The following is a 144179-nucleotide window of genomic DNA, read 5'->3' on the forward strand; positions in this document are numbered from 1 at the left end:
ATGTCTGTTTGTCCCCCACCACCACTTGACAACTGGTGTTGGTGTGTTTACATCCATGTAACTTAGTGGTTCATCAAAACAGGACAAATAGAATAAGTACCAGGCTTAAAAATAAGTTCTAGGGTTGATTCATCCAACTAAAAGTTCTTCAAGGTGGTGCCCCAGCATGGCCACAGTTTAATGACTGAAACAAGAAAAAGATAAAAAATACCATAGCTACTAAACATATCATCATTGTTTTAAAGTCCATGCTTGAATGAGGCAGATGGAATTTGTGGAGGTAGATTTTCTATGGTGGGATGCCCTTCTTGTAGCCAAGCCTCACCTGTTTCCCTTGAAGAGTGGAAATGAGTGACATAGCTTGCATGATGAAAATGCTCGTTCACAGGCATGCACGCACAAGCATACAATGGGATTTGGTTAGCCAGGGCTATAGCAGAAGATACTTTCCCAAGGTGCCACACAGTGGAACCAAACCCAAGACCACATGATTAGGAAGCAAGCTTCTCAACCACAGTCACACCTACACATGCACGTGCACACACACATACTAATAAGAGAGAGATAGAGAACAATTGTGAATGATGACCTAATTTAATTTGTTTACCTCTTAAAATTCAGTTAAAACGTTTTGTTTCTCTTAATATAAAATAATTATTAATAAATAATAAAAAGAGAGAGAAGACTATGTGAATGAGAAAGCTTGCTTGTCAGCATATTGATGGGCAAAGATCCCACATTGATTCAACCAATTATATTTCATTAATAAGATGACTAATTACAATCACCGAATAATCAAGATCACCAGTTATTCAGTCAACAATAACATGACCTTATATATATTACACAACTATTAATTTTATCTCTCCTTTATCTATCATACTACATAACATTTCATATTCACTGCTATGCATTCACAGTTGAAACTGTCAATGTTATTTTCAACTTGTTGACTTAAAAACTGGTGTTTTCCTCATATCAATGAAACATGTGAGGGTAATAAATCAAATGTAAAAGAGAGAGATAACAGATATATATTTCTTTTTATTCTTTTCAGTCATTAGATTACAGCCATGCTGGGAGTTGGTGATAGCAGTGAGAGGCACTACCTTGATGGGTTTTAGTCAAATAATTCAACTCCAACACATATTTTAAGCTCACTACTTATTGAATTAGTGTATTTTGTTGAACTGCTAAGCTAAAGAGATTCTAAACATCCTAGCACTATTTGTTAAGCACCATTTTCAAGCAATGAAGATCAAACATTCACATGATAGTTCTAGAAAATTCCTGCAGCGATGGCTTTATAAGAAGCCATTTTGGTGCACTTAAGCCAGAGAGAATTCTGAGTCACCTCACTCAGTCCTAGACAAATTCTGCTCTCAAAAGCCCGTTTTCACTGCTTCATACTCAAACCAGCGTAATTTTCCCAATAGCTATTTTCACAGCAATATATCAACTCAGAGATTATGAAGAATCAATGCCATACATTTTGCAGCAATGTGCAAATCAATTTATTCATTAAGATTTTCTACTCCTGTAAATATAATGTTCTTATAATTTGATGCTTTCTGTTTTTCATGAAGCTTTGTACAAATTGTAACAATAAATGTATCCTATAAACTGCCACTAAGACTTGTCATAAGCTCTTGCTACATATACATACATACATAATACATACATACATACATACATACACACATACATACATACATACATACATACATACATACATACATTCATGCATGCATGCATGCATGAGGACATTTATTGATTATTGATAAGGAGTTTGCAAACCCAGTATTCAAGATACACTTTCAGCTTCATACCTATTATTATTGGAGCAATAGGATACATACCAAACTGTCTAGAGCAGAGTATGGCTGAATTTGGGTTCTTGGGGAGTAAACACAAATCCTTATTTTGTACACTACAAATGATCACAGTATCTGGAAAATCTGCAAGACCTTCTTAAGATTTAAAGGATTATGAACAAAACAAGATGCTTTCCTTCACAATCTTGTTACGAAGTAGGTGGCCAGTCAAAATTTATTCTTAATTAATACACACACACACACATACAGTGTCAAATTTTACTTTGTAAAAGTTAATATGTATTCAACTAAAATTGCTGAATAATCAATCCTTTAATTTAATGTTAGATCATTTTTTATATATATGTTGACATAAAAACAAACAAACATACATACATACGTACGTACACACGTACGTACATACATACATACATACATACATGCATACATACATACATAGACAGACAGACAGATATGATGGGTTTCTACACAATTTCTATCTAAATTTACTCACATGGTATGTAAATGTGTGTGTGTGTGTGTGCGTGTGTGTGTGTGTGTGTCTCCGTCCTCATCATGGCATTGTGTGATAGTTGTAAACAATTGGCACTCCATCAGTTATGACAAATGTTTCACTTGATCTGATTAACCAAACAGCCTGCTCGTAAAATGAACATGCAAGTGGCTGAGCTCTCCACAGAAACATGTACCTTCTACATAGTTTTCAGGGAGATTCAGCATGATTTAGAATGTGACAAAGTTGGCCCTCTGAATTACAGGTACAACTCATATTTGCCAGCTAAGTGGACTGGAGCAGTGTGAAATAAAGTGTCTTGCTTAAGAACACAATGCATACCAGTAATAATATAGACTTGGTACTACTACCTGTGGCATTTTGAAAAAAATAGAATATGATTCTGTGTGGAACAAAAAAATAATAAGTCTGTTCAAAGGATTTATAAGTCAGGTCGCTTATGTAGTAGTGCTATCAGTAATAATGTAGACTTGGTACTACCTGCAGCATTTTGAAAAAAAAAAAAACTATGGTTCTGTGAGGAACAAAAAATAATTCTGGTTTGAAGAAAAAAAAAAAACGAAAAAGAATTAACAATACATTTAAAGTGAGTCATGCCAGAAGATTTCAAACATAAGCAGATATCATTTGTTGACATTGAAAACGAACCAGTTGCTAAGAAAGTTAAAATGGACAAAGAAAACGCAAGCCATTTTCTGACTGAGGATACCAAATAAGCTCTCCTTGAAAAGACTCCATATGAAATGTCGATGGAAGTGACTAGTGAAGAATACATAGAAAATTGTGAAATGAGAGAATCTGAGCCATCTGTTACATGAAAAGGTCCTTCTATTGAAAATGCTTTATTGAGGAATCGTTCTAATGCAAACACTTAAAAAGATAATGAAAGTTTGCAGGTAACCAATCCAGTTTCTGCTGAGAAAAGTGTATGGAAAGGAAAAGTCACACAAATGAAAAATATATATATATAATAATGCTGTGCAATTTTTGAAAAAAAAAATATATATATATATAATTTTGTGTGGAACAAGAAAAAGTCTAAATAAGAGAAAAATAATTCTGGTTTGAAGAAAAAAGAATGTTGAAAGAGAAAAAAAAAAAATATATATATATATATATATATTATTCTATGCGAAACATGAAAAAAACTGAATAGGAAGAAAAATAATTCTGGTTAGAAGAAAAAGTAATGAAAATAAAAGAAATGTGTTGAAAAAAATCTCAAAGGGGGCAGCTGTTGTGGCAGATGCCGCCAGGTGAGAAGTGGGCTGGTCCACTACTAATAAATAGTGGACTAACACAGTCAGTAACATCAGTCAGCAAGTTATACTGTTTGGGCCAGTCCCACAGAGACAATGAAATACATTGTCATAATGCAGGACATAACAGTCTCTTTAAAAAAGATTAGGTCAAACAAACAATGCAATGCTTGAGAGGATACAAAATATTGTTAACGTATTATCTCAAATATCATAAATATTTGGGTTGAGAATCAAACTTCTTACTACACAGCTACACCCATAAAAATTTAGAAAAATAATGACACATGTTTATGGTAAATATACAAATGAAAAATTTGCTTTTTTTAATATTACTTTAAGGCAATAAATATCTTTCTTTTGAAAATAAGGATTCATTTCATCATTTTGTCTAAATACCGAAAAGTTTTATAAAAGTTAAATTATAATTATTGGATGTATGTTAATTTCCTGATATTACCCATAGTGACAATAGTACACTTCCAAAGTTACCAGTCATATGACTAGTAATAGTCTAATATTACAATAAAACCCCACTTTTCTTTTTTTTTTCAAATACCAAAAAAATGTAAAACAACATTGAAAGATTAGTGTTATGGAAAACTATTTAAAAATGTTCCACAATATTCTGTCTGTGAATTAAAAGTGTTGCAACTTGTATAATTCTCACATTTAATATCTTTGACGTTAAAAAGGTCAAAATATCTGAACATGGTACTTCATCTGTAAAGTGCACCTAACTTCGTTGTAGACGACCTACTTTCCAAAGCAGTCCAGCCTGTTTATTAGTTATAGGGTTGCTGCTTACAGAAATAGCTAAGTTTGAACTAAATGTAATATTATTTACCAGCTAAGATTTAACTCAATCTATTGCAGAATCACGAGTGCTGAATAAAATGTCTTGCAGATTGAGGAATAGATTCCAAGTTCAATAACCTCTGAAGTTGGTAATTTAAATTTAATGAAGTATAAGGGATTGATGCGGTCAACTAGAGATTCTCCAAAAGTTTGTAGCATAATGCTTAAGACAAAAATCAATAGTTACAAAAACTATCACACAAAGTAACAATTTAAACTTATATCCAGATTAGTGGAAAAGATACAAATAAAGTTGTGTTTTTCTTTTCAGTTAAAATTTTCCTTCACTCCATTCTGTTTACAGTTTAACCCTTTAGTATTTAAACCGGCCATTTCTAGCCCAAATATTTTATTTGTTTTATGTCCACATACTTATATCCATGTAGTTGAGAATCCAGTTCCTTTTATCTCATATCTGTTGTGATTTTATCATTTACAGTTAAAGTTTTTAGGTATGCTGTCTATGTAAGAGTTAAGGACTTGAAAACAACCTTAACCCTTTAATATTCAGAGTACTCCATCGAATGTAATGCTTTTTGATTCATACTGCTTTGAAGTAATCAAGCATTATCTTGTAGCTTTAAGATTTTGATGATGTGGTTGCTTATTTTTAGAATGACATTGTAGGTAGGTGTGAGAAGCTGAATATGCCGATTTTTAAAGGAAAGAAAAAGGTCAATAAATACTTTCCATTACGTTTTTAATCAACCAAATATGAACCATTTTGTGGCACAATGCGTCTCCATCTTTCCTTTAACTTGAAAATACCCTCTTCCCAGAATTGAGGTGGTTTCATGGCAAAGAATTCATCAAGGCATCTTTTTACATCATCCAAGGAATTGAAATTTTTACCATTAAGACTATTGTGCAGAGACCTGAATAAGTGGAAATTCAAAGGAGCAATATCTGGTGAATATGGAGGGTGGGGTAACACATCCCAGCCGAGCTGCAGCAATTTTTGTCTGGTTCCCAAAGAAACGTGCAGTCTTGCATGATCATGTTGGAAAACAACACCCTTCTTGTTGGCCAATTCTGGACATTTCTCTTGAATTGCTGCTTTTAACTCATCCAGTTGTGTGCAGGATTTCTCAGAATTAATTGTCTGGTTACTTGGGAGAAGCTCATAGTACAGAATTCCTTTCCAATCCCACCAAACACAAAGCAAAACTTGTTTAGGGTGAAGACCCGCTTTTGGGGTGGCTAAGGGTGGCTTATATCGCTTACTCCAGGATCGCTTTCTCTGAACATTTTGGTAGATAATCCATTTCTCATCACCTGTCACAATTTGCTTTAAAAAAGGCGCGTTTTCATTCCGTTTATAAAGCGAATCCCAGATGGAAATGCGATCCAAAAGGTTATTCTCACTCAATTCATGTGGTACCCAAACATCATAGCGAATTGTGTACCCAAGCTTTACCAGGTGCTCATGTACGACGGATTTTGATAGGTTGAGGCTTTCTACCAATTCTCGGGTTGTGCAATGTGGGTTATTCTCAATTAATGACTTGATTTGGTCATCATCTGTAGTGGATGGTCTGCCTGATCACTCTTTATCAATAAGGCTACAATCTCCAGCTCGGAACCTTGCGAACTACTTCTGTACAGTTCTTTTGGATAAAGAAACATCACTGTAAACTGCGCATATTTCTTTGGTTGCTTGTGAGGCATTTTTCCCTTTACAGAAAAAGAAAAGCATCAAGTGCCGAAAATGAACTTTCTAATCTTCCATTTTAAAGGGTTACAGAATTAACACAGGTTATAGGAACATAAACCTTCTTCCACGAAAAGATAGCTTAAATTGTGCTCTAAATGGAGGTGTAGTCAAATCCTATTTTATGGACTCAACCATGTTCTAAAATAAGTCGAAAGGTAAGCTACTATAAATCGGCACAAACTTTCCGGACAACCCAATATATCGGAGAGAAAGAGAGAGAGGACCTTATAAATGGATGACACCATTACTTTAGTGATATTAAAAGTGAGTGGAATAGGCTAATAAATGGTAAGGTCAGATATGTTGCTTTTTTGAGGATTGGAACACACTGTAGTGTGTTCCCAAAGATTGGGGTAGATCCTGGTAAAGAAGAGAGTTTGAAGAATGTAGGAGAGAAAGTTCTTAGGTACTAAACACACACACATATATGTAGACATACACACATATATGTAGACACATACACTCACACAAATTCACACACACATCATACGTACACACACACATACACATGTACACATACACATATACATAGACACACACACATGCGTGCACATACACACACACTCACACGCACAAATTTTATGTCCATCTGAAATTTCATAGATTGCTAGTGAGATTCACATATAACCAGTTTTCATACAAAGAGTTGAATAACTCAAACTTGTATTTCTAAATGTGGGACAAAACATAAAAATGTTAGTAATATAAAACGTTTCTTTTGACATAACTAGAGCATATTAATAGTATTATACAAAGCTGTCTGCTGTACACCAACAAAGACTTTTCAATACTTGATCACAGAAATGATGAATATTTGACCAACAACTTTTAGATTCTTTTACCATTTTGATTCAGTCATTGGACAATGACCCAGCTGGAGCACTATCTTGAAGGGTCTAGTCAAACAAATCAACCCCAGGTTTTATTTTCTTGTAAGCCCAGAAGGTTTCTTTTGTGGAACAACTAGGTTACAGGAATATAAACAAACCAACACCATTGTCAAGTAGTGTAGATACAAATACAATGCACAGACGTATACACACATATCTCTCTCTCTCTCTCTATGTATATATATATATATATATATAATATAAATAAATAAATAAAAATATATATATATATACATGCATTTATACATACATATATGTACATACATAAATATGTATATATATATATATATATATATATATATATATATATATTTGTTTTGCAAGATTTTTTATGTGAAATCGTGTGTTGAAACAGATGTTGTTGTATTTGGGGATGGTCATATTGCCAGTTTAGCCAATAAAAACACACGCACTGTATATTTGGTGTTAATTTGCTTCAGCTTTATATTACATTAATCTTAATCTTATTTCGGCCAGAGTTCTTTCGTCACACTTCTGTGACCTCATCAGTGGTCCTTTGTTTCCTTCTTTCTTATGTGTGTCTCACCTTGCTAACTATCAGCCATTTTGTATTTTGTATTCCTATTGTATGTGTCTACGCATGTGTGTCCTTCAATGTGTCTGTGTCTTTTGTAAGTGCATGTGTGTATGGGGAGTGTCTGTATCACCTATATTCTCTGTTAATACGTGTTCCTGTAGTTACTAGCGACATTCACTCCACAAACTGGTCTTGTTGGTGGTCCCACTACAGGATTAGTTGTTACTTTGTGGTCCTTATGGAGCCCATACAGCGTCGGGATATTATTGTTCCAGCCTTGGAAGTTGTTGGCTGTGCGCTTCTGGGGTCTAAGAACAATTGTCCACATCATCATGTGGGCATTGAGGATTTTTTCTCTTTCCTCATGCGCAGGATTTCCTACTTCCTCTCAATGATCATACGCCCCATAATCCAGATGTCACCTGACGACTGTGACAGCACGGAAGATCTCCTTAGCAGGATCAACGACTGCAACAACACTTGCAACCTGACAGGGTGTATAGTGGGTAGCATGGATGTGGTATCACTATACCCATCTATCGACATGGATTTTGCAGTGGAAAAGTGCGTGTAGATGATCAACGAGAGCGAAGTAGAGTTCCAAAAGGTCAACACAGAAGACCTGGGCCTCCTACTTAGATTGACATATGACGATGTATATCTAGATAGATACGACCTTAGAGATTTCTGCCCTAGTAAACGTCTAAGAGGTAGACCACCCACAATTACCTCTATGGCTAGGAAGACCCCTATAGAGAGATGGAGTGGATGGACCAGAGCCATACGGACCCCCACTAATATCCACCAGGTAAAGAAAATGATCGTACATGCACTTGGAGCTAGTATAAAGGTCACCCTAAAAGGCCACACCTTTAAATTTAACAACAAATTATACGCCCAGGACTAGGGGGCAGCCATCGGTGTTAGTATCGCCGGTGATGTGGCCAATCTCTTCATGGTATGGTGGGACAGAAGGCTTAAGGAACGCCTGACACAGAACTCCATACTCGTGAATGTGTACTCTTGATATGTCGATGATATCAACTTAGTGGTAAAGACACCCCCACAAGAGAGTACCCCTGAAATAGAAATAGAAACTAAGACTATGGAGAGCATCCAGCAAATAGCTAACTCCATCCACCAGAGTATTAAAGTTACGATAGACTACCCTACTAAACACCCTAACCATAGATTACCTGTATTAGATACTGAACTCTGGCTAGAAACTAAGAACAATAAAACCAGAATCTTCCATTCACACTATACAAAACCTATGGCCTTCAAATACCTGATCCACCGGAACTCGGCTATTGCGGACAATGCCAAATTCAACATATCGATGGCAGACCTTGTCAGAGTAATGCGAAATGTCTCCTGCATGTGCGACCCTACAGAACTAAAGAGACATATACAACATTTCGTCCACCGCATGCAGTTCTCAGGTTACAGCCATAAAGAAAGGATCAGGGTATACAAAGGAGCTATGAAGAAGTTTGAAACAATCAAACGCAACGATAGGAATGGGATTTGCCCACTCTATAGGAGCAAATCATGGAACACCATAGAAAGGACTAAGAAGAAAATAGGGAAGGCAAGCTCATGGTACGATAGCCACAAGTACCAGAGCGTCATGTTCGTCAACACCACCCCTAGAGGCGAACTGGCGTACCGCTTTAGAAGGGCCCTAGACAAACTTAAGCTAAGAATTAAGGTTGTTGAAAGGCCAGGCAACCCTATTAAATCCCTTATCAGTAGAACATACTCTTTCAGTAGAACCCCCTGCACTGATAGGAACTGTATCGTATGTAGATTTAGCCCACAAACGAACTGCAAAACCAGAAATGTGGTCTATAGTATAAGATGTACAGAGGGACGATGCAGAAATAACACAATGACATATGTAGGCGAAACAACAAGGAGCATAGGGGAGCGGGCAAACGAACATTGGAGGGAACTTAAGGAAGGGAAGAACTCATCAGTTCTGTACCAGCACGCTGAGCAAGAACATAGAGGCTCAATCAACAACATAGAAATTAAAATCTTATCTACACATAGCAGTGATGCAGCACTTAGACAAATTACTGAAGCTACACACATAATAGAAAAGAAACCTAGCCTGAATAGGAAACTAGAATGGAACACTAACAATACATAGATAAACAAATGGAATTAAATACTACATACGTTAACAAAATTTAATTAAACACAAAAAAAAACAAAAAAACACACACACACACATAAATAAATAAATAAATAAAAACAAATACAAACGAACACGTATTAACAGAGTATATAGGTGATACAGACACTCCCCATACACACATGCACTTACAAAAGACAGACACATTGAAGGACACGCATGCGTAGACACATACAATAGGAATACAAAATACAAAATGGCTGATAGTTAGCAAGGTGAGACACACATAAGAAAGAAGGAAACAAAGGACCACTGATGAGGTCACAGAAGTGTGACGAAAGAATTCTGACCGAAATAAGATTAAGATTAATGTAATATAAAGCTGAAGCAAATTAACACCAAATATACAGTGCGTGTGTTTTTATTGGCTAAACTGGCAATATGACCATCCCCAAGTACAACAATATATATATATATATATATATATATATATATATATATATATATGCATATATGGGTACACGTCACAAAACATAAACAACATGAAATACGAAAATAATATGAAATACAAAGACAAATTAGGGTATGTGAACAATGAGAGAAACCAATGGAAAACAAGACAAGTAACATAAAGAACGACCCTTCATCAGTTGTCAGTTGTCTATCTACTCCTCATTTCGTGCATTGAATGACAATATGAGACTTCGAAGGCAGTTGCTCCCACGAACCAAAATAAAATTTGGGATTTGCAGAGGGTCAAAGTTGGTAACAAAAACAGGACAGTGGAGACATACAACAAACCAAACGAAAACAAATACGGTGGGTTGTTAGGCCAGATGAGGTAAAGTAGCGAACGTTGGAGGAATATTATCTTTGACAAGAGAAAATATAGAAGAGGAGACAGATAAGAATGCGTGTCGTCTGTACGACAGACTGGAGGAAAAGAGAGATGATCACATGAGGAAAAGAAAGATGGACAACGGTCATGTGTGAGCAATGAGAGAGAGTAAAGGAGAAAGAGGGAGAGAGAGAGAAAGAGAGAGAGAGGGAGAGAGAGAGAGAGAGAGAGATAGAGAGAGAGAGAACGATGAAGGGGAGAAAAATAGAATTAGAGAAGGATGAGAGAGAAGAAACGAAAGGGGAAAAGAGGAGAAAAAGATTTAGAGAAAGGAAGAGAGAAAACAAAAGGGGGAGAGAGAACAGTACAGGGTAGAGTCGCATCAAAATTATTAAGATAAACTTACTTGGAAATGGATGTGTGGCGTTCAATCATATGATAACATAAATGCGTGTAGTCCGTACAACCAACAAGTATAATTTTTGTTTTTAATTTCCCCAGTGAGATGAAACTGAAAATGCCAAAATAAAGCATTTAATACATTATACAAGCTAAAGAGAACAACTCAAACACAATATCAAAGTTTTAAATATTATTATTATTATAAAGAGACCATATCTACATTATTGGCTATTATCTCAACACATTTTTGTCATAAACATTGAATGGAGGATGGATGGGTGAATAACATTACAAAGAGTGCAGTTAGTTTCCTGTAGCTTAAAATTTTTTTTTCTTCCTAATAAACTAAATAATATGAACACAAGAGCTGATACAGTCCTATATTTGTGAGATGAGGAATTATGTACATTATTTACATTTGACGGATATTTGTCCTCATCTTGTATTGTTGCTAACACAAGGTTTTGGCTGATGTACTCTCCAGCCTTCATCAGGTGTCCTGGGGGAATTTCGAACCTGGGTTCTCATTCCTAAAGTACTTTTCCAATGTTATTATTATTATTCAGGTCACTGCCTGGAATTGAACTCGGAATCTTGGAGTTAGTAGCCCGCGCTCTTGACCACTGTGCCATGCCCGTGGCAAATTATGGAGTGAATTTTAGGGCTTATAAATCTAATATTTTCCTATCCTTCCTTAATACTAGTTCCCATATGTTACTCATATCTGCACTAGGTTTGCTTAGGAGGTTATTATGTCCTAGCATATGTGCTGCCTCTTTTAGTTTTCATATTTTCCAGTGGTCTTTCCTGTCTATTATTTTACCTTTATCCCACAGGGGGAGGTGGTCTCTGTTTTTCCATACATGATCAGCTATACCCGATTTATCAATATCTCCTCGTGTCACAGCTTTATGATGTTCCTCTACCCTTATTTTGAGGGGGCAACATGTTTCGCCTTTGTATAACCTACCACAGCTGCATGGGATGGAGTACACGCAGTCTTTGGTCATATTCTTTTCTATTGGTGGTTTACTCAAAGGAGATATTTGCGAAGTGTTGTATTACTCTTGAATACTGTGGAATACTCTTGTAACATGCCACCCACTCAAAATAAGGGTAGAGAAACATCGCAAAGCTGGTGACACAACATTCACCAGTCTACGTTCTACTACAAGAAATCACTAGCAAATTATTTACTCTTCTTCATAACAGATTGAAGCTTCTTATGTCTCTTGTGGCTTTCAATGAGTTTTAACATCCAGTCATTAGATGCTTCAAGATATTTTGCTTGTCCAGTTATAGTGGTTTTGTAAGAGATTTCAGACTGGATCAAGCCTCAGCCTTCTTGAGTTCTGGGAAGGTAGACAATCTGCGTCTGCCTTTGGCTGGTTCATCTTTTTGCAAGTCAGCAGTTTATGGATTTTCCTGTCAATCTTCCTTATTTCACTGATATTCCAGTTGAATACATTGAAACTATAAATAATAACTGGAACTGCTAAGGAATTTATAGTTAACACCTTGTTACGTGCATTTAACTCGGATTTTAGGACTTCTCGAATTCTCCTGTAACATTCCTTCCTGATCTTCTTTTTCATGCTTGCATGCTGAATGCCAGAGACCTCATTTATTCTGAGGTATTTGTAAGTTTGTTCCTGCTTGAGTTCTTTTATAACTGTGTCAACATCTAACACTACTGAATGTGAGGTCTTCAATTTCTCTTTCTGGAGAGTGGCCTAGGCACATTCACCAAGACCAAATTCCAACCCGATGTCATCACTGAATATTTTCACGATACATAATAGTCCTTCAAGCTCACTATCCTCTTTGCCATAGTGTTTTAAGTCATCCATATAAAACACATGACTTATTTTCTTGTTGCCAATTTTATATTCATGCCCTGTTCTGTTAAGTTCACTTGTAAGGAGTATTAGGGCTATGCAAAAATTAAAGGTGAAAGTGAGTCACCTTGGAAAATGCCACAATTGATAGTAGTATTGTTTGCGGTCAGCACTCAATTAGAGTGATATAATTGGAGAGTGGTATAATTATTATTCTTGTTATTAAGGTACCAAGCTGGCACAATTCTTAGAGCACTGGAAAAAGTGATTTGCATCATTTGTTCTGGTTCTTTATCTTTTGAATTCAAATCTCACTGATACTGACTGTGTTTCATCCTGTTGAGCTTGATAAACTAAAGTACCAGTCAAACACTTGGGTTAATAATATCAACTTGCCCCTCCCCTCAAAACTGTTGGATTTGTGCTAAAATTAGAAAGAATTATCATTATTAAAATTATTAATATAATACTATTTAATGAAGACAGCAAGCTGTCAGAATCGGTAGCCTGCTGGACAAAATGCTTAGCAGTATTTCGTTCATCTTTACATTCTGAGTTTAAATTCCCGCAAGATCAACTTTGTCTTTCATCTTTTCAGGATAGATAAAATACCTCCTCTCATGAACTTGCTGGTCTTGTACCAAATTTGAAACCAATATAATACAATAGTCTCATAAAAGCCAAATTATCAATTGCTTTCACAGCAGAGGTTGAGAACCAACTCCAGTAATCACTTGAAATGGCCGAAAGTAATAGTATGACATGGGCTTTTTATCGCTATAGGCCTGAAAGTGTCATATCAGGTTTGTGGGTCTATAAAATAAAATTTAAAAAACCGGAAGGAAAGTCACGGAAGAAATCACCCGTCATAAACAAAAAATGTTTAGTTTATGAGAGTTATGTCCCCTGGATTGGGACCAGAAAGGACCACATTAGTATTTCAAGATATTTGTTTGTAAGGTGAGATTGGAGTTTGAACAAGGGAGGGGCAGTGTAGAAGTGTAGCGGAGGGTAGAGCCGAGAGGATGGGGAAGTTATAGGAAAAGAGAGAAGGAGAGAGAGAGAAAGGTACATATATGCATACACACTCTCGTGGTGACGTTACTGATGGAAAATTAAGGCACCACAAGGGTTGTTAAAGGAGAAAATCTGTTACTGTTCATATTTCGCCAGTGTTTATGTGTAAAAAGTAGTAAAAGTTATCTCCCCCTTAATTTTTATTTACTTTTTAAAATCTAACCAAACTGAACAATTACTACACACACCCACACACATATATATATATATATATAGAGAGAGAGAGAGAGAGAGACAGAGACATACATACATACACACACCCACATGTACGCACGCGCTCGCACACGCACATTACACACACAATCATACACTGCACATACAGACACACACACTACATACACACGTACAACCGCACACATATACAGGGAGAGAGGTGTATATATTTGCATATACTTGTTTCTCTCTATCATCTTCTTTCGTTCCTCCTCTCTCCGACCTCCATCTCTCTCTCTCTCACTTATACGCGCACACATATAGGGAAAGAGGAGAGGGAGAGATACATTTATGCACTTTCTCACTATCATTTCTCTATTATTGTAGCTCTTTCTTTCCCCTCTCTCTTTTCTCCCTTTCTCTTACTTTCACACATACACACAAACATGATATGGAACAAACTTCTTTCGAAGGAGTGTCCGTGAAATCGTTTTCTTTTAATCTACTTCAGATAAATTTTATTTTATTTTACAATTTTACTTCACCATTAAATAAAAACACTATCTTATCAGCGTCTTCCTTTCCCTAATATATCAGAAACTACTCTCTAATGGCGACTGACGAGAAAGTTTTTAAGCCGTCCTCCATTCGACTTGCAAGAAATAGCAGTCAGCTACCCTTTAGTCATATCCTGGTGTCATAAATAAATGGAGGCTGTATTTGGATAATGTAATAAGTATGTAAGAAAAAATAGTCGAACTTATTTTTTCTATGATTTTGGTCTGAAGGAAAGTGTAATGTCTATGACTAGAAATGTTGATACGAAATAAGTGCAATAATTTATTTCGGCATTCCTATAGAATAGAGTCAGAAATTATCTAGAGCGACAAAAACTGCTTTTTTTTTTTTTTTTTTTTGATCTGAATGTTTTCAGAATCGTAGATTATTAACGTAGAAAAATATATTGGTGGGAATGATAATTCTTCAAAATTATCCATCCATCCATCCGCTCACTACTCCTGGAAAGGTCGTGGGGAGAGAGTCCTCTGGTACCTCCTTCATGGGGGGGGGGGCTGTCAGAAGCAACCGTCATTAGATTTTCCGGCAGGATTCCCAAGCGCGACTAAATGATACTATTAATTTTATAAAGAATAAAATTCCATCCCGGTGTCATCACTGAATATTTTCACGATCCTCTTTTCACTATCCTCTTTGCCATAGTGTTTTAAGTCATCCATATAAAACAGATGACTTATTTTCTTGTTGCTAATTTTATATCCATACCCTCTTCTGTTAAGTTCACTTGTAAGGAGTATTAGGGCTATGCAAAAAATTAAAGCTGAAGAAGATCTGAAGAAGGAATTGTAATTCCGAAATATCATCGGACTATAGATAACGAAATTACAACAGGTATATAGTCCATTTCTTATTTTATAGTGCATTGTTGTACCATTCTAAACTTTTATTCTTTACAAACAATACACAATGCTTCAAGCGAACTACAATACTCTCCTATAAATTTTATCCAAGCATTTCGTTCTAGGTCTATCATTAGGTCTTCTGCTAGTTGCCTCGGCTTGAAGAATCTGTCTTGTGTGATTCTTTCAAAGTGACATTCTAATCATATGTCAGCAATACGGGAGTTGTGACCTCTCAATGTGGAGAAGTAGCGGTTCTACCAGAAGAGATTCTTTGAACTCCAGGTCGAGTAACGTTAATCCGGAGACCTTTTGGAGGAACTCCATTTCGGCCACTTGCATTCATGATCGCATTCTTTCAGTCATTACCTAACATTCATGACTATAAGTGAGGAGATGTACAAAAACCGAAATGAAGATAATGAGGTTGCTTTTTTAACAACCTGTCCTCTCCTGAGGATCGGATGCTGGAGCTGGTACATTACTGTGCCAGCACCGGCAAATCTAGCATCCAATTCAGCCTCCTGCCTTCCCAGATACTTAAACTTCTCTATTTGTCTCAGTGATAATCCACAAACATACAGAGTGCACTGGGACGAGTTACTTGGGAGGACCAGTGTCTCGGTCTTTGCAACACTAATTTTCTTCCTTGCCTTGCAACACTTGCAGGCAAAACAATTCACTGCATGTTGGAGATCACCTTCTGATGAGCCAAGTAGCACCATGTTATCTGCATATAACCAACCGATCCTAGACCAACTGATTGTGATACCACTTTTACAATGGCTGCGCATCTCAATCCCGTTCATAAAAATTAGAGTGCGAAAATCCGAAAAAATGTCAGAACTGAAAATTTAGAAAAAAGCATGGGAGGACACATCCCTCCCCACACATATACTTGTGTTTACCTTTTGCAAATTCATATTCCCCAATGCTTATAACATATAGGTCTGAAGAAATCACAGTTTTTTGAGCGCTAGGTAATTTCCAACTCTATTCTATAGGGATGTCTATATTTCTAATAAGTCAAGTGATAAGAAAAAGTGAGGGGAAAGGATATCAGTAAATATTCATAATAGAGAAGTCATGGCTAAATTGCGGCTCGCAGGATTTTCTGAGTGGCACGCCTTACCAAAAAATTACCTCGAATTTTTATAGTAGTGTGGTTAGCCCGATGATGAGTCGAAAGGGTTACTCATGCCAATCCAATCATGCCAGAGGGAAAATGGTAGTCCTCTATAAAAAGTTTAAGGGTACTCCCAAAACACATGCGGCATTACCGAGGATCGCCATCCTCCAGGACAACGCCATTTCCGTTTTGACTTCTGGTACCATGAGGTAGCCTGAATTACAGGAAATTGTACGTTCGACTCCTTAACCCATTGCTCTCTTCTGTACATGTATTTCCTCCAGATCTTCACAAGTTGTAAACTCTAAATTACATATTTCAATGACACACTCTCTGATTTTATTATTAGACATATCGTAAGCACATAACTGCGAGGCTAAGGAACTATAATAGCCAGGAACACTCACGTTAGAAGCCACAGGTGGAATAAAAACAAAAATCACAGATATTTTACAGTATTTCAGTGTCTTCTTTCATTCAGTTACGAATACAATCACCTTTCTATATCCACCGAGGCATTAAGAACAAATTATGATGGAACAAATGAATCGCCAACGTTGAAACAGTAAAGAGTAAAAAAAAAAAAAAAAAAGCGGGGGAGTTCTTCGAACCTCTTCCTAGAATCCCTGGGATAGTCCCAGTGGTTCCAAAATAGATATTAATCTTAATAACTGCAGGGAAAAACAAAGATGGATTGCCGTTCTGGGAGTAATGTTTCGATCTTTGTACATATAAAATGGCGATCGACAAAGCGAAACAAATTGAAAGTAAAATAATCGTTAATGACAAATAGAAGAACTTGTATCTCTTTTTGAGTTATTTCATGTCTTTTATGCGACTTTCAGGCGATCTTTCGAATTTAGTGCATAAAAGATGGCAGTCAGAGTGAGACAAACAGCACCGATTGGAAGTGAAAGGTAAACAAATTATCGCTTATATTTAGTACAAATAAGTACTGTATGTAAGTGCAAGTGTGAAGTGTTCTTTTGAAATTTGTATATATATATATATATATTATGGCGGACAAAGAAAAATACGCTTTAAACATTCGGTCATAACGAGACAAATTGTCATGCTGTGTACATCTGTACCTATGTGCAATACGTTTAGCTACGTGTTTGTTCATTTATGTGAGTGTACATGTGCGCACACGTACGTTACAGAGAGTGCTGGATTTGTATCTTTTATCTTCTACTTGTTTCAGTCATTAGACTGCGACCATGCTGTGGCGTTGTTTAGAAAAATTTTCAGTCGAATGAATCGACCCCATTATTTTTTTTCTTTTAAAACCTTATACTTGTAGTAGCTGTCGTTGGCTGTTGAAGTGCGTGTTATTAAATGGAAAAACAGTTAGTATGAATCACCATAAGACATTTTTGTGTATAAATGTATTGTTTATTCTGTGTTCACCTTTTGTGGTGGAAGCATGTAGTATGATACAAAAACATGTATGTTTACATACAAAGAAAGTTTTGGTTTTTGCTTTTGCACTGAAAGAAGTAACATATATTTGTACTACAGTATGTGTGTAATGCGAACAGTCATTTTGAGAATGTATCTGTGATAAAATATCTTCGTTTACAAACCATATATCTTGTGTTGAGGTGAATAGACATGTGAGAGATTGCATGTGGAGCTGCAGAGAAGACATGTACCTTTGATTAAAACCTGATAGGAACTGAGAGTTTTCTACAGTGTAGCTCAGAACGAGGCTACTGTATCAAAGCAAGGCCAGATGCTTCATCAATATATTTGTCTGCTGTGCAGGTCGACTCACATATTAGTATGTAATATGATGCTCTGCTACATACTTATTCTATTGGTCTCTCTTGCCGAACTGCTTGCTTAGGAGTATGTAAACACACCATCACCAGTTGTCAAGCTGTGGTGGAGGACGTATATGTGTGTGTGTGTGTATATATATATATATATATATATATATATACACACACACACACATGCGAGGCTGGACTAAAAAGTCAATAGGGTGACTATGAAGGAGTGGTGTTAGAGCTGTGAAATCTTGCATGCATTAATTTCAACTCATATCGATAATTGCATTGTTTCTTTCCGGGTAAATTGACATCTGACTGTTCAAAGAAGACTTCAAAACTATCTAGTCGCAACTTCACTTGAAAATCAACAAAATTTGGTTTCATGGTGTTATCAAGTACCTTTAGAAAAAGGGTTTAGCCCCCAACGACATTCATGCTGACATAGTTGTTACATTGGGGGATGATGCTCCAGCTTTATCAACAGTGCAAAAATGAGCATCCGAATATAGGAGGAGATAAGAGAATCTTGAAGATGACCCAACATCTGGTCTTCCTGCAACTGCCACCATTGAGGAAAACATTGATTGCGTTTACACATACTGATGGGTGACAGGCAATTGACTATAAATCAAATACCCAAAGCTATTAGCATATCCCATTAAAGAGTTGAGGATATTCTACACAATAAAATTGGCATGACAAAGGTTTCTACTCGGTGGGTGCTACATCTTCTGACACCTGATCAAAGGCACCCTACGTTGATCACATCACAACAAAATCTGACATTGTTTCAGGCAAATCCAGCTGGGTTTTTTAAAGGTTTCCTAACTCAGGATGTATGCTGGGTTCATCACTTTGAGCCAGAGACAAAGGGACTATCCATTCAATGGAAACATCCCTCCTCACCTGCTCCAAAGAATCCAAGGTCATTTCACCTGCAGAGAAAGTGATGGCCTCAGTTTTTTGGAATGCAAAAGATATTGTGGATATCTTCAAAAAAGCCATGCCATCAATGGAGAGTACTTTGCCAACTTGCTGAGGCAATTACAAAAGGCTATCAAAACCAAATGTCCAAGAAAACTGATAAAAGGGTCTTGTTTCACCAGAACAATCCTCCAGCGCACAAGTCCCTGGTTTCAATGGCAATTGTGTGAGACTGTGACTTTGAACTGGTTGATCACCATCCCAATTCTCCTGATTTGGCCCTATCTGACTATCATCTGTTCCACAACATGAAAAAGCACTTGGCTGGGAACCAGTATCATAGTGAGATTGATGCCACATCTGCTTTTTAGAGCAAGATAATGAAAGCTTCTTCACCTAAGGGATCCAAACACTGCAACACTGATGGAAGAAATGTGTGGATCGCAAGGAGGACTATGTTGGAAAATAAATCTCATTTGGTCACATTCCATAAGAGTATGCTGGTCAGCCTATCAACTTTTCAGCTGACCCTCATATATATATGACAGGCTTCTTTCAATTTCTGTCTACCAAATCCACTCACAAGGTTTTGATCAGCCAGAGGATATAGTAGAAGATACTTGCCCAAGGTTCCATGCAGTGGGACTAAACTCAGAACCATGTGATTGGGGAGCAAGCTTCTTACCACACGGGTATACCTGCACTTATATGTATACCAAAGTTGATCTTGTAGTTTGTTTTTCCTATCTTCTGCCATAAAAACATTTAGTTTAATAATTTAAAAAAACAAAAGCACCAAAACAAAATAAATCAACTGCATTTTATATGATAAATGCTTTATTATTATTTGTAAACAATTTTTGCTGGTCGTGATCATTTGTTTACATTTCAGTTAGTTTAGTTCATTTCACTTTGTCCATCATATTATATGTGCAAAGTTCGAAAGCTTGTTAAGTTTTTAATACATCCATGATAACTTTCAGATAATTATCAAAACCTCAATTAACAACTCCCCTCAAATAGAAGATTATAAAAAAAGAACACTTTATCTGTGAACACGTTATTTTTTATATTTTGCTTGTTTCAGTCAATGGACTGCAGCCATGCTGGGGCACTGCCTTGAAGGATTTTAGTTGAACAAATGGCTTTCTGCCATTTGAGTCTCACAAGTTGCTTATACAGCTAAGCATCTTATAGGTGCAAAACCAATGGTCACTCTCTGACCATTGGTGTGACCATAGGATTGATACCTATAAGGAGCTTAGCTGTAAAGACAACTCATAAAACTCAAGTGGCCGAAGAGACATAACCTCTCTACAGCTGGTGGGAGGAAAATGTCATGCTCAGTTAATTTTGTAAACAAAAGAATTCTAGAACGAAACTCTACTGGTAAACCCTAATTAGGCAAGGCAGAGTTATCCCCCTTAAATCGATTCCAGTTATGTCCATGACCCCTACTGAAGACGTCTGAAGGTGGTAGCATTTTCCTAGTCGGCAAATGGGGAATTCCATGTTTCTAACAGGAATTTCTTCTGATGAGAGCACTAACTAAACATCTCTGTGTGGGACTTTTATGGCATATACATACATAGATAACACAGACACATAGATACATACATATATATATATATATATATATATATATATATATATAGGTTCAAAAAAAGGAAAAAGACAAAAAACAACAACGTGAGGACCTGATACAGATTGTGTTACAAGACGCTCGGGAGAGGAAAGAGAGAGAGTATGACGTTTCAAGTGGAGCTCTTCGTCGGAAACAAGGAAAGTTCAAAGAAGGGAAAAACGGAAGAAGAAAAAATCGCCACTGATGTCCATGAGGTTACATTGTGGAAGGACCAGAAGAGGAAGTGGTGGAAGAAAAGTTCTTTCTAAGACAGGAGAGTGCAAGAAGGAGGTAAATATGTGTGCGTGCGCGAGGGTCTGTGTGTGTAATAACAGAACGTGTGTGTACGTATGTATGTGTGTGTGTGTGTGTGTGGTTTGGCTGTTTATCTGTTAGTGTGTGTGTGTGTGTGTGACGTAGTGAAAGGAATTAGTAGCAGGAATAGTTTGGGAGTGGTGGACAATGGTCAGTAGAAAGTAGGCAGGCAGTTTTTGAGTATGTGTGTCTGTGTTGTGTGGGTGTGATTTCCTAGCAGTGTGTGTATTTTGTGCGTGCGCGTGTGTGTATGTGTATGTTTTTGTGCATGTGTGTGTGTTTGTATGTGTGTATGCATGCATTTGCTTCTGTACGTGCGTGCATGTGCGTGTGTTGTTTATGCCCATGTGTGTGTGATTGTATGCGTGTCTGTGTGAGTGTGTTGTTTGTGAGAGGTGTGTGTGTGTATGTATATGTATGTGGGTGCGTGTGTATGCGTGAGGATGTGCGTACGTGTGTGTGTGTGGGATTGTGAGTGTTAGGTACGTGTGCTTGTGTGTGTGTATATTTTTTGTGCGTGCGTGTATGTGTATATTGTGTATGTTTTCGTGCGTGTGTGTGTGTATGTTGTGTATATGTGCGTTCCTGTGTATGTGTGTCTGCATGTGTTTGTTTACGTATGTGCGGGTGTCATTTATATATATATGATAGACTTCTTTCAGTTTCTGCCTACCAAATCCACTCACAAGGCTTTGGTCGACCTGAGACTATAGTAGAAGACAAAAAATATATATATATATATATATATATATATATATATATATATATATATATATATATATATATATATATATATATATATATAGAGAGAGAGAGAGAGAGAGAGAGAGAGAGAGAGAGAGAGGGAGAATTCACAAAAACACAACAGATGAAGGCAGGTGGTGGAGAAAACAAATAGATGTATTAGTATAACGCTCAGGAATTGAAAACGTCTTTAACGTTTCGAGCCTACTCTCTTCCACAGAAAGGAACATAGAAAGAAACAAGGAGAGAAAAAATATGTGTGTAGTGGTTAGCAATCTATCATATATACATAAAACAGGATCAAAGGTTCTTCCCAAGCCATTCTCATCCATACACATAACATGTCCAATGCAGTCTTTTTTCTTGCACATGACTCTGCTCTTATGCTTGATTTTTCTCCCTCTCTCTCTCTTGAGGTTCTTATAAGGTGTTACTCTGGCACTCAGCTATGAATCCACTGCATTTTATGGCAGAAACAACTGTAAGCTAATGAAGTTCATAAGATAATCATTTATTCTTTTGTCATCTCATTTTCTTATTACCACTCTGTACTCGACTAATACTTTGTCCTGAAGCATATGTTTATTAAGTTTTATAGCAGGTTATTAGTCCAGTATGTCCTCTTTTTCCCGTCCCTCTATTTGTTGTTTTTGCTGTCCACCTTTGTATCATCTATCTGTCTGGATGTTTTATTGTCCTCTATTGCATTTAAAATGGGATGCCCCTGGGAGCTCTTCTATGCTGATGACCTTGCCCTAATTGATGAGTCACTATCAGAACTAGAGAAGTTTCAGGTGTGGAAGCAAGGACTAGAATCGAAGGGCCTTGGAGTCAACCTAGCTAAAACCAAAGTCCTAATAAGTAGGAAGGTAGACAAAACACAAACCCGTTCAGGTAGATGGCCCTGCTCGATCTGTAGAAAAGGCGTAGGTAGAAACTCTAGAAGATGTACCCAGTGCAAGCTATGGACACATAAGAGGTGCAGCAATATCAAAGGAAGGTTAACTAGGAAGTTAGTTTTTGTATGTAGCAGATGTTCAGGAGCAATAAACACTGAAAATGTGCAGAAAACAACTTTGGCCACATTCCAGGGAGAAAAAAACTAGCCTGGGCAAAGTTCAGAGAGTTCTTACCTCTGCTGGTGACAAGGGGCCTCTCACTCAGAGTAAAAGGCAGACTGTATGACGCATGTGTACAAGCAGCCATGCTTCATGGCAGTGAAACATGGGCTGTGACTGCTGAGGACATGCATAGGCTCACAAGGAATGAAGCCAGTATTCTCCGATCATCATCATCATCATCATCGTTTAACGTCCGCTTTCCATGCTAGCATGGGTTGGACGATTTGACTGAGGACTGGTGAAACCGGATGGCAACACCAGGCTCCAGTCTGATTTGGCAGAGTTTCTACAGCTGGATGCCCTTCCTAACGCCAACCACTCAGAGAGTGTAGTGGGTGCTTTTACGTGTCACCCGCATGAAAACGGCCACGCTCGAAATGGTGTCTTTTATGTGCCACCCGCACAAGCCAGTCCAGGGGCACTGGCAACGATCTCGCTCGAAAATCCTACAGGAGCCAGTCAGGCGGTACTGGCAACGGCCACGCTCAAAATGGTGCATCTCATGTGCCACCCGCACAAGAACCAGTCCAGGGGCACTGGCAACGATCTTACTTGGCTTGCCGGGTCTTCTCACGCACAGCACATTTCCAAAGGTCTCGGTCAGTAGTCATCGCCTCGGTGAGGCCCAATGTACGAAGGTCTTGCCTCACCACCTCAGCCCAGGTCTTCCTGGGCCTACCTCTTCCACGGGTTCCCTCAACTGTTAGGGTGTGGCACTTTTTCACGCAGCTATCCCCCTCCATTCTCACCACATGTCCATACCAGCGCAATCATCTCTCTTGCACGCCACAACTGATGCTTCTAATGTTCAGCTTTTCTCTCAAGATACTTACACTCTGACGGGTATTCACATTGACATTACACATCCAACGGAGCATACTGGCTTCATTCCTTGCGAGCTTACGTATGTCCTCAGCAGTTACAGCCCATGTTTCACTGCCATGTAGCATGGTTGTTCGTACGAATGCGTCATACAGTCTGCCTTTTACTCTGAGTGAGAGTCCCTTTGTCGCCAGCAGGGGTAAGAGCTCTCTAAACTTTGCCCAGGCTATTCTTATTCTAGCAGCTACACTTTCAGCGCACCCACCCCCACTACTAACTTGGTCGCCCAGATAGCGGAAGCTATTGACTACCTCTAGTTTTTCACCCTGGAATGAGATAGAAGTTGTTTCCTGTTTGTTTGCAGTCTTTATTGCACCTGAACATCTGCCACAAACAAAAACTAACTTGCTAGTTAACCTGCCTTTGATGTTGCTGCACCTCTTATGTGTCCATAGCTTGCACCGGGTACATCTTATAGAGTTACTACCTACTCCTTTTCTACATACTGAGCAGGGCCATCTACCTGAAGGGGTTTGTGTTTTATCTACCTTCCTACTTATTAGGATTTTGGTTTTAGCTAGGTTGACTCTAAGGCCCTTCAATTCTAGACCTTGCTTCCACACCTGAAACTTCTCCTCTAGTTCTGATAGTGACTCCGCAATTAGGGCAAGGTCATCAGCATAGAGGAGCTCCCAGGGGCAACCTGTCTTGAACTCCTCTGTGATTGCCTGGAGGACTATGGTAAATAAGAGGGGGCTGAGGACGGAATCTTGGTGGACCCCTACCTCTACCCGGAATTCATTGCTGTACTCATTTCCAACCCTCACCTTACTGGCAGCATCTCTGTACATGGCTTGTACAGCTCTCACTAACCATTCTTCTATCCCAAGTTTCCTCATTGACCACCAGATAAGGGATCGGGGGACCCTGTCAAAGGCTTTCTCCATGTCAACGAAAGCCAGGTACAGAGGTTTATCCTTAGCTAGGTATTTCTCCTGCAACTGTCTCACTAGAAATAAGGCATCAGTAGTGCTTTTACCTGGCACGAACCCAAACTGCATCTCATCTAAATTGATTCGCTCCCTAATTAGTTGGGCTATGACCCTCTCTGTAACTTTCATAACCTGATCTAACAGCTTGATGCCTCTGTAATTATTTGTATCTAAAGCGTCACCTTTACCTTTGTAGCAGTTGATTATGATGCTGCTACACCAGTCATTGGGTATGACTCCTTCGTGTATCACCTGGTTCGTAATACGGGTGACTAGGCTATAGCCAACACTGCCAGATATTTTGAGCATCTCTGCAGTGATTCCTGATGGACCAGGGGCTTTCCCGGTCTTCATACTCTTAATTGCTTTATCTTGATTCCTGATGGGCTCCGATGGATGTGTAATGTCAGTGTGCATACTCAACAGAGTGTAAGTACCTTGAGAGAAAAGTTAGACCTAAGAAGCATCAGTTGTGGTGTGCAAGAGAGACGATTGCGCTGGTATGGACATGTGGCAAGAATGGATGAGGATAGCTGTGTGAAAAAGTGCCACACCTTAGCAGTTGAGGGAACCTGTGGAAGAGGTAGACCCAGGAAGACCTGGGATGAGGTGGTGAAGCATGACCTTCGAACTTCAGGCCTCACCGAGGCAATGACCAGTGACCGGGACCTTTGGAAATATGCAGTACATGAGAAGACCTGGCAAGGCAAGTGAGAGCATAATCTGTGACCTCTGCCAGAAGTGTAGCCAGCTCACTAATTCGTATCTTTACTTCAGTGGACACTAAATTCTGCTTGCGAAGACCTGTTGGGGCAAATGAAATCGAAATCGTATATATATGTATACTGTGCATGTAAGACAAAGTGTAAGCACCTTGAGAGAAAAGTTGGGCATAAGAGGCGTCAGATGTGGTGTGCAAGAGAGATGACTGTGCTGGTATAGTTATTTGGTATGTATGAATGAGGACAGCTGTGTGAAGATCTGCTGATTTCTATCAGTTGAGGTTAAGCTGTAGAAGAGGTAGACCCAGGAAGACATGGGATGAGGCGGTGAAGCATGATCTTCAAATGCTGGACCTCATGGAAGCAATGACTAGTGACTGAGACCTTTGACGATATGCCGTGCTTGAGAAGACCTGTCAAGCCAAGTGAAATCATAGTTGTGGCTGTTGTCAGTGTCACATAACTGGTACCTGTGCTGGTAGCATGTAAAAAGTACTTTTTGAGTGTTGGGCTTCATGGAGGCAATGTGTCTGATGTTGATATCATGTAACTAGCACCCATGCTGGTGGCACATAAGAAGCAACTTTTGAGCATAGGGCCTCACAGAGGCAATGACAAATGACCAAGACCTTTGACAATATGCAGTACTTGAGAAGAAGATCCATCAAGCCAAGTGAAATTGTAGTTGTGGCAGACACTGGCGTCATGCAACTGGCACCTGTGCCAGTGGCATGCAAAAGAACCCATTACACTCTCAGGAGTGGTTGGCATTAGGAAAGGCATCCAGCCATATAAACCATGCCAAATCAGACTGGAGGCTGGTGCAGCCCCTCAGCTTACCAGCCCTGGTCAAACCATCCAACCCATGCCAGCATGGACAACGACTGTTAAATGATGATGATGATGATATACACATGCATATATATATATATTTATATTAGGAAGAGAGGGAGCGATAGATAGATAAGATAGATAGACAGACAGACGGACGGACAGACAGATAAATCGATAGACAGACAGAGGGACAGATTGATAGATAGATAGATAGATAGATAGATAGATAGATAGATAGATAGATAGATAGAGAGAGAGAGATGGATGGATTGATAGATGGATAATTAAATGAATGTATGTATATGTGCATATGTCTGTCTCCTTTTCTTGACATTGCACAATACATGTAAATGAGTGTTGCATTATACAAATGATCTCCATTTCTAATCTTCTATGAAAATGTGTCCAGCCGAGAACATGGAAACAATGGAGGGTTGATAACAGGAAGAACATCCAGCTGTAGAAAATCTGCCAAAAGAAATCCCTTCTGACCCATGCAATCATGAAAATAAGAAAGATGATGATTATGGAAGAACAGCCAATTATACCAAACCCAAAGTCGACCTCAAGTAGATTTGAACAGTAAATTGAGTTCAAACTTGAAAAAAATTCCCCTAATTTAGTAAACTATCTATAAATAATTTTAGGTAAATAATGATAGATAATTTTAAAATGGTTAAATATTTTTTGATAAGTGTACTGTCAAATTGTTACCCATGAAACAAAGGATCTATTTTGGGCTGTTTTGTCAGCTAAGAAAAGATAAAGTTTACCACTGAACTTGATAATAAAGTAATGTGAATAAATATAACATCACACACACACACACACACACACACACACACACACACACATATATAAATAATACAGAATGGGACAAGAACACAAAACATCCAGACAGTTAGGTGATACAAGAAAGGGACAAAACATCCAGATAGACGATACAAAGAAAACATGGACAGGTCATTTGGAGTTTTTTTTCTTCATATATCTAGGTGCAGGAGTGGCTGTGTGGTAAGAAACTTCCCAACCACATGGTTCTGGGTTCAGTCTCACTGTGTAGCACCTTAAGCAAGTGTCTTCAATAATAGCCTCAGGCCAGCCAAAGCCTTGTGAGTGGATTTTGTTGACAGAAACTGGAAGAAGCCCATCGTATATCTATGTACTATATATCTATATGTGTGTGCCTTTCTGTCTCTGTTTGTCCCCCCATTACAGCTTGACAACTGGTGTTGGTGTGTTTACATCCCCGTAACTTAGCAGTTCAGCAAAAGACACCAATAGGCTTAAAAAATAATTACTGGGGTCGATTCATTCAACTAATGGCCGCACTCTAATGACTGAAACAAATAAAAGATAATATATATATATATATATATATATACATTGGATAGGATAGGAAAACATGTATATAAATATATATAGATAGGAAAACATTTTGTTTACAATTGTCCCAATACACTGATAATAGGCGTACACACACATGCACACACACAAACACATATAGTATAGGAAAACATATATATATATATATATATATATATATATATATATATATACATATATATATTGATAGGAAAACATTTTGTTTACAATAGACACAATACACTGATATTGAGTGCACACACACACACACACACACACTGAAACTCATACAGATATACATATATAACATTATCATCATCATCATCATTTTAAAAACCGCATTTCCATGGTGGCATGGAGACAGATTTTCTACCTTTTCTGTCAGCAACCCTTAACTGCTCCCAAAGCAGGTAATATTTCCACATGACCAGACATGCTTTCAAAGAAACTGGAAATGAAGCACACTGCTTGTATGACAGTGACAATCCTTTACAACTATCGTACCATGTTCGGATGGTGCTTTTTACATGCCACTTGCACAGGGAGCCAGTCAGGCAGCACTGGCAACGACCCATGCATGAACGGTGCATATTGCACCAGCCACAACTGGCATCGGCCACAACTACAGTTTCTATTTTTTATTGTGATTTGATTTTTGATTTCACCTGACTCAATAGGTCTCCTCAAGCATGGCGTGTCACCTGATGATTCAAAGGTACTTTTTAAATGGGCTTTCAGTTTCCATCTACCAAATCTACTCATGGTGCTTTGGTTGGCCCAAGGCTATAGTAGAAGACATTTGCCCAAGGTTCCACACAGTGGGACTGAACCTGGAACCATGTGGTTGGTGTGTTGTGAAGGAGGAAAAGACAGAAGCAGAGGGAGAATTACGGAGGTCTTACCTGTCTATATGGAAGGGGTCACTCACAATGTCCACGCAGTCTGTCTGCTGTCGTACCATCCAACAGGGCTGCTCTCATATGCTGTCAACTGCAAACTGCCTGCTCATGCCTTGCAGATGTCTGCATGTCCACCGCAGCCCTTCTGGTGGGACCCGCAGTCCCCACTTCTGACAGGACCTAGTTACTCCCTTACTTCCAGTCCTTCCCTCCAACACAGCCTGGCTCATAACACCCCCCCCACCTAATCTGAAGATCATTCAACCAACCTGTCCACACCCTCTCCTCAACCCTGACCATACACCTTAACTTATCTTGTAATCAGCCAACCAGTGAGGAGGGCACCGCTCCCTCTGCGACCACCGTGGGACTTCAAGACTGGCCTCAGTCCCTCGCATGTTGCTGCCAGCTTCATCCTCTTGTCCATTGCTGCTGGCTCCATCCATCAACTGCAAACTGCCTGCTCGCACCTCACAGATGCCCACATGCCCACCACAGCCCTTCCGGTGGGACCCGCAGGCCCCACTTCCGACAAGACCTGTGTACTCCCTCATTTCCAGTCCTTCCCTCCAACACAGCCTGGCTCATAACACCACAAATGGGAAGCAAGCTTCTTACAACACAGCCACGGCACTCCATCAGTTATGATGACAAGGATCCCGGTTGATCTGATCAATGGAACAGGCCGCTAGTGAAAATATTGCGCAAGTGGCTGAGCACTCCACAGACATGCATGCCCTTAATGCAGTTCTTAGGGAGATTCAGCGTGACACTGAATGTAACAAGGGTGGCCCTTTTTGGAATACAGGTACAACTCATTTTTTCTGGCAACACAAAATAAAGTATCTTGCTCAAGGACACAACATGTTGCTGGGAATTGAACTCATGATCGCACAGTTATGAGCCAAATACCCTTTGTGCATATATATATGTGTGTGTTTATATGCACATCCACGTATACATTCATATATATATATATACATACAGACATGTACACACATACATGCACAAACATACTTGTATTCATACACACATATATATCTGCATACATTTACAAATAACTACATAGGAACATACACAACTATACACACACGTACATACATACATATATATATATACACACACACACACACACATTCATACTAGCACACACACACACATACATGCACACACAAACGCCCACACACACATACATATACATACACACAAACACTCCTGTACATAATACATATGCATCTATAAGAAACCATCTTTCCTGTTTCCTGGTGAGAAAGTAGTCAATCTGGCTTGTGTGTTCACAAGATTGATAGGCAAACAGGTGATTGGCTAGCTTCCTGAAGTTAGAATTGCAGGTCATGAGTTCATCTGCATCACAAGACTTCAGCAGCCTGGTTCCTTCCTACAAATCCATGGCCTCTATGCTCTCCATGGTAGCCATCCAGATGCTGCTCAAAATGTCCATTGAAGTTACCAGCCACAAAGGGAAGGTCACTGACATTTGTCCAAGTGATAGTCTGCAAAAGAGTGTCATAAAATTGATCTTTCTTTTCCTCTGGTAACCCCAATTAAGGAGTGTATGCAGAAATAATATTTGCTGTTCCATTTTGCAAAACTAGTCTAAAATTAAGTATTCTATCACATACTCTGGCTACCTTGGTTGCAGTGAGGGCAGAATGGTAGGGCACACTGTGAACGACCAAGCAGCATGGTTATATGAGACAGATAAGATAATCAACAAGTTAATAAGAACTTGCTAAAAATAAGACTAAAACTAAGAACTACTGAAATAAAATTGAAAATGAAAGACAGGCAAACGGCTAGCAAAATAAGGTATCCATATTTATGACATCATCATCATCATCATCATCATCACCATTTAACATCCGTTTTCCATGCTGACATGGGTTGGATGGTTTGACTGGAACTGGTAAGCTGGAGAGCTGCACCAGGCTCCAGTCATCAGTTTTGGCTTGGTTTCTACGGCTGAATGTCCTTCCTAATGCCAACCACTTTACAGACTGTATTGGGGCCTTTTTACATATCACCAGTGCAGATGCCTTTTACATATCACCAATACTAGCAATGACCATAATTCACTCAGCTTGATATGTCTATTTAAGCACAGTAAATCACCAGAAGTCTCAGTCACTTGTCATTGTCTCAGAGGCTCAACAACCAAAGATCATAAGGTAACGCAGCACATTTTACTAGACAAGGTGATGCTATAATTAGAACAAGAGTGAACAAAAATGAAAATGAAAATTGAGTTTATACAACATATATATGACCCATGCCACATGGAAAAAGGATGTTAAATGATGATGATGATATAAATATATATGCATGTATGTATGTCATCATCATCATCATCATCTTTTAGCATCCATTGTCCATGCTGGTGTGGGTTGGACGGTTTGACCAGAGCTGGTAAACTGAGGAGCTGCACCAGACTCCAATCTGATTTGGTGTGGTTTCTACAGCTGGATGCCCTTCCTAATGCCAACTACTCTGAGAGTGTAATGGTTTCTTTTATGTGCCTCTGGCACGGGTACCAGTCGCATGACACTGCTATCTGCCATGATTACGATTTCACTTGGCTTGATGGATCTTCTTCTCAAGCACGGCATATTGACAAAGGTCTCAGTCATTTGTCAATGCCTCTGTGAGGAAAATATATATATACATATACATACCATGTAGCTCATCTATAGCAAGAAACCTTCTCTGCTTCCTTCTTTTATACTTTAACCACCTCATCTCCTAATCCTGGCTTCACCCTCTCAGATTTCATAGTCTTGCAAGCTGCATGGCAATAATAATAAATAAAAGAAAAAAGAAAACACTTGATAAAATGATTGGCTTTAGGACACCTTGCTGAAGAAACCATGCCAAAATAGACATCAGAGCATGAAGCAAACCTGTAGCTTACTGGAGACTGTCGTATTTTCCAGCCTATGTTAGCATGGAGGATGGATATTAAAAGTAATAATTGCTATTGTATTTTGTGAGTATATACATGCATGAATAATTAATGACATTGTTTTACTTTGCGTTTAAAATATTGAGCACATTATGGTTATTACACAGAAAGAATCAAAATATCAATACTACTTCACCTTTAATAACATGGAATATTCTAAAAACTGATTAAGTTAGCAATCCAAACATACTGCCATGTTTAGGCAAACTGATATCATCATAATCATCATCATCATCATCATCATCATTATTTAATGTCCACTTTCCATGCTGTCTGGATTCCAACTGGTTTTTGTGGCATAGTGTCTACAGGTGGGTGCCCTTCCTAAACCCAACCACTTAACAGAGTGTGCTGAGTGCTTTTTACAGGCCACCAACACAGCACCAGCATGGGTGCGTTAGCACAGCACTGGCATGAGTGCTTTTTAAGTGGCACCAGCACCTGAAAGACAAGCCTGTATGTGTGGAAGATAGTGATTTTACTTAGCTTGACCTGGCTTATCAAGAACAGCAAATCACCACATCTTCCAGTCCCGTATCATTTCATCAGTGAGGCCCAACCTCCAAAGATCCATTCTCACCACTTCATCCTACATCGTCTTGGGTCTATCCCTTCCACAGGTACCACCACAATTAGAACTTGGCACCTCTTTATCTACTTTGATATTAATATTTTTCAGTAAGGAAGGTGGTGAGCTGGCAGGATCATAAGCAAATTGCTCAACAGCATTTTGTCTGTTTTTCAAATTCCACTGAGGTCATCTTTGCCTTTCATCCTTTCAAGGTTGATAAAATAAGTACCAGTTGAGTACTAAGGTCAATTCAACTGACTTACCCAAAGTTGCTGGCCTTATGCCAAAATTTGAAACCGATATTTGCAGTAAGGTGGTAAACTGGCAGGATTGTTAGCATGCTGGATGACATGTTTAGTGGCATTTCTTTTGGCTCTTTACATAAAGTCACATGGTCTAGTGGTTAGAGTATTGTACTTACAATCGCCAGATTGTGGGCTTGATTCTAAGACCAGGCGACATGTTATGTTCTGGAGCAAAACGCTTCATTTCACATTGTTCTAGTGCTATGTGGGGACCAGCATGCAAAAAATAGACACTATGTTTCCCTTGTGTGTTGCAAAATGGTGACTAAAAGAGGTTGCGGTATGACTTGCACTCCAGCCTCATAAACTCCACACCAGTAACAACTACCCAAACAGACCCATGGGTTGGAGGGTTGTTGCCTGAATAGTGCAAAGGTGTCATCTACCAGGAATAGTGAATCTCCAATAAAATGGTGGATGTAGCAATGCCCTGTTACAGCACATGGCCCCACACTACTACTATTACTATTTATGTTCTGAGTTCAAATTTTACCGAGGTTGACATTACATTTCATTATTTTGGGGTTGATAAAATAAGTACTAGTTGTGCACTAGGGGTCAATGTAATCGACTTCCCCAAAATTTCAGGCCTTGTGCTTACAGTAGAAAAGATATTAATATTTGCAATACTGATTCTGCTGAGGTCAACTTTGTCTTTCATCTTTTCAGGGTTGATAAAATAAATACCAGTTCAGCTCTGGGGTTGATGTAATCGACTAATCCCCACCCCCAACATGCTGGCATTGTGCCAAAATTTGAAACCAATATTTGCAATGCTGGTGGAGGTGCATGGCTAAGTGATTTTGATTACTGGACCAGGCACCCTGTCATGTTCTTGAATAAAACACTTCACTTCATGTTGCTCCTGTCCACTCAGCTGGCAAAAATGAGTAATCCTGGAATGGATTAACATCTGTTCCAGGAGGGTATATATTTGCTACAGAAACCAAGAAACCAATCCTATGAGTCTCTTTTGATGTGGGAAAAATCTTTATCCTTTTCTTTAAGGCAGCAAACTGACACTAGGTTAGATGTAATTGATTTAGCAGCATTTTATCTGTCTTTACATTCTAGGTTCAAAAGCCATGGGGTTGTTGTATTCAACTTAGGTTCTCCTCCGAAATTGCTGGCCTTGTGCCAAAATTTGAAACCAATATTTGAAATTTAGACCATATTTTTTTCTATATCTCATTGCATGTATATTAGGATATATTACAGAGAATCACGTCTATTAGAATATATTGCTGAGAATATATTACCAAGATGCTTCTAAGGATATTTTCTTTAATGTGGCAAATCGGATATATATTTTTTTCCTATCTCATTTTCTCACTAGAGATTATGTTTGCTGTCCTGAATTATTTATAATTACTTCTGATTATGCACTGAGCACTTTCAGTAAGTTCTATATTTCAATTAAGATGACTTATGATATACTCTGTTGGGCACATGCACCACGAGTCATATAATAATATATGTATAATATATGATACTAGATTAAGTATTTAAATGCATCAAATGACTTTATTTTGTTCCTAGAAATAAATCTTTCAGAAACGATGGCCTCTGTTTACTTTGGAGATGTCTGTGTTTGGTTGCTTATAAGCTTTAAGCTTATGATTATTATTATTTACAGAATATATATATCAGGTCATCTCATAAGTAATGTCCAGACTTCTTTATTGTCAATTTCTAAATGCTTTAACAGTATGTTAGAATGTCTAATGACATCAAGTAACATTTATATGTATTTGGACATATTTCAACTAATTAAATTTCATTTTGCAGGATAATGTAATTGAAATTTCATTAATCAGAGCTCTTTAAACATGGAATAGTCTAAGGAGCATTTGAGGCACATAATACATTATTAGTTTACAAAAGGGAACTCTGCAACTGAAACGACTCAAAATATTCACCCAGCTTATGGACAAGAGTGCATGAATAAAAGAACTTGCAGAAGATGTTTTGTAAAATTCAGATTTGGAAATTTCAGAAGAGGCCAGAACAGAACCTCCAGTTGAGTTTGATGACTAGCTCATTTTGGGCGAACTTGAAAAAGATCATGCAGTTTCAGTTGAATAATTTGGAAGCAAGCTTTGTTCATGTCATACAACTATTCACCGCCATCTTCAAGAGCTTGGAAAGGCCCCCAAACTTGCAAATGGGTGCTTCATGAAGTGTCTGAAGCCAACCACAAATCCCGAGTGGACTTCAGCTCGTCTCTTCATTCTCGTGGGATAGAGAGGTAACCAGTGATGAAAAATGGGTCCACTACCAAAATGTTAAGAGTCCTAGACATTGGCTTAGCGAGGGGGAAAGGGGCCCAACTACAACCAGAATAGGAACTCCATGTGAAGAAGGCTCATCTCTCTGTTTGGTAGGATTCCAAAGGAGGCATCCACTTTGAGTAGCTACCAACTAATGCAACAATCAATGCTCAAATCTACTGTCAGCGGTTAGAGCATTTGCATGCTGTTTTGAAGAAAAAAAGTCCTGCTTTAGTGAACCGAGAGGAGTGTTGTTTCATCAGGACAAAGCAAGACCCCCCCACTCTGCGAAGATCACATCACTGAAGATCAAGGAACCTGGACGGGATAAAATTGTTCAACCGCATTATTCCCCAGACCTTGCTCCTTCCGATTACCATTTGTTCTGTAGTTTACAGAATATTTTGGATAGATTAACTCTTGAAACAACTGAGTAAGTTGAAACTAACCTTTTAGAGTTCTTCTCTTTGAAACCGAAATAGCATTTTACTAATGAGATTAAAAAGCTTACGAGTAGATGGAAAGACGTCATAGATAATCATGGAAACGATATTGATGATTAAGTTTCATTAAAATGTAAGATTCGATCGCTTGTTTTCCTTATTTAAAATCCAGACATTACTTATGGGATGATCTGATATATATAGGCGCAGGAGTGGCTGTGTGGTAAGTAGCTTGTTTACTAACCACATGGTTCTGGGTTCAGTCCCATTGCATGGCACCTTGGGCAAGTATCTTCTACTATAGATTCAGGCCAATCGAAGCCTTGTGAGTGGATTTCGTTGATGGAAACTGAAAGAAGATCGTGTGTGTGTTTGTGTTTGTCCCCCCAACATCGCTTTCAGCAAAAGAGATCGATAGAATAAGTATTAGGTTTACAAAGAATAAATCCTGGGGGTCGATTTGCTCGACTAAAGGTGGTGCTCCAGCATAGCCACAGTCAAATGACTGAAACAAGTAAAATAATAAAAGAAAGAATATAGTCTGTAAATAATAATAATAAATATAAGCTTAAAGCTTATAAACAATATATATTCTGTAAATAATCCTTTCTACAATAGGCACAAGGCCTGAAATTTAGGGGATGGGGCAAATCGATTTCATCAATTCCCAGTGCGTAACTGGTACTTACGTCATGCCCCCCCACACTCCCGGCGAAAGGATGAAAGGCAAAGTTGACCACGGCAGAATTTGAACTCAGGTAGAAAAGACAGATGAAATTCCCCTAAGCATTTTGCCTGATGTGCAAACATTTTTGCCAGCTTATATTCTGTAAATAATAATAATAATAATTATAAGCTTAAAGCTTATAAGCAATCGCCATGTGTTGGCTACAGAAAATAGTCTAAAACTGGGGAATAAAAGCCCTTGATAAAAAAAAAAAAAAAGTGGGTGTTAGTATGCATGGGAATTGAACCTACACCTCTTCTATTCACAATAAGTGTGCTAACTGATTACACCAACCTGCTCACTCATTATCTTTAGCCAATACAAGGTGATCACTTATAAGTTTTAAGCTTATAATTATCATTATTATTTACAGAATTGTTACTCATCACCGCTTCTTCATTTAATGCAGAAAATGAACATAATTGTTTTAAAAAAACATAATGAAATTATAGTTCTTAAATCTAATGGGAAGAAATGAGTGGTTGGGTAGGTTGGTGTAATTGGTTTGCACACTTACCATGTCAATTCCTGTACATACTAACACCCATTTTTTTTATGTTGAGGGCTTATATATCCCAATATTAGACTATTTTCTTTAGCCAATATAAGACCATAAAGGAAAAATTTTATTTTCACTAGTTGTGACTGAGGGTGCTGAAGCATCTATATTGCAAGAAATAAGAGTTAAAAACTCCTCTCCTAATGCTGTGTGAAGCACACAATATATATACACAGGGGAGATATATATAGACAGATATATATATGTCAATATATATATAAACAGGGGAGATAACCATTCCATGATCGACTAGGATCACTGGACCAGACTAGTATATACATGTATGTGTGTGTGTGTATTATTTGTTTACACACACAAACATATATATTAATGTTTATTTTTATGTTAAGTTATATGTAAAAATATTTTAACATTAATCTAAAGGATTGCTCAATACTTTTTAGAAGAGTACATATTAAGCTTTTACAAGGAATTGATTGACAGAGACTTTGAAGTTTTGGCTCGCTTAGCTTCGTTAGATATATATTATCTATAACTGTCTATCTATCTATTTATCTATATCTACACAAACATACAAAGGGATGTTGAAAAGTACTTGGCTTTGGGTAAAAGAAAATACAGGATGATTAGTTAATTAAGATTTTATACAACATATTCCCCTCTCAGATTCACACACTTAACAGCGGTCTTTCAGTCTTTCTAAGCCCTGCAAAAGAACTCGGAAGGTTGGGCTTCCAGCCAGGCCCTTAAAGGCAGGAACTTTTCAGCATCCCCTTGTGTGTGTGTGTGTGAGAGAGAGAGAGAGAGAGAGAGAGAGAGAGAAAAAAAATTACTATTTTGAATGAGATTAACCAATGCTTAGAACTCCAAGCAAAACCATTATAGCCAAATTCCAACCAAATATTAAACATTATTTGTCTTCCCGCTTACTTCTGGTATTGTATATATTTAAATAATTTACAGGGTGCATATCCAAGAGCATAATAAAATATAGTATATCTTTTTATTTCAACATTATAAATCACTTAACATTTACATGTGTTTCAATAGCAAATACTAATATGTTATGTGGTAATTGTTAGCTAAAGAATTGCATAAGCACCTAAGAAAAAACAGTTCATCAGGTGAAGACAGTAATTTAATCTATGGTTATTTACCAACTTCATTTGGTAGGCAGTGCTATTTTCTTCTGAAGATCTGGTGTTTCAAGGTGATTATACAATTGTCTATCTAACAATTACCATGCAACATATAAATATTCACTATTGAAAAACATGTGAAGACTCTGTAATTCATATTATATATATATATATTATATATTATATATATATATATATATATATATATTATATATATATATATATATATATATATATATATATATATATATATATATATATATATATATATATATATATCTGTGTGTATGTCTTTGTGTCTGTGTTTGTACCCCCATCACTGCTTGACAACCGGCGCTGGTATGTTTACGTCCCTGTAACCTCGCATTTCGGCAAAAGAGAATGATAGAATAAGTACTAGGCTTAATACAAATAAGTTCTGGGGCTGATTTGTTCAACTGAAAAACCCTTTAAGGTGGTGCTCCAGCATGGTTGTAGTCAAATGACTGAAACAAATAATATATATATATATATATATTGTATATCTTTTATCTTTAACTTGTTTTAGTCATTAGACTGTGTTCATGCTAGGCACTGTCTTAGAGGAGTTTTAATCAAATGAATTGACCCAGTATTTATTTTTGTAAGCCTGTTACTTATTTTATTGGTCTATTTTATCAAACCGCTAAGTTATGGGGACATTAACATACCAACACTGGATGTCAAGTGGTGGCAAGGGACAAACATAAACACAAAAACCTCCTACATACACACACACACACAAACAAACAAACAAACAAACAATGGGCTTCTTTCAGTTTCCGTCTGCCAAATCCACTCAGATAGATAGATATAGATTTATAAAGATGTGTGTGTAAATATGCATCAGTGTGTGTGTGTGTGAATGCAAGTATGTGAGTATATATCTGTATGCTTGTATGTATGTACCTTGGTATACGGTCAGAAACGTCTATCATAAGGTATGCCACTAACTCACTAGCAATGTATTGATTTATAACACTTAAACTATCTGCCAACCATTCAGACACATTATCTACTCACTCACCCATCTTCCTTCTCATGTAATTGTGACTTATGTCCCCAAATCCCAGTTGGTGGCTGACCCTGATTTCTTATCTACACTAATTTAAATTTGGTGTGGTGAGGGCCCAGATTTTGTCTCACCTTACTCCATTCCCCCTCCTCCTACAGACCTTGTACCTCTTGGATATTTAAATATGGTGTCTGCATGTTTGTAACCTGTATTTTTCATCTGTCTGAGGAACGTTTAGTTTGATTGTGCATCTAAGGATTGTCTTACTAAATACTAAAACATTTGTAACAGAGGAAGTAAAGGAATACCAAGTTCAAACTCATGTTCTTTTCTCTCATTATTAATCCATTCTTTATATGTTATAGCTCTCCTCATACCACATAGAACCCCATATGATTACACAATAGAGGGAGTTTAACCTGAAAAGAGCTAAAACTCAAATGGTATCATTGTCATGAACTGAAGCATCCATTCTTACGCTCAAACCACACACACACACGTATGTATTAATTATTAGCAATGGAAGTAGTATTAGTACCAAAAGCAATCTTTATATCCATCTTAACATAGATGTCTTATTGGAACACTGAATACTGCATTATTAACCCTGAGAAGCCTTCTCATATAGGGCTTTCCTATAAGGTGTTATCCACCCCTGATTGGAACTCTCCCGTATGACATGTACGCATGCTCAGTGACTTGCTTTAACAGTTGCAATCAGCTGAATGCACATTGCCAGTGACATTTGACATAATTACCCACACTCTGTGGTCAGGATTCTTTTTTTGGTTTGATGTCGGTATCGAAGGGATTACCAGACACCGGACAATACAGTGAGAGCAGCTTTCACTCACATCGTGGTATTCGATGCTGTGTACGTGTCTGTCGTGGTAAAATATGCCACTCCTTAACTGTTGCTTTGCTTTCATCCGTAGCACGAGGTAATTATGTCATTATCTGTGAAATTCGGCAACCTACAAAGATCTTTAGATCAGGCAATACTTCACCGAGAGGAGATATAAGCTTCTGCTTATTCCTGTCTGAAGTATCGTCCGATACTTCAGACTTATCGTCCGATGAATTTACTTTGTTGACATATCGACAGAATTTTTATACCTTTCAATCAAGTCCGCCTTTCTTCCAGTAACATACTGTCCATATAATCTTAAATATTTCTTTAACTCAGGCACAGTAAGTACTTCGATAGCTGAATCATCAAGCTGCTTTATATCTATGATAAGACGTAAAACAATAACAATGGCGTGGGTTAGCCTCCGGAAGTTTAATTATCTACATGGAGCGCCGCCTAGCCAAGGGAGATAACCTACTTATAGGAAAGCCCTATAGACACATAGCATAAAAGCACAGATGTAAATTGCAATAGATGAGAATTGTCCTTTGTGGGCACCAGAATTCCCATATCACGATTCTTGATTGCTGCAATCAATGTCTGTATATGTGTCTATATGAGAGGATTTTTCAAGATTAATAACACAATATTTGGTGCTTGAACAAGAAGTCCATGTTAAGTTGGATATAAATATTGCCTTTTGGAACTAATATTAATTTTTCACAAGCCAGCTGACTATTTGCAACATCAGTGTTTGAAAAGATGCTGATATTCTATATATCATGGTAGTGAGATTTAGTTGGTATGCAATCTCTGGGTGCATCCCACTGATGAAGCTTAGTGGACCTAAACCATGTGATATGGAAGTCCCGTCACCCATAATAGACGATTGTTGTCTGTGCTTTTATACACCATGCACTTATATGAGAGGATCTCTTAAGGCTAATAACTTAGGCACTCCAACAAGACATCCGAGTTAAGTTGGATATAAAGATTGTCTTTTGACATATACATATGTATGTTCTCTTTCTCTTTTTAATTTAGATTAAATTTTGACTGGCCATCTACTTGATAGCAAGGTTGTTAGGGAAAACATCCTGTTTTGTTCTTTATTCTTTAAATTTTAAGAAAGTCTTGCAGATTTTTATAGTTTCAGTTATCATTATCGGTTTGTAGTTTATAAATTAAGGATTTGCATTCTCTTCCCAAGATCCCAAGTTCAACCATACTCTGCTCCAGATGGGTTGGTATGTATCCTGTTGCTCCAATAATAATAGGTATGAAGCTGAAAGTGTATCTGTGGCACTGAATTTGACTTGGGAGTAAACAACAACTATGTGCATTTATACACTCACACATGCATGTGTATACACATATAAGCCAAGCTCAGCTCAGTTAGCACAGGTCTCTATATCAAAGGCGATCCAGCTGTGACCACATATCTAGAATTACATTGCCCAACACATTCATTGTTTATTCGTTTGAAAACAAAAGGTTGTGATTCGAGGTAAATTTGGCTGCTGTGTCTAGTAGGACTAGCGCCCGTAGCTGTTTCCTCGTTATTGTGTACACACATATGTCTATGTACTGAGCTATTAACTTCCTTTTTAAGTTAAAAAAAAAAATGTTATTCTACACGTAGTAAATGGTTCCAAAGTGGTTAAAGTAACAGTTTTGTTTTTAATTGCGAAAATTAATCTAAAACAAATTAATGTTCCCACACTAACCATTTCCTCTTCACGTCGCTAGAGATTTTTTTTGAAAACAATTTAACAATTCGGAAGTGTATTGTGTATTTTGACAAGCTAGTTTTGTATGGCTTTAATATATATAAACACACACACACTTTGAGAGTTAATCGTTTCATATTTCAGCTTACCAGATGAGAGACAAATCAACCCCTGGATAGGATGAAAGTCTCGTTGCAGTAACTTTCCCATGAGATAATGATACCTTGTGTGTGTGTGTCTGGACTTATATATATATATATATATATATATATATATATATATATATATATATATATATATATATATATATATATATGTGTGTGTGTGTGTGTGTGCGTATATACATACATAATACGTGAGTTGCTTGAAAGACGTGTAATTATAGTTGAGGGAGGAGTGAAGAGAAGTGTGTAAATAAAAGGAGAGTTAAACATGCAATGAGAGAGAAAAGAAAGAGCGTATATGAGCACATAAAGAGGTGAAGACAGAAAGAGAAAGACTAATACCGACAGAGTTGGAAGTGTGAGACGTGTTAGATAAACAAAGAGGGGAAAGAAGTATATGAGAGAGAAATGAGGTCGAGTGAGAGGTACTAGGTAGAAGAAGAGGGTTGGGGAGAAAAAGAAAGACAGAAGACGTTAAAGGAGGTAGTGCAAAAGAAATACAAAGTAAAGAGAAAGGCGAAGGTGGAGGAGAAGTAGTTAGCCACACTCTCTCTCGTACACACGGATATTAGGTTTGTGTATATTTAGGTGGAAGCCATCAGCTGTGTGTATATGCGAAGGAAGGCCAAAAACTGAAGCTATTCTTATGGCCATTGGCTAGTTTGACCACTGTCCGAAAGCCAGGTAGATACATTATGGCTTTTATTGTTTTGGTTTAGTTGGTTGTTTTTAATGTAAAAAAAGCATACATACTGAAAAAGAAGACCCTATACATGTGCTGCTTGCATAGAGTTGATTTTTCGGCCATTTTTTGTTTGTTTCACCTGTGTTTGTTTTGATTTGGGTTTAATGGTGTTGATCATAAAGTGGGGGGTCGGTTTAAAGTGAAACTACTTTGTAAATCAGTCCCCGACTTTTCGGCCACACTATTACTTACAAAATGGCGTATACTATTGAAATATTGTACACAAGTTGAAGAAGTATTTTGGACACATCACTGGAGTATTTGAGTTAGAAATATATATATATGCATATATATTGTAGGTGTATCTATGTAGACTTTTATTTAAACTTCTGATGATTTTCAGTTAACTCTTATTTTTATAAAAAATTATGGAACTATCTAACCGTTTAATTTTGTTTATTTACCAACTGGTTATATATATACGTACGTATATATATAACCATACATACGTGTATGTATATGTGTTTGTGTGTATATATGCATTGTATTTATATATGTATGCGTATATGTATATTTGTGTGTGTGTGTATATATATATATATATATATATATATACATATATATAATATATGCAGGTGTTATTGACAGAAAGATCGCATCTTAATATGTGTGTTAGATATAATAATGATAAGAAGAAATGATATTAATTTGTTAAAGTCTATTCTTTCTATTAGTTGGGTATAGTTTAAAAGACTTATCCTAGAATTAATTGGCCAATCTTTTTCCCAATTCTAAAAATATTTCCTATTTCCCCTCAAACCTATGTCTGAGCAATCACAAAACTGTTCAGCCATTTCTTTTAAGCATCTGTTTTTCACCAACTAAAAATCATCAGCCTTTCATGTCTCACTATAAATACAATCTACCTGCTCTGCACATATATGTATGTATGAGCGTGTGTATGTATATATATATATATATGTGTGTGTGTGTATATATATATATATATATATATATATATATATATATAATGTGTGTGTGTGTGTAGTTGTTTATGCCAGCTTTTTTAATGGACTATTATTATTATTACGTTCGAATCCCATTGACGTTTTTTCTCTCTCCGGAACCGATAAAATAAGATACCAGTTACATACTGGGTTGATGGTATCGACTAAAATCCCTCTTCTCAAAATTGCTGCTGGCCTTGTCCCTAAATTAGAAACCATTGGTGCTATTATTATTATTATTATTATCACTATTATTTTATGTGTGTAGTGTCTCGTTGTTTATCTTATAGAGTTGGCCAATATATTTATTCAATGGCAGATAAGGTCTCTAGCTTCTCTCTCTCTATTTTTTCAAACACCTCTGACCAAACAGCTATGGATTTATTATGTTTGTTGTTCTAATAGCCATTACTTCAAAACACTTATCTTAATAAATAGATCATGAGTTAATCTGAACTCAGTCTTTTTAGTTTGAATTTACGGACTGACACACACACACACACACACACACACACACACACACACACACATATTGAAGGTTTTAGCTAAATATCTCTTGGTTTTCCGAAGTGTGTTCTTCAGCTATATTTTTTTGTCTTCAACACGACGCTGACACTATATTCGTTAACAAAAAAAAAAACTTTTACCTTTGCATTTTATATCACAGTAAACATACGTGTTTATACACACATTAAGAGGAAATAGCTCATATATATATATATATATATATATATATATATATATATATATATATATATGTTTGATACATTTTAATTTAATTAACACATATATTAAATACTATATTTATTTATATGTACCTAAGTAAATTTGAATATAAGATGTTGAGAATATAAGAGATATAATAATAATAATAATAATAATCCTGGACCAGGATGTGTGTGTGTGTGTGTAGTAATGCCTACTTAGAATGCTTTGCTTCACCTCTCTTTCCCTTTCGTGTGTGTATATGTTTGTGTGCGTGTATGCTTGTATGTATATATATATATATATATATATATATATATATATATCATTGTATAACGTGTCTTCTATGCTGGCAGGAGTGGACTGTTTGATAGGATCCGATAAGTCAGAGGACTTTCGAGCTCCAAAATGTCTACTATGGCATAGTTTCTATGACTGGATGCCCTTCTTGATGCCAACCACTTTGCAGAGTGTAGTGGGTGTCTTTTTTTTTCTTCTCTCCATTGCACTGCTATTACTGAAGTCAACAAGTCACTCACAAGACAAAGCTCCTTCACTGAATGAACGGTGTAGAGGGAGGTGGCTTTATGCCAAGTGTTAAGGCTAATTTTATATATATAATATATATATATATATATATATATATATATATATATATATATATATATATATATAAAATGTATGATATATATATGTATATTATATATATGTATATTGTATATAATATCATCATCATCATCATCGTTTAACGTCTGCCTTCCATGCTAGCATGGGTTAGACGATTTGACTGAGGACTGGCGAACCAGATGGCTACACCAGGCTCCACAATCTGATTTGGCAGAGTTTCTACAGCTGGATGCCCTTCCTAACGCCAACCACTCCGAGAGTGTAGCGGGTGCTTTTACGTGCCACCGGCACGAATGGTGTTTAAGTGTGTGTATTTATATATCATCATCATTATTATCTTTACATCTGCTTTCCATGCTGGTATGTGTTGAACATTTAGGCAGGATCAAACAGGTTGATGAACCATGTCTGACTCCATATTTCAATTTTAGCATGATTTCCACTGTTGGCTGCCCTTCCTAATGCCAACCATTTTACAGAGTGTAGTGGGTGCTTTTTTTTAGTAGCACCGACTCTAGTGAGGTCACTTTGTATCTTGCAAGACTAAAAATCCCCCTTAAAAGAGAGGAAGACTAGGATATGGGGTGATTGCTTTATGTGAAGTGTTGAAAGATTAATGTATGATGGGAGGAGCAGCGACAAGTTTATTTTGGGGGTAGGCATAGCTGGAGTGGAGGCACAATGGCCCAGTGGTTAGGGCAGCGGACTCATGGTCATAGGATTGTGGTTTCGATTCCCAGACCGGGCGTTGTGAGTGTTTATTGAGCGAAAACACCTAAAGCTCCACGAGGCTCCGGCAGGGGATGGTGGCAAACTCTGCTGTACTCTTTCACCACAACTTTCTCTCACTCTTACTTCCTGTTTCTATTGTGCCTGTAATTCAAAGGGTCAGCCTTGTCAGACTGTGTCACGCTGAATATCCCCGAGAACTACATTGAGGGTACACGTGTCTGTGGAGTGCTCAGCCACTTGCACGTTAATTTCACAAGCAGGCTGTTCCGTTGATCGGATCGACTGGAACCCTCGACGTCGTAAGCGATGGAGTGCCAACAACAGGCATAGCTGGAATGAAGCCACGAAAAAATATTAATGTGGTGGTGATGGAGTAGCAAAATATACCTCAAGATGATATACATGTCCAAGAAGGTAAATGGAAGAAAGTATGGAAATAAGAGACTCACTAGGGGTGGGTAAAGTTGCAAGAGCATAAGAAGCGAATGAGAGATGGAGGTGGCCACATGTATATAGGAAGTGAATGGGGGAAAAGGAGTGCAGGAGATCAGTGGTAAATAAACATTGGGTTACCTTAAGAACGATAGGTGAATATCAATTGGGAGTAGGCAAGAGGAGAGGGAGTCATGACTGGCAGTACAGAAATGGTGATATGAAATGGATTGCAGTAATTGGTTCTAATTTCATTACTTACAACTGCAAAATAATATAGTAGATAGAGTGATAGGGAGATGAGGAGTGGGGTTAAAGGCTGCCAAGAGTGTGGTAAAGATGGGTAGGTATAGGAGTGACAGTGTGCTTGAGGAAGGGGGAGAAAAATTTAACTGTAGACTTAAGGACACAGGTGAGGGATACAATTATGTGCGTAATGTGCATGTACTTGTTTCCACAACCTTAGTTTTGTACATATGCATTATGCTTTCAGAACTACAATCAAGCTATGGTAGCATAGCTGGTAGGGTCTTCTCAAGCACCACATATCATCAATCATCTTTGGCTGTTGAAATAATGATGCTCAACATCCTGAACTAGGCTTTCACCACCTCATCTCATACTTTCGTGGATCACCCTCTTCTGTAGATTCCTCTTCCTTATACAACTATCTGTAGCCAAATGCATTTCATGGCCAAACTAATGTAGTCTACTCTCTTGTGCACTTGATTTAATTCCTCTTTTGCCCAGTTTTTCTCTCCACACATTTGTACTTTGTTATTCATGTACACTGACATTGCACATCCAGCAGAGCATGCTTGTTTCATTTCTTTCAAATTTTTGCAGGTTCTCTGCATTTAGGATGATAAATTGAAGGGGACTGAGCGCTGAGACCTGGTGAATTCCCTTAAATTTGTTGTTGTACTCATTGCTTGCCTTCACCATGCTGAAAGCACCCACTGCATATGGTTGTGTGGCTATCACAAACCATTCGTCTACTCTCAGCTTCCTCAGTGCGTACATGAGGGATTCTGTTAAAAGCTTTCTCTACGCTGACAAATGCTGGGTACAGTGGTTTATTCTTTGCCAAGTATTTGTGCAATTGTCTCACTAGGAAGATGGCATTTGTTGTACTTCTTCCTGGCACACAACCAAACTGCATCTCATCTTGGCTAACTAACTCTCTAATCAGTTAAACTATTATTCTCTCTCTAACTTTCATGACCTAGTCCAACAATGTGCTACTCCTGTAGTTTTCTCTCTCTAAGGCATCTCTTTTGCTCTTTTAGTAGTTGAACTATCAGAGAGTACCCAAAAGTAACTGGAAATGTTCTCTGTGGGATAAGCCCATTGTAGTTCGGGCTTCTGTTGCTAGAAGCCACTTGATGCAACCCTCAGGCATCAGTCAACCAACTGTTGTCAGATGACGTACTGCTATATGGTGTGTCTTTGCTTTGCAGTGCTTCTCCTTTGTTCGTCAATTTTTGCTATGGTTGAAGTGAAGGAACAGTGTGCTTCCATGAAATTCTGTTTTCTGTTGGGGAAAATGATGGCTGAAACAATTGTCATGCTTCGAACTGCTTACAAGGACGTTGCCATGAACAAAACACAAGTTTACGAGTGGTTCTTACACTTTAGGAATGGTCACTTGTTGCTAGAGGACCAACCTCCTGAACAAATGAAAACATCATGAAAATTCATGAACTGATCATGGAGGACCGTCACCGAACAATTGATGAGCTTGTTGATATGACTGGTGTACCCTGGAGCTCCTGTCAATGGATTTTGAGCGAGGAATTGCGAATGAAAAGAGTTGTAGCAAAATTTGTGCTTCACAAGCTCATGGAAGATAAAAAGCAGTCACAACTGAATGTATGTCATGAACTAAAAGAACAGCTGGAAGTTGATCCTGACCTTTTTTTTTGAAGGTCATCAATGGTGATGAAAGCTGGTGCTACAGAATTTATGGATGTGGAAGAGGTGAAGAAAAGAATGACGGAAGTTAAAAGGCATCAGTTCATAAGAGTTCCAGCACTCCTTCAAACGGAGGAAAATACGTCTGGACCAATGCATTGCTTCAAATGGAGAATACTTTGAAGGTATTAAGTGTAAACATGTAAAACTAAGTGAATAAGAGAACGTTGCAAAATTCTGGTTTCTTTTGAGTTCCTCCTCATATGTCACTGCTACACCAGTCATTGTGCAGTGAATCAAGCTGTATCCTACTCTGCCAAGCATTTTAAGCATCTCATCAGTAATTCCTGATAGACTAGGGGATTTTCCTGCCTTTGAAAGTCCACTTTTCCATGTTCATATGGGTTGGAAGGAATTTGTTGAGGTAGATTTTCTATTGCTGGTTGCCTTTCCTTTTGCTAACTCTCACCTGTTTCCATTGAAGGTGATATTTCACCATAGCCAGGCATGTTTTTCAAAAATATTGGAAATGAATTACACTGCTTCTACAACAGTGACATTTATTTACAAGGAGACACAAACATATAAACACACAATTTGGGGGCGGGGTCAGTTTTTTTTCTTTGAAATCTACTCACAAGGCTTTGGTAAACTGAAGTCTTTAGTAGAAGACACTAGTGGGACTGAACCTGAAACCATGTGGTTGAGAAGCAGGCTTCTTAACCACACAGTCATGTGTGTGTATTTGTATATGTCATCTTAACATTTTGCAAATACTTGAATTGTTAGTAATAAATATCAAAGTGAAATTATTTTAAAGTAGGTTTTAGAATAACAAGGAAATATTTACTGCAAGTTTGACATAATACTGAGATAATGGTTGAATAAACTGTTAGGTGAAACTTAGTCTTAGTCAATGTGAATTTTATGAATAAAATACTAAGTAAACAGTTCATATATATCTTAGCTGTGCTTTAGAGGTTTATGTGTCCTCATTTCTTTATCGCTGTCAGTAGCTGATTGAAATGAAATAAAAATAGTTGAGAAAGAAAGCACAGGTTTGTCATTGGTCTTGTAGACAAATGGACTAAAACTATTCGTTGGTGTAACCTGACTTACATAAACATTTTGCATACATTTGAATTATTAAATATAAATTTTGAGAAAATTGTTCATATGATAAAAGACCACTACTGGATGTGGGTTTCCTTGCTTGCTTGGTTGTTTTTGTTTCATTTCAGTCAGCATACCACCACCCATCCAGTTTATGATATGGTTCTTAATGTTTATGATGAATTCAAAAGTATGTCAAATATTTAGATGAGTCAAAACCAAATACAACAGTTAGTTTCACATATTTACCAAACAGTCAGGACTGACACATGAGAAAATGAAGGACTGTGTTGATGAAGTATTTGTGCAGACAATCTCGTTATCATGGCTGCTGGCTTTAATGGTCAAGTTGGGTAACACCATGATGACTATTCTAACATACATGGAGGTTATAGATGTTGTAGTAAAGGCATGTGGCTTAGTGGTTTAGGGCAGGGGTTTTCAAACTTTTTGACTTGCGGACCCCTTTATATTTCAGGCTTTACCTTATTTCAGGCTTTATATTTCAGGCTTTACCCTTATAAACGCTTATGAAATTTATACATAAATATTTGCTTAATATAACATATTTATTGACTTTTAGGCTATATTACAAAATTATTTACCTGTTATTTCATGCGCTTACATTTACAAAACATGAGAAAAAAGATTTCGATTAAAAAACATATATAAAATCAAATTGCCCATAAAAAGTATTTGCTGTCCACAGACCCCCCTGTCTTGTCCTTGCGGACCACAGTTTGAAAACCCCTAGTTTAGGGGTATTTGGCTCACAATCTTAAGGTCATAAATTCAGTTCCCAGCGATGCTTTATTTCGTGTTGCTCCAGACCACTCAGCTGGCAAAAATTAGTAATACCTGTATTTCAAAAGGCCATCTTTGTCACATTCTGTGTCATGCTGAATCTCCCTGATAACTACATTAAGGGTACACATGCCCGTGGAGTGCTCAGCCACTTGTGTGTTAATTTCACAAGCAGGCTATTCCATTGGTTGGATCAACTGGAACCCTTGTCATTGTAACCGACAAAGTGCTGGTAATGTAGTTGTTGTACAATAAATAAGCAGGGATCGAGACTTGGAATTTTGTGATATTGATGACCTAACCATCTGCAATATAAACTTCAGAAGACCAGACATCTAGCCAGTTGATCATCTGACAATCAAATACACAAGCCAAATATATTACACGCTCTCCAGGAAATGGAATAAGTAACTAGTTGTAAATACTAAATTTTTCCTCACTGAAAATGTACTGCTCCATGTACTGCTCCATGTAAGGAGACAGAGGAGGCAATTGACAGTAAGTTTATATGAGCCACAGATCAGATCTGTGGATAGAACTGGGTTCTAGACAAATGAAAGGTAAAATTCCACAGCAGAGAGAACTGTAAAACCTAAAAGACAGGCATGGGAATATTAAAAGAAAGTGAAATAAGGAATAATACCAAGTAGCTAGAAGAGATGACAGGAATCAGGTATACATAGGAAAATTTTCAAATCTTTATGATGAAACACTTGGAAGTGTGGATAACAAGGCTGTGTCAGTATGTATTAAGTCATTGCTATGGAAAAGTGCATACAAAATGATGGCAGTGTACTTGCCCTCTCTGATGCAGATATTTATCATGCTACCATCAGAAAAGTTGCCTTGTTTCTAGCAAGTTTTCTGAGTTCTCTCTACTCTGTGTTTCTGTTCACTGAAGGTAACATGACCAAGTGGTGGATAGCAGAGAGATTATGAAAGTTGGGGAAGGGCAATAGGATTGAGAATATGAGGGGTGACGTAATAATGAAACCATGACAGTGATAGGCAGCTACACATAAGTTGTTGGTAAGGAAATTGAAAAGAAGAATGTGATCAGCATGATAGAGGAAGAGAGTAATTGAAGAGAAATTACATGGCACCTTTCAAACAATCTATCAAATATCTCCTTGTTAATAAAACAAAGAACATACAGGACAAACACTGTTACTGAGCTCCTATCTTATTGCCAACACAACTGAAGCAAAGAAACTAGTCATCCCATTACTGAGACTAAACCATGTGGATTACTTTGCCATGAGATCTCGCATACTACTTAACACCCTTAACGACCACAAATTTAATCTCCTTTTGAACTCTAAATGCATGCTGATTACTCCTCTAAAGGTGAAGTAGGCATAATAAGTATATCCTCAGCACCATGAATTTTGGCTTCAGAAGGGCTTCTGGGTGAGCTCAAAGGAACTGCAGGCCATTATTATTAACAGGTTCTATGGAATTAAGAACAAAGTTGACTGCAAATTCACCCAGTTTGATATAGTGGATTTTTGTTCCAGATTCAAACCTCTTTTCTTAAAGGCCATGGACATTGAGAAGCAATTCATTATGATTAGCAATATCTTTGGAGAGCTATGATAGATCTGATGTCGATCTCATTGATTAATTTATCTGATATATCCTAAAAAAAAGCACCCAGCTCACTGCCCAGGTTTGTATAGAGACACTGTCCTGGCAATTTCAAGCAGTATGAAGTATGATGTCAGCGACAGGTTTATAAGTTTGACTTACTACCAATCTAACCACTGTCAACTTAAGATATCCTGACTAGTGCTATCTCTATAGAAAGCCTGATGAGGAGATCAAATATATTTGGTGAAATTCCAATCACTTTCCCACCCATTTATAATTAGAAACTTAGTTGTGAATGTTAGTAAAAGAATGTCCCATTTATACTCGGCTAGTTTTGAGCTGCATTCCATTACAAGGTTTTAGCGATAAGTTATTATTGTATGTGAAGGGTCTCCCACTCATACCTCCAAAGAGATTAGAAAGATAAAAATAACCAGGTTCAATCCTCAGTTCAACCTATAGCTTTATGAAGATAATCAAGAATTATTTTTAATTAGATGATAATCCCACAACATACTTAAGTACTACAAGCTTTTTATGCATATATTGTTAATGTTCGTTATTCTTGCCTAAATAGCATCACTTCCAATGTAGCCTGCTATAACAAGGAAAAGCACGCATCTTTGCACATTTTACACCAGGTACTCACCTGCTGCTACTAAAACCAATCTACTGATGGGATTCTTCCTTTCCAAAGCAGTGATCAGTAGGAACTCTCTTACCCTCACTTGACGATATCCTAAAGAATTAAAAAGAACACAATATCTCAAAGGAAGGTTCATTCAGCATGTTCTCCTTCAAATTTAGCATCAAGGAAATGTCCTTCTCTGTCCCATTTTATCTGGAGGGAAATAACCTACCCATCACGAATTAGAGTAATCTCATCACAGTCCCTCCTTATTCGCAACAACTGACTTTGTTTCTGTGAGAATGTGCACATATTGCCACAACTACAGAATGATTTCTGGAGTTTTTAAGTCTTCCATTTGTAGCTGTCTTTTTGTATGAGAGAGATGTATGACAATGTTTATGATGTTGGGCTCATGATCATAAGATTGTGGGTTCAATTCCTGATCTAGGTAGCACATTGCATTCTTGAGTAAGGTACATTTCACATTGCTCCAGATTACTCCATTAAAAATTAGTACCAGCTAAATACTGGTGCAGTTCTTTCCCCATCTATCTGTCACATTCTTGGTGTTTTGAAATTGTAAGAAGCCCTTCCTATAAATGTGTATATGTGTTTTCCATGCTTGTATGAGTCAGATGCAATTCACTGATGCAGTTTTCTATGGTCAGATGCCCTTCCTGTCACCAACCTCAGTGACATTTTTTCACAACTATCATATGATGGCAAGATGGCTGTGTGGTAAGAAGTTTGCTTCCCAACCACATGGTTCCAGATTCAGTCCCACTGCATGGCACTTTGGGCATGTCTTTAGTCTTGGGCTGACCAAAGCCTTGTGAGTGGATTTGGTTGAGGAAACTGAAAGACCATCATATATACATAGATATATAATACACTTGGTTGTAGTATGTATCTTTGTGTCTCTGTTTGTCTCCCATCACTGTTTGACAATTGGTGTTGGTGTGTTTACATCCCCCTAGCTTAGCAATTTGGTGAAAGAATAAATACTAGGCTTTGCAAAAAGAAAAGTACTAGGGTTGATTTGTTCAACTAAAATTCTTCAAGGTGGTACTCCAGAAAGGCCGTTGTCTAATGACTAAAACAAATAAAAAATAACACACACACACACAAGTAATGTAGTTAGTGTCCAATCTTTTGTAAAAAGCTGTCTGAGCATGGAGAAGTATTACCTTGCTTGGAAACAGATGAGGTTGGTGACAAGAAGGGCATCTGACCATACTACATCAGTGTCTTTCACCTGACCCATGCAAACATGAAAAAGTAGACATTGAAATTATAATGGTGATGCTGATGTCACACTTCACATGGAAATTTTAAAAGAAAAGGTTTTCTGGTTACAAATTCAGGAAAAAAAGGCATACAAAATCCTATTGTTTGTTATATTAAACATACATGTATATAAGAAAATTTTGAATCGCATGTTTTTCAATACTCTTAAGCATTTGTGTAAATTATCTGAAATTTTTTAAAATTATATTTTTAAAAATCCACAACATACTTAGTTACCTTTATGGGGCACAATTTAAGAACAAGTGTTTTAGGCTAGTATGGGTGGAACCTACATTCTTAAGAGACCTTTTACTGCAAAACTATACACTAGATTTGTGGCTGAAATAGGTGTAGCCAATTTGATAGTGGATTAGTGTCCCCTATAAAGTTGCAAGACCCAAATGAGATATATACCTCTGTGTTGTGTTATGAGGAGGAACAACAGGAGTGTATCAGCTTACATTCCCAGACATTACAGGATTTGATGGGGGCTAGAGGTGGTGGTGGTGGTTTTCTGAATTTCATATCAATAACCTTGAACTTTCTGATTGTGAAAACAAACAAGTATGAAAATGTCAGTGGCAGATAGCTTAGTGCATATCTGTGTGTGTATGGTATGTATGTACGTAAGCATCTATTGATCTGTCTGTCTCTCTGATATATATATATATATATATATATATATATATCCTTTAATGTTCATTTTCTATGGTGCATAGGTTGGATTGTTTAAGAGGATCTTGTGAGTCAGGACACTGTGTTGAGTACCAGTGTCTGTTTCGGCATGGTTTCTATGGTTGGATGACCATCTGAATGCTAATCACTTTACAGTGTATACTGGGTGCTATTTTCATGGCACCAGCACTAGTGAGGTCATCAGGTAATTTGCAAGACAAAACCCCTTGATGTCCTGCCATTGAGGAGATACATGACTACTCCAGTTTGGAAGGAAGAAAGGAGGGAAGTGATGAGGTATCAGAGCATATCCTCAAGGTACAAGAAAGTGGATATAACAGAATAGGGTCAGAGGATTGTGGATGAGTGAATATGTAGGTTTGTAAGAATGTGAAAAGAGAGTGATATATGGTTAGAGATGAGGACAGAGGTGAATGGCAAACATAACTGGATGTGTGGCCAATGGTGAATCTTAGTTTTCTGGAAAGGAGAGGGCAAATAAAGTAAGGAATTCGCAGTACATAAAGATGGGGTAGAGAGCAACAGTATATAAAACCATAGCTAGCGGTGCAGGCGTGGCTGTGTGGTAAGAAAGTTGCTTCCCAACCACATGGTTCCAGATTCAGTCCCAGAGCGTGGCACCTTGGGCAAGTATCTTCTATTATAGTCTTGGGCCAACCAAAGCCTTGTGAATGGATTTGTGAGACAGAAACTGAAAGAAGCCCATTATATGTGTGTCTGTGTTTGTGCCTTGCCACTGCTTGACAACTGGTGTTGGTGTGTTTACACCCTTGTAACTGAGCAGTTCAGTAAAAGATTATTGAGAGAATAAGTACCAGTTATTTAAAAAAAAAACCCAAAAGCACTGAGTTTGATTCATTTGACTAAAAACTCTTCAAGCAAGTGAAAGAGATAAGATAAATATATGAAAAATAGGGAGATGATGTGTGTGTGTGTGTGGGGGGGGGGGGTTGCTGTGCAGTTAAGTTTGATTTGGAAATCGTGGTTTGAGGTTCAGCCTCACTGTGTGGGTACTATTAGTAGTTGTTCTCAACTATGGTAATAGGTTGACCAATACCTTGTGGATAAAATTTGCTAAATGAGAACTGGAAGAAAGCCATAACATATATATGTGTGTGTGTGTGTGTGTGAGTGAGTGTGTATTGTTTTTACATGTGTAGGTAGATTGTAAACAAAGAGGCACCTTTCCTTCAATGGTATCACTTTCTTAGAAACCTCCACAAAAGAATGTCTGGGTTGTGTGCTGTTGATTAGACTGAGAAATATTACTTTGCTTAGAAAAAGATGAAGCTTTGTTGACTGGAAGTGATTATTTGCCATTGAAAATCTGCTTCAGTGATATCTCATTTGGCCTAAGAGCAAGCATGGAAAAGTGGATGTTAAAATGATATTGATATATTATATATATGTTTGTGTGTGTGTGTGTATAAATATATATGCATAATATATATGTGTGTGCGTGTGTGTGTATATATATATATAAGTATTAATAGTAACATTGAGTATGGAGACTTGTACATCCACAAAATTAATTTTATTATAGACAGCATCTTACAATGACCCACACATTTCCACGGCATCTAAAACACAACTGAGAGCTAACACGGTATCCACCCGGATAATATATCCGTCCAAACTCACTTTCATAAGTGGAAGCAAGGATTAGAATCGAAGGATCTTAGAGTCAACTTAGCTAAAACCAAAGTCTTAATAAGTAGGAAAGCAGACAAACTACAAATCCCTTCAGATAGATGGCTCTGCTTGATCTGTAGAAAAGCATTGGTAGAAACTCCATAAGATGTACCCAGTGTAAGCTATGGACACATAAGAGGTGCAGCAATATCAAAGGAAGGCTAACTGGAAAGATAGTTTTTGTATGTGGCAAATGCTCAGGTGCTATAAAAAACTGAAAATGTGAAGAGAACAGCTGTCACATTCCAGGGAGAAAAACTAGAAGTAGTTGATAGCTTCCGTTACTTAGGGAACCAAGTCAGTAGCAGGGGTGGATGCTCTGAAAGTGTAGCTGCTAGAATAAGTATAGGCTGGACAGAGTTCAGATAGCTCCTACCTCTGCTGGTGACAAAGGGCCTCTTGCTCAGAGTAAAAGGTAGACTGTATGACGCATGTGTACGAACAGCTATGCTACATGGCAGTGAAACATAGGCCGTGATTGCTGAGGACATGCATAAGCTTGCAAGAAATGAAGCCAGTATGGTCTGCTGGATGTGTAATATCAGTGTGCATACACGACAGAGTGTAAGCGCCCTGAGAGAAAAGTTGAATTTAAGAAGCATCAGATGTGGTGTGCAAGAGAAATGACTGCGCTGATCTGGTCATGTGTTGCGAATGAATTAGGACAGCTGTGTGAAAAAGTGTCACACCTTAGCGGTTGAGGGAACCTGTGGAAGAGGTAGACCCAGGAATACCTGGGATGAGGTGGTAAAGCATGACCTTCGAACATTGGGCCTTACTGAGGCAATGACTAGTGACCGAGACCTTTGGAGATATACTGTGCTTGAGAAGACCCGACAAGCCAAGTGAGACCATAGCCCTTGGCCTATGTCAGTGGTTGTAACCAGCCCACATATGAATACCCCTCATTCATTGGACAGTCAACTTTGCTTGCAAAGACCTATTGAGGCAAGTGAAATCAAATCAAAATCGCTGACATGGCCGATGACAGTACTGCCTTATTGTCATTTGTGCCAGTAAAATGTTAAAAGCACATCCGAGCATGATTGTTGCTAGGGCCACGGATTGGCTCCCATGCCAGTGGCATGTAAAAAGCACCCACTACACTCTCAGAGTGGTTGGCGTTAGGAAGGACATCCAGTTGTAGAAACTTTGCCAGATCAGATTGAGCCTGGTGCAGCCTTCTGGCTCACCAGTCCTCAGTCAAACCGTCCAATCCATTGCCAGCATGGAAAGCGGACATTAAACGACAACAATGATGATATATATGTATATATGTGTGTGTATATATATATATATTAGCATAAAATTCCTCTTTCTGACTAAGAGCCATGCTCAAAATGTCGCACCTCATCTTTTGTCCACCTGAAACTGAGCATCAACCTAATACATTCATTGTGTACATCCTTTTGACTTTTGTTGTCTTTGTTTTTATTTTTTATTTACCTATATATGCGGTCTGATCAATAAGTATCCAGACTGTTGCTATAGTAATGAAGTTAAAGCACGCATAGTGAAGCCACTTGGCAAAGATTAACCTTGAACTCTGCTATGCATGTGCACTAAGTTTCAGCATTCTAGCTCACTTCCACTGTTTACAGCAGTGCTTGGAAGGAAGGTATGTAGCATATGATTGTTGCATTGACCATGAAAGAGAAAGTTGTCATGGCGATACCTGCTGAAAGGCCTACGCAAAGTTGCAGAAAGTGTATGGAGAGGAGTGTATGAGCTGCACACAGGCGTATGAGTGGTTCAGACGTTTCTAAGATGGCTGCAAAAATGTTGATATTGATGAATGTTCTGGGAGACCCACAACCAGCAGAATTGAGAAACACATTGCAGATGTGTGAGCAGCTGTGAGGGGAAATTGTGAAATCTCCATCAGTGAGTCGTTAAAGGATGTGTGGATTAGTTACAGTTCAGTTCAGTCCATTATCACTGAAGATTTAGATATAAGATGCATGTCTTGCCAAGTTTGTGCCAAAACTGATTTCAGCTGACCAAAATGATACTCGGGTTCGGTTTCACAAGATCTTGATTGTGTTGAGAATGATGAAAACTTTTTGGAAACTTTGCATAGGCCTCCGAGCAAGTATCGCCAAGCTTTTGGCAAAATTTGATGCAGATTCTCTGCTCAACTTCCCTGTCATGTTCAATGCGACAATCACACACTACACACCTTCCTTCCAAGCACTGCTGTAAACAGTGGAAGTGAGTTAGAACATTAATAGTTAGTGCGCATGCACAGCAGAATTCACGACTTCACTCTACGATTATCTCTAGGATTATCACCTAGTAGCTTTGTTACTATGGCAACAGTCCAGATACTTACTGATCAGACTACGTATATATTATTTAATAGACACAATACATGTTTTTATGTGCTACTAATAGTTTCTTGTGCTGAGAACATACCAAAGTTTTATAACACATTTGACATCTCGGTATAGTCATCAGGCACAGCCCACATGGCATATATGTGTGTGTATGTATGTATGTATATAAAGTAAACAGTTAGGTATTGGTCGATCCACCTGAGAGGTTAGCTGTAAAGAGATAAGGAAGGAGATGCTGAGTGACATGATTAGAACTTAAAAATCGTGCAAAAATAGGTATATTTGTGGAGATGTTGAGCATATCAAATTGGGTTAGAGGTAATGCTAAATATATCATCATCTTACTTCTATGTACTTGTGCTCACATGGTTTAGCCAGGTGCCACAATGATTTGCCACCCACTACTGTCTTCCATCATCTGACATACACACAAACTGGCCAACTGTTGTTGTATGTCTTCAAATGCAGTTGTATTTGTACTAGACTGTATTATCTCATTGTTTGATATGCTAGCATTATAGGGGCAGGCATGGCTGCATGGTAAGTAGCTTGCTTCCCAACTGCATGGTTTTTGGTTCAGTCCCACTGTGTAGCACCTTGAACAAGTGTCTTCTGCTATAGCCTCGGGCCAACCAAAATCTTGAGAGTGGATTTGGTAGATGGAAACTGAAAGAAGCTTGTTAGATATATATATGTTTGTGTCTGTGTTTGTCCTCCACCACTGCTTGACAACTGGTGTTGGTATGTTTACATCCCTGTAACTTAGCAGCTTCGCAAAAGGACTGATAGAATAAGTACTAAGCTCAAAAAAAGTAAGTCCTGGGTTTGAGTTGTTTCTAATAAAAACCCTTCAAGGCAGTGCCCCAGCATGGCCACAGTTAAATGTCTGCGGGTGGCACATAAAATACACCATTTTGAGCGTGACCGTTGCCAGTACTGCCTGACTGGCCTTCGTGCCGGTGGCACGTAAAAGCACCCACTACACTCTCAGAGTGGTTGGCATTAGGAAGGGCATCCAGCTGTAGAAACTCTGCCAAATCAGATTGGAGCCTGGTGTAGCCATCTGGTTTCACCAGTCCTCAGTCAAATTGTCCAACCCATACTAGCATGGAAAGCGGACGTTAAACGACGATGATGATGATGATATATATATACAGTGGGGGGGAAATAAATATTCCTACATGTCAAAATTCTTTATTTAATTTCTAATGAACATAAATGGGATATACCAATAGTATATTTGCATACACATGCATAAACTAAGAATATGCAAAAGAAACTAATAAATTATAGTTACTAAGGAATTTATACTCAATTATAAATATTTACTGGTGAAAAAAGTATTCGTACATGACTGGGTTCTCCTGCTTGTGTGTCATGGTGCAGAGTCCTACTGCCAGACACAGGATGTTCCAGCAGCCAGCCTCTTGACCCAGGGCAACACTACCTCCTCCAGGTACTTGATGTAGGGTTCTGTGTTGAGTCTTAGGCTGTGAGGGAAGATGAATGGCTGCATAAAGTCTTGAAATATGGGGGTGACAAGATATTTGAACTCTTAAATATATTAAATATATTAATTAGCAAGTAAAAAGAAAAAAAACACTCGTGTTTCAATGAGCATTTGGCTATAGATTGCTGTCTCAGCAAATCATGTCCAACCCATGCCAGCATATCAAAACTGTACTGATCATAGTGATGATGGTGATAATTAAATATGGGTGTAGGCATGGCTGTGTGGTAAGAAGCTTGTTTCCCAACCATGTGGTTCCATGTTCAGTACCACTGCATAGTAGAAGACACTTGGGCAAGTGTCTTCTATAGCCTTAGGCTGACCAACGCCTTGTGAGTGGATTTGGTAGACAGAAACTGAAAGAGAACCCCCACCCCCACAGCTTCAACTGGTGTTCTTGTGTTTACATCTCCATAACTTAGCAGTTTGGTAAAAGGCTTAAAAAAAAAGTCCTGGGGTCAATTTGTTCAACTAAAACCCTTCAAGGCAGTGTCCTAGCATGGCTGCAGTCAAATGACTGAATCAAGTAAAAGATATGTTCTTTTCTCTATGTGATGATTTAGCCTTCTAGAAGTAACAACAAAATCATCATTCGTTTAATGTCCCCTTTCCATGCTAGCATGGGTTGGATGATTTGACTGACGACTGGTGAACCGGATGGCTACACCAGGCTCCAATCTGATTTGGCAGAGTTTCTACAGCTGGATGCCCTTCCTAACGCTGACCACTCTGAGAGTGTAGTGGGTGCTTTCACGTGCCACCGGCACGAAGGCCAGTCAGGTGGTACTGGCAATGGCCACGCTCAAAATGGTGTATTTTACGTGCCACCTGCACAAGAGCCAATCCAGCAGCACTGGCATGATCTCGCTCGAATGTCTTTACACATGCCATCGGCACAAGTGCCAGGAAGGCGACGCTGGGCACAGGTGCCATCACGATTTCGCTTTCGCTTGCCCCAACAGGTCTTTCGCTTTCGATCCTTCAAATTACACCCCATCATTGTAAAAATGGAGCAGCATATTAGACAATGTAGTTCTAGATCCCTTCAGAGAGATGGTCATAGTTAGAATATCTTTGGTTGTTTGTCAGTTTGATCAGGGCTGACCTGGTGTTAAATATCAACAATAATCTCTCTTAACCTCAGATAGGTGTGAGAGGCTAGATATAACCAGTTTGAATATAAAATGTGTAGAATATTTGGGCTGGATATGGCCGGTTTAAATGTTAAAGGGTTAAATTGTCATGATTTTCTTCTTGCCTTTTAAAGTTATCAGCATTTTGATATCTTCTTTTCTATGTTTGCATGTGTTAGATGAGATTATGTTGAGGCAGAATATTTTACAGCCCAAGGGCCTTTCATGCTGCCAATCCTAACACACACTTACAATAAGCTTCTTCAGTTTCCATGTACCAATGTCACTCCCAAGGTATTGGTTGACTGATGGCTCTAGTGCAGGACACCAGCCAACAATGTCTACTCAGTAGGACCAAATTCTGAACCACATGATTCTGAAGCAAACTTTTTAACCACATCCAGGAAATCTTTTGTTTCACCACGGTGCACAAAATAGAACTATTATCCATGAGATTTAATTTCGTTTATTATCATTCTACAATTCCTTCTGTTTCTTTCCTATTATGTTATTTCAATAATACTTTGAACTTAACAATCATTTTATTTATTAATTTGCTATGTTAAAGCTTTCATACAATGTTTTTATAATTAATTCAAACAATTTTTTTTTGTTTTTGCAATGGCTTTAACAATTTAATTCAGATAATGTTTTTGTTTTGTAATAAACCTGTTTATACATTAAATACTAATGCAAATATAATTTACTCATTGTTTTTAAAGGCAAAATATATTGATATATTAACTGTTTGTTTTTAGAAAACTATTTTATTAATGCAATCAGTCATTTGTAGCGGGGATTGGGGAATTGGTGCAGTTGGTCTTCTAACTGAACCAAGGAAGCTGTTTCCATTGACTTCTTTTAAAATTGCTGATATTATAGGTGTGGCTGTGTTATTTCTTTACTATCCACAAGGGGCTACACACGGAGGGGACAAACAAGGACAGACAAACGGATTAAGTCGATTATATCGACCCCAGTGCGTAACTAGTACTTATTTAATTGACCCCGAAAGAATGAAAGGCAAAGTCAACCTCGGTGGAATTTGAACTTAGAACGTAGCGGCAGATGAAATTCCACTAAGTATTTTGCCCGGCATGCTAATGTTTCTGCCAGCTCGCTGCCTTAGGTGTGGCTGTGTGGTAAGATGTTTACTTTGCAACCACATAGTTTTTGGTTCTGTCCTGCTGCATAGCACCTTGGGCAAGTGCCTTCAACAATAGTCTCAGGTTAATCAAAGCCTTGTCAGTGGATCTGGCAGATGGAAACTGAAAGACGCATGTCATATATATATATATATATATATATATATATATATATATATATATATATACACACACACACACACACACACACACACACACACACACACACACACACACACACACACACACACACACACACACACACACACACACACACACACACACACAGGTGTGTGTCGCTTGTGTGTACTGCTCCTGCCTCTTTGCCTTGACATCACATTATAATGGTAAAACAGTGTTTCCATCATGTAAGTAGTGACCTTTGCCATGGTGAAATATTACCTTATTTGAAAACAGGCGAGAGTTGGTAACAGGAAGGGTATTCAGCTGTAGATAATCTACTTCAAATTTTGTCTGACCCATGGAAAAGTGGATGTTAAAATAATAATGATGATATCTCTTGGTCACAACTCCTGACAGAAGCATTGCTGTTTTCACCAATGCAATGAAATTTTCATTCAGAATACACCAACAAATACCACAAGGCATCCTATCCAGGGCTGTAACAATTCCATTAGTTCACATCTGAGCCATCAGTGCAGGTTATTTGGAAAAGAGCAGAAATCTTCTATTTTTTTTTTTTTTGTCACCATAATTCTATTGAAATACAGACTTTGTTTCAGATAGTTTTGAAAATAATGAAGAATATACTAAAATAACTTTGTTGCTATGAAACTGGTATTTAGAACATAAATTAGCATGAAATTCTAATGGAAGGTTTTTAATTAAGATCATTTTAAAACAATGGGGTTTGTATCATCAAACCAGGATTGGTTTCAGGTGGGTTGATGTGCTTTGCTTGTTTGACAGTAGGCTGCTAAATAGCAGCCTACCATCTCCGTTGAAGCACTGGATGTTAAAACACTTGAAATATGCATTGTTGGGACATACCAGCAAATGGTTTTTACCCTATTTCACATATAGTCATGAATTGGTGATTCAGTTTGCACCCAGTTCAGTTCAGGTATGTGATGTTAATAAGCCACAAAAATGGCAAAACATTGGTGTCCATCACTCTTGAATGTGATTTGGAGTGAGTTGTCTTACTAGTCGACAAGTTTCAGGTGTTTTAACACTTGGAGCTTTAAAAGTCATCCCCACCATGCTAAAGCACAGTCTACTGGCAAACAAGCAAAGTACATACACTGAGTATGTTGCTTCCCAGCCACATGATTCTGGGTTTAGTCCCACTGTGTGGCACCTTGAGCAAATGTCTTCTACTATAGCCTTGAGCCAGCCAAAGTCTTGTGAGTGGACTTGGTAAATGGAAACTGAAAGAAGCCCATCGTATATATGTATGTATGTATCTATGTGTGTGTGTCTTTGTGTTTGTCCCCACCATCACCACTTGACAACCGGCATTAGTGTCTTTACGCCCCCGTAACTTAGCAGTTCAGCCATAGAGATTGATAAAATAAGTACCAGGCTTAAGAAATAAGTCCTGGGGTTAATTTATTTGACTAAAACCTCTCCAACAGTGCTCCAGCATGACCGCAATCAAATGACTGAAACAAATAAAAGAATGTCATCATCATTATTATTTAATGTCCATGTTCCATGCTGGCATGGGTTGGATGGTTTGATTGGATCCAAAGAGTTCAGTAAATGTATTGTGCTGCAGTGTCTGCTTTGGCATCGTTTCTGTAACACAAAGTATTTTGTAAAAGGTAATCAAGGTATATAAACAAGATACCTTAATAATACCTTGTTTGGAGGAGGCTATTTTACTGCTCCGTACAATCTGAAGTTTGAAGATTGTGTTCTATCATAGTGTCTGTTGGAGACAGAGAAGGATACATTGGCAGTAACATAAAGATATTCTCTTGTATCTGCAGAACAAAGAAATTGCTAGTATTAGATTGTCAATGTAGTAATTGAAGGTTAAGGTTTAGAAGCTGACACAAATCATTCTAGAATACTCAAACACTGTCTTTATGCCAACTAGTTCAGAATATGAGAAGTTTTGTCAAGTGGCCAAGAGGAGTTTGTTTCTAACTTTTTGTGATACGAAAGAGCTTAATAATATAATTCAGAAGACTAAACTGAATGTTTAGATAAAAGCTTAGTTTATAAGTTTATATATATAAATATGTGCATACACACGCACACACAATGTACGTATATACATACATAGATAAATACATATACATACACATGTGCAGATATATATATATATATATATATGCTCACAAACATACATATACAAACTCACATCTGCATACACACACACACATGAGGGCAGCTGCATAAAGAACTGTTGATCTCTAATATGTAGAAAGAACCTGTGGAAGAAGAAGAGCCAGCAAGACAAGGGATGGAGTAGTGAGAAATGAACTTCCAATGTTGAGCCTCACAGAGGAGACGACAAAGGACTGAGACAACTGGCAATATGCTGTGCTTGAGAAGACCCACCCAGCAAAGTAAAATCCATGTACCTCTCCCATAACCCACCCAGCAAAGTAAAATCCATGTACCTCTCCCATAACCCACCCATGCTCACCATCACTGTTTTCCCCCTCTCCTCCATGCTCCTTCAATGTTCACCTACCTCCTGCACACAATATGCCCCTGTTAAATCCCTTCCCTTCCCCATCACTTCTAGCTCCCACTGTCTTTTTGAAATCCTGTGAACTCACCCAACTAGCCATCTTCTCCAATCCCCAGTTCCCTTCACTATATACACTACCCTGTAGCTTGAGTGTATGACTCCTACCCCCTCTCTGTCACACCTTCATCATCTTTCTCCTCTCTCCATCTGACAAAGCCATGTCTCTCTTTTAATGCAAGACACCTTTCTCTTTCTATTCCTCAGTACCTTAGTCAGGTGGGGTCTTGTCCTGCAAGTTACTTGGTGACCTCACTGCTGCTGGTGCCACTTAAAAAGCACACGGTACACTCTGTAAAATGGTTGGCATTAGGAAGGATGTCCAGCAGTAGAAGCCATGCCAAAACAGACAGCAGAGCTTAGTATAGTATTTTAACTTGCCAGTTCCTGCCAAACCATTCTACTTCCAAAATGGAAAACGGACATTAAATGATATCTTGGTATCATGTAATGGTTGTAAATGATGGTTGCCATCATACAAATTGGTAACAGCAATGTTCATTTCCAATCTTCCATGAAAGACATGTCTAGCAATGGAGAAATATTACCTTGCTTAGAAACAGCTGAGGGTTGGCAATAGGAAGGGCATCCAACCATAGAAAATTCTGCCTCAATGAATTCCATCTAACCCATGCAAGCATAGAAAAATGGACTTTAAAACAATGATCTCTCTCTTTCTCTCACACACACATTAAGACAATAGCATTTTGGCCAACAGCCAAGGAGGCAAGTTATTTCTCTTTCGCATTGTCCTGTCACCATCTTCTGTTCTTTCTCCTCCTCCTCTTCCGTTCTTCTTTCTGTTTTTTTCTTTCTTTCTTTTTAACGATAGCAGTGTGTATGGATTTAATTATCCAAAGACTGGGTGTTGTGAATTATCTGAAGAAATAGAAGCTGCCAGTTAGTCAGTGTAATGTAAATATAGACTTTAAAAAACATGGAAGAATTAGGGTTGAACTTAGAAAAAATAACTGAGGATTGTATAAACATGAATTAGGTTCCAGTTAGTGACCTCATCATATAAATAATTATTGCAGTTGGATTTGAAATGATGACATTATCTGACAAAGATTTTTTTTCCTTTTTTCTTTTTTCAAATTCCAACTTTAGTATGGTCAAACCATCCATGTATATGTATACGCTTGATCATCATAAATACCAAGAATACTCAGACTAAATCTGATGATTAGACATGTAAAGAAAAACGAAAGAAATCCTGTATTTTTTCCATAAACTTAACAAATTTAAAGTTTAAATATTGGCACTTTTTAAATGGGTAATTAATTTACTTTTTTAATGGTAGAACTTAAAGCAGATAATGCTATAAATAATAGCATTTAAATATTGGGTTGAAAAATTCTGTTGGATAGAAAAAAAGCAGAAAACTGTTTTCTATCCTAAGGCTTTTTTCAATCCAGTATTTAAATATTATTATCTAAAGCTTTTCCTACTTCAAGTTTTGTTATTAAAACTCATTTATTTGTTTCTCTCAACATTTCTCATTTTTTTTAATTTTATATTTTTTAATAGGTTGACATTTTCTCCTGATGTCATTATGAATACCAGATGTTACGAAGGCCTCCAGCTAAGGAAAGGCTTTTGGAAAAACTGAATCTACCCTCTGATCTATAATTGTGACAGCTTTTTAAATCTACTTCAACCAGCACACAAATGTATCTGAATTTTTGTTCTGTTTGGTTTATCTCTGGATAATCTGATAATACGCGAGAAACTAGACTCCAGTTAGCCATGGCTGAATCTAGTTTAATAATTAGTTCCAGTGACTGTGATGTGGACAATAAAAAAAGCAATAATCACTTTAGCAATGATGACAAATTTCATGACTCCAGTCAGACTAATCCAGATAACCATGTTGCAGAGAAAACACAAGATTATACAACAAAAGACAATGCCAGTTCTTCTAAAATTCCAACTCATTTGGCAATTATGGAGGAAAATAATTCTCATGAACCAGATTTATCTTTACCTTCATTGAAAAAAGATGACAGTGGCGTTGACTTTGAAAAATCTCCGGCAAGCACAAGTGCACAAGAAGGACCAATTCTATCAGATTGTAGTGAAAGTGTCAGTGAATCACTCACAGACAGTGCTGCTTGCTCCTATACGAATTCGGTCGGTGATATAAAATGTGATGGCAAGTCAAAAACCTCTGTGTCGGACGAAGAAGATTTACCGTCTTTGGATGTACAGGATTCTGAACTGAATGATAAAGAAGACTCATGTAAATTACCATGTAATGCTGAGAAAATGGATTTAGATTCTGTAAATACCGAGGACATCAATTCTGAAAGTGTGGAGAAAGAAAAGCTAAAACCCAACCTACATTCACCTGTTAATAGTGATGATGGTGGCAAAGCTGAGATGGATTATGAAGATCTCGATGACAATGTTGAGGATGATGATGATAAAAACGAAGAGACGGGCAGTAAAAAGCTTTCTTCTTCTTCATCTTCTTCGTCTTCTTCATCTGAGGAAGATGAGGAAGAGGATGTTGATGATGAAGAGGATGAAGATGAGGATGAAAGTGACATGGACTATGATTCTGATAAAATACCAAAACATAGTTGGAAAGCAATATATGATCTCCGCTCACGGGAGTTTGGACATTCAACAAAAACTCCTCCAAGTATTTTTAGAGAAAAGGTTAATTCTAGTTTACAAATGGTGCAACGCTTAACCCTGCAATACAAAATGGAATACCATAATGGCTGTGTGAATGCTCTTAATTTTAACCGAATTGGTGAGTATTTGAATATTAATTTATTGGCATTGTTTATTGTTCTTTTTTTTCCTATCCTGATACAAATTAAACAGAACACATCCACAGACCTTGTGCCAAGGTCTGTAGATGTTATATATATTGACATATATAATAAATGTTTAAACACACCTGTAATAAAACCTAAACACACCTATTTTTACTGAGATGATTGTTTTAATTGCTGAAGATTGAAAACAATCGTAATTTGTTTCTAGAACACTGACTTATTAATTTGGGTTTTCTTTGCAAAACTCGATGGGTCTTATTTGAACTTAGTTGACAGCAGCCAGTTGTAGTTTTGAAGAGGAAGGCTAGTCTTTGGAATGCAGTTTTTGCTATGCTAAGGTCATTTCACTTTATTTCATTATCATCATTTAATGTCTGCTTTTTCATGCTCACACAGATCAATCAGAATCTGTTGAGGTAGATTTTCTACAGTTAGATACCCTTCTTGTCACCAACCCTCACCTTTTTCTAGACAAGGTAATATTTCTCCATGGCCAGACATGTTCTTCACAGAAGACTGAAAATAAACAACACTGCTCATATGACAGTGATGCTCATTTACAGCCATCACATGATGTCAAGACAACTGTATGCACACACATTTATATATGATAGGATTCTTCCAGTTTCTATGTACTTTGGTTGGCCTAGGGTTATAGTGGAAGACACTTGGCCAAGGTGCTGTATAGTGGGACTGAACCTGAAACCATATGATTCGGAAGCAAGCTTCACAGCTACACCTGTGCCCATTTATGTCATTAATTAAATATTAGGAAAACATGAGTATCACAATGTCTTGTTTAACTCACTTGTGGCTATACAAAAAAAAGAAAACAATACCGTTCTTACAGATTACCATGGGATGAAACCAGTTGGCAGTCTTAGTCTATGATATCAGATATTCAGTTGTGATAATTTCATTTCATTGACATTTTTAACTTCCTTAAATGAAAAAAATTAAGATTTTTCACCATTTACATCTGTTTGTATAGATGGCTTGGCTTATTTGTTAAAGCTGTTGTTTTAACTGGTAAAAATGTCCTTCCAAATTACTAACCACTTCCCTGTGAAGTAGAAGTAGAGCTTGTTGTTTGTTCAGTCTGGTAAACTGGAGCAAGCAGTCATATACCTGGTTTGAAGTCACAATGCAATGACACACACTGGTAAAATATGAACTTTGTGGTCCTTGTGTCTTTGTAAGCAACAATTATTGTTGTGGAGATTATTATTATTATTCATATACACCAGATAATACATAGTTCGAAACATTGTGAATAAGTAAGCATTGTATTTGACAGAATAACCTGAATACTAAAGGGTTAATAGGATAAAAGAACTATTCAAACTAAACCCTGACTTAATAAAATTCTCAATGACAATTTCCTCGGCAGCTTTGTTTGGTAGTAACTCATATTAATACAATCATAACCATTTTTAACATCCTCTTTTCCATGCTTGCATGGGTTTGGACAGAGTTTATTGAGGCAGATTTTCCACAACTAGATCACCAACCTACATCTGTTTCCAAGCAAGGTAATATTTCTCCATGCCCAGACACAATCTCACAGAATACTAGAAATGAATGACAGTGACACTCATTTACAACTATCCCTCAGTGTCTAGATAAGGAAGCACATACAACAGGCTTCTTTCAGTTTCCATCTACAAAGGCTTTGATTGGTCTGGGGCTATAGTAAAAGATACTTGCTCAAGATGCCACACAGCGGGACTGAACCCATAACCATGTGGTTGGAAGCAAGCTTCTTAAATCCTCAATCACATGTGCTTCTATATGATTTCAAAATCCTTCCTAAATGCATAAATCATCTTGATGTTATTAGTAAAGTAAAATAAGGTGAAGCACAACCTTCGAATGTTGGGCCTCAGGGAGGTGTTGATGAGTGACCGAGACCATTGGAGATATGCTGTGCTTGAGAAGACCTGGCAAGCCAAGTGAGACTGTAACTGTGACCTATGCTAGTGCAGCATAAATGTCCCATTTAAGAGTACCCTTCAATACTGGGCAATAAATTGTGCTTGCAAAGACCTGTTGAGTCAAGTGAAGTCATTGTTGTGCCTGACTGGCACATAAAAAGCACCATTTGAGCATGGTTGATGCCAGTGCTGCATGACTGGTCCCATGCCGGTGGCATGTGAAAAGCACCATTCAAGAGTGGTCATTGCCAGTGCCACTTGACTGGCTCCCGTGTCAGTGACATGTAAAAAGCACCATTCAAGTGTAGTCAATGCCATTGCTGCCTGACTGGTCCCGTGCCATGTAGAAAGCACCATTCAAGTGTGGTTGTTGCCAGTGCCACCTGACTGGCTCCCATGCCAGTGGCATGTAAAAAGCACCATTCGAGCGTGGTCAATGCCAATGCCGTCTGACTGGTCCCGTGCCGCTGACATATAGAAAGCATTGTTTGAGCATGGCTGTTGCCAGTACCGCCTGACTGGCTTCCCTGCCAGTGGCACATAAAAAGCAGCATTCAAGAATGGTCATTGCCAGTGTCGCCTGACTGGCTCCTGTGCTGGTGGCATGTAAAATGTACTATTTGAGCACGGGTCATTGTCAGTCTTGGTGGCACATAAAAAGCACCATTCGAGCGTGGTCGTTGCCAGTGCTGCCTGACTGGCACATAAAAAGCACCCACTACACTCTTGGAGTGGTTGGAAGGGCATCCAGCTGTAGAAACTTTGCCAGATCAGATTGGAGCCTGGTACGGCCTTCTGGCTTGCTAGTCCTCAGTCAAACTGTCCAACCCATGCCAGCATGGAAAGTGGATGTTAAACGACGGCGATGAGGATGACACAACAGATTAGACTGTTGGAAAAGAAAAATTTGTAACATCAGGTTACAACAAATAACCTTAGATGCCAAGAACCATTATTATTATTATTACCCTGCATGCATAAGTGAAAGCAGGGTAATTTGTAATCACTCGTCTTTGTCTGTGTGCTTGCAAAATTACTGGAAAATGCCTGAGCAGATTTTCACCAAATTTGGTAGAAATACTCATTGGGTGAGTGGCTCAACATGATGGAAATTCGGTTTGATTATCTTCAAATTTACATAAATACATACATAAGTTGATTTCTTATAAATACCTATAATGGTGATACTAAAGGAAAAAAGAAGAAAATTATTATTTAAAAAAAAAATTTAACTTACAAATTTCCCAATAAACAAGTGGTCATATTTATATCCTACAACAAACTACAGTACATTTGATTCACCTGCCATCATTGAAAGACATTGAAAACACTCAAATTCTATGCAATATTTTCTATAAGTATTTCATTTTGTTCACTTTTTTTTTTTCATAACCATTATTATTATTTGAATAATCATTTAGTCACATGCAAATTTTACTCATATGCAAATTATATGTTGAACTTTCCAAAACAACAACTGGTATTTTAGAATTTCACTGTAAATCTATTGAATTAGAAAGTTTTTTTTTTTTTTTGAACACGCATAATTCTTCAGTGAAAAATTGAAGAAGAATCTTCATTTTATGTTATTTTAAAATTTTAATCCCAAATCCCGTAAAACAACATTGAAATTTCTTTGCCAACTTGTATTTTAACTTTTTCCCGAAAACCAGTTGAAATATAAGTAGCTTCTCCAACACACCTGGTTCTTCAGTGGAAATGAAAAATAAAAACTATCTTTTCATTTCTTTGACCATATTTCCTTTAACATTGATCATATTTTTGGATTTAAAAAACAAGATTTTAAAAAATTTACCTGCATGCAAGGTATACATTGTCCCTCTAATGCCTTTTTTTTTTCATTATTATTATTATTTAAGGCGGCAAGCTGGTGGAATTGTTAGCATGCTGGACGAAATGCCTAGCGGTATTTCGCTCATTGCTATGTTCAGCGTTCAAATTCCGCCAAGGTCGACTTTGCCTTTCATTCTTTCAGGGTTGATAAATTAAGTACCAGTTGAGGACTGGGGTTGATCTAATCGACTACCCTCCTCACCCCCCCCCCCCCCAAAAAAAAATTCAGGCCTTGTGTCTATAGTAGAAAGGATTATTATTACCTCCACCTTAGCAAATGCGGAGGTATTGTTTTCAGTCATGTTTGTTTGTTTGTTTTCCGTGGACAAAATATCTCAAGAACTGCTGGATGGATTCGGATGAAACTTTCAGGGATGTTTGGTCTCGTGACTGGCATGAACTTATTAGATTTGGGGATCAATCTGGTTCAGGATATGGATTCTGGATTAATTTTCCTGTTTTTTTTACTTAATTTTTTAGCGTGGTTGGATTCATTTTTAGTATTCTTGTTTGTGAGAGCAGTTGAGTTTATTTCAGATATTCACATTTTAAAAAATCATCTCTGGCTAATTGTTGAGAGGACATTAGTGTTGCTTTGGTAGAGGTTTGTGCTCACTGAGTGCTCTTGTTAATATTATTTTGCAAAAAGGCATAGATTGGCAATGACTTGCAGTATTTGTTGTCGCTCGTTACACCCTGAAGTCAACTTTGCCTTTCATCCTTCCAGAGTAAATGTAATCAACTTCTCTCTCCCCTCAAAATTGCTGGCCTTGTGCCAAAATTAGAACTATTATTATTGTTGTTGTTATTGTTAAGGTGGCAAGCTTGCAGAATTGTTAGCACTCTAGGTGAAATGCTTCGCAATATTTTGTCCATCTTTATGCTCTGGGTTCAAGTTCTGCCAGGGTCAACTTTGCCTTTCATCCTTTTAGGGTCGATAAAATAAGTACTAGTTGAACACTAGGGTCGATGTAATTGACTTATCCCCTCCCCCAAAAATTTCAGGCTTTGTGCCTATAGGAGAAAGGATTATTATTATTATTATTATTTCCTTTTAATATTTTGCAAAAAGGCATAGATTGGCTGAATCATTAAATGTCAGACATAATGACTTGCTGTATTTGTTCCTGCTCTTCACACTCTGAAATCAACTTTGCCTTTTATCCTTTCAGGGTCAGTGTAGTCAGCTTATGCCAAAAATTAGAAAAAAAAAATTATTATTATTATTATTATTATTATTATTATTATTAATATTGCTGGCAGAAACACTGCCCTCCAGACGGTTTTCGGCTTTGTCATGTTTGCTTGTAGGAAACTGCTGTGCTATGCATTTCTGTCTATATATATATATATTTTTTCCACCTGTGAATGCAATGAAACAACTTACTTTTGAGTGTTGTTTACTCACATTCATCAATCATCTTACTTCTCTTGGAATTTGCCAAAAAACTTTTATTTCTTCACAAATGTTTACTACTTTTTCAAAAAACGAAAACTGTTAATTCCACTTTTTGAAACATTCTAACAAGCATATTTTGCTGTTAATGAAAATCTCCTTGTAGAGAAAATCTCCTTGTCAATAAATATACTGACTCCATTTCTGTCAGCCAATATTTTTACATTGGTCTTCTGATGAACTCTAGATAATGCAACAAATAGTTGACTACAACTGAATAACTTTTGTAGAGGCTGAGAAAAGGAGAGAGAAAGAGGTAAGAAAAGTGTTGCAAGGAACAATAGTGAAAGTGATAGAATGTGCTGGAGAAAGACAAAAAGTTTTAACACTTTAGCATTTAAACCAGCTGTATCTGGCCCAAATATTGTACCTGTTTTATGTCCAAAATGGCTAAATCTGGACTCACCCCTTCCTTACAAAGTTATTCTAAAAATATAAAATCACATCATTGTAATCTTGAAGCTTTGAGATAATGCTTGATTAAGTGAAGACAGTGTGAATGAATAAGCATTGCATTAACAGGATAATCTGAATGCTAAAAGGTTAAAAGGAATTACAAGGTAAGGGTTATGAATGAAGTTTGTGAAGGAGAGAGAAGAAACAGACTGAAGGGGGGAAAAGGTTGAAAAAAGAAGTGAACATATATATATATTACCTAACTAAATACAAAGTTGATCTTGGCTCAGACAACAACCCTAGACTTTCATTATTCAAAGAATTATGGTTAACACATTTGTCTATAACAAAATATAACCTCTAAGTTTGATATGATAGATATACTGTTAAAATTTTCATAAACATTCTCAAAATATCTCCAAAAAAAAAAAAATTATATGTAATCACTTATTTTCAATGAAACCACTTCAATAGAGCAGGGGAGGAGGAGAGAGATACATGTTTCAGTGAATAAAAATTTTATAGAAATGACTGAATAGAGCTATAGAGAGAGGCAGATGGACAGATGGATGCATGCTGCAGTGAAGAAATTTTAGATTTATGATTCAATCTTACAATAAAAGAAAAATTTCAAATCTTTTTTTGATTAAAAACTAAACTAAAATTGGAATTTGTAAGAATTTTCTGGACTTTGTAGACTTTAATAATTTCATTCTTTGAGTAAAAGTTACATAAATCAAACTAATTAATAAGCATTTCTTTATTATACTATAGATTATTATTATTAAAGCAGAGGATGGAGCACCAAATGACCTATAATATTAGTATTATTTCTTTGTTCTATGTTCAAATCCTACTGAAGTTAACTTTTCCTTTCATCTTCCTGAGATTAATAAAAAAAACAAAACTACCAGTCAGTTATTGGAGTTGATTTAATCAATGCTATTTCATTTTCAATATTTGTGGCCCTTGGCATTCAGGATTTATTGGTCCCTAAATAGCAGTCTTCCTATATCAAAATTGTGTATCACCATCATCATCATGATGTTTTTTTACACGTTTGATTGGGTATATACCCCCACACTGTATGCATGTCTTTGTATTGCTGCCTTCATCCATTGCCCAAGTGGTGGAACAAAGTGTGAAGCTGGCATAAATGTTAGAGTATCAGAAAAATGTTTTGTGGTATTTTATCCCACATTTCATTCTGAATTCAAATCTTGTCAAGATAAACTTTGCTCCAGAAGGTCATATATATATGTGTGTGCACATTAGATTGTATTATGTAAGTATGCCCCACAAGATTAAATTGCGTAAGTCTGCCCCACAAGTTCATATTGTGTATGTGCCTCATAAGCTCATATGCTACAGGTTGGCCCCATAAATTCATATTACATAAGTGAGCCCCATAAATTTTTATCATATAAGTGTATCCCATAAATTCATATTACGTGTGCCCTATAAATGTACCCTGTTAGTTCATATAGTACATGTGTGCCTATAAGATTGAAACATTCAAGGTTGCTTACCATTTGACTAACACATTGAAGTGATTTAGAAATAAAATATAAGACTAAAACAGGAAATGACAAAATGTACATAGTTGCTGTTTATACACTACTATTGAAATTAGTCTCTTGATTGTGAGATGAACTTGTTAACCGTTTGGCCTATGTGCTTACATGTTATGTTAATTAGAATGCAAATGACCTTATACTTTGTTTACTTACTTCAACCATTATGAGTATAATGTAGTTCACTTTCACATGTAGTTAATTGTACATATTAATAGTTCATCTTTTATCTTTTACTTGTTTCAGTCATTAGACTGTGCCCATGCCTTGAATTTTTAGTCAAATGAATCAACCCCAGGACTTATGTTTTTTTAAGCCTGGCACTTATTCTGTCAGCTTTTTTTGCTGAACTACTAAGTTACAGGGATGCAAATACACCAACACTGGTTGTCAAGCGATGATGGGGGAACACACAGAAAGACAGATACACACAACGGGCTTCTTTCAGTTTCGATCCACCAAATCTACTCACAAAGCTTTGGTCAACTCGAGGCTATAGTAGAAGATGCTTGCCCAAGGTACATCGAGTGGGACTGACCTCGGAACCATATGTTTGGGAAACAAGCTTCTTACCACGCAGCCATCTCTAGTATTTATAAACATAGGCACAGGCGTGGCTGCTTGGTAAGAAGCTTGCTTCCCAACCACATGGTTCCAGATTCAGTCCCACTGCATGGCACCCTGGGCAAGTGTCTTCTACTATAGTCTCTGGCTGACCAAAACCTTGTGAGTAGATTTGGTAGATGGAAACTGAAGGAATCTGTTGTGTGTGTGTGTGTGTGTTTGTACCTTGACAACTGGTGTTGGTGTGTTTACATCCCTGTAACTTGGTGGTTCAACAAAAGAAATCAATAGAATAAATACCAGGCTTTAAAGAAAAATACTGGAGTCAAATCATTTGACTAAAAATTCTTCAAGGTGATGCCCCATCATGGCTGCAGTCTAATGACTGAAACAAGTAAAAAGAAAAAGATGAACTATCAAAATCTTTTATAAATCTGGGTCATCATCGAAGGTTTTATCTTCAATGAAATTTTGTTGTAATAGCTCAAGGTCATTCCTGATTAAGCAATACTGTGACCAATAGCATTGGAGCTGTAATTCTCTTTTTTTTATGGCATAGTTTAAGATTACATTATCCAATTACATTATTCTTTTGCTGTTTTTTTTTGTTTTTTTTTAACGTAGGGTGTGATTTGAGAGAGATTTAGCTGTTGGTATGTTGGGTAATTAAACTTTAGAGGCCATCCACGTTTGGCAGGTGGAATGAGTAGGGAAATAATTGAGTCAAATTTGTTTAACAGGGTTTTAACATTATCTTGTAGTGACACATTCACTGTATGTACTGTCATTCAAAACAAAGTGTATCATCATTGTTGTCATCGTCATCATTACGTTTACTTTTCCATGCTTGCATGAGTCAGATGGAATTTATTGAGTCAGATTTTCAATGGCTGAATGTCCTTCCTGTTTCCAAGCCTCACCACTTTCCAAGCAAGGTAATATTTCTTCACGACTGGACACGTGTACTCTGGAGATTGGTAACAAAGGACACTGCTTACATAATGGTGACAATCACTTCTAATTATCATGTAATACTAAGACAAGAACACACACATCATTTAATAAATAATGTTTATTCTGAGCCTGAACAATTTCAGGATAGTATACAGTACACTGTACAAGCAGTTACTGTACTATCTGAGTGTGAAACTTATTGTGGCTTACATGTAAGTCCTGTTTTTTTTAAACAATACTTAACTCTTGCTGGATAGATTTTTTTGTTGACCCCTACCAACAATTTCCTGTCCACTTACCCTGTCCAATTCTCTGTACTACTTATATTCACACCCCTGTACCTTGATGGTATATCTCTATACATCACCGCCATCCTCTCTCTCTCTTAACTGGGGTAGCCATGTGTCACCTCTGCAACAAAGCACCCGTTTCTATCTCTGTATTATACTTTAATCTCACTTCAATTGATACAAAGCCACTTCCTTCAGTGCTACTTCTCCTCTCAGTTGAGTAGTCTTTGTCTTGCAAATTATTTGATAACCTTGCTGGTGCCATGTAAAAAGTGCCCAGTACATTATGTAAAGTGGTTGGCATTAGGATGGGCACACAGCTGTAGAAGCCATGCCAAAGCAGACAGTAGAGCTTGGCACAGTTCACTGGTTTGCCAGCTCCTGTCAAACCATCCAACCATGTCAATATGGAAAGCAGATGTTAAATGGTGATGATGGTATATGAGAGGTTTCTTTTTGGTTCCCCATTTACCAAAATCTAGTTGGATGCAATTTGTTAAATTATAGAGCAAGTTTAGAAGTGGATGGAAAAGTATGTTATTGTTCAGGATTAATAGTTTTGATGGTATGGTGCATGGAGATGACTATGGACTGGGTAGTGTTAGATGAAAGAAAAAGTGCTGTGAGTTAATGGTGGAAATATTTGGGAAGTAATAGAGCAGACTTGACAGGTTTGTGAAGATGATAATTGGAGATAATGTATAGAGATGATACCTTCATGTGGAAATGATAAATGTATACTGAGTTGACCTTGTTGTAGAAAATAATAACCATAGCTTCATGTGGAGATGTTGCCTGTATGGAAACCATACCATCATATCGGGATGATACATGTATAGAAACTATAGCTTCGTGTAGAGATGATGCCTGTCTGAAGACGATACCATCTTGTGGAAATGATACATGGTGATAATTATAGAGACTGTACCTTCATGCAGAAAATAATACATGTAGAGAAACCATAGCTTCACGTGAAGATGATACTTGTATAGAGACCATACGATCATGTTGAGATGGTACATGGGAAAACTGTTGTTGATATAGTTTTAATGATATTTCTCAATAGTATAATCTATTACCTGCTTTAACTACCTAACACCTTGAGTACCTTCAGCTGAGTCCACTTTGTTGCAAGTATTTTGGTTGGGTCTTTATTTGAGTATAGTATCCCTAGCCCCCTCTTCCTTTTCACCAGTCTTAAAGATTCTGCAAAAGTTCATGAGCATTGCATCAACATAAAGTGACTTTATATTTGTCTATAGTGATATCATCATCATCATAATATTCACTTTTCCATGCTCACATGGGTTGGACAGAATTTTTGTTGTAGTGGGTTTTCTACAGGTGGATGCTCTTCCTGTTGCCAGCCATCACCTGTTTCCAGGCAAGGCAACATTTCCCCATGACCAGAAACAGAAGATAAGAAACAAAGAACACCGCATGCATTAAGGTCACACTTGCTTATAACTATCGTGCAATATGAAGGCATGGAGGCAATAACACACACATACACACATACACACATACACACATGTACACAGACATATATGCACACACATACACCATGGGCCTCTACAATGTTTCTGTCTAACAAATCCATGCATAGGGCTTTAGTGAACCCAGGGTTTTAGTAGAAGACACTTGCCTAAGGGGCCATGCAGTAGGACTGAACTCAAACCCATGTGGTTGGGAAGCAAGCTTCTTATCACACGGCCACACCTGCACCTGTTGCTACATAACTTTACTGCCTTTCCTAGTATATAATCTTTAAAGTGGTTGAGGATATTGTCTTTGTGTTACCCTTATCGCCACTTTATGTATTTGTATTTTTTCCATGCTGGTGAAGGGTTTGACAGGTCTGTTTCAATACAGTTTCTTACATGCACTGTCGTCATTTGATATACAACAACAAAGAAAGCAATTGTTTGTTATGTGTCCTGAGTTTGGTATGGTTTTACAGATAACTGTCTCTCCTGTCACCAATGACATGTAGTTCATCATGCTATCTGCCAGTCTTTTTAATTCAATGCAGCTACCGAATTTAGTCTTTTAGTGGTACATGAATCTGTACTTATTATTCTTTAGGTTTAACCCTTTGTACCTATGAGTATGCTTCAGAGGGTGCAGTTGCATTTGGCTATAAACCCAAAAGACACAAAAGTGGGGTGGGGGGCTACCTGGCTTTTTGTTTACAGGTGAAAATAATGATGTTTCGGATAATTAGCAAGCTGGAAGCACAAAGCTATGTGTTCACCTGTTTTTGCATCTTCTAGGGGTATGGTCAGACAAAATCATGCTCCCTAAAGTGAGCTCATGGATTGAAAATGTTAATTTTATTTTAAACATTGCAATTTCTTTGCCCCATTTTCTTTTCATTCCTCACAACCCCTACCGCTACCAGCATCACCATGAAGGTGTGCCATTGTTTTAATGTAACAACTTTGGTGATAGACCCTTAATCCCTTGAATGGTTGACCATTTAACACCATGGCCTGATTCTTGTATACCTTTTAGCAGGATTTACTGTGGTTCAAGCATAAAGGCCACATCTCTACTCAGAAAATAACTTCATGTCACTTCATGTATGAGGCAGTATTGACTGTTGTGTAGATAATACAGTTATATTAATACAATGGTTTCAAATAAAAATGAAGACAAGGTTTTTGGAGTAAGTTCTTTGAGAACTCATAACAATATTGCAACACTGCCAGTCATGGAAGTCATGAAACAAATCTGGGGTTACGCCATATAAAAAAAAAAAAAATCAACAGATCACCCCCTTAAGAGTAGTGGAAGTATCTTTAAGAGCAGTGCGTTTTACAGGGATATAGTCAAATCAAATTGTACCCTTTAAAATGTATTCAGGGGTTCAAAAAGTTGACCCTTTTGTTACCATATTTCTACTGAAATGAACTACTTTTATTTTGATAAATTTTGAAAATAATGAAGAGTTTTGTAAAACAACTATGTCATTTGCTAGTTGGTATTTGAAACATAAATTAGCATGGAATTTTGTTGGAAGGTTTCAATTTAGATCAGTTTAAAGCAGGGATTGGTGTCATAGAACCTAGGGCACTCTCAGGTGAGCTGGTATCAAAAAGTTAACAGAATCTCAGATGATCACATTTCCAACTTTAAGACTAGTTTTAGTTTAGCCCCAGTTAATTGACTTTATTATAAGACCTTCCAGTGTTGCAATACTGTTATAAGTTCTCAAAGAACTTACTCCAAAAACCTTGTCTTCATTTTTATTTGAAACCATTGTATTAATATAACTGTATTATCTACACAACAGTGAATACTGCCTCATACAATATGTCTCTGTTTTAGAAACCTCATTATAAAAGATCTTATATAAGCAAGTTAGTGGGATGTTTTTTCATACAAGTTTTAAACATTTTGTAAACACCAATCTCATGTTATGTAATTAATACATGCATTACTTAGCTCAGATTACTTAACTGATAATCAAAACATGCTTTGAAATCGGCAATAAATGGTTGGTATTAAACATTAGCCTGGATTTTACTTAATGTCATATAAGTAACCTGGTTGGATATATATATCATGGTATATTACCAGCTCATCACTCTTTTGATAATCTATTGTTTTTTGTTTGTTTGTTTTTTTATTGTCACTGGGTAGGTTTTATGTTTACTTAGCTGTTACTAGTAGGAATCAGCTTTCTGAGAATGTAATCTAGAGTACTGACATCCTATCCTAGAGATGATGATTTTCTCATGTACTTAACTTGGCACTGTATTACCATATTTCTATTAGAATACACTGCTTTTGTTTCAGTTACTTTTGAAAATAATAAAGAATCTAGTAAAATAACTTTGTCATTATCAACCCTTTTGTTCCTGTATTTCTGTTAAAATATGTTTTGTTTGAATTAATTTGAAAATAATAAAGAATTAAGTAAAATAACTTTGTCATTATTTAGCTGGTGTTTGGAACATAAATTATGAAATTTTGATGGAAGGTTTGAACTTAAATCACGTTAAACCTTTTGTAACCATATTTCTGTTGGAATACGCTGCCTTTCATTCAATTTTTAAAAAGTGAAGAATTTAATAAAATAACTTTGTTATTATTAACCCCTTTGTTGCTGTACTACTGTTGAAATATACTGGCTTTGTTTCAATTAATTTTGAAAAGTGTAAAATATCTCTGTAATTTTTAAGCTAGATTTTGAAACATAGATTAACATGGTGTTTTGATAGGTTTTAATTTAGATCACTTTAAAACAGGAAGTTTGTATCATAGACCCAAGGGTCGTCTTTGAACAGACTGGTACGAAGAGGGTTTACATTTCAGAATCTGGAGTCTTTGCACATATTTTATCAACATGTCTGGATATACTCTTTTACTCTTTACTCTTTTACTTGTTTCAGTCATTTGACTGCGGCCATGTTGGAGCACCGCCTTTTAGTCAAGCAAATCGACCCCAGGACTTATTCTTTGGAAGCCTAGTACTTATTCTATCGATCTCTTTTGCCGAACCGCTAAGTTACGGGGATGTAAACACATCAGCATCGGTTGTCAAGCGATGCTGAGAGACAAACACAGACACAAACACACACACACACACACACACACACACACACACACACACACACACACACATATATACATATATACGACGGGCTTCTTTCAGTTTCCGTCTACCAAATCCACTCACAAGGCTTTGGTTGGCCCGAGGCTATAGTAGAAGACACTTTCCCAAGGTGCCACACAGTGGGACCGAACCCAGGACCATGTGTTGGTAAGCAAGCTACTTACCACACAATATTGGTTTCAATGATTGGAACTGTGGCCATTACTAGGGTAGTCAATTATATCAAACCTTATCTTATTAATCTTAGAAAGTTGACTTGTGCAGGATTTGAGCTCAAAGCATGACTAAATGTTTACATTTCTTTTGTCCAATACTCTGTTGATGCTGTTGTCCTATCAACTATGGAGATGTTAAGTTTTCATCTTACCAATTGTTCTGACATTGCTTGTTATTATTCACTCACATCTTGCTATTTCAATGAAGTTATTTTTTAAAGTATTGATAATTTATTTGAAATTTTGGCATAAGACCAGCAATTTCTGGAGAGGGGTTAAGTCGATTTCATCGACCCCACCCCCACCCCCAATGCTCAACTGGTACTTATTTTATTGATCCCAAAAGGATGAAATGCAAAGTCGAGCCTGGCAGCATTTGTACTCAGAATGCAATATTGCAAGAAATGCTGCTAAACATTTTGTCTGACACAACAATGATTTTTTAAAACTAATTTTTAACTAGTAATTACATTTTTTAAAGTAATTATTAGTTAATTATTGCTTCATTGTTTGACTTTGATTGCAAGTTTTGAGCTGATATTTTAATATATAAATGATTTTACTAATTAACTAGTTATAATAATACAGTAGTAAAGTATGTAATTATTATCTAATTAATAGCCTTGTACACATTAAGTACTGGGATTGATTTGTTAGACTAAACTCAAGATGATGCCCCAGCATAGTTGCAGTTAATAGGTCAAAGATAATAGGGTGTGTGTGTGTGTGCATGTGTATATTATGATTTTGCTTAGGCAATAACTAGCCTTTAGACTTAAGTATACTTATGTGCTTTAGAGTAGACCATAATATCAATTAATAAATGGTTCTGGGGCTATAAGATGTTGCAAAATCAGCTGTAAACTGAGTGGTTACATAACTCTTGTTCATTTGTCATTCATTAATGTGTGTGTGTGTGTGTGTGTGTGTGTGTGAGAGAGAGAGAGAGATAGAGATTAGATAGTCTTCTAGCTTGATAATGTGTAAAAACCAGTTGAGTAAAAATACTCTATCTGAAATTGGAAAGGTTAGCAACAGAAAGGGCATCTGGCCATAGAATATTGCCTACTTAAAAATAATCGGATGCGAAAATGCTGATGCTATATTTTGTTTGTGTATGGCTCAGTATTACTCATGGGAGAAGGCTGTACCAATACATCTGCTGCTCTTCAATACAATAATTTAATCAGAGCTTCTTCAAATCTTTGTATATAACAAAACATGGTTGGTAAAGGCTGGATTCTTCCTTACATTAAACAGCTACACCTCTTGCCAGCTCAGCATTTGATCCCTACATACATTTAACAACTTAGAAAAATGGTGTAGCTACAAGCAATTGAGTTTGGACATTTGTAGAGACTCATTGGCTAGAGCCAATTTCAAAATAAACTATTGTGTCATCTTGGTTAACATTGCTATGACAGCTGAGAATGAGTCCTCTTGTGGTCAACAATTATGTATCTCTCTCTGTATTATGGCCACAATACTATCATCATAGCTTCTTACCTAATAGCATGCTATGAAAGGGGTTTTGGTACATAGCCAAAAAATTATTTTAAAAAATGCACAGAATGAACAAGTGTTACAGTCTTCATGACAAGAAACCTGATACAAGCATGTTTAAAGATGTAATCTTTGGCAATATGACAGTAGAACTCTCATTTCATCACTTTTTTATATTTACTTTCTTTGTTGGTATAATGAGACACAAAATAATGGTAGGACTGTCATAACTTGAAATGGTGATAGGACTGTCATAACTTGAAATGGTGATAGGACTGTCATACTAATTGAAATGGTGATAAGGCTGTTATACTAAGTTGGAATGGTGATAAAACTGTCGGATTGGACAGGTCATCACAGTTTGAATTAGTTCTTATACTGAGTTACTACATTCCGAGGTGGGTTGGAGGGCCCCATCTTGCTCTTACATTGCCTGTTTATTAGCTGTTATTAACTGTTATGTTGTCTATCAGTTAATCTAACTGTACTGATTGGCAAAAACTGTTAGGGTTTTTTGGAGGAGGTGGGGTGAATGCTTTGGGGTATTTGTTCCAGCTCTACATTCTGCATCTAATCATGTCATGGTCCACTTTACCTTTTGTCTTACATGGGTTGATAAAATAAAGTACAGGTCAAGTATTAGGATTAATAAAAGCCACTAAACCTCTCTCCCAAGTTCTGGCTCTCTGGCTATTTAAGAAATCATCATCTTCCTCAAGGGTTGTGGATTGGCTAGAATCACTAGAGCATTAGACAAAATGCTGTGTGGTATTTTGTTTCAGCTTTTTATGTTCTGAGTTCAAATCCTGCTGAGATCAAATTTATCTTTCATCCCCTCAGAATTGATAAAATAGGGACCCATGAAGCAATGAAATTGATTTAACCGAGTGACTTTTCCCTCAAAAATTGCTGGCCTTGTGCCTCAATTCAAAATTATTATTATTATAATCAGCAGGATGTACATCATATCACTCATGAGTTTGTTAGTCTGTTTATAAATTCAAGTGTTCATTATAGTTTAATGTTTGCCTTCCATGCTGGCATGGGTTGGATGGTTTGACAGGAGCCGGCTAGGTAGAAGACTACCCCAGGCTACTATCTGTTTTGGCATGGAATTTATGGCTGGATGCCCTTCTTAACACCAACCACCCCCCACAGAGTGGACTGAATGCTTTTTATGTGGCATTAGCACAGGCGAGGTCAGTTTTGGCATGGTTTTTACAGCTGAATGCTCTTCCAAATGCCAACCACTTCATAATGTGGACTGGATGTTTTTATGTGTTCTATATCATTTATTAAAGACCACCAGAATACATAGAGTGGATTGGTTTGATCTTTTTTCTGTTTGCCCCTTTGAGGTGCAATTTTGAAAGAAAATTTCAAAATTTTGTTTTGAAAAATAATTTCCATGCACACGTAGACAAAAGCAGGGTATTGTAATCACTCATTTTTGTCTGTTTGTGTGCTTGCAAAATTACTGGAAACAGCTGAATGGATTTTCACCAAATTTGGCAGAAATACTCATTGGGTGAGTGGCTCGAAATGATGAAAATTTGGTTTGATTATCTTCAAACATACATAGATACACACATAGATATGTGTGCATGCATGCATGTATGTATACAGTGATGGATTTGAGGATTTTGTTTATTTACAAGTTGATTTCTTAATTTCACCTGAGTAAATACCTATATTGGTGAAATACTTCTCAAATTATCTACAATATTTTCTTTAACTATTTCATATGAATCGACCCTCATCTGTATGCATAGATCATGGTGTACCTATGCTCATAGACACGCGAGTACATACATACATTCATAAACACACATAGATATGCAGCTCTGTGTGTATGTGTGTACAGTGGTGGATTGAAAGGTTTCATTTATTTACAAGTTGATTTGTTAATTTCATCAGAGTATAAATACCTATTATGGTGATATTTAAAAAAAAAAAATTCAGTTCAATTAAAAAGCATGGGTAAGCAACAAATTGTAAGCCACACTATAATTTGCAAAAAAATTTATCTGCATGCAGGGTATACATTGCCCCTCTGATACCATTTTTGTTCATTTATTACTCTTATTATTAAGGTGGCAAACTGGCAGAATTGCTAGTACACTAGTCCAGCTTACATTCACAGTTCAAATGCTGCCAAGTTTGACTTTGCTTTTCATTCTTTTGGGATCGATAAAATAAGCTGAACACTAGAATCAATATCCCCATCTCCCAAAATTTCAGGCCTTGTAGTAGAAAAGATTATTATTATTATTATTATTATTATCATTATCATTATTACTATTGTTGTTGTGAGCTGGCAGAATAGTTAGTACAGCGGGTATAATGCTTAGCGGTATTTTGACTGCCGCTACGTTCTGAGTTCAAATTCCACTGAGGTCAACTTTACCTTTCATCCTTTCGGGGTCGATAAATTAAGTACCAGTGAAACACTGGGATTGATGTAATCTACTAGTCCCCTCCTTGCTAAATTTCAGGCCTTGTGCCTTCAGTAGAAAGGATTATTATTATTAAGGCAGCAAACTGGCAGAATCAACTTTACCTTCTATCCTTTCAGGGTCGATAAAATAATGTACCAGTCAAGCACTGGGGTTGATGTAATCGAATTTCAGGCCTTGTTATCATCATCATCATCATCATCATCATCATTATTATTATTATTATTATTATTATTATTATTATTATTCCAGGCACATTACTTGCAAGTGGTTCAGATGATTTGAACATTGTTTTATGGAATTGGGTTCAAAGTCGGCCAGCTTTAGTATTTGACAGCGGACATCGTAGTAATATTTTTCAGGTATGTCTTAACATTTTACATTTTAAGAAAATAAACATACTATTTCACATATTTAAATTATCTATCTATCTATCTATATATACGTATATATATATATATATATATATATATATATATATATATATATATATATATATTACATCCATCTCCCCCTTATTGCATGAGACTTTGAATGTTTACATATGAATTTAGAGCAGCTTATATGGTGGTTTTGTAGGGCTTGGTTGAATGTTATTCTCACACCTAGCTGTTCAGTTTTCTAGCCAAGAAGACTGGTACTTGGCCACAAATATGTAAGGGAAGGGTATAGTTAGTTACACACACACACACACATGTTCACACATTTGATAATAACTATATCTAAACTGCTATGTCTTCCAGTTATCAAGCTGCTATCTCTTTCGTGAGCTGTAGCCAACGAGGAGGCTATTACGTACTGGCTCAACCTTTTAGAAAAAGCAGACAAGCTTCTTTCCTTCTCTCAACAAATGAAGGTTATATTGAGTAATGTAATCCTGGATACATTGTATTTGAATAAAACTTGGGATGGCCATAATTGGAACACCTTTGATCGTAGGTCTGCTAGATCATAACTGCCTTGAACAACTACAAGTTTGTAATTTAAAAAAAATTTAACTTTCTGATTGAGACATTTCATTTTCAAACCATCATTCTAGCATGATTAATTCTCTTTAATTAATTAGGTCCCCTAATCACTTTACATTTAGTCATCTTTATTGATTTACATCGATTGATATTATTCTGGTTCATCAATAATCTGATTTGATACACTGCCACACTACAAACCAATGGAACAATAGTTTTTTTATATCACATCACCAGCCAAGCTCTGTCTTTATTAGTTCAGTCCACCTCGCTATACATAGGTTCCATCTACCAACTATAGCTCACTATATAATTGAATATTTCACTATCTAGCAGTTGTAAGTTCTAGTTCTCCATTAGTTTTTGAGAAGTGAATAAAAGATTGCATCAGTATCCAGGTTCAAGAGGGAAGTGAACAAGAGGTTTATGGTAGTACCTAGATTCAGTGAGGAAGTGAACAAGAGGTTACAGCAGTACCCAGGTTCAGTGGATAAGTGAACAAGTAGGTTATGGTATATAACTCATGTTCAACAAGGAAGTAAATGAGGTTTACAGCAGAACCCAGGTTAAGTGAATAGCAGTTTATTGCAGTGTCCAAGTAGCTTTGTATATCTGTGTCAGCAATTTATATTGAGTCCAGGACTTAGTTCAGATTTGAACTGTGTATGATCTGAGCTGATGTAGTGTTGTTATAAACTGCTGAAGTTTTGTTATAACGTACCGGTATCCACTCTCAGCCAGGTGAATCTCTGAACCAAGCTCTATAACAATATTTCTGGCACAGCTCTATAGTTAAGAAGCTTGCTTCCCAACCATGTGGTCTTGGGGTTCAAGTCACACTGCACAACACCTTGGGCAAGTGTCGTCTTCTAGAACCTTGTTAGTGGATTTGGTAGACAGAAACTAAAAGATGTCCATCATGTGTGTGTGCATATGTCTTTGTATTTGTGTATGTCCCCCCAACCACCACTTGACTACTGGTGTTTCTTTAACTCACTGTAACTTAGTGGTTCAGCAAAAAGAGACCGACAGAATAAGCATCAGTCTTCAAAATAACACTGAAGTAGATTTATTCAACTAAAACCCTTCAAGGCAGTGCCCCAGTATGGCTGCAATCCAAAGAGTGAAACAGTAAAAGATAAAAAAATACCGAAGAGTTTTCCTGGCACTTGTTCTACAACATTTAGTCTTATCTCTGTTTTAGTGTGTGTGTGTGGTGGACTTTGCTATTATTCACAAGAGCTGAATATTCTTTGATTGTAAAGACTGTGGATAGGTGAGGTTGGTTCTGTTAACTTCGAGTGGAATTTAATGTAATGTGATGATAAACTCTTGGGAGGTGGTGGACATGCTGTAGAATGGGAGTGGATATTTTTTGAGTGAGGAGGAGTGACTTAAGAATAGCAAGAAGGGTTTGGGGAGAGAGAGAGTGAGAAAATGGTTGGTGGATGTGCGCATCTTGTAGACCATTCTCTGATAATCTCGAGTTGAATGATCCAACCAATTATTATTCTATCCTCATCTATGAAATGAATCAGTTTAAGTGCTTTGATAACCTGGTGTGGCTCACCCAATCTCTCTCGAAACATAGATGCAACACAATACTGTATGTAATATTTCAGCTAGCCAAACTCCTCTCCTCATCTAAACGCCATTAATTAGTTGTTAGTGCTCTTAGTTTAGTTGAAGGTAATTAGCTCAGTTGTTATGCATTTCCTAACAAAAAAGAAAATGAAATGCATTTAAATTTCTTCTCATCTTTTTAAGTCAAACATTTAAAATTTAAAACAGTTCTTATATATATATATATATATATATATATATATATATATATATATATATATAAAAGTGCCACACCCTAACAGTTGAGGGAACCCGTGGAAGAGGTAGGCCCAGGAAGACCTGGGCTGAGGTGGTGAGGCAAGACCTTCGTACATTGGGCCTCACCGAGGCGATGACTACGGACCGAGACCTTTGGAAATGGGCTGTGCGTGAGAAGACCCGGCAAGCCAAGTAAGATCGTTGCCAGTGCCCCTGGACTGGTTCTTGTGCGGGTGGCACATGAGATGCACCATTTTGAGCGTGGCCGTTGCCAGTACCGCCTGACTGGCTCCTGTAGGATTTTCGAGCGAGATCGTTGCCAGTGCCCCTGGACTGGCTTGTGCGGGTGGCACATAAAAGACACCATTTCGAGCGTGGCCGTTTTCGTGCGGGTGACACGTAAAAGCACCCACTACACTCTCTGAGTGGTTGGCGTTAGGAAGGGCATCCAGCTGTAGAAACTCTGCCAAATCAGACTGGAGCCTGGTGTTGCCATCCGGTTTCACCAGTCCTCAGTCAAATCGTCCAACCCATGCTAGCATGGAAAGCGGACGTTAAACGATGATGATGATATATATATATATATGTCTCTTTACTTATCTATCTAATGTGATTTTTTTAATTATTCTTTTGTGTTTGTTATTTTCAGGCCAAGTTCATGCCATTTAGTGGAGATTGCCATGTAGTAAGTTGTGCTCGTGATGGTCAGGTACGCTTGGCAGAGCTTTCACTGACAGGCGTATGTAAAGGTACAAAGAAACTAGCAGTCCATAGAGGAGCTGCCCATAAGGTAATTATAATCTTGCATGTATTATTTGAAGGAAATGTTAGTCTGACACATTTAGCTGTTCTATCTTAATGAATGTCTTCATACTTAATCGTTTTGTAAAGGCTTCATTTATTTTAAAGGTAGTTCTCATTATAAAACTGATTTTTACTTTTATAATAATAATAATAGTAATCATTGTTTAGCATCCACTTCCTGCTTGCATGGATTAGATGCTTTGACTGAGGACTGGCTCCAATCTGATCTGGCAAGGTTTCTACAGCTAGATGCCCTTCCTAATGCCAACCACTCCGAGAGTATAGTGGGTGCATTTTCCGTGCCACTGGCACAGGAGCCAGTCAGGCGGCACTGGCATCAGCCATGCTCAAATGGTACTTTTTACATGCCACTGGCACTGGCATTGACCACGCTCAAATGGTGCTTTTTATGTGCTGCTAGCATGGATGCCAGTCAGGCAGCACTGGCATCGGCCACAACTACGATTTCACTTAATAGATCTTCTCAAGCACAGCATATTGCCCAACAATTGAAGGGTACTTTTAAATGGGCTGGTTATGCGACACTGGCATCAACCACAGCTACAATCTCACTTGGCTTGCCGGGTCTTCTCAAGCACAGTATATCTCCAAAGGTCTCAGTTGCTTGTAATTACTTCTGTAAGGCCCAATGTTCGAAGCTCTTACTTCACCACCTCATCCCATGTCTTCCTGGGTCTCTTTCACAGGTTCCCTCCACTGTTAGGATGTGACACTTCTTCACGCAGCTGTCCCCATCCATATGTAACACATAGTTGTCACTCTTGCACCCCACATTTGATGCTTCTTATATCCAACTTTTCTCTCAGGGCGTTTATACTCTGTCATGTATACACATCCAGCAGAACTTACTAGCTTCATTTCTTTTAAGCTTATGCATGTCCTCAGCAGTCACAGCCCATGTTTCACTGCCATGTATAATAATGATAATCATAATAATCATCATCATGCTTGATTGAGTCATAAAACTCAGTGGGGGAAGATTTTCTTTGGCTGGATGCTCTTCATGTCTCTCACCCTCAACTTTTATCAAGTGAAGTAATATTTCTCCTGATCCTTCAAGCATTGATTAGATTGAAAACCGAATGTGTTTTCAAGGAATATTGTAAATAAATGTCTTTGTTTGTTTGAAGAGTGACTATTATTTCAATATAGCATTCAAGTGTCAAGTTATGAGAAAACACAAAAATCACACAAACAAACACTCATACACAGATGATGATGGTAATTATGATGATATATATATATATATATATATATAGGAGAACAATCCCTAAGGAATCTAATTTAGACTTTTTTGCGGTGAAATCTCTTGCTATATTGGTAACGATTACATGGTTTTCTATGAAAAATTATATATATATATATATATATGTGTGTGTGTGTGTGTGAAGATTACCTTAGTTTTAATGTCCACTTTTCCATGCTTGCAAGTGTGTGATGGAGTTATATTGAGGCAGGGTTACTATAGCTGGATGGTCTTCTTGTCGCCAACACTTATCTGTTTCTAAGCAAGGTAATATTTCCCCATGCCTAGACATGTTTCTGCAGAATACTGGAAATGAGTGAAACTGCTTCTATGACAATAATATGCATTAACAACTATCTTGTTATATTAAGACAAGGACACACACTCACAAACATAAACATAAACATGACAGACTTCTTTTGGTTTCCCATCTACCAAATCTATTGACAAGACTTTGGTTGGCTTAGGGTTATAGTAGAAACTTGCCCAAGGTGCTACACTGAGTAACTGAACCTGAAACCATGTGGTTTATAGCAGGAGTGAGGTGTTTAATCCTTGCCTGCATGAAAGGAAGTACATTCTATTGTACTTGCGTGCCCCACCATAACTGCAACCACAGGTCCCCTGCCTCAACCTTCCACCAATGCCCTTGAGCCAGCAAAAAGAGTTTGACCAAAGCACACAACAAGGCACCCATGTACACACATGCACATCACCCCCAGCACATACCCCTTCACACAAATTGTACCCTTACATATACACAGACCCTACATGCACATTACATACTGCATGCTAACATAACCTACACCCCCAGAAAAAAATTATACATATGACACTGCTACACATACCACACACCCCATCCCCACAAGAGCACCACATTAATAATACACACTTTCCCCACTTCGTGATAACTTGCTGGGTTTACAGCATACCCAACCAAGGGACATAACTTCTAAACTAATCCCCTGAACCGTTTTCTTTCCACCACCTTTTTCACAGCAGCTGCTGACCAGTTGTGCTAATTCACCTCCAACAATAGAGAACAGTCACCATATTCCCTTCCATGTCGGCTAACTCTGATGAGCATAAAGTTATAACTATGACAAAGAAACCCTTGCGTGAAATACCTTTATATATCTTCCCTGTCTCCTTTTCTTTTTGTCTCTCCTTTTCTTTTTGTCTCTCCTTTTCTTTTTGTCTCTCCTTTTCTTTTTGTCTCTCCTTTTATAACAATGTGATATAATTATGAAATTATGAATTGCTTTGCACCAATGAGATTCAAGTAAATCAAAACAGCTGTAAATGAGTATTGAAGAGTTTTATGGTTGAACATGAATATTAAAGACTTTATAGATAAAATGAAAAAAAAAGTAAAACCAAAAATGTAAATTCAATTAACCCTTTTATTACTATATTTTAGTTGAAATATAATGCCTTTCTTTCAATTAATTTTGAAAATACTAAGAGTTGAAATACACTGCTTTTTGTTTCAATTTATTTTGAAAATAATAAAGAATGTATTAAAATAGCTTTGTCATTAAGCTGGTGTTTGGGACATAAATTAACATAATATTTTAATGAAAGGCCTAAACAAAAAGTTTGTATCATAGAGCCAAGGCTTGTCTCATACTTGTTGACATCAAAAGTGTTAAATACATACTGGTTATATAGTACACTCTATCAAACTCCAATTTGCTTCACTAAAGTAAAATCTAAATATTATTGACGTTGGGCATGTTGATTCTCTCCCTTGCAATAGTAATGATTAATGCATACCCAATGATCCATCATTGAGTTTATACATCCATTTAACTATCTTTTATCTTTTAGCTATAGTTAATTTATTTGACTAATTTTTAGTCAAATGAATTGACCCCAGTTCTTTTTTTTTTTTTTTTTGTTAAGCTTGGTGCTTATTCTATTGGTCTCTTTTGCCAAATTGCTAGGCTACAGGAATGTAAACACACCAACACCGGTTGTCAAGCAGCAGTGGGGGACAAACACACACATACACATATGATGGGCTTCTTTCAGTTTCTGTCTACCAAATCCACTCACAAGGCTTTGGTCAGCCCAAGGCTATATTAGAAGACACTTGCCCATGGTGTCACTGCGTGGCACTGAACCCAGAACCATGTGGTTGGGAAGCAAACTTCTTACCACACAGCCACACCTGTGCTATAGCTATGTCAGACTTAACAAAATTTCCAGACAAACATTTAACCAAAAATAAACCAGATTTGCATTTGTGGACATGGAGAAAACCTTTGACAAGGTTTCTACTCTCCCATCTGATGCTGCTGCAGGAGCTAGGGGTAGATGAATGGCTAGTGAGAGCTAGCAAAGCCTTGTACAGGGTTGCTGTCAATAAGGTGAAAATCACTAAGTGTAGCAATGAATTTAGTGTGCTGGTAGGAGCTCACCAGGATTCAGTTCTTGGCCCCCTGTTATTTATCAGTCCTTCAGGCTATAAATGAGTTTAATACTGGTTGCCTATAGGAGCTCTTCGATTCAGATGACCTTGATCTTATAGCTGAATCCAAAGTATAATTAGAAAAGAAATTACAGGGGTTGAAGTAAAACCTGGAATTAAAAGGCCTTAGAGTTAACTTAGCAATGGCCAAAATCCTACAAAGCAGTAAAGCAGACAAATTACTAATCCCTTTAAGGAAATGGCCCTGCTCGATATGTAGAAAAGTTGTAGGTAGAAATTGCATATGGTGTACCCAACGCAAGCTTTCAACACCTAAGTGGTGCAGTAGAATCACAAGAAGGTTAACATAGAAAGTAGTTTTTGTGTGTGGTAGATGTGCAGGAACAATAAGCACTAAGATCACACAGGGAATAGTTTTCTTCAAATGCCCAGGAGATTTTTTTAGAGGTAGATCATGGTTTGTTACCTAAGTGACCTAATTTGCAGTGGAGGAGGATGTTCTGGAAGTGTAGTCACTAGAATGAGAACCAGATGGAGAAGTCTTTCTATCAATAAGAGGCTTCTTTTTAACTATGAAACAAAGCTCCATCATTGTAATTTAAATAGCAAAAGTAATATGTGTGTATGTATGTATATATATATATATATATATATATATATATATATATATATATATATATTAATATATGTATGTACAATTTATTTTCTCTTAACAGCTGGCTCTTGAATTAGATTCCCCACATGTCTTTCTCAGTTGTGGAGAGGATGCTTTGACCTATGAAATTGATTTACGACAAGAAAAACCAAATAAGTTAGTATAATAATAATCTTTCTTACTTTATTTACCATTTCTGTTTAGTTCTGTCTATGTGTTTCTAATGTGTGTGTGTGTGTGTGTGCACGCACCTTCTTTGGCTGATTGTGTGTGTGTGTGTGTGTGTGTGTGTGTGTGTGTGTGTGTGTGTATACTCATGCATTACCTTTTACAGAGTTTTGTTTATATTTGTTCAAACAACAAAGCAGGTCGCAAATTTTGGAAAGATTCAACGCTGTTTAATGGAGTGGATGATATATACAGTGAATATCCATATGCAAATGGTTCTCTAAACTAATGGTTTTTCAGAAGAAAATTAAACTCATAACATACTGAAATTTGAACAAAAAATTACAAATAGGCTATGCATGTATACTAGTGTTGGGAGAGCATATACAAATGGTGTGCTAAATGAATAAATTGTTTAGTGAACAGTTTTCTGAAGAAAATTCTATTCAGCCAATGAATTGAAATTTGAACAAGAAACCATAAGTAAACCCTACATGCATATAAATGGCTTGGAGAACATGTGTAAATGGTTCGTTAATGTCCATGTATGCATTTCGTGCTGCTTGTAAATTTGTATATGTAGAAAACAATATTTTTCATATAGTTTGCTAAAAACATAATCACAGATCAACAGAAGTAAAACAAGCAAATATGCATGCCTGCGCAGGCGCGCGCACACACACATACACACACATGAATTCATCATAATTATTTAATATCTGTTTTCCATGCTGACATGGGTTAGATGGTTTGACAGGAACTGGTAAGGCCGGGGACCACACCAATTTGCATTGTCTCTTCTGGTATGGTTTCTATAGCTTGATACCCTTCCTAACTTCACCCACTTTACAAAGTGCTTTTTATGTGGCATAACACCAGTGATTTTTACATGGCACCAGCACTGGTATCACTTCCACTGTGGTGAATGGGTCTTCACCACAGAGAACTGCAAGGCACCAGATATCTTAATCCTTTATCATCTCAGTCATCATTTCATGCCTTTATGTGGAAATTATGGCTTGGAATGGATGACTCCACTTTGTATGTATTTCAATTATTTATGTAACAAATAATTTGGTTAATGAACAGGGCTCTGCAATGGATTATGTTTGTATATAGAGACCCTACTGTAATTAGTTGAAGGTTAAGTGTTACACACCTATACCTGTTTCACTTGCTACCACAATGGGAGATCATTGGACATTAAAGAAATACAGTCGTTTCTGTATCCAAAACTAAACAAGTGTCAAATGGTGAAAGTGAGATAGTTTTTTTTTTAGCAGAAGGCAATTATATATGTAATAGACAAAGAAAAGAGTGAAAATGTTTGTAGCAGAATAAATGAAGTGAATATTAAATTCTGACAAATAACACTGTGTAACATGATTTTTGTCCTTGGGTAGTAATTATCATTTCTTATATACTTACTCCTAGTGAAGAATCCCTCTCAACACATAGCTCTAATTCTCCTTCACTTCTACTACTCATGATCAGAGATGCACATATTGTCAGCCACTAAGCGGCATAGTTGGCTATGGTCAAGCAACTGACATGTGAATCTGTGGTATTGAGCAGAATATTTGCTGTAATGATATTTCTGTTTCATCAGCTCAGCGATGTATCTGTTTGAAATGTAATGTAAAATAGGTCAGTTTTGAAACATTCATGTCCAGGTCACAAAAGCAAAGTTTGAAGGGAATAGTAGTAATTTTCTTTGATTTCTAGATAGAAAAGAACACTTACTGACCAAAGACAAGAAATAAAAAATATAATTTTGGTTCACAGTGTAATTGTGTTTTGTTTTCTAGATGGATAGTTTGTAAGTTTGTTTTCTTGTAATGTCAGCTTTACAAAAGTCGTTATTTCTATAGTTCATGTGGGTTTTTTTATGTGTTTGAAGTTAATATATTTATGAATGTTATTAAAATATTAATGCTGTATGTAATATTACAAGTGGCATACAGCATATGGAATTTGTAATCTCAGAAAAGTTAATAATTGTGGATGATTATGATGGCTGATGTTTGTCATCGGTTCGACTTAGTAGTTATATTCAAGTAATGCTTCTCTTTTATTTGCATACTAATAAGTGAAACACTATAATATTTATCAAAATTATTCATTCTTAAGTTTTGTGGTTAGTAGTAAAGTTTGTCTATATTCAGTTTTAGATAATAAATTGCAATTAAATTTCATTTACTTACGTGAATATTCACATTTGAAATGTCATATAAAATGTATAATAAATGTTTATTTACATACAAATGATTCTTTAGTAATGTGAATATCTACATACAAAGGCTTTTTTTTTTTATAAATGTATTATTTTTTTGTCAAATGAAATCAAATTAATACACATTATTAATTTGGTTATATTATAGGAATGAACTATTTATGTCTTAAGGTTTCTGTGCTGACATGCTAAGACTGAGTGTTTTTTGCTAAGTGTATTATTTGCAAGTATATTCTAATAAGTTTCAGCTGTGCATAAGTTACATAGTTTTATCTTACCACAATACAATTGGCTATTGACAATGTACTTTTTCACAGGCTTTTTTTTTTTTGCATTTCCCCAAATGTACAAGTACAAAGAAGTATCTTTAATACCTCCTTTATGTTGTGAGAGGTATGGGTGCTTTAATCATAGTGGGTTTTGATCTCTATTAATGTTAGTCACACACATTTTAAATATATTGTATGTCTGAATTTTGTATTTATATATTATATCCTTTGCTAGATGTTTTAATTCTTAGAAGATAGTTTATTTGGTCAGTGCAATTTCAGTGTGAGTTTGTGTAACTCATTGTTGGTTTGTTAGTTTTATGGCTATTGGAAGATGCAAATATGCTGGACAAAATTGGTAAGAGTTGAATAGGAGATTTTAACTGTTATTGTTGAATATTTTGTAGTATTTATGTATTATATGAATGTTTGGTTACTACTTATCTTTTTCTTCATCTATTATGTATACAATTGCTATAGGTGCAGGCATGGTTGTGTGGTAAGAAGCTTGGTTCCCAACTACGTGGTTCTGGGTTCAGTCCCACTGCATGGCACCTTGGGCAAATGTCTTTTACTATAGCCTTGGGCTGACCAAAGCCTTGTGAGTGGATTGGGCAGATGGAAACTGAAAGAAGCCCATCATTTATATATATATAAATAATATAGTGAGAATTTACAAAAAAAACAAAAGACGAAGACAGGTGTGTAAACAACTAACAGATGTATTAATTTAATGCTCGGGAAATGAGAAAGTCTTTTCCTTTTCGAGTCTAGGCTCTTTGACAGAAAGAACACAGAAATAAACAAGGAGAGAAAATAGAAAAAGGTTTAGTGGCTAGCGATCTATCGTGGCGAATGCCGGACAGAGGGGTCACACAGGAGAGCTAGGAAGAAGGGGAGATAATAAAGTAGTGGTGATCCCAAAACGAAGGTGCGTGTGGAAGTGGGCTGGTGACATTGATGTGTGCATATGTAGGTGTGTGGATGATGGTGTAGGTGCTGGGAAGTGGTCAGTGCTAGTGTGTACAGGGTGATGTGTGGTGTTAGGGTGTGTGGGAAGCAACGGTGGTGTCTAAGGGATAGGGTGGGGATGGGATATATAGGGATGGTGGGGTTGGAATCCCAGAATGGTTTCTTCTAAAGAACAGGAGCAGGATGGACTAAGCAGAATCAGCTTAAACGAAGGAGGGGTGACGATGATGGGAGAGGGTGGAAAGGAGAAGGTGAGTAGGAGTGAAGAGAGGAAGTAGGTGCCAGAGCAAGAAAGGAGAGAGGAGGAGGGTTAGATGAAGAGGGGAGGAGAGTTGAGCCCATGCGGCGCAAAGGAACGAAGAGAGAAGATTAATCTCTGCTCACGGTGAAGACGGGAGTCTGGATGGCCCCTGTGCAAGGACAATCCAAACACAGACAGGTGTTCTAAAGAGTAACCAGTAGAGCGGAAATGGCGCGAGACTGGTGTGCCGTTGCCGAGTCAGATGTGTCAGAGGTGTTCCATGAACTGGTCAGCCAAGCAGCGTCCCATTTGACTGATGTATAGAGAAGGACAGAGAGCAGGCGATGCAGTAGACGACGTTGCTAAAAGTACAGGTGAAGGAGTCAGTGATATGATAGGGTTGATGATGGGTACCTGTGGGAAGGGTAGTGTTGGAGAGGTAAGGGCAAGTGCAACAGCATGGGTGCTGCACTATTTATTTATGTCATGCTTCGTATTAAAAAATAAGCTATAAATGTGGTCCAATCCATGTGTTTGTTATTCTGTGGTTTTCTCTAACTTTTAATTATGTGTGTGTTTGTGTGTCTGTTTGCTTCCTACTATCACTTGAGAACTGATGTTGGTATGTTTACGTCTATGTAATTTAGCAGTTTAGCAAAAGAGATTGATAGAATAAGTACTAGGCTTACAAAAAATAAGTCTTGGGGTCAATTTCTTTGACTAAAAGCCCTTTAAGGTGGTGTTCCAGTGTGGTCGCAGTTGAATGACTGAAACAAGTAAAAGAATAAAATTGCTCACATTCTAAGCTCCTTCCCACTTTTGTTCAGGTTTGTAATAAATAGCTTCTACCTTAATCTTTCCAAATCTTCCATCTTGGTGGTATAAAACAGGTAGAACAATTAAGCTTCAACAGATATAAGTATATATGTACAATTTATTGAAATGTTTATTTTACAACTCGAGTTTCATGCCACTGCAATTTTCTGGCATGAAGTTGAATGTATTGAGCACTCCTTTCTCATTTATTTGATACAATTTGGTATGTGTGTGTGTGTGTGTGTGTGTGTGTGTGTGTACCATGTAAAAAGCACTCAATCTACTCTGTGGGGTAGTTGGTATTAGGAGGAGCATTCAGCCATAAAAGCCATGCCAAAACAGACAGTAGCCTGGGATAGTCTTCTACCTGGGCGGTTCCTGTCAAACTGTCCAACCCATTCCAGCATGGAAGGCAGATGTTAAACGATGATGATGATGATATGCATGACTGTATACTGAGTATATACATATATACTTTGTGTGTGTAATTATGCTTCGAAATTTTTTCATTTACCATTAAACTAATGACTATTTATTTATTTACAGGTTAGTTACGGTGAAAGAATATGATAAGAAAGTGCCTCTTTATTCCATCCACTCTAACCCTGTTAATTCTTTTGAGTTCTGTGTTGGCGGTAAAGACTACTATCTCAGGTAATTCTAATATGGCAACATTATTCTCTGTTAGACAAAACATTATCTTTATGTTCACCTGTTCACTGACTCCCTCCATGATATATCCTTATATATTATAGTTGAAATGTAGATGAAATATAAAGTACCATATTTTCCAGCATACAAGTCAAATTTTTCAGACCAAAATTTATGGCCAAAAAGGTTTGGTCAACTTAAACCTACACGACTTTGGAGGAACAAAACTTCCTTGTGAAATGCAGCAGGATTTGGAAAGGTTGCGGCAATTTTTGAATGTTTACACTATGCATTATGTCGACTTGTATGCCAGAAAATACAGTATATTATAGTTGAAATACTTCAGCTATGACTTGTAATAAAGTAGACTATATAGTCATTTTTATTTCTTCAGCATTTCTTCAGTGAACATCAGTGCAATGGTCAACTAAATGACCACTTAGATTGCTACTGTGTACAGATGACACTGAAATATCACCCTAATTGTTTTTTCTTAGGCCAAGTTCTTTCCCTCCAATGAAATCATCTTTAGTGTGGTGTTTAGTTAAATATTCTTAGATTGTTCAGTATGTGAGATAGGTTGCATATGTTGACCACACTACAAATATTTTATTAATCTGCATTGATATATTTAGAAATATACATTCAATAAATTAATGGATCGATATTCAGTGAACATAATCTTTTATACACAGTTTGCTAGATAATGTAATGAAAGTAGTGCAAGCAAAAGTACAGGAGTTTGAGTTAAAGACAAAGTTAATAGTCTAAAAAAATATTTAGAACTAATATAAAATATTTGTAAGATATTTTGTTTATTGGTTTGTAACAATGTGATTTACTATTATATTTCTGCTAGTTTCTTTTATTCTAATTGTTCTTTTAAATTTGATTTTAGGATTTATGACAAACGGAAGATAGCTGATGTAAGTAATTAAAAAAAATTTTTTTCCTTTTTTGTTTTGGTAATGATAGCAACCATTTTGTTGTTTTAATGAAGGGAAAATTCTTGTAATGAAAATTTGGATCTCATTTGGAGAATATTTAGTTGCAAAGGCAAGTTTGTTTTTTGACATTAACACTTAAATCCAAGCCTGATTCTGTTAGCTTTTGTAGTTGCATCTTGACAATTGATGGAGTTATTTACTACACCATTTTGGTTGTGGAATGTAAAGCTATTAAAAATGGCCTTGGCAAAAGACCCAGAGGCTTAGTTCCAATTTTTAGGTGATTGGGAGAATTTCAGTAGGTGACTTCTTTCAGCTGTTGGAGGCTATGTTCACCTGCCCATTTGAATTTAGTGACAGGATTCAAACTTTGGTTGTGTGAGAAATGCAGAAAGATATGTCTAAGACATCCCTGAGATACTTAATTAGATGTCTCAGAAGGGTCATTTGCTGCCAGGATTATTCAGCAGAGAAGTTGCGAAGTTGCAGTTTGTTAGCTAACTCCAAGAGGTTCGGGGTGAAGTGTGTTGTGTGGTAGTTGTGTGAGATGAATTGACTTTATTAAGATGGGGGCAGATGCAGTGATGGCAAGATAAAGGTTAATTTCATTTGGAGTGTCAGTGTGGTCACTTTAGAGATAGAAGCAGGTAATGAAGTTAACTGGTGCAGACTGTTCAGAATAGCAAAATAATTTGAGTTCTGCCTCAGCAAGTGTTGAAGTGAAGAGACTTGTGTATATTGAAGTCACTGAAATCGAGGACTTGAGAGAAAAGTGAGATGGATGTCCTCGATGCAGGATGAGAAATAGCTGCCATGAGTGGAAGAGATGGCAGAAAACAGTAAAAGAACAGGCAAAGTGAGAGACATTAAACCAGAGTAACTGCAAAGGTTTGCAGTTACTCTGGTTTGTGTGTATGAGAGGTGAGTGATTCCTACTTATCTGCAGACTTGTCACTTTTTAGAATAAAGTTGAAAGATAGTATAACCTGGACAGTAGAGAAGGACTAGAGAGAGAGAGAGTGTGTGTGTGTGTGTGTGTGAAAGGAATGCGTGATTTGCATGTTTATTTGTGTTGAGAAGGGAGATTAATTTGTTAGAGTAATTCTTGGTGTTTTGGTATCACTTAGCTGCCAAAGTTGTTCTGAGAAAAGGTTTATTTATTAGAGTTTAACAATTATCACCTTTATCTTTTGTAGTCTGTCAATGATGGAGTTCTAAAAAAGTTTTGTCCTCAGCATTTAGTAAGTAAATAATTATTTCTTTGTATTTATTGTCTCTTGTACTATATAATATCTTTGTTGATTTGAATTCCTGACTTGAATTTGAGAGAGAGAGAGAATGGCGTCCATCCTTTTAATCCAATGTCTCTCAAACTCTTTTTAACTATTGCCCCTGTTCCACCTTTTTCGTTTTACTAACACTCTTTCGACCCACCTCTTGCTGTGATTCAACAAAATTAGCCCTTTAGCATCCAGCTTACTCTGTCAAATGTAATGCTTATTGTTTTGAATTAACTGTGCATTATCTTGTTGCTTAGAGATTTCAGTGATGTGATTGCTTATTTTTTAAAATATCATAGGCTATGTGTGAGAGGTCAGATATGGTCAATTTAAATGCTAAAAGTGAAATACACTCTAAAAAGTTGCTGTTGATAGGTTGATTGCCATTAAGGAACTACTTACTTACACGGAAATCACTTCATCAATATAATATGGGATGGCAAAACATTTTGACCAGTAATATTACCACATGATTTAATGGACTGGCTGAATCATTGGCATGCCAGGCAAAATGCTTAACAGCATTTCATGCATTTTATATTCTGAGTTCAAATTCCACCAAAGTTGACTTTGCTTTTCATCCCTTCAGAGATTGATTAAATAAGTACCAGTTGAACCCTGGAGTCTATTTGTATCATAGAATTGCGGTAAATAAACTATGTGTATTTGAGTAAAATTATTTATTGTTCACCATTGACAAAAAAATTTGTTTTCTTCTTGAGATTTGGTCTATTCTTTGTAAATGTCCTAAGTTATGTCATAAAGTTTTATATGAAAAATGTTTTGTTTTATTTGTTTACAGATTGACAGTAGCATAAAAGCCAATGCTACATGTGCCTGTTATAATTACAATGGAACTGGTAAATATTATTATTGTTATTATTATTATTGTTATTGGTCTGCAAATCTGAATCCTAATTCCACCTTTGCCTTTCATCCTTTCAAGGTCAATAAAATAATTACCACTTGACCACTGGAGTTGATGTAATTGGCTTCCCCATCTCTCAAAATTTGTGCCAAATTGAGAAGGAATTATTATTATTATAATAAAGGCGGCAAGTTGGTAGAATCGTTAGCATGCCAGGCAAAATGTTCAGTGGCATTTCGTCCATCTTTACGTTCTGAGTTCAAAATCCACTAAGGTTGACTTTACCTTTCATCCTTTTGGGGTCAATAAATTAAGTACTAGTCTATATAATTGACTAGACTCCTCCCACCAAATTTCAGGCCTTGTGTCTTTAGTAGAAAGGATTATCATCGTTAATATAAAGGTGGTGAGCTGGCAGAATCATTATCACACCAAGCAAAATGCTTAGTGACATTTCATCCATCTTATCATTCTGAGTTCAAATGCCGCCAAGGTCACCTTTGCCTTTCACCCTTTTGGGATTAATAAATTAGGTACCAGTTGAGCACTGGGATCAAAGTAATCCCTAACCCCCAAATTTCAGACCTTGTGCCTATAGTAGAAAGGATTATTCTAAAGGCGATGAGCTGGCAGAATTATTAGTATGCTAGGCAAAATGCTTAGCAGAATCTCATCTGTCTTTATGTTCTGAGTTCAAATGGTGCTGAGGTTGACTTTGCTTTTCATCCTTTTGGGGTCAATAGATAAAATAAGTACCAGTTGAGCATTAGGATCAATTAATTTGATTAGTCCCACTCTCAAAATTTCAAGGCTATGCAATTAAGAAGTTCTCTTCTTAACTACACAACTTCAGGTTCAGTTCCACTAAGTGACACCTTGGGAAAATGTTTTCTATTATAGCCTTAGGCCTAACAATCTAATACTGGCTGCTGAGGAAATTTCATAGATGGAAACTAAAAGCAGCCTGTCACATGTATTTGTCTCTCTTTGTCCTGATATTATATGAGTGTTGTGTCACCATCATATAAACAAGTTTCATTCATTTCCAATCTCTCCTGAAAAAACAAGCCTGACAATTGGTGGAATATTACCTTGCATAGAAACAGGTGAAGGTTGTTGACAGGAATGGCACTCGGCTTTAGAAAAATTTACCTCAATGAAATTCCGTCCGACCCATACATTATGATCATGATGGTGTGTTTGTGTGTGAATATTTACAATCTGTGGTGAGCTATGCTACGTATGGTGTTATCTTTGATTGGGCTGCAACTGGTGACATTTGTTCATGTTTCCTGTCAACAAAGTGTACTCCAACTCTGCACTTGCAAATTTTTCTGTAGTTAAAAATCCTTACTCGCAAACACAAGTATGAGTTGGTGACTGAACAAGCATCTAGTCTTCAAAATCCTGCCTCCTGTACCTTAATGTACTTTGCTAGTATGGAAATTAATCAAACAAATGAACAGAACAGATGACTTTGTTTATATCTCTTCTACATAGTGACATTTCTTTCTTATTAACTAAGCTATAATTTACTGTAATTCTCTGTCATAAGAGTTATGTTTTTATTAAAGGAAACAACTCTAATAATATTCATCTACCATGTTCCAAACATTCTTATAAACATGCTAATTTATAGATCTATCTAACCTAGGGCCAGTAAAAGGTTAAGAGAAGCTTGGTGTAATGTATGATAATATAGTTTAAGATAAGACACACTTGTGATGTTTGATAGTTTGTAATATGGGTAATGATGATGTTTATGTTGTTTGTTCTATTTACAGAGGTTCTTGGTACGTACAATGATGAAGACATTTATTTGTTCAATAACCTAGATTCTGATGGAGCAGACTACATTCATCATTATAAAGGCCATCGCAATAATGCTACAGGTAAGAGTCTTTATTCATGCACGCACACATACACACACACATGCATACATATGCCTGTGTATATGTACAGTCTTGTTTATTTTGCTTTACAAAAACTGTACACAAGTTGACCCTCACTAATCCTGGATTTAGTCCAACAGCTGCAGTGGTTTGACATAGTGATTGGAATCTTGCACCCAGCGCTCTGTGTGGTTCATATCAGCCACAGATCAGTTAATGTACTGAAGCTTCTATAGAGGTACAAGTATTTTTTTAAAATATTTTTTTTGATATTTTTGCCAGCACCATGCCCATGCTGGTGACATGTTTGTGCTGGTGACGTGCTGGTGACATGCCTGTGCTGGCGCCACATTAAAAGCATACAGCTGTAGAAAACGAGCCAAATCAGTCTGGAACCTGGTGCAGCTCTGGTCAAACTGTCCAACCCATACGCAGTCATTAAAGGAGGAGGAGGATTTTACCTTTAACCTTTTTAATACCAGTCTTCCTGAGACTGCCCTTGGTTCTATGATAGAAATTTCCTATATTAAGCTGATCTAAATATAAACCAACTATCACAATTTCATGTTAATTTATGTTCAAAACGTCAGTTTAATAATTAGTTATTTCATTAAATTCTTAGTTATTTTGAAAATGAATTAAAACAGAGACAGTGCCGGTGGCACGTAAAAGCACCCACTACACTCTCGGAGTGGTTGGTGTTAGGAAGGGCATCCAGCTGTAGAAACTCTGCCAAATCAGATTGGAGCCTGGTGTAGCCATCTGGTTCGCCAGTACTCAGTCAAATCGTCCAACCCATGCTAGCATGGAAAGCGGACGTTAAATGATGATGATGATGACAGTGTATTTCAGCAGAAATAAGGAAACAAAAGGATTAAACATTGTATGACACTCAGTCTACATGTTATGTAACTCACCTAAGACTGCTCCATGGTTTTTATGATACAAATTTCCTGTTTTTAAAGTGATCTAAATTAAACCATCAGAATTTCAAGTTAATTTATGTTCTAAACACCAGCTTAATAATGGTTTCAAATTTTGGCACAATGTTAGCAAGTTCAAGGGATGGGGCAAGTCAGTTACATCGACTCCGGTGTTCAACTAGTGCTTATTTTATCAACCCTGAAAGGATGAAAGGCAAAGTTGGCCATGGTAGAATTTGAACTCAGATCACAAAGACAGATAGAATGCCATTAAGCATTTTACCTGGCATGCTAGCAATTCTGCCCACTTACCACCAGCTTAATAATGACAGCTATTTTATTAAATTCTTCATTTTTACCAAAATTCATTGAAACCATTTTTTACCAAAAATAATTGAAACAAATGTGTTACCATATTTCAACAGAAATATGGTAACAAAAGGGTTAAATATACTTCCTGACCAGCTGATAGTGGAAGTTTTAGTAACTCAACAAAACAATAAATGTGTTACTTTAACTCTGCTTCATTAGATACTAATAATGAAAAATGATATTTAGAGAGCAGTACATGAGTGTACCGCAGGATGATTATTTCAGTTATTACAGCTGCTATGCATTTTGTTTGTCTTTACATTCAGAGTGTAAATGCTGCCATGGTTGACTTTGCCTTTCATCCTTTTTGGGTCGATGTAATTGACTAGCCTCCTTCCTGCAAAATTGTTCCAATGGTAGAAAGAATTGTTGTAATAGAAGTTGGTGAGCTGACTGAACCATTGGCACTCCAGACAAAATGCTTAGTGGCATTTCGTGTCTTTATGTTCTGAGTTCAAATACAACCAAGGTTAACTTTGTCTTTCATCTCTTTTGGGGGTCAATAAAAGAAGTATCAATTGAGTACTGGGGTTGATGTAATCAACTTGTTGCTGCTCCCAAAATTTCAGGCCTTGTGCCTTGTACAGAAAGGATTATTGTTATTATTATTGCAGTGAGCTGGCAGACTTGTTAGCATGCTGGGTAAAATGTGTAGTGGCATTTTGACCATCTTTATGTTTTGGGTTCAAGTGCCACCAGGGTCAACTTTGACATTCATCCTTTTGGGGTTGATAAAATAAGTACTAGTCGAACACTGTGGTTGATGTGATCAACTTACCTCCTCCCCCGAAATTGCTGGCCTTGTGTCAAAATTTGAAATCATCATCATCATCATTATTATTATTATTATTAGGTGTGGCTGTGTAGTAAGTAGCTTGCTTACGAACTACATGGTTTCAGGTTCAGTCCCACTGCATGGCACCTTGGGCAAGTGTCTTCTACTATAGCCTCAGCCGACCAAAGCCTTGTGAGTGGATTTGGTAGACGGAAACTGAAAGAAGCCTGTCGTATATATATATGTGTGTGTCTGTGTTTGTCCCCCCAACATCGCTTGACAACCGATGCTGGTGTGCTTACGTCCCCGTAACTTAGCTGTTCGGCAAAAAAGGCCGATAGAATAAGTACTAGGCTTACAAAGAATAAGTCCTGGGCTCGATTTGCTTGACTTAAGGTGGTGCTCTACCATGGCCACACTCAACTGATTAATACAAGTAAAAGATTATCATTATTATTGTTATTTAGCTTATAAGCAAAGATTTTCTGTATAAATACTTATCTTTTGAACATACAGACTACAGTTTCGATCTGAAAGTGTATGTCATCCCAGATAATCTAATTATCTAGTAGTTTGTTAACGATGATGTTTATTGTTTAATCAATAAATGTTTGAACAGTTATTGATTTATTGTGTTAGATTCTACACATAACAGTAACTTTCAATGCACTTCTGTCTAATTTGTTCATTGATCTCTCTGGTATCTCAATATCGTAATAAAGAAGTAATTAGTCATCTATGCGTGTCATTGTTATCATCATCGTTACCATTCCTTTAACATTTACATCTCCATTCTTGCATGGGTCACATGGAATCTGTTGAGAGAGATTTCCAATGGTTGGATGCTGGAGTTGCCAGTCAATCCCCACTTATTTCCAAGTAATATTTCCCCTGTGCTTGGACACACTTTCACAAAACATTAGAAATGAATAGTATCGTTATGTATAGCAGTGACAATTGGCTAAAGCTATTGCAAGATCAAAGCAAAGAGGTATGTACAGACATACACACACACGCACTCTCACACACACACACATGACTTGCTGATCAATGATGATCTGGCTCCTCATCCATTGAGTGAGGAAATTGGAGGAAGTGTTAAGGAAGGGCATCAGTGATAGAAGTAAAAAGCACCCAGTATGCCACACTCTAAAGTGATTAGTATTAAGAAGGGCATCCAGATCTAGAAACTATGCCAGAACAGACAATGGTACCTGGGGCAGATCCTAGCTGTACCACATCCTGTCCAACCTTTCAGCTGATGCTAGCATGGAAAACAAACATTAAATGATGAAGATGATGATCTTCATTTAAGGCTGAAACATGAAATATCAATTTCTTCTATGAGTTTTAGTGGCAAAACTATTCTACTATGCACCAGCACTGACAGGGTCAACAAGTACCCTGCAAGACAAAATCCCCTGCAGCTGGGAGGGTGGAGTAGTAGTGAGGTGGCTTTGTACCAGTTGATAGGAGATTAGAGGTATAGATGAACAGGGATAGGTGTCTTGCTGTAGACTAGATACATGAATACTCCAGTTGAAAAAAGAAAGGAGGGTGAGTTAGAGAGCAAGATAAAGAGAGCAATAATAAGAGATAGTGGCAACGATGTGTTGGGACATGCCCTCAAGGAATATTAGTTGGGTGCGAAGGATGGAGGGCAACGTCATCATTTAATGTCTATTTTCCATGCTAGCATGGGTTGCACAATTTCACAGGAGCTGGCTAGCTGGAGAGCTGTCCAGGCTCTAATTGTCTGTTTTGGCATGGTTTTCACTCAACTGGACACCTTTCCTAATACCAACTTCTTTACTGAATGTGTTGGGCGCTTTTTATGTACTGGGGCTTGTGATAGGTATGTGAAGACATTGAAGGTGATAGCAGATAAGTGAGGTGTTAATGTCGGAGAACAGCACACGGGAGAAAAGGCAAAGAAAAAAGGTGATTTGTGGAGATAGTAGGCAGAGAAGATAATGGAAAATGGAAGTGGTTCAGGGTAGGGAAGAAGGTAACTGAGAAAGCACGAGGATGTAGTATGTGCCTATTCCGCTCTCAGGTTATAGAAAAGTGATGGGTGTTAGGGGATGAAAGGTGCAGGGAAAAGGTTGGTGGGACTGAGAGGATGCAGGTGGTCATGGGGCAAAGCCCCTCAGAGACAAGCATTAACCAAGGTGGTTTTGGATATCAATTCCACTGTAGTGGACGGGTCTTCTTGAGTACAGCAAGGTGCCAGATATCTTGGTCCTTTGTCATCTTTGTAAGGCTCAGTGTCCTGAGATCAACCTTCAGTACTTCATCCCATGTCTTCTTATGTCTCTCTTTTCCACGAGCTCCATCCACTTCAAGTGATTGGCATTTCTTTATACAACTGTTCACATTCATACAAACCACGTGACCAAACCAACACAGTCTTCTCTCTTGCACACTGCATCTAATTCCTCTTATGCCCAACTTTTCTCTCACTAGTGCTCTGTCGCACATGGACACTGACACTGCACAACGAATATGATGACATAAGGAGACAAACAGAACTATTTCCTTTCTCTTTGTAATGTTTTTTTTTTTTTTTCTGATATAAAAAATGAAGGTAAAAGAAATGAAATGAAATAACAATCATAGAACTTAGTGATAACAATAATTTAAATACAAGAATCAGGGAACCATCATCATTTATTGTCTATCTTCTCAAGCTGCTATGGGTTGGACAGTTTAATAAGAATGAAGTGTTAATTAATCTTTTAAGATGATTATTATGTTTGTTAAAAAGGAAAACTGCACAGATACAGGTATGGCTGTGTGGTAAGAAGCTTGCTTCCCAACCACATGGTTCCGAGTTCAGCCCCACTGCATGACACCTTGGACAAGTGTCTTCTACTATAGCTTCGGGCTGACCAAAGCCTTGTGAGTGGATTTGGCAGATGGAAACTGAAAGAAGCTTGTTGTGTGTGTGTGTCTGTTTGTCTGTATTTGTCCCCCACCACCACCACCACTTGACAATCAATGATGGTGTGTTAACATCCTTGTAACTTAGAAGTTCAGCAAAAGTATCAATAGAATAAGTACCAGGCTTTAAAAAAAAATTACTGAAGTCAATTCATTACATGGCCACAGTCTGAAGACTGAAACAAATAAAAGATAAATATATTTCTATCAAACCACACGATTGCTGTATTTCTTTAGTAAGACAGAAATAGCCATTGTTGGTATTTCTAAGAGGAAATTTTTTTTTTATGACTTTAAAATCTGAATATTTGCCATGTGATTTCCTGATTTTGTTTTGTTTTTTCATCTTTGCAGTGAAAGGGGTCAATTTCTATGGTCCTAAAAGTGAATACATTGTAAGCGGTAGTGATTGTGGACATATTTTCCTTTGGGATAAACAGACTGAATCTGTTGTTCAATTTATGAAAGGAGATGATGGCGGTGTGGTAAGTTTCTTTCTACAGTTTTTAAAACCAGTGTTGGAGGACTTGTTCGGTTTTTAGTTGAGGGTGAGAGAGAAAACCTGCTTGTTTCTGAAAGTAACCGAGACTGCTGTTGATTGAGGATCAGTCAATTATTATTATTGGTTCTGAATCAGTTGAATGTGTTGAGATCAATTGGGACTGCAGCCATGCTGGGGTACTGCCTTAAAGAATTTTTAGTCAAATGAATCAGCCCCAGTACTTAAATTTCCTGATAGGCCTGTGTATATATATTAATATATCTATATATATATATATAAAACTGAGAATGTGTGTGTCTGTCTGTCTGTCTGTATGTGTGCATCGCTAAAACTCAAGAACTAAGCAACTGATTTCATTAAAATTTTACACATGCATTACTTAGGATCCATGCAATGTCATGGGCCAAAAAAAAATTTCGACTTCGTACCTAATGTGAACCTGGAGCAATCTCTTATTTCATACACTATTTCAATTTTACGTGTCAAAAGCGAAACAATAACATCTCTATTGTAAAGGGAGATACTTTCAATTTTAATATTTCAATATTAATACTGAAACTATCATCTCACATATATACATGCATACATATATATATCATCATCATATATAAGATTCTGGTGAATATGGTACTTAAGTTTAGGCACCAGAATTTAGTATGGTATTATCCATACAGTTTCAAAATAAGGTGATTAAAATCAAATTAAGTAACAAGGATATCCAAAGTTAATGCAGTATGATCATTTCATGCGACTCTATTGCTCCATTATATGGAGTTGCATGAAACAATCGTACTGCATTAACTTTGGATATCCTTGTTGCTTATTTTGATTATGTACATCTATATATACATATATATATACACACATATGTATCATCATCATCGTTTAACGTCCGCTTTCCATGCTAGCATGGGTTGGACGATTTGACTGAGGACTGGTGAAACCAGATGGCTACACCAGGCTCCAATCTGATTTGGCTGAGTTTCTACAGCTGGATGCCCTTCATATATATATATATATATATATATATATATATATACACATGTATATATATATATACATGTATATCTATATACATATGTATATATATATATATATACATATATACACACATATATACGACGGGCTTCTTTCAGTTTATGTCTACCAAATCCACTCACAAGGCTTTGGTTGGCCCGAGGCTATAGTAGAAGACACTTGCCCTAGGTGCCATGCAGTGGGACTGAACCCGGAACCATGTGGTTGGTAAGCAAGGTACTTACCAGACAGCCACTCATGCATATACATACGTATATGTATTATATGTATATATTTATATTTATATATGTATTTTTGCTGTTTACATCCCCATAGCTTAGCCGATTCTGGGGTTGATTTCTTTGACTAAAGGTGGTGCTCCAGCATGGCCGCAGTCACATGACCAAATCCAGCAAAACAATAAAAAACTATGCCATTTCAATCCCGAGCAATGCCAGGTATCTCTGCTAGTGTGTATGTATGTATGTATGTATGTATGTATGTATATATATATATATATATATATATATATATATATATATAAATATATATATATCTTTTTCATTTTCATCTTCTTGCTTGTTTCAGTACTTACACTGTGGCCATTCTGGGACACCATCTTGAAGAACTTTTAGCCAAATGAATCAATCCTAGCATTTATTATTTTTAGGCCTGGTACTTTTTCTATTGGTCTCTTTTGCCAAACTGCTAAGTTGCAGAAATGTAAACACACCAGCACTAGTTATCAAGGAGTGGTGGAGGACAAAAGCATACACGCATATGTATGTGTGTGTGTGTGTATGCGTGTGAGCAGATTCTTCCAGTTTCCATCTACCAAATCCATTCACAAGGCTTTGGTTGACCCAAGGCTATAGTAGAAGGCACTTGCTCAAAGTGCCATGCAGTGGGACTGAACCCAGAACCATGTGGTTGGGAAGCAAGCTTCTTATCACATGGCCACAATTATTGTTATTTTTTTTTTTATTGTTAACTGAGTTGGGCATAAGAGGAATTTGATGCAGTATGCAAGAAAAAGACTGTGCTGGTTTGGTCTTGTGGTGTGTATGAATGTGAAGTGTTGCATAAAGAAGTGCCAATCAACAAAGAAGAATGAGAATTGCTGGTCATTGCGTCAGGCATCCAGAGGAACCAGTGAGTCAACTGGTCTTATTGGCAGTCAGTTGAAGGAAGAATCAACAGGGAAGAAAATGTCTAACCTATGTGGATAACTTACTTCAGGACAGTTGAATGGCGAATGTTGATGAATTACGGACATGCATAGGGGACTGTGATGGACAGCAGGTTTGTGTGAAATCATTGGAGCTTCTGGGAGGATGGTCAAACTCAAACTAACTGTATTATTGATTCTAAATCAATGATAAAGATGATATAGCTATTGTCTTGGTCAGTTGTATATATCTTACCAGTAGAACAATGTTTATTGACTTGGTCAATTGAAGCTGTAGTGATTTTAGGTGCAGGCATGGCTGCACGGTAAGAAGCTTGCTTCCTAACCATGTGTGTGGCACCTTGGGAAAGTGTTGTCCACTATAGCCTTAGGCCGACCAAAGTCTTGTTTGGTAGACAGAAACTGAGAGAAGCATGTTGTATATATATGTGTGTTTGTTCCCCACCACTGGTTGACAACTGGTGTTGGTGTGTTTACATCCCCATAATTTGGCAGTTTTGGCAAAAGAGATCAATAGGATAAGTACCAGGTTTTTTAAGAAAAAGGTATTGGGTTTGATTCATTTGACTAAAAATTCTTCAAGGCAGTGCCCCAGTATGGCTGCAGTCTAATGACTGAAACAAGTAAAAAGATAAAAGATAGTGAGTATTATTGAATTCCATTGAGGTTGTAACAGATCAATAGGTAAACGAAAAGAAATGTAGATCATAGTTTCAAGGGTTTTGTTATCCTCTTGTCTTTGTAGATTAATGTGTTGGAGCCTCACCCCTTTGCCCCATTTTTGGCAACCAGTGGCCTGGACAGTGATGTGAAAATATGGGCTCCAACTGCTGAAGAACCAACTAAACTAAAAGGATTGAAGAAGGTAAACTGTACTCAATTTGTTGAGACCAAAATTATTAGAATTCATTGCTTATAACTGTCTATTTGTTTCTCTCTCTCTTTCTCTCTCTCTCTCTCTCTCTCTCTCTCTCTCAATGACATAGTGTAGATGGAGCCACATGGTGTGATGGGTACAAAATTTCTTAAGAAAAAAATAAAGTAATAAATAAATAAAAAAAAAGCATGCCTTCACTACAAATCTTGCTTTGCCCCAGCTTCTGGTACTCCATACTATACCACTGCTTTCTCTCTCCTCCCTCTCCTCCTCTTCCTCCTACTACTACAGTAGCTTCTATTCCTCTGATGTAGCTGACTGTATTCAAACTGTCCAAGCATATACAATACACATATTCCTCACTGATTTTGAGTCCTATCTCACTGTGTGATACCTTGAGACAAGTGTCTTATGCTGTAGTCTGAGGCCAATCTAATTCTTTGTGAGTGGAATTGCTAGACAGAAAATGTATACAAATTTGTTATCGTGTGTATGTGTGTGCATGCATGTTGATATTTCATGACTTTGCTTGTCACCATATGAGCAGAGTAATGATGCTGTGATGTTTGCATCCCTTGTTGACATTAAACCAGTTCTGTGCTTTCAAAGACCAGTGGAATAAAATAAATAGCCCTTGGTGAAATTGATTGGGATTGGTGACGGGACAAGCATCTGGCCTTAAAACACTGCAATTGAATAATGTTTCTTCAGCTCATGGTAGGACAGATATGAAAGGAACAAACACTAGCTGTATTCATTATCTTCTGATTTGTCCAATGTATAGAATATTCTCAGTTATTGCAACACTTACATCATCATCATCATCAGTTTAACATCCATTTTTCTATACTTTAGTGGGTTGGCAGATGGAATTTTGTTGAGGCATATTTTCTATGCTGGATGCCCTTCCTGTTGCCAACCCTCACCTGTTTCCAGGCAAGGTAATATTTTCCTATGACCAGACACAGAAGATTGGAAACAAAGGACACTGCTTGCATGATGGTGAAACTTGTTTACAGCAATCACACAATGTCAAGGCAAGGAAACAGTAACACACACATGCATGCGTGCTCTCTCTCTCTCTCTCACACACACACACACACACACACACACACACACACACACACACACACACACACTAGGCTTCTAGGCTTTCAGTTTCTGTCTGTTGAATCCACCCATAAGGCTTTGGTTGGGCCAGGGTTAAAGCAAAAGACATTTTCCCAGGGTGACATGCAGCAGTACTGAACCTGAAACCATGTAGTTAGGAAGCAAGCTTCTTACACACACACTTGTACCTATTAATTTTCTATTTATCTTTTACTGTTTTTTTTTTCTAACCATCCAAACCAGTTCTTCATTCTTTCATTAAGTAAACTCCCATATAATCATCATCATTTAACATCCATTTTCCATGCTGGTATTGGTTGGATGGTTTGGTAGGAGCTGGCCAGCTGAAGAGTTGCTTGGAGTCCATTCTGTTTTGGCTTGGTTTCTACTGTTGGATGCCCTTCCTAACATCAACTACTTTACAGAGTGTACTGGATGCTTTTACACAGCACAGGGTACTTTTATATAGCACAGGCACGGGTGCTTTTATGCAGCACAGGCATGGGTGCTTTGTATGTGGTACCAGCGCCCATATTATCATCATCATCATCATCATCATCATCATCAGGTGGGGAGCTACACCAGGTTTGATTTGGCATAGTTTCTACAGCTGGATGCCCTTCCTAATGCGAACCACTCTAAGAGTGTAGTGGGTGCTTTTTACGTGCCACTTGCACAGGTGCCAGTTATGAAAGACTGACATCGGCCATGACTATGATCTCACTTGACTTGACATGTCTTCTCAAGCACAATATATTGCCAAAGGTCCCTGTCACTTGTCACTGCCTCCATGGGGCCCAAAGTTTGAAGGATGCTGTTTACCTGCCTCCAACACAAGTGCCAGGTATGCAACACTGGCACCAGTCACAACTATGATTTCGCTTGGCTTGACAGGTCTTCTCAAACAGGATATTGCCCAATATTTGAAAGGTGCTTATTATGTCCCAGCAGCACAAGTGCCGATTACACAACACTGGCATTGGCCACAACTGTGAATTCAATTGGCTTGATGGGTCTTCTCAAGCACATCATATCGCCAAAGATCTTGATCACTTGTCACTATTTAGTATCATCATCGTTTAACGTCCACTTTCCATGCTAGCATGGGTTGGACGATTTGACTGAGGATTGGCAAGCCAGAAGGCTGCATCAGGCTCCAATCTGATCTGGCAGAGTTTCTACAGCTGGATGCCCTTCCTAACGCCAACCATTCCGAGAGTGTAGTGGGTGCTTTTACGCGCCACTGTGCGAGGGCCAGTCACACTACTGGCAACGGCCACGCTCAAAAAGGTGTTTTTTACATGCCACCTGCACAGGAGTCAGTCCAGCGGCACTGGCAACGACCTCGTTCAAATGATTTTCTAACATGCCACCAGCACAAGTGCTAGAAGGCAACGCTGGTAACGATTACGCTCAAATGGTGCTATATACGGGCCACTAGCACAGAAGCCAGACAGCTGCTCTGGCAATGAACACGCTCGGATAGTGCCGTTAGTGCTCCACTGGCACAGGTGTCAGTCATCGAGTATGGTTCAATTACGATTTCACTTGCCCCAACAGGTCTTCGCAAGCAGAGTTCAATGTCCAATGAAGGAGAGGTTGGCATGGGTGCCAGTCGTCGGATTCGGTTTGATTTCGATTTCAGATTTCAAATTCCAAATTCCAAATTAATATATTACTGAAAATTGATTTGAAGCTATACCTTTCAGATGCACACAGAACAATATCAATATTTCTTTCTAAATTATATCTTTTTATCTTGTAGCCATCACTCCTGCAGTTCATTCCCTGTCATGTTGTTGTCTCATATCTGTATCTGTTGTAGATAATGAAAATGAACCACAAGCAAAGAGAGAAAGAAAGAGCTCAAGAACCAGAAATTGATAACCACATGTTGTTGTTTTTAATGAATCTCCACAGCAGAAGAGTAAGTCAATACGGCCATCTACTAATTAGATTCAATTTTGTTGTTGTTGTTGTTGTTGACACTCCGTCGCTTACGACGTCGAGGGTTCCAGTTGATCCGATCAGCGGAACAGCCTGCTCGTGAAATTAACATGCAAGTGGCTGAGCACTCCACAGACACGTGTACCCTTAACATAGTTCTCGGGGATATTCAGCGTGACACAGTGTGACAAGGCTGAACCTTTGAATTACAGGTACAACAGAAACAGGAAGAAAGAGTGAGAGAAAGTTGTGGTGGAAGAGTACAGCAGGGTTCGCCACCACCCCCAGCTGGAGCCTCGCAGAGCTTTAGGTGTTTTTGCTCAATAAACACTCACAACGCCCAGTCTGGGAATCGAAACTGCGATCCTATATCCGCGAGTCCGCTGCCCTAATCACTGGGCCATTGCGCCTCCACAGATTCAATTAATGACTTGGGTTTGTTAATAATGGTTCACTGGTGAACCCTTAATCGGTCAAGTGTTTGTTTCAGTTACTGGAATATCTCCATCAGCAATCACTTAGTCATCATGTTAATTTGTACCAAAACATTACTTGATACATCATCATTATCACCATCACCACCATCATTCTCTTTCATTATCATCATCACCATCGTGTTTGTGTATAGAGATGTGTAAGTACAAAAGTATAATGAACTGGGTTAATGGGTGTGTGGGGAAGTTGGTGTATGTATGTGTGTGTGTATATCACTAGATTGGTTTGGGTATTTGTTTTTTTTTTAAATTTTATTTGTTATTATTTATTTTTGCAGTTTCATCGTGAGGAAGATGATGGCAACTCCAGTGATGACAGTGACCTATTGTCAGATGATGAAGAACCCGAAAGAATCCAATGTACTCAGTCCTAAATGGGTTAACATACGCCCCTACCCTTGCCCCACCCTCTTCTGTTATTATTATTATTTTTATTATTATTATTATAATTTTGAAGTGGCTTATCTGCAGTTTGGTCTCTTCTTAACAATATATATAAAATCAGTGCAACATGGAACAAGGCAAGCAACTCTTTCTCTTTCTCTTCTCTTTTCATTTAGCAACCTTCATCAACTTAATTATGCAAACGAAAAGAAAAAAGAAAATAAACAACAACAACAACTGCAAATAATTGCTTGCTAAACACAACAATGTCCTTATTTTTAACTGAAATATTTTGATTAGTTCCCACAAAACAGTCTGACTTTATGTTCCTCTTCTCCCTCACTCCCCCCTTCTCCTCCTCTTCTTTCTATTGATGGAAGTTTCTTAGATGGAATTTCTATATGAACCAATCACTTCTGTTTCCTTTTGGACTATTAAAAAAAACAGAAAAAGAAAAAAAATCTTGAATATTCTGAAGTTTAAAATAACCAGTGAACTCCTTGAAAAAAGAAAAAAAAAAATACAACAAAACCTCCCAAAACAAATCACACCCTTTTTCTCTTGATTCCTACCCTTATGTAATTCTAATCACAGTATGAGATAAATGAGACCAATAAATGTATGTATGTGTTTTGCACGTGTGTGTGTCCGTGTGTGTGTGTATGAGTGTGTGTGATATTGTAGTTATGTCTCCGGTTCTGTTATTGGTTGATGCTGTTCCTTTAGAACATTGCTTGCTTTTTCATGGGAAGAGTTTACAACAAAAGAAAACACTTGCATCACAATTAAATAACATTTGGGTATGCATAGTTAAAACACTCACATACACTCATACATACACATATAAAGGACATGTTTGTATGAAATGGTGCTGATTACCAGATAATGAGACAGGAGAGGCAGTAAAACAAAAAGAAAAAAATTCCCCTATAGAGGTCAGAATCTAGTTGCTTTCATTTTTTTTTTTTTTTTTTTTTTTTTTTTTGCCATTTTGGTAATTCTTCACTCTCAGGACTTTATTATTAAAAAAAAAACTATTCCTTCAAACAGTTTTGAAGATGTTCTAAAGATAAAAAATGCCATTTTAAAACATGTCAATTAATTGTTGCTAAATGATGGATCCTGATTTTAATTTTTTTTTTTTTGTCTTGTTTAGATAATTTTTTTCCACCCACCCTTTCCCCCTTTACCAATATTATGTCTTTCATTTTTTGCAAGCAAAGCCCCAAAATATTTGATACATTTTTCAGGAGATAGTTTATCTTGGTTATACGGAAGGAGTGTTCTTTTTTTAATTGTTGTTTTCTAAAAATAAAACTTGGCACTAACTGTACAAGACTGTTTGTTTATACTTCCAAATGTGGTCATATGGTTTTAATGGGCAGTGAACATATGTTCAAACAATGCATATTACATATATATATATCCATATCACGTCCTCACTTTGTTGTTTTTTTTGTTTTTTTGTTATTGTTTTTTTGAACTATATATGTATATATATATATATATATATATATATATATATATATATATATATATATATATATATATCTTTATATATGTGGATTTTGTCCCTAATATTATATATCTTTATATATATGGATTTTGTCCCTAATATTATTATATATCTTTATATATATATATTTAATAGTTAAATGTGTGCATGTTTAAAAGATGGATATGTGTTCGATAGTCAATGTGTGTGTGTGTGGTGCATATATATATATATATTGATATATATATATATATATATCATCATCATCATCATCGTCGTTTAACATCCGCTTTCCATGCTAGCATGGGTTGGACGATTTGACTGAGGACTGGTGAAACCAGATGGCTACACCAGGTTCCAATCTGATTTGGCAGAGTTTCTACAGCTGGATGCCCTTCCTAACGCCAACCACTCAGAGAGTGTAGTGGGTGCTTTTACGTGCCACCGGCACGAAGGCCAGTCAGGCGGTACTGGCAATGGCCATGCTCAAAATGGTATATATATATTATTTTTTACTTGTTTGTCTGGGCACCACCTTGAAGAGTTTTTAATTGAATGAATTGACTGCAGTACTTATTCTATCAGTTCCTTTTGATGAACCACTAAATTACAAGGATTTAAACACATCAACCAGTTGTCAGGTGGTACTATGGGACAAACACTGACACAAAGGCACACACACATCTATGTGTGTGTATGTATGTATGTGTGACATATACATGATGAGCTTCTTTTCAGTTTCTGTCTACCAAATACACTCACAAGGCTTTGGTAGACCAAGAAGGCTATAGTAGAAGACAGTTGCTCAAGGTGCCGTGCAGTGGGACTGAACCCAGGACCACGTGGTTGGGAAACAAGCTTCTTACTACACAGCTATGCTTGCACCTTTACACACATACACACACATCATACTTATTGTGTACGTCACACCAGTTTATACTTGTTTTTAATTTAGAAACAACACAGGGATGCAACTTATAGCTGAATGCTACTTCTGCATGGGTAAATGAGGTATATGTATTTGTGTGTGTTCACAGGATTATCATCATTGTTTTAACATCCACTTTTCCATGTTTGCAAGGCTCAGTCAGATTTTGCTAAAACATATTTCCTACAACCAGATGCCTTTCCCGTCACTAACACTCGCTTGTTTGCAAACAAGGTGATATTTCTTCATAGCCAGACGTCTTCAAAGCTGGAAACACTTGGTATTGTTTGTAAGACAATGATGCTCATTTACAACTATCTCATGATGTCAAGACAAACGGATAGAAACACACACAGTCATCTAAGAATCAATAAGTCAGAAAAATAATATGTACCCATATGTTTGTCCATAAAGTGGGTATATTAATCAACATATACAGTATTATAGGTCCATTTCTGTCAATCTTACCAATCAGTTACTCTCAGTATTGAATAATCGGATATTGGATAACAACAGGGTTAAATAACACCATGTGCTCTTCAGAGATGCAAGCCATCTCTGAAAGGCACATGATGTTAATTAACCATGTTATTATCTGGTTATCTAATACCCAGTGCAAAACTGATTGGTAAAATTGGCTGAAATAGATTTATAATACTGCATACTTTGATTAATATATATATGTATATATATATATATATATATATATATATATATATTGTTTGTACTTCCGAATGTGGTCATATGGTTTTAATGGACAGTGAACATATGTTCAAACAATGCATATTATATATATATTTAATAGTTAAATATGTGCATGTTTAAAAGATGTATATGTTTGATAGTCAATGTGTGTGTGTGTGGTGAGTATATATATATATATATATATATATATATATATACAGTCAAAATAAGCAACAAGGATATCCAGAGTTAATGCAGTATGATCGTTTCATGCAACTCCATTTAATTAAGCAACGTGAACATTACATCAAATGTAAAAAGCAGAGCAATCCTCAGCTGCACAAAGATATAGAAATTTACTGAAATTACTTTTCAACAGAAGGACATATTTTTGTAACTACATTTAAACTCTCCAAGTAGAAAGGAAGAATACAAAAAAACATTTTGACTTAGCCAGACCATACAGGCTAGTAAATAATTCTAAGCAGATTTTTAACTGTCACTGATTTTTTTTTGTTTTTTTGTTTCTGATTTATGGATCATCTTATCAGACCTAGTGAATCAAAGCTTAAGGGGGCACTGGCATTTTCTTTGTAGGGAAGGGAAAGGGGTAAACAGTATAGACAGTAAACATGGATGATATAGTGACAAACTACTATAGGTGGGAGGTTTTCTCTACTAGCAGACCAGTTTACAATAAAGCAGGTGAAGTATTAACATAAGGCACCTAGGTCAAAAGTATATAAAATGAAGTTGCTATATTGTGTACAGATACAGTAAATGGTTATTCATAGTTTTCATTAATCAGAATAATGCATCAGTATTGTTTTACATATGCTAAGTTTGAAATACTTGAGACACCAATATTTGCTTAATTAATATGAATAAATAAAAGCTAATTATAAATTAATAATGAAATAAAAAAGAAATAGTGTATAATAATGAATGTAAATAATCAATTAATGATGTATGCAAAAACCATGAAGTAGTAGTAACTTAAAATGCTATGGTAAAGTACATTTAGACTTATTATATAAGGAACCATAGATAAGATGTGAAATTAAATTTTTATATATATATATATATATATATATATATATTGGACTAAAATTTTAAAATTAAACTTATATATCTAATATCATTTAAAGGACACATAAGAGATAAAATTTATTATATAACTAATGTAAAGAATTGATATATAGGATTTACATGGTTTATAATGATGGACTCGTCAAGGTTTGAGAAACTGATAAAATGAATGATTGGAATTAACATGGAATATAATGGTGAACTAAACTATTAATAGAGAACATGATAATTATGTACTAATTTAATTAGATTGCACTATCTTAAATTATCAGGAAACTTGTGTTAACTAACATGGGCTAAGTACAAAATAATAATGGAACAAGGATTAGATTTATTTAAGTCACCTATAAAATAACAATGATTATACTACAACAACAATGGAATAACATGAATCCTTTAGGGTCAGGCATCAAATAAAATTTAAAAAGGTTTAAAAACTATTAAGAAATTTCAAAACATCCTATTCATTAAAGTTAAGTAAGATACAGACTAAACTATCAGCAATAGCAAATGTGATATGGAAAAAATTTAAGTAAAACCATATATTATTGATGGATAAAGTTAACATTTTAGTTTTCACCGGAAGATTATACATTAAGGTTAGAGATCAAAAATATGCTATAAAAGTTCAATTTCAATTTAAATATGTACTAATTATAGCCTAAGATAAACATGGTATTAACTTTGGATATCCTTGTTGCTTATTTTGACTTTAATCACTTTATTTTGAAACTGTATGGATAATACCATACTTAATTCTGGTGCCTAAACTTAAGTACCATATTCACCTTGAATCTATCTATCTATCTATCTATCTATATATATATATATATATATATATATATATAGAGAGAGAGGGTGGGCTATAATAATGGGACACATTTTAAGTGCTAGTATATTGGATTATAAAAATGACACAGTACCAAATATATTTATTGCATAACTGATATACAGGAGTTCAGCATACTATCTAAGATTTGAATATTACATCCTGGAGATGGTAACTACCATGCAGAGAACAGTCATGAGCTGGCTTTCTCATATCAAGTACACTGTAGCTTAGCATATCAACTGGAATGGCTGCAATCTCTACAGATGCTTTGTTTTAGTTCTTCTGCTGTGTAGGGCTTTCTTGCATATACGCTATCCTTGAGGTAACCCCTCAGAAAGTAGTCCATTGAGGTTAGATCTGGTGATCCAGGTGGCCAGTGGATATCACCAAATCTAGAAATGAGATGTTTGAGGAATTGTTTTCAAAGAGTTGTCATTGAGAGTCGCGCTGTATGACTAGTGGCACCATCTTGTTCGATCCACATCTGTGTCAGGGCAAACCTTTATAACTCAGGGAAAGAAGGTCTTCAGCATATGGTTGTAGCGCTCAGCAGTTACTGTTACAACTGCATCATGTTCATCTTGTCTCATGGAAGTTTGTAACAGCACACAGGATCACATTTTGGGATGGTGCCTGTAGCTTTCCAAAATGCTCTTGAAATTTTCTTCCAACTGCAATGATGGATCTTTGGCTAGTTAAGTATGCTTTCACCACGTATGCAATTTCTTTTGGCGTCTACAGCATTATGAGGGTCACCAACTACCTGTGAAAAACAGCAAAATCATAGATAATATGTCGAACTCCTGCATATCACTTATGTAATAAATATATTTGGACTCTGTCATTTTTATAATCCAAGTTGCTAGTATTTAAAATGTGTCCCATCATTATGGCCCACCCTATATATATATACACACACACACACACACACACACACACTAATCCCTCGACTCTCACAGGTGTTACGTTCCAAAATCCCCTGCGATGGGTGGAAATCCACAAAGTAGAAACAGTACTGTATATTTTTAAAAATTTTTATTATTTGTATATATTTTATTATAAATGCAAAACAATACCATGGCGGAATTGACATAAGCTTAAATAATAAACCATGATAGGTGAACCGCGATATAGCGAGGGATTACTGTATATATAAAATCGTCATTTAACGTCCATTTTCCATGTTGGCATAGGTTGGACAGTTTGACAGGAGCTGGCATGGCTGGGAACCACACCAGATTTTTTAGTGTGGTTTCTACAGTTGGATGCACTTCCTAATGCCAACCACTTTACAGAGTGTACTGGGTGCTTTTTATGTGGTACCAGCACCAACAGGGTCAACACATAATAACTTGCAAGATGAAAACCCCTCAATGGAGAAAGGGGTAATATTGGGAGTGTGTGGCTTTGTTCCAGTTGAAATAAAACAAATTTCTTATTTGCATAATTACTCTCATAACTGGTCTATCATTTTCCCCCTCTCCTCTTCTTCCCTTGTCTCTGATTCTCTCGCTCTCAACATGTGTGTATGGAGGATCTTTTACTCATTGCCTGCCACCATGCATATGTGTACTCATCATTGCATCTCTTGTGTTAACTCTTTCTGTTTCTCATTTCTTTTCTCTCCCTTTTTTCTCCATATGATGTAAAATGTGACTACAGAAATAACTAATCAACAGTATATCAGCTACTATTAAACTGCATTTTCACATCACACTCATTCATGAGTGTAGTGAAGAATAGAAACTATAGACAATGAGCAAGACATATCACATGCAGCAATATGAGTATTGCATTGAAGAATAACTCAGACAATGAGCAAGACATCACACTCATAAATGAGTGTAGTGCAGAACTGGCTGTTGAACTCTGGGACAACCACCTCCACTATGGACACTGTCAGAACTTACAGCTATAAAATAACACTATATAACTTATTTAAGGAGAGAAGAGTAGTGTCTGTGTATGACCTTTATATTTTTCAGGGCCTCCGTTATTGGAGAGAAGATGAAATAAAGTTATTAAACCAGAAACATATTCTGAATGCTTGCAGTTGGATGGATTCCTCTGTTAAGGACACTCAAGAACCAGTTGGTGATATTATTAAACTGGCAACAGATTTGATCTACCATTGAAAAACTCAGAAGACTTAGAATCAGAATTAATATTCATTTCATTTTTATCCCCCACTTAAAGGTGGATGTCTTGATAGAACAAATTATATTGCGTTAGATACTATAAGAGAAACTCTCATTGACTTTTGGTGCAAAATGCACTCATTTACATCGCTAGCAGGGAGTTAAATCTCCGCCACTTCCAGCACTGAGACCACCAGATCACGTGACTTGGTCTTGTCAGTGATGGATGCTCAATCACCATAGGTGCCATCAACTCATCTTCCTGCCAGTGATATATAAAAAAACAGTGCCAGAACAAGTGTTGCGATTTGCCAGTGAGCTTCTTAAAAAATGTATATTAGCAACAGAGGCAATATTAATACTGAGTAATGATATTTAATCCCACTTAAATGTGGATGATGAGCACCTAAAGATTTGATAAAAGTTAAATTTTTATTATATGTATGCCATATTTCCTGATACTATATATGGTAGTAAACATATTCCTTGAAAGTTACTTGTCATATGGTGGGTAACACTCTAGTATACATATAAATTTGTGTGTATCTCTCTATATATATAGAGAGAGAGAGGGGATGCAAATCAATAACAAGACCAAATCAAATAAAACATCAAAAGTTTATAAAGGACTTTGATTGATTTTATTGAAGGTGCATGACTTGGTGGTTAGTGTATTCAACATAAGGTCATGAGTTCAATTCCCAATGGCACATTAAGGCCTTTCAGCAAAAAACTATCTCGCATTGCTCCAGTCCACTGAGCTGACAAGAATGAGTTGTGTCTGTAGTTTAATGAGCCAGCCTTGTCACATTCGCTGAGTCACAGTGAATCTCCTTGAGAACTACATTAATCTTTTAGTGTTCGGATTATTCTGTCAAATGTGATGTTTGTTTATTTGTATTGTTTTGAATTAATCATGCATTATAATGTACATTATTTACATTTGACGGATATTTGTCCTCAACTTGTTTGTTGTTAACACGTTTCGACTGATATACCCTCCAGCTTTCATCAGGTATCTTGGGGAAATTTCGAACTTGGGTTCTCATTCCTATGGTATTTTTCGATGTTGTTGTTGTTGTTGTTATTATTCAGATCACTGACTGGAATTGAACTTGGAATCTTGGGGTTAGTAGCTTGCACTCTTAACCACTACGCCATATGGCATAGTGGTTAAGAGCGTGGGCTACTAACACCAAGATTCCGAGTTCGATTCCAGGCAGTGACCTGAATAATAATAATAATAACAACATCGAAAAATACCTTAGGAATGAAAACCCAGGTTCAAAATTTCTCCAAGACACCTGATGAAGGCTGGAGGGTATATCAGGTGAAACATTGTGTTAACAACAAACATGATGAGGACAAATATCCATCAAACGTAAATAATGTACATAATTCCTCATCTCTTAAATATAGAACTGCATTATAATTTGGTTTAGAGATTTCAATGATGTGATTATTTATTTTTAGAATGACATGGTAGGGTTGAAGTAAGACACCCAATCTGGTCAGTTTCAAATTAAAACAGGTTAAATATTTGGTCAGGTATGGCCAGTTTGAATGCTAAAGGGTTAAGGGTACATGTATCTGGAGTGCTCAACCATTTGCATGTTAATTTCACGAACAGGTAGTTCTGTTGATCAGTTCAACTGGAACACTTGTCATAACTGACGGAGTGCCTGTCAATTAATTTTATTAGGTCAATGCTAATGAAGGAAAATAGTTATAAAGTGAAAATTATAGAATATAAATATATGGTTAGACTTGTTGTAGGTGGCAGATTCATTCACATGACATTAGTCAGTCAGTGCCACACTATGAGACTGAACTTGGAGCCATGTGATTACAAAACAAGCCTCTTAACCACACAGCCTTTTATCACTTGTTTGTTTCAGTCATCAGGTTGTGGCCATGCTGGGGCAGTGCCTTGAGGAATTTTAGTCAAATTAATCAACCCCAGTACTTATTTTCTTTTTAAGCCTGGTACTTATCCTATTGGTCCCTTTTACTGAACTGCTAAGTTATGGGGATGTAAACACATCAACTCTAGTTAAACAGTGGTAGGGGACAAACACAGACATAGATATGCGCGCGCGCGCACACACACACACACACACACACACACACACATATATTTGACAGGCTCCTTTCAGTTTCCTTCTACCAAATCCACCTACAAGGCTTTGGTCAGTCCAAGGCTATAGTAGAAGACATTTTCCCAAAGTGCCACACCATGGGACTGAACCCTGAACCATGTGGTCAGGAACAAATACTTTGAGGCATCTTATTCTGGCATTCTGTCAATTCTGTCAATCTACAGCCCTGATTTGGCTCTTTATTTTATTATGCCTCAAAGATGAAAGTAAAGTTGTCCTTGGTGAGATTTGAACTCAGTGAACTAGAACAACAAAGCATTTTGTCCTACACTCTAATGATTCTGTGGAGGCGCGTGGTTTAGTGGTTAGGGTGTCAGCACCATGATCGTAAGATTGTGGTTTCGATTCCTGGACTGAGCGACGCGTTGTGTTCTTGAGCAAAACACTTCATTTCATGTTGCTCCAGTCCACTCAGCTGGCAAAAATGAGTAACGCTGCGATGGACTGGCGTCCCATCCAGCTGGGGAACACATACACCATCGAAACCTGGAAACCGGGCCCATGAGCCTGGCTAGGCTTTAAAAGGGCGCATTTATTATTTTATTATCTAATGATTCTATCCAAACTACTGCATTGTAAAATGATGGTGGGTGTAGTGGGGACAGGGGACTTCTACTTGATTGCTCAACAAGTTAGAAATAGAAGCCAGATATCCATTAAATTACATATGCTACTGTTTTAAAAGGGGTACATAGGCATATTTGCCCAGAGTAACATAACCCTGGTTATATAGGGTGATCACAAGTGCAACACATTTAATTATAAATCTGTTCAATCAAGACTGGCCTGAAACTAAACAACAACTGTAATCCATGTCATAAAACTCAGTTGTGATTCAGCATTCTTTTAAAGATTGATGTATCAAATGATGAAGGAGTAGTCTCCCTTCCTTAAGCCAGTTATTGAGCACTAACATTATTTGTGGAATAAAGTCTTTGATATCTTAATATGTTATAATCATTTCTAACATTCCAGTGGGATGGTTTGACAGAATCATTATAGCATCAGACAGAATAGCTTGCAATATTTGTTCTGATTCTATATTCTAAGCCCAAATCCCACTAAGGTCAACTTTGCCTTTTAGGTTGATGAAATAAAGTAGTTGTCAAGTATTGGAGCCAATATAATCAACTAAACTCCCTCACTTGAAAATTTCTGGCCTTGTGCCTAAATCAGAAATCATTATTTCTTATGACAAATAGTATACCTTGAACACCAGATCTGTGAATTTCACCTAGTTGATTGACAATTACCTTTATAACATAAGTATTCGATCAAGACTGTTCTATGTCTCAAATGTCATCATCATCATCATCATTTAACGTGTCTCCTATGCTGGCATATGTTTGACTGTTCAACAAGATCCAATGAACCAAAGAATATGCGTCAGTGCCTTCTTTGACACGTTTTTCTATAGCTGGATGCGCTTCCTAACACCAACCACTTTCCAGAGTATACTCAGTGCATTCTTTATAACAGCAGCACTAGTGAGGTCACCAAGTAATTGCAACATAAGAACTCCTTGACTAAGTGAGGGTCTAGTATTGAGAAAGATGGCTTAGTACCAGGTGTTAAGAGGGACAGGAACAGGTTTTGCTGTAGAAGAGATGGAAAGGGAGAAAGACGTATCATAATGAAATAATTTTGAACTGAATATTCAGTCGATCCATGATCACAAACACTCTTTCTTCATTCTAGAAATAATTTCAGAAATAATTTGTGCTTTATTAAATAAATGATTTTGTCTAGAGAATAAGATGGATTAATTTATTGACCCTAGTCATGATAATGAGGGTATAAAATAGAAGTAAAAATTTTGTTGAGAAGCTATTATTGATTAAAAAGTCATCCATAACAAGTTTTTTTGTTGAGGTTTAGCTTATCCTATATAATCATCATCATCATCATAATTTTAATGAGCACATTTCCATGCTTGTATGAACCAGATGCAATTCATTGAGGCAGATTTTCAATGGTTAAACGTCATTCCTATTACCAACCCTAACTTGTTTCCCCATAGCTGAATATGATTTTCATGGAAGACTGGAAAAACAAACAACACCATTTGCATGATGCCAATGCTTGCTGACAGCTAAAGCATCATGTCAAGACAAGAAGATACACACATGCACAGAGATACACATATGCACAGAGATACACACACACACACACACAAATATCCATATATACACACATATACAATGGATTTCTTTTCAGTTTATATTTACCACATCCACTGACATTATATCCATCCCCTATTGTTTCCTGGTGAGTTTAGAGTCTACCTGGTTAGTTTGTTCACCTGAGTGCTAGGTGATCAAGCGGCTGCTAACTTTCTGAAATTAGTGCCATCATCTTTACTTATGATATCTATAACCTCCATTTACATTTAAGTAATTTATATCACAGAACTCTCTTAGCCACCATCTTTATTCCATTACAATAACTAGAACCTCCATGCACATTTGAGTAACCTAATGTTCCAATACCTCCATTTAAGCACTATCCATATTTACAAAGCCACCATTATAGGAATAGTCTACTAGAGGATATCACTAGTTGTGGTACTTTAGTCACATAATAGCAGCAGTAATTTTTGTCTATGACTAGCTTAAACTCAGTTACATTGTCATATATTCTGACTACAGTCTATTCATTTCATTACAAACACTGCACCTCCTCCATCCACACCAATAGTGTTACTTACCCAAACAAACTTATAGTACTGTTTCTTGCATGTGAGGTGCCTGACTGAGGATCCTTTCCATCTTATCTCTTGTACACAGCACACATCTATACTTATCTCTGCATCTCTACAATCTCTTCAGACTTACCTTTCATCATGCCAGTAATAATAGTGGCATCCATAAAGTTCTGTTCCTGAAAGAAAGATGAGTTTCCACCCCCAGCCCCAACCCTGTGGCAACCTCTATATCTAGTCCTTTCTCACCAGAACACCAACCCTCTGGAATTTTCTCCCAATTCATTTCTTTTCAGCAAGTATTGATCTGCAATAGTTTAAACAGAACATTAATGGCATTGATTTAATTAGTCTCTGAAGCCCTTCTCACAGACTCAAGAAGTAAAAAAAAACTCCTTTACATACACAGAGAAGCCATTTCCCATAAACAGAGATAACATCTTCATGAATTATTTCATGTTTTGGGGGGTTTTTTCCTACTTAAACTACTATTCTGTAACTCAAACTAACCCTTGCACTAACCCCACATAACTTTGTGATATAATTAGTCTTAGGTAACAGACTTTCTTGATAAACAACATAATTGGAACCATGTAAGTTACAACAAATGCTAGACTTCTCAGTCTCTAATGAAAGCTCATGGAATCCCTGTATAAATAACCTAAAACTATTTCCCACAATACTAACCTTCCTCTTCAGGACTAGTAAAATCTTTTAGTGCAGATCAGTCACTGACCTTCAAGAAAACCCCACAATGGTTAGTGCTCCCATAGCTAGGATATTTTTTGTAGCTATCTAAACTCCCCATATCTAAAAGAATGTCCTTTTCTGACTAATTAGCAATGAGTCACTCACCAACATACTTCAGTCTCTCATAATTGTATCCACTATTATGACGCCCTGACCTAGTTAATAACGTAACAACTCTACCCAGGACCCTGAAATATCTTTTTTCCTTTCACTCAGCCACTTCTGTTTTATGCCCACAACTAACTGCTTTGCCTGAGCCTTAGAATTTTCTTTTCACCCATGTACTTTACTTTCTGTAGATGTTAACTTCCAGATGTCCAAATCTAACTGCCAACCATTTATGGCAGAAGCCAGCATGCTAATGGATATAGTTATCTTGAAAAGAATTACAAATACAAATAAAATGATAAATGTTCTCTCATTCATAATCAGGATCATCATCAGCATTTCACATCCATTTTCCATGCTGGCATGGGTTAGACAATTTGACAGGAGCTGGTGAACTGGAGGACTGTGCCAAACTCCCCTGTCTGCTTTGGCATGGTTTCTACAGGCAGATGTCTTTCCTAATGCCAACCACTTTACAGAGTGTACTGGGTGCTTTTTATGTAGCACTAGCACCAGTGAAGTCACCAAGTAATTCACAAGACAAGACCCCTCAACTGAATTATGATAATATTCAAAGAAATTATTCCAATAGAGAAAGAAGTCAAAAAAGAAATAGAATGACTAAAGAAAAAGGTTGAGAAGCAATGCTTTTTATTTGAGAAGCTACGACATACAGGCAAAAAGAAGCAAGGTGATATAAAACAATAATAGAATTAAAAGAAGCAATTAAAATATTCTATAGTGTGTTGGTCTAATTACACAAATAATTAGATGAAAACAAAATGAGGAATTATGCTTACAAGAAATATGAAGACCAATTAGACAAAAGAACCAAGTTGCCGAGCTAAACATTATACACAGTTTAGTGAAAAAAAATGGTTGAAAATTGTCTTAGGAGGTTTATATATTTTGGTTTCATTAATTATTTAATTACATAATTGTTTTTATGTATTTAAATTCTGGAGAATGAATTAATAGTTACAAATTTGTTAATTACTTAAAATATTTATGCCTGCTTAATTAAATGTCAAATTTAGGGGATAGAGTTAGAAGAGAAAAATCACTTTTAAATAATTGAAATTATTTGTTAAATATTTAAATGCTGAAAAAAAAAATTAATATTTTATATTTGCAAATTTACAATTTTCATGTTTCTTGCTATGAAATTATTTTTGTTTAGATCAAATTGAAAAAAATCAATTATTATAATAATATTCCATGAAGCTCACATTTCAAAATTTCTCTGTATACATCAGATATCTTTATATATATTAATCATTTGTGTTCTGGTACCATAATAGACATACAATATATTCATGTTGTTAGTATTGAACTGATAATAAATCTTTATTAGTAACTCAAGATACCATATGCATTCTGTCAGAATGGCAGAATAGATATAAACATTGAACCATGGAATTGGTTACAGAGGGATGTGTGTGTTGATTTCCATCCAAAGATATGAATGTATGGTAAAATATAAACACTGAAGATAACTAGAGATAACACCAAGTGAGATGTAATGTAAATAAAAAAAATTTAAAAAAACACAAGAAAAGGTAAACTATTTTCTCAGTGCATATTACTACTATTGCTACTAATGATTCTACTACTACTACTACTACTACTACTTCTACTACTACTACTACTTCTACTACTACTACTACTTCAGAAATAAGAATGATTTACAACATTTTAAAGTATTTCTGATATTTTTGCTTATATAAAACTTATTACTATTTTAGGAATTTTTATAACAGATTGTCATTTTATTTTAGATTTCTAAATAGTTTTGAAAGTCATCTACTCTTAATAATGTTGTCTCTCTTAATAATGTCGTCTTTCTATATTGTTGACTCAGTAATAAATTGTTAAGACTTTAATCTCATTTCAGCAGTTTATTGTATAGTGTTGTTGTTGTTACTGTTGTGATGGCAGTGCTACAATTAGTGAATGACAAAGGAGAGAAGAATCTATAAAGATAATTTACTAGAAAACCTCACACATGATTTAGCTAGAAAAATGTCTTATCAGTAGAAGTTTCAATCTTGTTAGCTTGGAGGTTTGACCTTCTTTTGAAAACAAGTGAAAATACATATTGAACTGACAATAGGTTCCATCACATCCTAATCCAACAAACTATATGGTACTCTTGTTTTTCTGTTCAATACAATAAATTATTATTCCACTTTTGTATTTGTTTTGCAAAGATTCTTGGTGTGTAAATGTGTTGAAGCATATACTGTTGTATTTTGAAAAGGTCATTTTACCAATAACAAACATGCACTGGTTCTATTTCACTTCTTTTTATTATTATCATTATTATTAGTCAACTAGTTAACCAAATAATTAATCATATGATCAGTCAATCAATCAGCTGGTTGGTTAGAGTTGATTCATTGTCATTTGTGACTTCATTCAGTAACATGCCCCCAGTTAAATTAAATGTTTATCTTCATAGAATAAATAGCAAGAGAACAAATGACTGTGACTATTTTAACTGCTTCTCAAGAAATGTTTTATAACAGCCGATATATAAAATGTGTGGAATGACATAGCTTATGTTGTGAGACATTGGTTCTGCAAGACACATAGCACCATATTGTGAAGTGAAACTTGGACAAGACACAAGAATTTTATAGCAAAGTAGAAAATAAAAAGAGCAAATTTCTAAATAACTACAATATCTAGACACCTAAGTGTTTAAAACTTATTTATTTGTAATAATACATCACCTTCCACGACACAGTTGATATAAAATAATTAAACACACAGTATTGGAGCAGTCATTTTGGCTGAAATAGTTTGAACCAGTTGCTAACACATTTTTGCTTCAGATCAAATCTGTGATTTATCTACAGTTGAACTAAATTAATAAATTTGGTGTAATTCAAAGGAAATTATTGATGAAATTAAAATTCATGCATCCCATAAATAACTGCATTCAGAAACCATGAAAAAAAAGAAAAAAAGAAAAAAAAACTTTTATATTTAATGAAATAAAGTGTATCAAGACTATTTTGAATATCTTTTTTTCTTTGTGTTTTTTTTTTCAAGAATATATTTTGGTACCAGTTCATGCAAGGAAAAGATAAATTAAATGTAAGTTTAAAAAAAACAACTTTAAAGTTCAGATAATATAAAGTTTCATTGTCCATTTTGTTTTGTTTTTCTTACATCAACAAAGTGTCCCCCACCCTACTCTGCACTGCCTAATTCAACATCCCTTCATTTTAGTTACAATCTCTCGAAGTCCTGACTAGAATGTTAAAGAACACTAACTCTAACTGGATTATTTGGTGGATATGAGATATACAACTGCTGCAGTAACAATAGTTAATTAATCATATTATAGTTTTGATTACTATACTGGTTGACTTTTATGTTGTTATGCTATCATTTGTATGTTTGTTGCATTTGAATATTCTTATTTCTTTATTGCCCACAAGGGGCTAAACGCAGAGGGGACAAACAAGGACAGACAAACAGATTAAGTCGATTATATCGACTCCCGTGCGTAACTGGTACTTATTTAATCGACCCCAAAAGGACGAAAGGCAAAGTCGACCTCAGCGGGATTTGAACTCAGAACATAGCGGCAGACGAAATACCGCTAAGCATTTCGCCTGACATGCTAACGTTTCTGCCAGCTCACTGCCTTAAATGTTTGAATATTCTGATATGAGTTTGTTTTAAGTTTATAAACAACAACGGTGACAATAATGGGAAAATAAAATATACAATGAGACAAAATATCTAAAAGAAAATAAATAAAAGGGCTTAATCAGTTATTTAATGAATGAATATACTAATGGGTTGTGAAGGTGTGTAGCTCAGTGGCTAGGGTATTTGGCTCATGATTATAAGGTAATATGATGGATTTTTGATGGTGCATTGTGTCCTTCACCAAGATACTTTATTTCACATTACTCCAGCCCACTCAGCTGACAAAAATGAGTTGTACTTGTAATTCAAAGAGTCAGCCTTGTTACATTAAGTGTCATGCTGAATCTCCAAAAACTATGTTAAGGGTATGCATGTCTGTGGAGAGCCCAGCCAGTTGCATGCTAATTTCACTAACAGGCTGTTCCACTGATTGAATTGCTCTTAATAGAGCACAACCAACAAAGTGCCAATTAGCTACACTAATGGGTTAATAATATTGACAGAAGACCTTAAATCTGGGGGAGGGGTATAGTTGATTATATTAACCACAGTCTTGGATTGGTATTTTATGATGAAAAGTAAAATAACCTCAGCAGGATCGGAACTCAGAACATCAAGAGGCCTAACTAAATATTGTATGGTATTTATGTTCGACACTAATAATTCTACCATCCTTAATGGATTTGCCAGTGAAGGTTAGCAGTCAACGGATCAGTTGTGCTTTGAGCAAAACCATTGTAATCTTGAACTTTACAGGAATGAGCAAAGAAGAGCTATCAAGAGCAACATAGAGACAGCTGAGAAAAGCTCTAGATGGCTCTGGGGCTCTGGTTTAAAAAGATGGTCAGTGAGGTCAAAGATTGCTGCTTGGACACAAGCCTAGTCTCAATCAATATAGGCCAGATTGCCTGGATGAGGGTGTCTATTGTAAAACCCCAAACAGCCAGTGATTCCAGGATACAACACTGATGATGGGTCCAAGAATTGCATCTGTAGATGTATGCTGAACTATAAAGAGCAATATACTGAGAGGTGGATGTTTATGTTATTATTAGGTGTCATTAGTTATATTGAAAAGCTATTTGCTGAATTCTTCATTTCCAAGCCATTACACTCATCCAGGCAACCTGATCTAACTTCCTCAAGCTTAGGGTTGCATCTGAGAAGCATTCTACTGACCCCACCAATCACCTATTTCCAGCCAAACCCATCCGGATGCTTTTTCAGCAGCCTCTACATTGTTCTTGATGACTCTTCTGCCAACTCTTGAAATTCCCAGAGTTCCATAGGCCTTACCTGAAAACCCTTGATGATCAATCTCAGCTGATAAAGCCATTAAAGATGGCAGATTGGCAGTCATCGGTGTCATTGGCTTTACTAAATCTCTAAAATGAAATTTTAAATTGGCATTTATAAAGGTGATAAAGAAAAATTTGGATATGAGAAATAAAATTCATTGAAATAGAGCAGACAAATAAATAGTATTAAATAGTATTTTAAAAAAAACTGTAATGAATATATATTTCAAAGATTGTTTGATTATACATAATAGATGTGTATTATTGTGACCATTGTTTCTTTAGGTCTGTGGTAGTTTCACTGCAACCATATCTATAATTCTATAATGATAATTACTTTGTTAAATAATGTAAGTTTTCTAATAATTTTATTTCGATTATGTATGTCTAAAATTATTATTTAGCAGAATAATTTTAATTATTAATGTAATAAATTTAATTTCATTGTAAACTTAGCCAGTTTTGATATTAAATTTAATATTTATTTAATGATATAATTTGTGTCAAGTAGGACTTTTGTTTGAATGATGGAAACTATGCAGGAGCCTGTTTAAAATATATGTGTGTGAGTGCAATTATGTGTAGTACACTCACATACACACACACACACATATATACACTTTATTAATAAAGCTGAAAAGACATCACAAAAACAGTTACTCAGAGTTTCACATTCCCATTCGTCAGACAGTTTTGGTTGAAAATAAAGCATATTACTCTACCTCCACTATTCAAGTACTATTTTTTCCATCTTGTTTCACATTTATGTGCTTTCTCTGGTGTGTATATATATATATATATATATATATATGTATATACCCTCTTTCAACAAACTTCCACACAGTTTCCATCTACCAAATTCCAGTCACAAGATATTGATCAACCCAAGAATATAACAGAAGATACTTGATCATGGTGGCATGCTACTCTAACTCAAATAACCAATCAAATACTTAGTATTTGAGATTAACCAGTGAAATATTTAGCATCAACCTAAAGATGCATTCCATCATATGAATAAGCAGATTGACTTTGACAGAAGCAGTGTCATAACTATTGATATTTTCCGGCTATATATATATATATATATATATATATATATATATATATATATATATATATATATATATATATAGCTGTCATGTTGTAAAATATCAGAATTAAAAATTGATAAAGATGATGTTTCATCTAAAATGATGAGACATTGAAACACTGCTAGACATGGGTTTTTTCACCAAATTTTTGCTTCTAATTCTATTTCTTTATGCAGAAAACCTTCGACTTTATACATGACCATTGGACATAGTGAAATTAGGCAGATAGTAACAGTGTCTTCACATAGCTAAGGTTTTTCCATTTCTTTTTTCAATTGCCACCATGATTTCAAAAGATGCACATTGTGCATTTGTGAGATCACACTACATATACACACACACATACATAGTGCAGGAGCAAAAAACTTTCATCTTTGACATGGCTGTTGGTGTGGCACTATTAAAGTTGGGTATCTTCATATAGCTAATGTTGCCATCATGGTCTGAACCAGTGAACACCGTGTGTTTGCTGTTAAACATTTGTCAACCAATAAAATGTGAGAAGTTGCATTTTTTTTCTTAATTTTTGCTGCAACCTGTATATTCAGCTCATTAGTTAGACATAATAATATAATATATGCAGCTCAGTTGTACAATATAGTATCAAACTTAGTTTTCTCCTTAGTATGTAGTTATTCATTATTAAAATTACAAGGTTTATATGTATCTTTTAATGTGTTAATTTAATAAACTTAAATAAACTGTAACATTTACAATTCATTGAAAATCTCCAATAGTTTCTAAGCTTAAAACAGATACATATTATGATGTTTGCATCCAGCCTTCATTTTCTTTTTCCATCCAAGGGTTTTTTTAACTCGATCTTCTACACTGTTTTTTATAGCTTTATCTACTTCAAGTTCCATCATTTAAAACAATCTATTTTAGAGCTCTTGGTGTGTTTTAATTCTTATGGTATAACCAACATACAATTCTTGCTGGTAAGAACAAAACTTCTAAAACAGAAGGAGAAAATTTAAAGGATTGCTTTGGTATAGTAGTTAGAACATCTGTCATATTAACAGAAGATATAGGTTCTTGTTTCATGGGCAGCCTTTGACTTTTCTGACTAAAAGGATTTTAAACCTAATATTCTAGACACTATTATTTATAGCGTCATCAGCTTTATCCACTGTTAAAACTAATTAGTGCCATATACATATTGTGGATTCAAAAAATAAATGTTTAAAAATATTTCTTTTAAGTTTTTAGTAATTAATTACTTAATTGTCTTTCCCCATTATACTTGTATATCTATTTATTTATTTGTTTATCTAATACAAACCTGAACTAAAAAATAATAATTTTTAAGTCAAAATATTTGACAACTCTTAAAAATGAGAAAAAATGCACATGAAACTTTATACAAAATATGTTTGTTTTCACAGAATATTATCACTGTTTTTGGTTTGCTTTTATTATTTTTTTAAAATAATTTTGTAGAATGCAGCAGATATCACAGTTATTTAAAAATTGCCATAAAAAAAAAAAACTGTTCCTAAGCTGCAAGTCTTTTACTGCAGACAATATAAGGAAGATAGTTTTTTTTTTTTTAAAAAAAAGAATTTTATTTAACTTGTAAAAAAATTTTTTTAAATGAACAAAACACAAAAAAAAAAATTGTAAAAATTAAAGAGAATAGAAATAAAATAAAACACAGAAAAATAAATTGTAGAAAAATACTTCAATAATTATAATAGGGTTTTTTTTTTTAAGGTTTAAAGTGAAAATTGGTTAGCATTTGGTGAGTGTTTGACGCATTAATAAAGTCATGTACAATACAAATACACATAAAATACATACACACCAACACTTATATATGCATTGTATATGCTATACATACATATGTGTGTGTGTATCTATATAGATGCATACACACACACATACACACACATATATATATATATATATATATATATATGTGTGTGTGTGTGTGTGTATGTATGTATGTATGGGTTTATTTCTGGTCTATTTTTTAATGGTTATTTTTTGTAGGTCTTTACATTTTACAAAAGAATTGAAACTACAAAATTAAGAGTTCTCAGAACTTGCCATTCCTCCAAACAATTTAAACAATATTGTATCCCACTCTGTAGTTCTTTGTCATCATCTTATGCATACAGTTCCCTCAGGAAGGAATGCTATCATGAACAATTCTGAAGACTTGGTGAATTGTAAAGTTTCGATAAATCTAACCTTCAACTTATTCTAGATCTTTTGATTAGATTTAAAACATGAATAAAACCAGGTTAGGAAAGAAAAGAATCCATATTTGTCAATAATAAAAACATGTTGAATCATTAAAAAATGTATATGTTTGCTTGATGAGAACTAACTGGAATGATTTAACAAAAAAGGAAGGAATTTTTACACAACTTGGAGCAAACAGAAATTTTCTTCCAATATGAAAGCTGTACATCATGGTTTAAAATATTTTAAGATTTTCAGTTGCTGTTTGCTTTTTTGTTTCTTAAAGAGAAGCTTTTTTTGTAGAATATTGGAACTACTCAAGAAAACTTGAAAACACAGACTTATAAAATACCACCATCATCAATGGTATAAATATCTAGAAAAAAAAGAAGATATATACACATACATACATACATACATATATACATGTATATATACATATACATATATATATATACATATATATATATATATTTATATATACATACACATACATATATATTCATATATACATATATATATACATACATACATACATACATACATACATATATATATAAAACATTCACTGGTTTAAATGCTAAACTCCATCCATTTCTTCATATTTGTTCTTAATAGATTTGTTTGAAACAAACCATGTTAGTGATTGTCCAAGGAAGAAAAAATAGGAAAAAAAACATCAAATAAATAAAAGAAAAACATTAACAAGGTGACAATGATTTGTTATTGATAATAAGGAGCAAAAAATACTTGGTTCTCACCTTCAGTGATTATCTGTGAACCGATAGTGATAATAAAAGACAATACTAAAATTGTAGTGCATATAATATGGCTGAATTGGCATTTATATGCAGAAATGATAAAATCACTTCAGTTTTGTATTTTATGACTTTGGAAATTTTTTGACTGTTCAAAGCTTTATTTCACAAAAAAAAAAAAAGAAAGAAAGAAATCCAAGGATGAATGTTGTGGAAATTGATTGGTCTAGGAGAATGGTCTTTCTTCTTTTCTCCTGTTTTGCGTGTATATCAAAGAATTTGGAAGAAAAACAGAACTCATCAAGAGGGAACAAAAAGTACACCAAGTACACAGATACAAAAATTTATGCCACAAATACAAATGTCAAGGTGTTAATTGAAGCAAGATATAGTTTGGAAGCATAAAATATATATATATACATACATGCATACAAACACACACACACATGTGAATGTATACACATATAGTTACATTAAATGAAGAGTGAGAGAGAGAGAGAGAGAGAGAGAGAGAGATAAATAGAGAGAGAACCATTTTTCTAAATTTCTTATTTTATGACAAGATTTATGAATACATGTAAAAACAAAAACAGGAAAAAAAAACAATAAAAAAACAAAAATATACATTTAAATAAATTAAATAACTCTGTTCAAATTTTAAAAAAATATTTAATAATAAAATTTGATATTTTATGGTGACTGATATTTAAACCTTAATGCTACAAAGAAAACTGCAATTCTCTCTATATTTCATACAAATGTTCAGCCAAATGTGACTGTATTTTTGTGTGGTTCAATGTGATAAAAGCATTTTTTCCTAACAAATTTTCAGATATTAATATTTTACAAGAGAAGATTCATACTCACTGAATTGTTCCACTCCTGTATTAATAACTGATGTAACAAAAGTGTAATACATATAAAGAAACATTAGCTTACACTTCTGCATTCCTAGCTGTTTCATTTTGAAACTTATCAGTTTTAATATTCCTGTATATTTCATAAATATCTCCCCATCTACCCCACGCCATCACGGAAAAACATGTTAAAATGAACAATCTCACACTTCTAGTATTATTTATTAACATCATATAATGACACTTAAAGCAATATTCATTATCATTGCATTATAATGCTTATTATGGTACAATATTGTGTCAATATTAATTGTATACCATATACAACTGGTCTTTTGCCAGTATAGGTTTATCTAGGTTAAATATCATCATTTTAAGGTTGTTCATAAATTAGAGACATCTAGAAATCTTATTTTAAATGTTCATTTGTTTTTTATAGATATCAACCATTTTATATTCAAAATTAAATTTAAAAAGGGTTCTGAAATTTATATTTTAAAAAAGATTTTTAACAAAATATAAAAAAATTCTAAAACTATAACTCCCTTTTTCAAACAAAATGAATTATTATTAGTAGGAGTATTATTAAAGCAGTGGCAAACTGGCAGAATTGTTAGCATGCTGGTTAAAATGTTTTGCAGCATTTTATCCATCTTTAGGTTCTGAGTTCAAATTCCGCTGAGGTCAACTTTGCCTTTCATCCTTTTGGGGTCAATAAAATAAGTATCAGTTAAGTACTAGGGTCAATGTAATTGGCTTACTTCCTCCTCTGAAATTGATGACCTTGTGCCAAAATTATTATTATTATAATTATTGTTATTATTATAATTATTATTATTTGTAGTAGTAGTAGTAGTACTGTAATTATCATGGGGATAATAATTGGTTCCTAAGATATCTTTAAACTTATTGAATTAAAAAATCATTTGTAATATTACTGTTGCAATTGTTTGTGTTTAAGTGTATTGCTTCCAATACCATTAGCTATGGAAATAAATCAAATATATCTATAATATAATGAAGCAAACTCATGGAACTACAACAAAAACATAATCAAAATTTTTAACAGAATAAAACAAGTTTAAATTCTATGCTTTAAAACATCCTTAACTATAGAATGAACATGAGGACTAATTGAAATTTTTAACATAATGAAATAGTTGAGAAGAATCTATAAATTTATGCATCAAAATGAAAATAAGAAAATTTATAACACAGGTAATTTCCACAAGTCCCACTAGTTGTTATTATTATTATTATTATTTGTCAAGGCTTATGAAAAATTGCTCTAACAGTATTTATATATTGCTGTTTCCTCATACATATTCATATCCATCTTTTGAGGCAATTTGTGAGTGTCTTTTACAGAAGCGGTTGTATACTATTCAAGTTGTATCCATTACATCATTATACCTTCAATTCATTAGCTAACTCCTTTTCCTATAAAATAACTTTTGATTTATTTCTGTTTTGTTCTCTTTTGCAGTTAAATTTATCATTTCTAATTAAACAATACCAAACTGTGGAATAAAACATTGGTGTCACTTAGAGATTTGTTTTCTTAAATCCTTCCATGTCATCATCATCATCATCATTCTCATCAGTTAAAATACCATTCCCATTTATTGAATATTAATTTTTTTCCAACCCTACACCATAAAGATTTCTAGAGTGACCAATCAATAGCAAACAATGATTCTATTGCTAGCTATTATCTTCACAAGTATGACCTGAAATGTGTGTGTGTGTGTGTGTGTGTGTTTGAGATAGAGAGCGAACGGATGTGTGAGTGTGTGTCTGCATATGAAATAGTGTACATGTGTGTGTTATAAGCACGTGTGTATGCATGTATGAGTGTGTGAGTACACATGAACACATGTGGGTGAATGTATGAATGTGTGTATGTATGGGTGAATATGTATGTGCATTTATAAGAGTATGTATGTGTGCAAGTGTGTGTGTGTTTGCATGCATACGAGTGCATATGAACATGCGTCTCTGAGTGTGTAAATGAACATGTGTGTGTGAAGCCAGCAGTGGCAGTAAGACAATTAAAAGACTTGATTAAACAGAAATATAATATTCTCATTGCCTGCTCTTTCTGAGAGGATTAACACACACACATATATATACCACTACTTTCATATATAAGCTCTAACACTACACTTTGAACTGGTATCATACACACAAACATATATTGCTATATTCATATATAATGACTACTGCTTTAGCTTAAACTTGCAACAAACACACATACATATACACATACTACTACATTCATACGTAAGCTTCAATAAGCAACACATACACACAGACACATATACACATACATGCATGCCATCTACCACATGTATATAACCACCAGCACTACTGTTTTAACTAGCACACACACACACCAGTAGCACCACCACCACCACAACAGTTTTAACTAGCAACACATATGCAGAGACACATATACACACACATGTTTATACCTCAACTTTAACGATCATGCTGAAATCTAGCCCCTGACATTAGTTATCCTTAGAACTCCTAAGAAGATAATAATTCTGTCAGAATCACTGTCTCAGTAACACTTCATCTGTACATGTTTTTGAAGAATTGTTAGCATCAACAACCTAAAAAAACTCTTTTCTGTTGTTTGGTCAGCTTTCTGTTCTATGACCCTAAAAAAACCCAGATTTTAAACAGTTCCTTTGTAACATGACTACATAAGAATATGGCAGTGAGAACAACATGGAGCAAGAGGTATGATGAAGGAATGTGTGTCAAAAGTAGAATAAATAAATGATGATGATCAAGAGTTAGGAGTAATACCAACATTATTATTATCGTTTCAATTAACAACACTGATTAATTTAATATAGAGAGAATGTGAGGAACAGTAAGACATTTTTGTTTGTTTCCACATTCTATCTCAGTATTTAAGTGTTTACTGTATCAATATAGTTACCCCTGCCCCAGAATTTCTAGTTCCTCCTCTCCCCAATATGAGATATTTTAAGAAAAGTTTTAAGTGTATTTTGATGGATTAGCTTTGTATGAATTATATAGTGTACTGTTAGCTTATTGATAGGATCAGCAAAAAAGCACTCAATTTAGCAAGAGATAAATATCACTTAATAAATACAGGAGTTATACATGAGCTACTTCAAGTTTCATGCTTGAATTGTGCACTAATTGGACAGGCTTAAGAGGTTTGCATCACCACCATGAGGTACCAGGTTCAATTATTCTGCATGCATCATGGTCAATTTCATTTTCTATAACCTCAAGTCAACCTATATCTTGTGAGTGAAACTGGCCAGATAGGGACTGTACTGAAGCCTGCTAGGGAGATTGTAACTGTAATTCAAAAAGTATAAAACTGTCACACATTGTATCATACTGATTCTGCCAGAGAATTATGTTAAGGGTATTCATGTCTGTGAAATACTCAGTCACTCACTTGCACATTAATTCAGCTGACATGGGCGGTTCATAAAATAAGTATCACTCATCTTCTGGGATCCTTGAATTGATTTAAATTGACTGTATTCTTCCCTAACATTTCTGAGTACATTTTCTGTGTTACTGATTTATAAAAAGTTTTTGGTTATATAATGTTGAAAATTTCTTCTTCTTCTTCTTCTTCTTCTTCAGAGAGAGAGAGAGAGAGGGGAGGGAGGGAGAGAGACCTAAAAAAACTGCTGACCCTGTGCCAAAATTTGAAACGATTATCATTATTATTATTATTATTATTATAGACGTCACACAGTATACAATATCGTGAGGTAGTTGATTGAAGATATTATGTCTACCGGGGGGATAGTACTGTTTGTCAAGTCACAACGAGAACCTCAGACAGACAGTAGTTTATGCAATATGCATGCAGTTCCAAGTAATGCTGACTTTTGCAATACATCTAGATTGTACGGTATCTCTAAGGTTTTCAGATGTTTTTTTCAGTTTGGATGGTGTTATTATTATTATTATTATTATTATTCAGTAGTTTTATTTTTATAACGTGCTTTCACTTCACTACCGAGCGCAGCTCTGTGCGCTTTGGGTATGTGCTGTGGTTTGCTGTGGTGCTCTTATGTTTACTGTATTGAAAGTGTTTTTCGTAGAATGTGTGCAGTACCCAGTAGTGCAATTTTCTGTATGTTATATATATTTGTAAGTCCTGGTGTTTTTGTTATGTATTTGTCTGAATATTTTTTTATTATACCTAAGGCACCTACTATGATAGGAATTGTTTCTGTTTTTAGATTCCACATTCGTTATTATTATTATTATTATTATTATTATTATTATTATTATTATTATTATTATTATTATTATTATTTTTATCATTATTATTATTATTATTATTAAAGCAGCAAGCTGTCAGAATCATTAGCATATGGGGCAAAATGCTTGGTAGCATTTCATCTTATCTTTATGTCCTGCGAATAAAATAAGCACTGGTGTTGATGTAATCAACTTACCCTTTCCTCTAAAGGTTGTTGGCCTTCTGCTAGAATAAGAAAGAATTATTATTGAAATTAAAGAAATCATTATCAGTCGGAATCTGCCAATAATTTAGTTGCACAAATCATTTTGAGAGATTATTTAAATCAATAAAAATTTTACAAATTTATTTATGAATAAAGTAAAAAAAGTAACAATGACAAATTGTTTTATAAAACGATAATTTTTCACCCAAAATAAACAGAATAGGAATGGAAGAAATAAAATAAAAATTAATTAATAATTTCATAATATATTTAAAGTAATTAAGCAAAATTATGAAAAATATTTTGACTCGTGTTTTACATTTTAAATAATTAATGAAAAGAAATGAACAAAAAAAAGAATAAGTCCAAGAATGAAAATTACTGAAAATATTTATTAGTGAGAAAACTGAAGTAATATCATTAGGATTGATTAAGTCTTTATGTTGATTTATTTTTAATTAGTGATGAGGGTAAATTGTCTAGGGTAGAGTAGAGGTATAGTACACTGAATTAACACCTAGATATTACTGGTATTATTTTGATGACACAAAAAGAAAGACAAATCTGTCACCTAGGTAGGGTTTATAGTAATAACTAATTTTAAATAATAATGATTTAATAATAATAACAATAATAGTAATAATAATAATAATAATAATAATAATAATTTTGAGTGGGATGGGTTACTCAACCTGAAGAAAATTCTAATTGGGCCCCACCTGTAAGGTCATGTGCTGTTTATCTTGATATAAGATCACCATGTAGTGCACATATGGTTGTGATGCATATGTCTGGTGTACCCTTATCAGACGGGTAGTCATGATGGGTATATTGGGCTTCATATATTTGTACTCCAGTGTCACTTTGACGGCATGCACAGCTCTCTCACTCAATGACAATAATGATAATCCTTTCTATTATTGGCACAGGGCCTGGAAAGAAAAATAATAATTCTTTCTATTATGGCCATCAATTTTAGGGGAGGATGCGAGTTGATTACATCAGCCACAATGTTTCATGGTGCTTATTTGATCAACTTTGAAAGTATGAAAGACAAAGTTGACCTTGGCAGAATTCAAATTCAGAGTGTAAAGAGAGAAAAATTTCACTATGCATTTAGTCTACTATAGGCACAAAGCCATAATTTTTTTTTAGTTGACTATATTAATAATAATAATGATGATTTCAAATTTTGGCACAAGGCCAGAAATTTTGGGGGAGGGTATAAGTCGATTACATCGACCCCGCTCCCCCCAATTGATTCACTGCTACCTAATTTATCAACCCCGAAAG

General features: G+C 36.4%; 1 protein-coding gene across 4 annotated transcripts; it reads left to right on the forward strand.

Annotated features, from left to right (window-relative positions):
* The first annotated feature begins 14141 nt into the window (after positions 1-14141).
* Positions 14142-116997, forward strand: LOC106878884 (DDB1- and CUL4-associated factor 8). Of its 4 annotated transcripts, XM_089352414.1 has the most exons (15): positions 14142-15466; positions 17449-17520; positions 65767-66997; positions 85095-85204; positions 88281-88421; positions 92853-92947; positions 98037-98144; positions 99040-99067; positions 100285-100329; positions 101171-101228; positions 103021-103128; positions 108496-108626; positions 111595-111714; positions 114662-114763; positions 115556-116997. In XM_089352414.1, exons 3-15 carry the CDS (start codon positions 65986-65988, stop codon positions 115649-115651), a joined length of 2154 nt encoding a protein of 717 aa, XP_089208540.1. In that variant the 5' UTR covers positions 14142-15466; positions 17449-17520; positions 65767-65985; the 3' UTR covers positions 115652-116997. The 4 variants fall into 4 exon arrangements, with proteins under 4 accessions (XP_089208540.1, XP_089208541.1, XP_089208539.1 ...); XM_089352415.1 differs by lacking the exon at positions 17449-17520 and having other exon boundaries at positions 14922-15466; XM_089352413.1 differs by lacking the exon at positions 14142-15466 and having other exon boundaries at positions 16547-17520.
* Positions 116998-144179: the final 27182 nt, after the last annotated feature.

Source organism: Octopus bimaculoides, chromosome 5, assembly GCF_046866305.1.
Source record: "Octopus bimaculoides isolate indiv1 chromosome 5, ASM4686630v1, whole genome shotgun sequence".
NCBI lineage: Eukaryota > Metazoa > Mollusca > Cephalopoda > Octopoda > Octopodidae > Octopus > Octopus bimaculoides.

Bases quoted from the DNA above. Each gene is read 5' to 3' on its own strand.
- LOC106878884 (XM_089352414.1), top strand. From the start codon at position 65,986: ATGGCTGAATCTAGTTTAATAATTAGTTCCAGTGACTGTGATGTGGAC. The intron at 100,330-101,170 runs GTAAGTAAATAA...ATTTGTTTACAG, and splicing joins AGTTTTGTCCTCAGCATTTA to ATTGACAGTAGCATAAAAGC. The intron at 114,764-115,555 runs GTAAGTCAATAC...TTATTTTTGCAG, and splicing joins TGAATCTCCACAGCAGAAGA to TTTCATCGTGAGGAAGATGA.